General features: G+C 43.3%; 3 protein-coding genes across 3 annotated transcripts; 1 reads left to right on the forward strand and 2 right to left on the reverse strand.

Annotated features, from left to right (window-relative positions):
• Nucleotides 1-11,987: 11,987 nt before the first annotated feature.
• On the reverse strand, nucleotides 11,988-46,477 carry LOC138734989 (tyrosine 3-monooxygenase-like). The gene is made up of 12 exons (XM_069883196.1): nucleotides 46,280-46,477; nucleotides 45,187-45,361; nucleotides 42,051-42,139; nucleotides 38,863-38,930; nucleotides 35,167-35,217; nucleotides 31,586-31,731; nucleotides 25,798-25,933; nucleotides 25,079-25,148; nucleotides 23,351-23,407; nucleotides 20,241-20,336; nucleotides 14,268-14,401; nucleotides 11,988-12,749 (listed from the first exon to the last, which is right to left on the reverse strand). The coding sequence occupies exons 1-12, from the start codon at nucleotides 46,475-46,477 to the stop codon at nucleotides 12,590-12,592; spliced, it is 1,380 nt and encodes a 459-aa protein (XP_069739297.1). The 3' UTR covers nucleotides 11,988-12,589.
• Nucleotides 46,478-51,985: 5,508 nt separating this feature from the next.
• On the reverse strand, nucleotides 51,986-90,922 carry PAH (phenylalanine hydroxylase). Its single transcript, XM_069859473.1, has 13 exons — nucleotides 90,783-90,922; nucleotides 86,579-86,686; nucleotides 75,443-75,626; nucleotides 66,298-66,386; nucleotides 64,053-64,120; nucleotides 61,051-61,247; nucleotides 60,553-60,688; nucleotides 59,211-59,280; nucleotides 57,433-57,489; nucleotides 56,368-56,463; nucleotides 55,902-56,035; nucleotides 53,300-53,415; nucleotides 51,986-52,678 (listed from the first exon to the last, which is right to left on the reverse strand). The coding sequence occupies exons 1-13, from the start codon at nucleotides 90,822-90,824 to the stop codon at nucleotides 52,635-52,637; spliced, it is 1,341 nt and encodes a 446-aa protein (XP_069715574.1). The 5' UTR covers nucleotides 90,825-90,922; the 3' UTR covers nucleotides 51,986-52,634.
• Nucleotides 90,923-101,681: 10,759 nt separating this feature from the next.
• ASCL1 (achaete-scute family bHLH transcription factor 1) lies at nucleotides 101,682-102,368 on the forward strand. The gene has a single exon (XM_069849834.1). It carries the CDS (start codon nucleotides 101,721-101,723, stop codon nucleotides 102,366-102,368), a length of 648 nt encoding a protein of 215 aa, XP_069705935.1. The 5' UTR covers nucleotides 101,682-101,720.
• The last annotated feature ends 41,811 nt before the right edge of the window (nucleotides 102,369-144,179 follow it).

A 144,179-nucleotide genomic window follows, 5' to 3' on the forward strand; every position in this document is an offset into this window, starting at 1 on the left:
CCAAATTCCTGCCAGGCTCTGTCTGTCAGGAGTGGGAGATATCCACCAATGGCATGAGCATACTGGCAAAACTGTTTCTATCAATACAAGTATTTTCACTCAACTCGATAATTTCACTAGACTGGAACAGAAGTTCAATTTCTTGGAGACAGCTGCGTCCATTCCTTGGAATACTTCATAATACTTTATCAGCACACTATAAGGGTGCTCTGACATAAATAAAGGCCTCCTACTACAGTTACAGTAACAGATGAATTATAGCCAGACCCGTGGTATGTAGTAATGCCCTTGGGAACAAAGAGCCTGTGTAATTTGTGCAACACTTTGTCTTGGTTGTAAGGATTGTGGGCAGTCATTGTGGCACTAAGGAGGACTTCCCAGCACTTTGATGGGAGACCACCTAGAATTACTGGTAAATAGACTCAAACAAGGGAATTTTGTTCCAGTACTAGGTTCTGGTACCAACTAGGTCAAAAAAACCTTCTTTTGATCTCTTTGACATTAACACACTCTGTCCTTTCAACCCTGTGTAAGAAAACTAGCAGATTGAGTTTGAGGTTTGTTTGGTAACCTGCTAAAGGAGATATTAAATTAAGCAGTCTAGAGAGTGTCCTAGTTATTCAGCACTAACTATGATGTGATACGAAGACAGAGGCAACATAAATTAGGAGATAAAGCCCTCTTCCTACCCCTTCCTCTCCAACAAAAATCACTACTTGATTAGCTTACACATCTCAGGATTGAGCACAAATCACTGGGGGCAGGATGTCAGCTCAAGGGGTTTATATGAATGCTCTGATTTTCTGTTGAACAGAAGACTGACTACTAAAAGTCACTCTCAAGCTGAATTCTATTTTGTGACCTAATAGTATGAAAAGATTTTGACCACATATGAATGCTCATGAGATATGAATTAACTTTACTATATCATAATGATGGTATAAAAAATTAACAAGTTTTTTTTATTAAGTAACTTTGTAAGTAGTGATCTCCATGACAATGATATGAAATACGTGTTTTGAAGGATATCTTACCTCATTTGGTGCAACAGACTGAAAAATAAGACACAAATCCTGGCAAGAGAGCTCATTGACCATGGGTCCTTGATAAAAAGTAATCACAGGCTTAACTCCAGTTTAATGTGTTCCTTCCCCCTCCTGACCCTTTGCTTCAAACTCAATGCCTTCTCTTTAGTGGCAGAACAACCACTGCTGAGTCTGTGTTGTGAACTAGACCTCTGAAATTTGGTTGAAAAAAAGCAGTGTGTTTAAGGGAGAGAATAATAATAATAATAACATTGAAGTAGTTTCCTGTCAGAGTCATGCTGCCATGCGTGGCAGGCAGCAATGAGCAGTGAAAATGGGAGGAGATTGTAGATGGGATTGTCTGAAGCCAGTAGTAGAGTTGCTGAAGGCAAAACTATATCCTAAACTAGCCTTAGAAAAGAATCTAACTATTTCACTGAAGAGATGACTAACATACGGTTCTACAAGCAGCTAGATAGGGGTGCTGGTGGGTCTTGAAAGGACAAGTTCTACCACTCTTCCCTTTGCAGTCAGAGAGTCACTCAAGTGCAATATTAGAGGCTACTGCAGCCCAACCTGTTTCATCTCCTTCAGCATCTCAAAGCTGGGCTGCATGATTTTATCCCTCACTCCTTACAAATAACCTTTTTGGCATGGTTTAGATTTCAGTCTCTATTCTTTGTTTTCACTCATATTTACTATCCTAGTGTACACATCGTTGGCCTAATATGCCACGCAGTTTTTTAATTAGAAATTTAACAAAAGGAAGAAGACTGCCAACATTTGTCCAGTAGTAGGAGTTTGTCAGGTAACTGGGCAAAAGTGAAGCAAGCCACCATGTTTACATTAATGCTAATGCTGCGCTACCACCTTGTGGACAAAATGTAAATAGCACTGAGCTGTTCGACACTCAGGTACATTGTCCGTGTGCAATTAATTCAGCACTGATTGGGAAGGTGACTGTGGGCAGTGTAGGTGAAAAGAACAATAAGTCTGGATGCTGCAGACTGAGCCATTCCAGGATCAAGGCAGCCAACAGAAGCCAAAGAGACTGTACCCCTCAAAGGGATATGACAATCTGATTCGCCTCTAGAATATAGGAAGAAGCAAGTAGGAATGAAATCACAATACTAGAGCACCAATGTCTTTATAAAGGCAGCTTCTCTGCTCTTCCTGCTCTCAACCACAATCCTCAGAGCTACTTGTAGCTTCCTGGACTGTCTTCTACCTGCTAGCTCAACTGACAAGTCCTTTGGCAGTGCATTGCCTTGGAGGACCAAATCATCCACGGTCTTCTTTCCACATGCTGGGATTACAGCAGCTTTCCTGCACTTCAATGTTGTGCTTTAGGGATTAACAGAAATGCGAACACCACACGGAAGTCCACCAGGCTGAAGTGCCTTATGTCAGTCAACAGATTCCAAGAGAAGAAAGGGTATTTCAAACCTTACTCTCCTTTTTCCCTAAAGCAGATCTGAAACTATTTAGGAGTGGATATACTGCTTGAGGGATTTGAAAACCAAGTGTTACTCAGGTGTCTCAATTATATGCCAAAGATTATTGACATGGTCTGATTTGGGTCTTACATGGCTGCAAGTAAAAGCTTCCGGGGAACAGCCTCCCATTAATCAATAGGCTAGAGATTCAGATAGATACTGATGTCAAATTCTCTCTGTGGTCTGACATGACACAAGATTGAATTGAGGCTTTCCACATTTAGAGAACCAAAAATACTGGTTTATTTGATATTGCAGCACTAGCCTTCTTCAATTGCTCTTCTGTTATAGCAGTTGTCTACATGTGGTAAATTAGATATCCACTGGAGCAAGGACATGATCCTGGGTCTCTAATTGACTATAGATTACCTTAATGATAAGCAGTAGAATCTTTTCTGCTTTCCTGTCATCTCATCTCCCTCATTGTCGACATTTTCATAAGACAGTTTGGGAAGTTTTTCCAGGACCACCTCTTCCAAGCTCAAGAATGTTCCATTCTAAGAAGCAGGATGTCTAGGAAAGACAGCAGGAAGCCTGCAAGTTTCTCCAGACAAACCACAAACATAAAAAAAGAAACATGCAAGAAGTGGAATTAGTTTCAGATCTCCCATAAGGAAGATCCACACATTATATAATGCAGGGATGAGGTTAGGAAAACCAAAGCCCAGCTGGAGTTTAGTCTGGTGATGGATGTAAAGGGCAATGGGAAGGGCTTCTACAAGTACAGCTGCAGAAAGAAAATGGGGTAAGTGCAGTTATGCTACTGAACAGGGTGATGGAAAAGTCTGAGGAACTCGCTGACTTCTTGGTTGTAGAAAGGGGACAATAAAAATTGTAGGAAACTCAGGCAAGCACAAAATCCTGCACCTGAGAATGACTAGACCCATGCACCAGTGCAGGCTGGGAGGAACCACCGGCAGAAAAGCAGTGTGGGAGAAAAGACCTGCTGTCTGGAGGTACTGCTGGACAACAAGCTGATGGTACACCAGGTATCTGCCTTTGCTGCAAAGATATTCAAAGCCTGACCGGACACAACGCTCAGCAGCCTCCTCCAGTTGACCCTGCTCTGAGCAGGGTGTTGAACTAGACAGTCTCCAGAGTTCCCTTCCAGTCTTTGTGATTATGTTCAGTAATGGTCATTGTTCCAGACATAGTTCTGATAGGAGTAGTACTCCTGTGTACAACTTCTTGTTCCCTTTTTGGCAGAGGGAGGAAAATCATCTCTATCTTTTGATTCTGCTTTCAGAATAACATTCAGCCTACAGGTATTGTGGATTGTGAGTGAGTCTTTGTGCACTCTCCAAACCTTTTCCCTACTCTACTTCTCCTGTTGCCCAAAAACTCTTACTGAAGCATCACAACTACCTTCTGGCTACAGCCTGTCTTACAAGAATGTGGGAAAAACCGAAGTGTGTATACCATTCTTTGGTGTGGCAGGAGTGCAGGGTAAACCTAGGGCATGACAGACAGTGAATGCACTGCAGATGCTCTTCCACTCCAGCTTTATGGAAGAGTTGTCCTTTAATTCGGGACTAGATCCCTCACTCCTTGCTCTGCCTCAAGCACAGCAAAATTGCTATACAGGAGAACTTTGAAGCTAGGACTCTGCCATTTATGCCCACCTGCTGTATTTTTACTCCTCTCTCCCATTGCTATTTCCAATACTGCAGAACAGCAGAGGTGCCATGAAGAAATGGTTGTGTATCAAAGACCTTAATCTTAAAGATGTGTTAATTTCATCTACCAAGATCTTGCTACAGAAAGATTTTCATGTCATGCTGAAAATAACTTCTTTACTGAGGGTAGAAATCTGGTAATGTGACAAATGCTGAATCTGTTTCTCTGGAGAGAAATTGCTAGCAGAAGACTTTGTGATGGCATTGTAGGAGGAATTCATAGAATCATAGAATCACAAGGTTGGACAAGACCTCTTGGATCATTGAGTCCAACCATTCCTATCAAATGGTTCAGAGCAAAACAGTTCTTTCTGGGTTTTGTTGATGTCGTCAGATATGGAAGTATAGTGTTCCTCATTTCCATATGTTGATTTCCTTATGCAAAAAATTTTGTCTGTACTCCATGTTTCCTAAATGACATAATTTGTCTTATTCTCCTGCACTCAAATATAAACAGGATTCCATAATCTCAAAACTGATATATTAGAATGCACAAAACCTGGTACCCCTTTCCTGAATTTTCAGGAAACATAGTGGCCCATGTAGCATAGCCTAAGACAGGTCTTCTGAAGCTGTTGGTGTAATATTTTCTGTCAGCTTAGGATGCAGCACTAAACCAACAGTGGAAATCATATTGGGCTCAACAGTCTTCTGTAATGACTTCAGTTTCTTCAGTTGTCAGTCAACACATAAGGGCTTTAGTAAAGTGCCGGAATGTGAAGAACCATTTACAGAAATTAATAAGGAAATTCTTTGTACAGCACATCTTGGCCATTAAAGTAGGAAAAAATGAGGTGTTTTCTAGTTCTCTACATAATGACATCATTGCTGCTTTGCTTCATGTTTTCAGTCTAGTTCCTGGATAAACAGAGATGTCAATGCAATAGGAAAGTTAATTTTCTCCATCCAAATTTGGGGTTTTGTCTATCTTTAACTCCATTTAACCAAGTAAGATAGCAATTGAGAAAGTAACAATGTATCACAAAGTACTGAGAAAATGTGCTTGAAGACTTTGCCCACAACCCAAACAGTAAGTATCATCATAAACAGGCAACATCATCATAAAGCTATTACTACATTGGTGACGGGATGAAATTATTATTATACCAAACTGTCCATGCACTTCATAGCATTTTTGGATTATGTTTGTAATAGAAAGACCATTCTGGCAACCTCTGACTTGTTTGCTGACCAGGGATGAAGACTGGTAGTTGGAAGAGAGTTACAACAAGCAACAATGACTAGCAAGTTTCACTTATGAAACTATTTCCTCAAGCTCCCTGCAGCTAACACGATGTTTCACAAAGGAGGCTAAAATTCAAATCTGGTTACAAAGCCTGCCTTTGTAAGTCACTAGAGGCACAAGAATCGAGTGAAATAATTTTGTTTACTCAGGTTTAAACCAAGAAATGTGAACTGATGCAAGAGTCAGAACCAAATTGAAATGTCTAAAGCACGAGACTTAAACACTGTACAATATTCATATCATCATCCAACTCAAATTCCATTTCTAACCCATCAGTTTTGGGAATAGTTCAGGAAATACTTAAAAACAGGCAAACAGGCCCTTTTTTTTTTATGGGTTCTATTGAGAATGTTTCTACCACTTTTGTACAAAACATGATGATGGTCATCTCTGTCATTTGTCAGATGTTCTTGAAAGATAGTATTTGTTAATTAACAAATTAATAAATATTTTCCTTGTACAAGTTCTTTTTAATTATCTATTTATGTCAGAGTGTGCCAGTCTAACACTTCAAGGAATATCACTACAATACTGATATTTGGGGTTCTTTTCTTTATCACTGAATATAAGAGGAAGGTACTAAATGCTGCACAGTGGTGTGACTGTAAATGGATCCCTTACTTTTCGTTCACATTTTAGCTATTAGCCTGTTCAACAGATTTTTTTTTTCTGTTGATTCAGAGTCTGTAAGTGGGATCAGTCAAACTGGCTTCACTAAAGTCAGCAGTGTATCCTGCTTTATTGCATGCCTTACTCAAACCCCACGACTTCAGCAGCAGCTGAAATAGGCCACATAATTGTAAATGGCATTCCAAATTGTTACAAAGCAGCCAGTCCAGATACTGAACTTCTAAACTGGAGGATTTTTCTTATTACTGCACTTTACAGGTGTTATGTGGTATGTTTTATATTTAGTAGTTTATGTTTGAATCTATGATGGATGATTTTGTGAAAGATGTACCTTGAAGGCTAACACTACTGGTTGTGGATGGAAATAGAGAAATGGTTTGTTTACACCAAATGGCAGCTGTCACCTCTTTTACCCAAATGTAACTATTTTGTCAGGCCTTCATTGCTTTCAGCAAGGTCCAGGTTTAAGTTTCAGAGAGTCCATTTGTTGCTTAAGTTCCATGGAAAACCCTGGGAAAACAATAATAAACTTATGTTCAGTGAGCTAACTTTCCTCATTTGCAAGCTCAAGTCAGAGAAATCAATAAATAACATTTTACATAATGAGAAAAAAGAAAACTCTTGACAAAATAATTAAGCAGGGTAAAATACATCACCTCTCATAGAGCTATAGAAAAAATAATTTTACAGTTTCCTGCGGGGGTGGGGAGAGGGCAGTGCTTTCCCTTCCTAAGGTAGGTTTCACTCAAAATTTAGGACTTTTGTGTCTTGCACAACAGCAAGACCTCATCAGCTTCAGCTTTCCAACACATCATGTAAAAAAACTCTTTCTCAAAGACCCCTTTTCTACTTTCTAACCTTTGTACCCCATGCTGAAAGTAAACGTCTTAGGTAAGGCTAAGATTCGTCAGGCACAACTTTGACTCCTCTACACTCTTACAAGTACAAACTCTCCTCCTTTATGCTATAAGCTCCCTTTCAAACAGACTTTTTTCCCAAATATAATGAAACTAAATATGCAAATCAAACATGTTTTAGGTCTATCTACTGATCCATTCCATTCCTTCTCCCTTTAGTCTGCCAGTTGTCAGCCAGACTTCTTTTCTAGTCTGACTTTCTTTCCCCTGAGGAATAATTGTGGTGGGAGAGAGTGCCAGAGATTTGCTTTCACTTTGGGCCTCAGCCACCAGTGTTACCCAAAGTTAATATATATTTAATATGATACTGCCAGCAAGCCCTTCTGCCAACCTCTGATCGTGTGCCAGCTGAGCAATGCTGCAAAGTAGTGTCCTCTAACTAAATTTCAAAGCCCACGTATGAACTCTTGATTAGCGGTGGATGAGATTACTAGGGAGGTATGTATATACCCCTCTGGTTTTTTGCCAGCTGGAATTTCTCCATGCTGTGGGATATCTACGGAAGCAGGCTTCAGAGAACCTTCTGTTTTTGCAGTACATGTGTAAGGCCAAGCTATCAGAGAGTTTTTCCTGGTAGCTTAATTTCCTCCCTCAAGCAGTCATGCAACACTTCTGTGCATGGTTAACTGACAGTCATGATTTATCCAGTAAGTTACAGCATTTCAGTGATGGGTGTAAGGCGATTTTCATGTATATAGTTGTACACGGAACAATTTCATGGTTAAGTTTCTTCAGGAATACACTATCTGTTCCACAGAAGTTTGTTTGTTTCTTTGTTTGTTTTTGTTGTTCGCTTCTTCCTTCATGGATCAGCAGAGACAAGGATGACTGAGTGTAAAAAAGTTTCCTTTCTTGGAACATTTTTTTTTTCCCACTTCTCCCCCCTCCCTGGTATTTCTTTAATTGATTAAGTAAGGTTCATATTCACCAGGTAGTATAAAGGTCAAAATGTTACGGGAACCAGAGGAAAGTGATAGAGAAGGTCTTTCTGAGGATGACAGCTCTGCCTTGTAATACACTGCTCTTTCTCATGGGAGTGGGTGGGAAGCCTGCCTAAATTTCCTCTTCCTGTCCTGCCAAATTCCCCAAATTGCATAACTGTGTATTCTCCTTACACAGTGGTACCCTTGGCATCCCTAGTAAATCTGCAGGGAAGCAGTGAAGCAGCTGGAAGCTTGAAGATGGACCAAAATTGGTAGAGGACAGACTTGGTTAGCCAAATTAAAAAAAACAAATCCAAACCCACAAACTGAATTTACTAACTCTCCCATGTAAAACAGACCAACACAACACAGATTTAATAACATACACTATTTTGTTCTAAATACACTCCATCTAGGAAAAATAAGTTTATCGATATAAGCAAAGGACCCGTGGGGAGTTCATCAGTTCAATTTCAAGTCACAAGATGTGTTTTACTTGGCTTTGGAGCCTTCTTCTACAAGATTAATGTGGAACTGCTGAAATACAAACTGACAAAAAGACATATTTTTACTGGTTGGTGCTTATTCCTCTCTGCCATTATTTTCACTGGGAGACCTCATCGCTGCCTTCCCCATCACCCCTGCCCTAGACTGATAGGAGTAAGAAGTACTTCTTGGCTTCTGGGAGGAAATAAAAAAATGACTACTGGAAGAGCAGCATGACCAATGTATCTCATAAAGATACAACCCTAAAGACTTTTGCTTTGTCATTACACTGAATCAGAAGAGAAGAATTTGGGCTTCCTTGGAGGGGAGTATTAAACTTGGCTATCCTGGGATAGGTTTTGCCTGAATGTGGAGGGGAAAGTTTACCTCCTTTGGAAAAATATTTATGCTTCTCAAAAGTTTTAGTAGCCAAATTCATTACTTCTGAAGCTTTGCTAGGCTTCACTGGAGACTACCATAGCTGTATATGCTGGCTGACTGTCATTAAAACAATAAAAAAACAAGTATACCTGAGGAGGTATCGGTAATCCTGCCTTAATTGTCTGTGTGCAGCACCTTAAAAAGGCTCAGTCCTGCCACTGGGATTGTTCGAGAGATTGGGCACTACTCAGCATGTGTAAGGGTGAGAGAATCTGGCTCCAAATGGTTTCTTTTTCTCTCCTTGCTACAGGAACTGGAAAAGACAAGGGTGTGTGGGCGGGCCTGGAGTCCCTCCAAGGAAAGTGTGAGGCCTTGGGCAAAACAAATCCATCAGGTCTCTCATTTCTTCCAAATATAGGTCTGTTCTGAGAAATAGCCAGACTCAAGCCTAAACTCCACATTCAACTGTTTCAGAGGGAATACATGAAAAAGACCCTATGGCCTACAGAGTCCATCTATAGAAAATATTTTGATAGCTCTTCCGCTCTGGTATTATCTTCCACTTAAAAAGAAAGAAAAAGAAAACAGACAATACTGGAGCACATGGTTTAATTCTCACTGTAAAACAACTGATTGATGAAAATAATACTTCTGAAACAATCTGTTGTGAGCTATCAAGCATTTTTGCCTATGCACCAATTGGCAGGAAGTAGACAGATAAATTATTACAATATGTAACAAACTAAATTGCTCTGAAAAAAAAATTGAATTTGTGTGTGAGTGTGTGTGTGTGTAGGATAAGTAGAATTAAATCCATGAAATTATGCTGAGAGATCATCCTCCATCACAGCAGAAATATACTGGAAGCAAAGGAACTTACTTCAGCTTTGCCCCTGTTTGTATCTCTAGCAAAACTGAGTTTATGATAGGAAAGCAGAACAGAAGAATCCTGGACATAAATATAAAAAATAAAAAAAAAAAAGAAGAGCTTAGGAAGGACGTTCTTGCTGTTGAAAGGAAGGGGTCTTATACCCATTTTTGCCAAGATAGTTTTGATTTTTTTCAGGCATCACAACATTTTAATAAAAATGGAGCAATTGCAGCAGCTCCCCATATCTTGGATACTTTATTACTGGGAAAGTTATTACTGTATTACATGGGAAAATTTTTTGAACTGCCTATAGACAATAATATTTAAGACACAAAATCCCATTAACTTTCAATAAGAAAGTTTCTTTAGAGCCAGGCATATGGACAAATTGCAGTGAGATAAGCTCCATATGAAGTAACAGCATGTGAATTGTTCTGTTGTGACTTTCTGTGTACATGCTCCTATCCCACAGTGACCAGTTAGGGCAGAGATGATGACTCTTTTTCCACCAAGAGCCAAACCACCTCACATTTACCTCAGAGTCCAGATCACATACATTGGCTGGATGGCCAGGCCCAGAGAGTGGTGGTAAATGGTGTTAAATCCAGCTGGAGGCCAGTTATAAGTGGGGTTCCCCAGGGCTCAGTGCTGGGTCCAGCCCTGTTCAACGTCTTTATCAATGACCTGGATGAAGGCATCGAGTGCACCCTTAGCAAGTTTGCAGACAACACTAAGCTGGGTGGAAGTGTCGATCTGCTGGAGGGTAGGGAGGCTCTGCAAAGGGATCTGAACAGGCTGGACCACTGGGCTGAGACCAATGGCATGAGGTTTAACAAGGCCAAATGCTGGGTCCTGCACTTGGGGCACAACAACCCTGTGCAGTGCTACAGACTAGAAGTCTGGCTAGAAAGATGCCTGGAGGAGTGGGACTTGGGGGTGTTGGTTGACAGCGACTGAACATGAGCCATTAGTGTGCCCAGGTGGCCAAGAAGGCCAATGGCATCTTGGCTTGTATCAGAAATGGTGTGACCAGCAGGTCCAGGGAGGTTATTCTCCCTCTGTACTCGGCACTGGTGAGACTGCTCCTTCAATACTGCGTTCAGTTCTGGGCCCCTCACCACAAGAAGGATGTTGAGACTCTGGAGCGAGTCTAGAGAAGAGCAATGAAGCTAATGAGGGGGCTGGAGAACAAGTCTTACAAGGAGCAGCTGAGGGACCAGTGTTTGTTTAGCCTGGAGAAGAGGCTGAGGGGAGACCTCATTGCTCTCTACAACTACCTGAAAGGAGGTTGTGGAGAGGAGGGAGCTGGCCTCTTCTCCCAAGTGACAGGGGACAGGACAAAAGGGAATAGCCTCAAGCTCCACCAGGGGAGGTTCAGGCTTGACATCAGGAAAAAAACTTTCACGGATAGGGTCACTGGGCACTGGAACCAGCTGCCCAGGGCAGTGGTTGAGTCACCTTCCCTGGAGGTGTTTAAGGGATGGGTGGGTGACGTGCTGAGGGGCATAATTTAGTGATTGATAGGAATGATTTGACTCGATGATCTGGTGGGTCTCTTCCAATCTGGTGACTCTGTGATTCTGTATGATTGGCTGTCAGTGGATAGTAGTGGACAAGCTTTGACACATGCTAAATATGCTTTTGAAAAAATAAGTAAAGCTGCTAAGCTGCACAGGAGTACTACCACCCAGCTTGAGCCACAAGATCCACATTGCCCCTGCTCATGCCATGCCTGTAACTTGCATTGACCCCAAACGCTTGTGCTGCTGCTGTGAGGAGAGGCAATCCTTCTTTGCACATGCCTCATCTTGTATTCCTGAACTAGTCTCTAGTTGTGGATAGTAGAGGAAGGAAGATGACACAAAACCCATGAAAGTCTGGAAAAGGCAGTTATGGGATTAATTCTGGGACATATTATCTGCAGACTGTAGTTAAATTTCAGACACATCTCAGACAGGAACTGGAAAGGAATGCAGGATGGGTTGGTACATGTATCTGGTACTGCTTCCATAGTAAGGCTACATGACTGCTAGTGGTTGGTCTTAGGTTTTACACTAGGTGTTCCATAGATTTTGCCTTTTGGTTATTACTACAATCACTATGACATCAATAAGAAACAAAGATTTTTAAAGGTTTCCAGGAGTACCTGAAATCCATGAAAAACAAATGGTATTCTATTTCTTAGAGGCTTCTTTGAAAATCCTCCTTTACACGCCCAGTTTCCTTCTTAGTATCCAAATTTCCCATTCAAATCAAGCATCCTTGTATGTGACAGAGACTCATACAAGAGTCTCTCCTTGTATGTGTCTGGAGTCTCAAATATGACAGGAAATTATTTTGCCATATTTGAAGGCTACTGAATGAAATGAGGATCTAAAAAATAAATAGTGAGCAGAAATAAAGGATTCCTCTTACAAACTCTTGTCTTCACACATTGTAGAAGAACCATTCATAGTTTGTGAGCACAATAACTAATACTAATTACTAGCAGAAATGAGCTGGCTGTAAGGACTGCTAACTGTAGACAGCTAGCCAATCTAAAAGATTGTGATCATGTTATTTAAGCTGCAAGTAAAGGACTGTGTAGCTATAGTGTCACTGTGTAATTTCGGAAAGATAACTTGAAAAGGTGGCAGGTGAATAAAAAAATACTTGTATGAGTCCAATGATAACAAATGAATACACTCCAAAACGTTGTAGCTAGTATCACCTACTAAAGGTTGAAGTAATTTGGTCTTGTTTGTCATTGAAACATACTCAACGAGGACTCATTAGTGTGGCTAAGTAAGCAGCCTAAATTGCATTGAAAAGATAAGCTTCACAGAACTGTTTTGTGCGTTAATAATTTTCACATGCAACTACAACTTCACCATTAAATCTTCAAGCACTGGAACCAGTTACAAGTATCTCTGTGGAGGTGAGATGTACTGCTTTAGTTTTAAGAAAGGTTTTCTAGGGCCAAGCAGGAGTTTTTCAATTCCTCTTTAATTTGACGCAGTGCCCTTTTGACTTTCTGAGGTGTGTTCATGACCTCTATGCTGCTGGTGAAGGGGTCGTAGTGCAGAGAAAAAGGCTTCTTTATCTTCATCATATAGTTTCTGGGGGGGGTGGGAAAGACAGAGCTATTAGTTCAGAAGCCATTTTCCTAAGTGTAGTACCTGCAGGAACTAATTTCTCAGTATGTAGGCATGGATTTATTGATGACCAGAGACTGCTGTGACACCTCCTTTCTTCCTATTATTCCTTCATGTTGTCTGGTGTGGTATATCCTCCCCACAGCTGAACCATCTGCAATCCAAAAGATCTGTAGTGTCCACTTTTCAGCATGGCTGGCTCATACCCGTCTGTGCTCTTACAGATCTACTTTAACACAATTCAGAGTTATTACAACCACAAGCTGAGGAATGCAAGAACACAGCATGTCTGCCACCTTCACTTCCAAGAAATAACCTGGAGTAGCTCTTTCTGCCTAAAATTTTAAAAACCTGTTGATACTAGGCATCCCAGGCTATTTTGCTGTCTCTATTAAAAGAAAAAACACAATCGCTTGCCATTTTTGACAATTTTTCCATTAAGTACATGCTGCTAGGAACCCCCTGTACTGATGCCGCCTTACATTTTCCATTCTGACAGATTCTTGTGCCTTCGGCTATTTTGAGCAGCTTTGGCTGCACAACTATCTTGAAAAAATGTATGAAAAAGATTCAAGTCTAAGAAGTGGCATATTCCTTGTCCTTGTACGTTCTTTTCAGGTTTGCCTGAGTCAAATGCTCTTAAAAGTCCTCTCTCTTTTGCTAGTGCGTTCTCAGCCACATTTTACCCACAAATATAATTTAATGCAAGCCTTCGGATTTGACATGAGGGACCTAATTTACCATTGCTATAACCCCAGCATATAATGCTTCTTGAGAAGAGATGGGGTAAGTAAGGAAGTCTGGCACAGGTTCTCTTCCTCTATAAATTCCTCATTTCAGCTCCTACATGCTCCCCGCTAGCTCCACAACCAGACTCCTTACTGCATAATCTTTACTGCATAACCTAACACAGTCAAAGAAATGCATTTAGAAACACCTCAAGCTAATGTGAAACAAGTTATTTAGGTTGCAGCCAGCTACTTTGTAGGAATTAGATTGCCTGCAAATGCTGATTCTGCATTCTTGTGCAGATATAATCAGAGGAGAAAGGCAATCTCGTTTTTAAGCCTCCTGAAGATCCATGATAAATCCTGAGACTGCTATAAGATTTCTGTGTGACCTTGGGTAAATCAGTTCTTCGTGACCTCCTGTGTGTACAGACTAGCACACAGGCACCCCAACTGTGGGATTGTGCTCCACTCTCACTATTTCAGAATTTATTACAGAAGTGGTCAAAATGAAGCATTGCTAAGATGAAGCATAGGGCAGGGCATAATGATATACAGTTATGATATTCTATGAAGCTTTTCTAAGATAAACAATTTCATGTTTAACTCCGTTGTAAAAAAGCCACAGTGCAGATCAAGCGTGCAGTGAGACAGCCTGGGATGGTTATCAGAGCAGTGGTATTTATGATTAGGATTCAAACCAGAGTGTCTCTCTCATTGAAAATAGACACACACACACACACACTTTACTTACTGAATCTTGGCCTTGGCATCTTCCAGATTTTCCGCTATGAAATAGACAGGCTGGAAGGCTTGATCCTGGTAGGGGTGAACTGCAGTCACTTCTGGATCAAAAGGCTTGTACTCTGGCTTGTTTGATAGAGCATACTTTGTAACAGGAACAACGCATGTTAGAGCAAGTGACACAGGTTAGAGAATGTGAATGAATATAGCAAAAATTAGCACCTACTGGGCTGTGAAATGCTCTTTGTAGACTAGTTCAAGGTAATATCAAGTCCTGTTCTTTCATAGGTGAAAGCTGCTTTTCATAATTAGCAATTAATAAACCAAATAATATATATTTTTTTTAAAAGAAGAGGAAGGAGGGAAGGAAGGAAGGAAGGAAGGAAGGAAGGAAGGAAGGAAGGAAGGAAGGAAGGAAGGAAGGAAGGAAGGAAGGAAGGAAGGAAGGAAGGAAGGAAGGAAGGAAGGAAGGAAGGAAGGAAGGAAGGAAGGAAAATATATTTCCTGTACTACAGTGATGTGCAGATAGGTACCATAGCTGCATTCTGAGACAGGGAAGGGAAAGCCTATGCCACCTCACAAAATCTGAGTATCTACAAGAAAAAATAATGTCACGCTGCTTTTTTTTCTACTAGTATCATAGAATATTCATAGTCCTATGTATTACTATTTCAAAGTCCCCAGCCCATGTCACTGCATTGAAGAACAGACAGAATGCTTCTAATATTTTCTGCTTAACTCCTATGTCAGCTTAGCAACCTAACAATTTCCTTGAAACCCAAGATAGAAACATGCACCACACTCTGTGTGTGTGTTTGTGTTTTGGTCCTGCAGGGGTTGTTCCGTATGTTTTTCTCAGGTGTTTCTAAAATGTCCCCTCAGGTAGGCAAAAGGAATGTGAAAGTCATTTATATCCACACTGCAGTCCGTAGGCACATCTATCATTTGTTTACACATATATAGACACTGGGCAGACCTTTAAACCAGCCAGCAAAAGAGCTGGTGACAATGTGGTTGCATAGGTATTGGCTTTGATTGTTTGTTTTGTGGACAAGGTCCTGGGAAAGCAGCTCAGGCTTAAAGTGAGTTCCTGCACAGTTTGTTTCAGAAACTCAAGTGAGGGTTTAAAGCTAGCTCAGCTTCAGTGACATTTGAACAGTACAGCAGGTGCACCTAAAAGCTGGTTTGGTTCTAATTGGCCACATTGGTGAGGGTCATAGCCACTTTGCTGCAGTGTCTTGGGGACCAACTAAAAGGAAAAAGGCAGCTCATCCCAGTCAACATTGGGACCTTTCTTTCCATATTTAGCCTCAGCAGTGGGTCCTATACACTTAGTGGTAGCCTTTTATTACGCACCCTTTCTTTGGGATCTGCCTATTTGTCTTTCCCTCTTCTTCCCCAGACTTCAGAAGGCTCTCTTCAATATTTTAGGATCCAAATGCTAACTCCCATACTGCTTGTAAATAACTGATAAGAGTGGGTGACACTGCACAAGACTTTAAGCTCAATCTGCTAACTGAAAAAACTCAGACATCAGCCTCGAGAAGAATTTTAGACATTTCACTGAACTGAGCCTGAACTCTCCATCACTGGAGTCCTGCTTTAACCAGTAGGCCAAGTTGCTACAGAACTGGTGCAGAAATTAATACAGAGTACTTTTTTTTTCAGAAAACAAAAAAATACGAGAACATAAAATGCTAAAAGGTGGTGTTCTTCCTGTTCTTCATTTGCAGTTTGTAACGATGAATAAACCTTTGAGAGTACTCATAGAGTCTAAGATGGATGGTATACACAAACATGAGGCTGCTCTTACAATCTTAGAAGCTCTGGGGACTAATGGGAAAAGATTTCAGAAACTCAAAACCTGACAGGAGTCCCGCTATACTGTCAGCATTGAGGTAGAACTGAAATCCTATTGATTTCAGTGGAAGTTCGAGTTGAAACCGGATGGCCTTAAAGGCCTCTACAAGTTAAGTACTTGTTGTGCTGCAAGAAAAGCATATGTAGCACTGAGCGTTGCCAGAAGTCTGGTATGAGCCATAAGCTTTTTATGTAGGACAGAGGCCAGCTGAGTGTTAACAGGAGAAGCATTTTGGCTCACGTAGAACAACTGACAGAATATAGTGAAATAAACAGTGCAATACCAAGAGCTGTTTGGGGAGGAATTCTTACAGTTCAGAGGAGGCAAGGTTGGCCAGCAGTCAGACCCATTGCAACTGTTCAGTTTAGACTTGGGTATGGTTATCCTGTTCCTTAAAAATAACTAGCTGCTATCACAGAATGATTTGTTAGACAACATGAATTCAAGTGCAAGTCTCATGCAGAGGGCATTTAGCTCTACATCTTATCTTCTTCCTTTCTCCCAGGTTACGCCCTGAGTTTGGGGAGAATCAGGTAGCCACGGAAAATAACTACCTGAAGCTTAGTTCAAACTGGTCAGAGTGGGTGCCGTGGAGAAGAAGGAAACATTATGAGGATTTCATAGTCAGGTTATATTTCCCTTGGTTAGTCACCCACCCATAGACAGTTGAGGCTGCAGCTCAGGGATTTTGCCATGTTCCTTGCTGATACTAACCTCTCACATAACATTAGTTGGATGTTCACCCTCTCCAGTTGGTTAGATGTTTGCAGCCAACTGCCTAGCCTTAGTAACTCCCACCTTTATTGCCTCCTCAGTAACTAAGTCATCCTGCTATTCTTGGTTCAGATGCCTTCAGTGATGAGGAAGCCCCTCCTTTGTGCAGGTTGTCACAGGGTGTCTCCTCTGTCGCATGAGCTGCAGTGAGACTGCCTGCACCAATAATGACAGTCAGCTAAAAGATATGGAAACAAGTTTGGCGCCTCCATGCACGATCCCATGCAGGGGCTGAAACTGAGAAAAATGGCAGAATGGACAATGGCTTTCTCCCAAGCAATGGCAAAACTTATCTAGAGCTTTCTCAAGAGGCAGTCTAAGACTGCAAAATGAGCTTTGCAAGAAACTGAAGGCTATCACGAGTTTCACTATCTTCCATTCTTCATCTTCTCTAACAAAACTGCTAGCCATTGCTGTATCTCAAAAAAAACTTTTCTACAAAATAGACACTGTACTACACGTATTTCACCTCTTCGGCCACAGAAGAAACAGTTGGTATATAATTTCAAGTTTTCAGCTTAGGCATAGGACATCAGTGCTTTACACTTCCACCATCTATACTGAAGTTAGAATCAGATGTTTATGCTGACTAGAATGATTAAATAGAAGCATTTCTATATTTCAGTTTTGTTCCAATTAAAAATGTGAGGTGGATCAGTCAGCCATAAAAGGAAACTTCAGCGTACAAGAGTTTTCAGATGCGCAAGGTAAGATGCACAGAACCTACTAAGCTGCTGTCCTAAAACTTACATAGTGATGAACTTGCTGAGCTCACACAAGGATTATGCAGGGCACATAGCAGTGTTACTGGTGAACTATTTGCTCATCTTCAAATTATCTTAAGTGTTATATGAAGGTAGATACACTTTTGGAAGGGAGGTAATTCTTCTTCATTTCCTAGTCAATATAAATGCAATCGCATGTAATTTCAGAAACATGATGGAAGAAGACCTAGGTGGAATCAGCTGTATGAAAAGTTTACCCAACAGCACTACCCAACAACACTGATGGTAAAAGTAATTACAAGAATCTGGCATTTGCCAACTTAAGGACAGTTACTACTTCCCTTGTAAATCTTAGAGACAGGGAATTTAAGATTTCTTGCCTACAACTCTAATCAAAAGCAGAAGAGCTTCTTGGTGTCTGCTGAAGAAAAGAGTAGAAAGAGATGAAAGAGAGCAGAAGTCTGGTACACTCAACTCCAACCACTAAAAATGAGCATTTCTGATGAAATTTTTACCTTCATCTGTAACAAAACTAAACAGAAAAAAGAGGTTCATCATGCAGATAGATCCTGTGGTACACATAACTACGAAAGCTACATAAGTATCAAAGATATGATTGCTTCTGCCCTGTAGTACCCTATTTATCAAGTAAATGCATTTGATTTAAAACTATAAAGTACTCAGGCAGGCAAGGTAAAATAAATCTTGCCTTGAACTGTGCTTTGATATTGGACCTCTTTAGTTTGACCAGGTAAATAAAAGAAAGCTTAGGTTTCCTTTTTCTTGTCTGTGAATCTGGCAAGTACTGAAGAATTCTCAGAAAAAGAGTTTCTTCAGCCTTTACTGAGGTGACATAGGTGTGTAAACTAAATGCATTGCACTGGAGCCTAATTTGTAGGGTAGTTCATTGATCTGCTATTCCAAAACAATACATTTCACTGTTCTACAGATGAGTGATGTGAAAGATCTGGGAAGGGACAACTCTCTGCATCCAACTCTCTGCAGGGACAACTCTCCATGGTGGGGGGGGCAACTATTCATGGTAAGCTTTCCATGGGGTCATCTCTCTGTGGGGATAATTGTCCACAATGAGCCATTATAGTTAGGCTTAGGTCTAGGGTTTGAGGTGTTCCACATAGAGTTGTCTCCATGGAAATTTATCCCCACATAGAGTTGTCCCTGCAGAGAGTTGGATGCAGAGAGTTGTCCTAGACCCTGATAATGCTAGCACACTTCTACTTGTGTTCATAAGCGATGAGGCACAAGATCAGGTTGCTATGTAGAAAGGAAGACATGCTTATTTATCTAGAGAGCTAATGGGCATGCAAACCTCTCAGCTTATCAAGAGAGAAAGCTTTGGAAGTCATGTACCACAAAGTTTGCTTTCAAAAGTCTCCAGACTGCAAGTGTTGGGAGAAAAACAGTGCTAAACTTGGCAGGTGGTAAAACGAAGGTTGATGTCTGGGAAAGTTTCCCTTTCTATATGTTAGCTCTCCACTGCCCCTCAGTTGGGACTCCCCTTATAAATGTCTTGAGATATGTTAACATGTTGTTTCTTCCTTCTGCTGATTGGCTGGGAAGCACTGACGTATATACCACTAGAAGAGTTTTGTAATACGTTTATTGTCATAATAATCCAACCATCTCCAGTTATGGGAGTCCAAGTCGTGCTAATCCAGCCATGGTTCCATGTGACTACATCATGTAGCTGGCCATTAGGATGTTGTGTATATGTGTTAAGCTTAAAATGGATCTCTCATGAAAAAAAAATGATTTCTGGCTAATAAAAATGCTTGCAAGGAGCACTTTTTATTCTCCCAACTAAGGGCTCTTACTAATGCTAAAAAATCATCCAGCTTCTGCATAACCTGAAGCAACTGATACCTTCTGATACCAGTGCACGGCTTTTACATTTAGAAACTGATCACTTACTCCAGTGTTCTGCAAAACTGAGGAGAAATTACTATCTCCCCTGTCAGTTGTTTTTCCGAAAGAGAGGAAACTCATAATTATTTTGTAAAGGTGCAGAGTCACTCTTTCTGCAGTCAATTGTCTAGGCAGAGCAGTATCAAACTTGTTCACGCAGACGTTTATCTACATAAAATTACTTTTTAAACATATTTAGGAATGTAAAATAACTAAAGCATTTTCTTTTTGTCAGTGTCCATCTATTTACAGTTTTCTTCGGACTTTATTTGGTCCAGTCAATTAGTGCCTTTCTGATGCAAACGTCAATGAATGTCAATGGCAGGGAGGGAGTAGCAGAGCTCATAATAGGCATAATACTGCCCTCTAGTGAGTAATTCAGAAAGGTACGTGATTTTTATGTCAGTCAACCGTATTGTTAAGGGCCAGGAGCAGTAAGGAGCAAATATAATACTTTATAGGACAGCTGTTTTCATTGCGTTTCATCTCTCTAGGTGGAAGGCAGGTACAGTATTTCAGTAGTTTTCGCCCTACTCAGTAGCTTCTGGGAAGTGAGAATTAACTTCTTTTCAAAAGAAAATTCAGTATTTTAAAATAACATTTTTTTTTTATGCAATGTAACAATATTTTTCTTTCACCAGTGGGTTTACAAAGCTGGAATGTAGAAATCTTTCAATGCCATACATTTGACACGTACCATAAGCTCCCCGTAAGATGAAAGAAGTCCTGCACCATAAGCTTTGATCGATCCATTTTGCTTGCAGAGACCAAACTCCACAGTGAACCAATAAAGCTGGCAATAAGAACAACTTGTGAAAAATATCCTCAACAGGCAGTGCATTTTTAAGCTTCTCATTTTTTTTCTTTAGTTGTCTTTTGTCCTTATTTGTTAATGTTTTTGTATCTTCAAATGTTATAGTTTTACATTTTAAGAAAACTGGTTTTATTCTCAACAGGTAAAACTCAAACTATAACACATTTTTTTACGGCTTGCCATGCTTCCCATTCTCACTACCCCAAAAAAATAAAAAAAATCCCTGCCAATGATAATTACATGGGTAAAGAAAATCATAAAGTCCTCTCCTTTCTTTTTTTTTGGAAGTTGTTACGAATCGCCTTGCAACCTCTTAGCCCTGAGCTTAATTACAGTCTATGGAAGATGACAGATTTCAACCTGTAGTCCCCAAAAAGACAGGTAGACCTTCACAGAAGGTTCAAGATGCTAGAAAAGGTGCTTCAAATTCTATTTTCCCTCCTCCTTTGTCTGCATGATAGCATCCAGAGGAACTGAAGAAGCAACAGTGCACCCTTGAAGATTATGTCATTTACACCTTTACCATGCGCCAGTTGAAAATAAAGATAGATCTTTCTAGGCTTTGCTGGCAGTAAAGCAGGCTTAGGTTCATACTTCCTTTAACTGCTGGACAGTAATGGGATAAAAGCAACTCATGAGTCTGACAACCTGTTAACCCTTCCCTTATTATAATATTTAAGGAAATTGACAGTGGAGGACAAATTCTGGATGCAGCCTAACCCCTTAGCTGTTGGATAGGTGTTGTGCAAAACAAAAAACTTGGAAAACATGAAGCATTTCAAGAATATGCATTTGTGTCACAGCTCTTCAAGGTTCCTTTAGGGACACATAGGTTTTTGCTGCCTCACACACAGGGCTGGACCTCGGCTTTGGTTTAGACAGAAGTACTACATTTTCAGCATCCTTCTCAAAGAACTGCTGGCAATTTATAAAATAATATGAAATTCTATGTTATGTTGTCTATTCTGCCTCTTCCTTCCTTCCTTCCTTCCTTCCTTCCCTCCACTCTCTTTCACATTTCTTACAATTTTGATTACTGGGGTTTAGCCTGCAAATTTACTACTAAAGAAAGATCATGCCAGTATCTTTCTGCAGAATCCTGAGCTGCTTTCTCTAAAGTTCAGCTAATAATTCTACATTTCATTGTGTAAATAATCTTAAATCTTATTATCTCACAGAGAAAAGTCTTTCCAGTATCTACTCATATTACAGAAGATCTTTTTGACTGAGAATGAGACATGGGAAAAGAAGGAAGTCTTCTTAGTTTTTCCTTAGATATCCCATATCTGGCTTTTAGTTACTGAGATTCTTTCATCTCTTACTGTTTTAACAACATTCAAGACACAGTTCTAGCAGCAGTCTGTGGATGACGAACACTGGCAGTTTCCCATCTCTTGTACCAGCTTAGAGAAGTCCAGGGACTATGTGGAATAATGGCATTTCAAAGTCTGGTGTACAAATGCTGTAGACCACAGCAACAAGCAAAGCTGAGATTTTTCAAATAAACTTTAATTAGCTTAAATATTGTCATATCATCTAAGCTAGTTACCTACAGTCTGTTTATAATGAACAGAGAATGACAGGGACTTCCAGTGAGAAAAATGTATGTTAGACGTCTATGTCAGGACAGAGAATATGTTACAGATTTTTCTCTGTCTTCACTTTCTAGAGAAGGAAACTAAACAATAAGGCTAGTTTAGTTGTCTAAGTTTTAAACAATTGATGATTGAAATGTCAATTCAGTATATGCTTACTCTTCAGAATACTTGAATGGCACTTATAAAACTGTATTCTCACAGATCTTGAACTGCCAGTAGCCTTTTCAAAAAGATGCCTTTATTCCACCTTCTCAAGCCCTAGCTGATACTATGACAATTTCAGATATAAGACCTGTCATTCTTCTAACCGTAATCCTATCTCTAACCTAGTGCTAAACACTCCAGGGTCAGGGAGGGCTACTTGCAGAGGAGTGCTATGTAAGCCACTGGCCTTCATCCAGTCTCACCAAGATATGGCTAGTGACACAAAATGGCTCTCTGGGACCCATGATTCTTTTAACCCTAGCAAAAGCACAGATCTTAATCTTACTCTAGCCTCTCTAGACCAAAAGAATGGATGCATCACTACCTCTTCCCACATAGTCCCCTCACATCACCAGCAAAGGACGTGGACAATGTGACAAAAAATTCAGAATTGGTACCTTCTGCTCTCTGAACCTTAAAAATACTGCTAGTCCTGACCCAAGGATGGATTCGTGCAAATAGATTTTAGGCGAGCCATAATCTCCTTCACACAGAGCCTCATTCCACTTCACCATGAGTGGTGCTATGGGCTGAATGAGGAATTCCAGAAGTGATAGCCTCCTTCCACTCACCCCATTTCCTGAATAAGCCTTATGCAGCTGGGTGAGGGTAAGGCTCTTCTCCTTCCCAGAAAAAAACATAAGGACTGGGAAATGGCTGTAATTATCAGGGAAAAAAAATCACCTGGCCTTCAGCCCACTTGCAGAACAAGATGGCAGCAAAGGTCTGCTTGAACTGCTTTCACAGATGTATATAGCCTAGTGACTCAGAACCAAATAACAGTACCTGCTCTCAAATTGCTTTTAAGTGCTCACCCATTTTGTGAGGGTGAATCGAATTCTGATGGTTCCCTGCACCTGTAGGAGAAAATGAATGAATCATACTGGATATCCAGTCTATTGGGTGATTCTGGAAAGTGAGTTTGAACCCTCCTGTGTTTGAAGTTGTAGAAACTCAGCTCCAGCAATATGTTCTTATAGTAGCAAAAACGTATAAGCATTTCCTCAGGTGGAGTCCAGCACATGCTCCAGTACCTCCCTAACTTGTGTATGAGCAGAAGAGACAAGCCTGCTGATGCTCCATTTTTGTGCTAATTGGAGACACTGGAGAAGAGCCTTCCCTGCACAGCAAGGCATATGTGGTGAATTGTTTGGGTTTTGCCTCCAATATTAAACTGCCATCTGTACTTACTGTGGCCAGTTTCTCAATCTCCGCTTCAGATGATCCAAGAGAAGCCAGTCCAATATCCTAAAGCAAGTAAGCAAACAGGCAGTGTTACACTAGTGTGATTATTCAGCCCAAGGGAGAGAAAGAGGGGAAGGAGGAGGACCACATCATTTCTAGCATGAATAGCATGAACTGTTCATTGTTTTTGTCACCCAAAATGACCTTCCATGGCTTCCAGGATGCCTACCTCTCCCTGGCCCCCAGCTACATACCACTGGGAGCCACATTAGATGAGTGTTTAATCCTCAGCATTCTCTGTGTAAAGTTAACCATCTATTGGCTTAACGCTGAACTATCCCTGGCAGAGATTTATAGGGAGGCATGAGAAGGAAAGTGAGAAAGGTGTTTTTTAATATTTGCCATTACCTTTCTGTCTCTCAATTTTTCTGACAGCCCTTGTGAGTGGGTCAGATCTGTGCAGGGATGATTCTGTTTACTCTCTTCTGTGCTTTCTGTTAGTTGCTATTCTCAAAACAGGAATCTCTAGATGTCTCTTCTAAACTATCCTTGGAGCCTTATCATGCAGCAAACAAACAAAATTAGGGCATTTACAACATACATCGTCTCATATTGAATGGAACAAAAAAGAATTTACATGGGGTGAATTTCAGCTGTGAATATATTTTGTGAAAGAAAAAGTGAAATGTGAAAATTCATTTAATGTGATCTCATGTTGGATAATCTGTGTTATAGATGGGAAAAAAAAGGAAAGCTGAAAGTTTTGAAATTGCTATAAGCTCTTATTTCTAATGCGTCTTCGGTTCTGGTATTGAACTGAACTGAAGAGGTTTCTTCCAGAATAAATTATAGACCACTAGGATATTTTAAGTGCTACTCAGCTGAATCTGGTAATGACCAATATTTACGACCAAAATGAAAATGGGCACGTATCCAAGCAGATACAACTGGAAACTACATTATATGAGGAGAACTGGCGTTCTTTTTAAGACATTCTGACAGAGACCTACATCATGTAACCCCTCTCATATTACCCCTTCCCACACTGGTCACTGATTGATAAGCCTAGAATATGAGTTATCTTCTTCCTTCTGCTATGTTTTTGAGGCACATTTATAGTTCTGAAATCTTTAATTATATGAGGTCATTGAGTTCACTTGGGTCTGACCCTGACTGTTCACCCTAAATAGCTCCTTATTGTACAAAGAAGCCCTGTTTGTTTTTGGAGCCTACTCACCAGCGTGAGCGATGCTGTGAGAATCTGGTAAGTTGCAAAAAGAAAAACAACCCTAATGAATGACATGGTGATGGACACAACTGAAGTATCATGTGAGATAAGAATGTACATGCAGAGACAGAACCAGCCTGGGGGCTCAATGGTTGTTGCTAGTTAGGTTCATGCGGTCTAGGACAGGAAGCCAGGGGAACAGCATAGTCAGTACAACTCAAACACACAGCACCATAGAGGCTCCACTGGCATCCTTCTGCAGATTGAAATGGCCCTCCCATAGAGAAGTCCCACATGTACTGCCTGTCCTTCCTTTTGCACAATGTCCATAGGGAATAGTACTACCACTCACTTACAGTAAATGTCTCCTGGGACATTGCTAGCACAACACCCCTGGAGACTGTAACCCAGGCACAATCAAGTCTTAAAACAGCATTTCAAGCACAGTGAGCTGCATGCCTTTGAGGCATATCTGGCATAAACAGCCAGCAGAACAAGCTTCTTACCTGTGAGAACTGGGCAAACTCCTTGTCAGCTAGCATGGGAACGTGACCCAACAACTCATGGCAGCAGTCTCTGGAAAACAAGTGACCTTTATGTTTATAAGGGTTTCTTTTCCTGTCTGATATGAGCTTCCTAAAAAGGACTTTAGCCGATAGACACCCAGAGATAGCTGATGTGAGGGCTGCTCCACAGCAGCTGCCTCCATACCTGGCCTGGCTGTGCATGGAGTGTTGCAGAGCATTCCCTCCTGCCATGGGCAGCCAGCTACCCGCTGCTATCTTGGCTATTGAATCACTTGGGATGGCATGGGCATTAGTCTTCTATGTCACAACATCTTGAAAGGCCCCTGTTTTGTCCCAGCATATAACAAAAGCGTCTGTGTCAATTTGTAATTTCTCATGAAATGTAATTGCTGTTGTCTAGCCAGCACTTACTGGGAGAGTTTCGCAGCAGGAAATCAAACACCAGCAGATGGTAACTGAAGGCAGGATGAAAAGATTAAACCAGATATTCTCCAGTCTTTTCCTTCCCCAGACAGCTTTGCAAGAGAGACAGAGACCCACACCCTCTCATGCATGACTTCCCTTTCTAACTCTCCAGCTACCAGTCTCTCAAATTGCTTAATTCTGGGGACTACTGGATAAAGCTCCAGAGCTGTTCCCAAGAGAATCACCCCCAACACATTCAGAAGGATGACATTGCACCAGGGCATCAAACTTACGGTTCCAGGGAATGCATAGGAGAAGAGAAATGCCTTATATACTGTGTGCTCTGGAAGACACGAAATGCCAGGCTGGCGAGGAAGTCACGAGGTGGCAGCAGCCCTGCAGCTGGTCTCAGCTGGAAACCTGTTCTCTCTGCAAAGGCAAGCGAGACCAAATTTAGCCATTTCTAGGGTTAGCTCCATAGCACAGTTACTTCAGGTAAGCAGTTTCAGAGAACATTTGGGCTCGGTTGCAGTAACCCCCTTCACTTAAGCATATTAGGAACACCCTGACTTACCATTATCAAAATTCCCCTGTACTGCTATGGGTCCACTTGCTGCAATGTCAAATCACCAAGCCACCCATCCTACATGTATTCACACAGCAACGATATGAGGTATGGGAGTACTGCCTACTCCAGCTTACATTTTTACCACATTTATACATGTTTATCTACTGTGTCCCGTATGTCAGTGATGTCTCTAAGGTTACATATGATTCTTATGATCAAGCAGGGGACTATACCTGCATTTTCAGTCCTGGCTAGTCTATTAAGTCTTGGATTGCTTCTCTCATTTCCCGTACACATATTAAAAAAAAAAAATAGGTAAGGGACACACCCCACCCTTAACCTTATCTGAAAGCACCTGGCTCTTTCCTGATGCTAAGTTACCATTTAGCCCCCTCCTGCAAACTTACTTATTCCCTCTGCTGAAAACACTGGTACCTTGCTCTGTTGAAGACAGAAGAAGGTGGACCATGGGTCTGCTCCAGTCTGGGCAATTCTTCTGTTCCTCTGTGGGCCTAGTTCTACATACCCCAGAGGCAGAATTGAGGCATACTCTTCAACTTCAATTTCCTTTGTCAGTGTATGCTCCACATGTACAAATTAGTTCAGTGTTGGCAAAACTTGCTATCAATTTTAATTTTCTGCCTGGACTTCATTAGAATGGGAACATACAGGGGAAAGAGCAAAAAGGTCCTCATCAGAAATAAGGGTGCTGTAATATGGCCCTTAGCCATTTGACATCAGAGTTTCCATCAGTGTTCTCACCTATTTTTTCCCTATATTTTTTTTTCACCATTAGGTTTGTCTTGAACTAAGTACAGTCTTCCAGTGATGTGATGGTATGTGATTTCCTTTGCACATGCCCATGGAACAGGTCAGGAGAATACAGTACTTCACAGTCATTTCAGCTTGTGCTATCAGTGTTACCCCAGGGCACCCTGCATTACTACAAAAGGTCTGTGAGAGACAGCTAACAAAAACCATCAGTCCTATGGTTAGCAGAATACAAAATCTACATTTGCATGGGAAATGTTGGTGGTCCGCAAAGCTATGAAAATTGAAAATCATTGCTTTAAAAGAGAGCCAATGATAATCTTTTTGAAGTTCTACATTCAAAATCTGTATTGCATTCTCAGCTCCCATAAATGACATTTCATCTTCTTTAAAGCATAGAACTACATTTAAAAAAAATCAGAAATGGCTTTATTCTCCTCTTTCTATCCATATCCTATTGTGTCATGAAGCCTGGAACCTAATTTGTTTAATGTAAACAAACAAAAAATTCCCACCCAGAAACCAAGCCATTTACAAGATTTGTTTTGTTTTGAGTTTTAATGTTTCTTCCAGCATTTCTTGTCTTTCTCTGTCTGCCTATGAGCACTTTTTCATTTACAAAAAAAAAAAAAAAGAGAAAAGGAAAGGAGAAAAAAGGCTTCAATGGAAGAATCAAAAGTGAGAAGTAGTCTGAAGCTATACAGGACAAAAAAAGAATGGACAGCAAGGAATGCTTCTAGCTGACAATGTGAAGTGACTAGGTAATTAAGACTTGACTTGGTTATCTTTTATCACTCCACTGAATTCAAAGGTAATGGATACAAAACTGCCTCAAAGCTAAAGAACAGCAAAAAACACCCTAAAAAAATTATGGAAATTATGTCTTTATGTTTGTCTGTATGCTGAATAAAGGCATTAGCGTTAACTGAAGAACCAGAAATGGTTGTAAAGCAGCTTACTATTTTCCTCCCTCCCCGATTAAGAAAGCAGAGTGTTTGGGGGAATAGACAGACCATCAGCTCTATTTCCTTAGCACTGGCCAGGACCTGGCATAAGAAGGGTACTCCCTTGCCGCTGATGCCATACTAAGCCAATCCAGAGGAATGTGAAAATCTCAGAATATGGTCATCATTGGGCTAAATTCTGAGTTTGAGTGAAGCAAAAACTGCACCAGCTGAAAAATGTATCAGACAACAACCAAGCCCTAAGTAACGCAGTTTTGGAAGGACTGTAAAGAGACTAGGGAAATTTATATTGCTTTAGCATCCATGTTGGAGGAGCGGGAGGGAAAATGAAAAATGCAGCTTATGTTCCCTGACATGCCCTTTTAAATATAGGACAGTGAATCAGACAGTCTGCTGATGGAACAGACTTGGCCAATGGCCTTGAAAAGCCATAGGAAAAGCTATTTACTGAAGGTAATGTCTGCAAAATCTGAACTTCTATTTTGTTACTGCACAATAAAAATCAGCAAACAGTAGAGAATTTGGGGTGCGGTTTATTGGACCTGCTACCCAAACTTCTCTGAAATCCAAATGAGGTGAAGAGAAGGTCCTGAGCAGTTAACCTGAAGTGATCTGTAAGGCTTAATTCTTGGCCTAAAATCCTCATGTATACAGGCCTGTGCATTGTACTGTGAGCTTGTTTGACTTCACTGTCTGTAATTTCTTCCAGCTGTGGAGGACAATGAATGCCTAAATCCAAACATCTTTCCTAGAAAGAATGATGTGCCTAGGTTCATCTAGTTAATCCTTCAGAAAAACACTTGCCATGTTAAATGGTCACATGATTAACCATTTAAATTCTCTTTAAATAATTATGAAATACTTACATAGAGTTTATTTCTGTTCAAACCAACCTCACTAGCAGGTGAGGTAAAACTAGAGCGGTCTTGTCATTCAACTTGTACTGAAGTCAAAAGGAATTCCCTGTGTGAGTTCACAGATATTTCCAAGCAAAAGGGAAGATGGAAGTTTATCTGGCTGTGCTGGCTGGTTGTAACGTGCCCTCTTACTCTGCAGAGTGTCCCTCTGTCTCTCTGCATCCCTGTAGTTTATTATATTCAGAGCTACTCCAGGAGAGTTTTTTCAAAGCTGCACCAGTGGGCAGTTAAACTGGGCATGAGAAAGAGTTTCTTTAGCAAGCATGTGGTCAAACACTGGAACAGGCTTTCTAGAGAGGTGCTCGATGTTCCAAGCTTGTCAGTGTTCAAGAGGCCCTTAAAAACATGCTTCAGCTTTTGGTCAGCCCTGAATTAGTCAAGTAGTTCAACTAGATGATCCTCATAGGTCCCTTCCAGCTGAAATAGTCTGGTCTAGTCTAGTCTAATTTATTATTCCATTCCATTCTATTTTGTTCTATATAAAGTCTTATTATTACACAAGCTAAAGAATGGTCCAGTCCTTAGAGGAAGTATTTAGCAAAGATATGTGCTGAGATTTATATCTCAAATGGGAGAGTGGGATGGGTTGGTGTGCACCCAGAACAAACCAGTGACAGGATGAACTACACTCTCCACCTCCACATAGGCTATAGTTGAAATACATCCACTGTATGACAATTAATTTGAGCCTATAGTTTGCTCAAGGTTTTTTAGTTGAGCACTGCACATCTGTAACACAAGAAAGAGCCTAGGCACACAGTTGATTGATGAGTTGTAAGGAGTAAAAATTCCTTGCTGACACTGGTGGTAAAAGCCACCCAAGTTAGTAATTAATCAGAAGAATTCCATATAAATCATACCCCTTACCCAGTGGCTGTTTGTCATGAGACTGCCTTTAACATAGATTTTACAGACCATGCAGATGCTTCTGCATCACACTGAGTTTGTTATAAAGAGACCTTGCAATAGTGTCAATCTTCATGCTGTTCTAGAAAGTATTGTGCATAGTGAACTGATCTTATTAGAGGGAATCACTGAAGATAAGTAAGATATCTGTTCAAAGACCCATATAGAGGGACTCCAATAGCTTACTTGCTCTTACTTGTGCCTAGTTGTAAACACTGTTCTTTTGAACAAATTTTGTTCCATTAATGAATAATCTTTTATAACGCCTGTAGGCTAAAGTAATCCCTCAGGAGTAGGGGCAGTGTTTCTGAGAGCCATTCTTTCCACATTCCTTAGACATCCATTCCAGGATGCAATAAAAAACTCTCATTCCCAGACAGATTATTTCGGACAATTAGCTTACACTAGACAACCTGTGTTTATAGTAGGTGAGCTGAAATTCATTGTGAACATCTTCTCAACAATTATTAGCTGAATTTTCAGAATCACTATTTTTTTCCTCTTTGGTTTGGTGTTTGGGGTTTTTTTCCTTAGAACAATTTGCATGGCATAAATAAAATTCAGAACCAGAGCCTACAAAAGAAGTGAGCTGGCCTAGACTCCAGCCAATCAAATCCTGAAAACCAATATGACAAATATAAATAGTACTATAATGGGATATTCTTACATTATCCTAAATTCTCCCACTTTGAAATCACCTGATTCACTTAAAGAATATGAATATTTATGGGGATGAAATCAACATCACATGATTTCTGGAGCTCCCTTGTGTAAATGAGATAAGATGGGATCAACTACTTAATGAGAAAATATATTTATCAGCCTAGTTACTTTAGGAGGGAAGTAAGATGAGTAGTTGAATAGAGGGGAAAAGACATGAGAAAGTACACAATGCAGACACAGAAAAATTCCTACAGCTGGATATGATAGTGTTTATGAGAGATTGTTTTCATATGCCCCCATTCCCTTTCACTAAAGGTGCAATAAAAACCTTGTTATCAAACAACTTAATCTTCTCTAAAAATGGCAATGTCTTAGAATACTCTTCAGCAACTGAAAGCTTATTCAAGCTTACTAGTATTACTTACTGATACATGGAACAGGTCACTTGATTTACTGAATATAGTATTTAAAATTTATTTATTTAAAGTTAGACTACTCTTTTTATTATTTATTTTATGCTAGTGATCAGCTGTCTTCCTCTCCGGTACATCTGCTTATCACTGAGAAGGAGCAAGGAGGCTTTAAAGACTGCCCTTCTTCAGTCATTCTTGATAATGGTAGGAAATCTGCTATCTGACACAAAGTACCTGGCCCTGGAAATCCATGCAGCTTGTGGCCTCATAAAAATAATGCAGGCTCCCTTCTTCTCCTGCCCTTTGCTACTTAGCCCTCAGCTAACAGCAAGTAGGTCAGCCTTCCAATCTTATGTGTCCTTTCATCTAAAGCCATATCTTCCGCATTTACAGACTTGCAACACAGCCTTCCTGCTCTCTCATGGTAGGTACAAAATAGATCAGTGTGGCAATGGGGCCATAGAGACAGAAAGCAGCAGCGCTAGGCAGCTAGGCAGCTGCAGACTGACTAGCAGGACCTTCTGGAAATAATTTTCTCCAGCACATGTTGCCATCCTGTCTCACGCATCAGGAAAAAGTGAGCTTGAGAGGTATGTACCCATACTTGTATTTGGGTCTTAGTAGCAGTGCCACTATAGGTGCATAAAATACAGCCACAAAAAAAAAACGTGTGTGGAAGTCATGCTAAGCAGTGTGCTGCTGTTAGTATCAGAATTATCTGGTTAGTGCTACACCAACTGCAGCCACTCAAAGAGCAAAACTTGCAGTTTGGACTCTATACGTCTGGTATTAATGTCCTGTGCTACAGCTTATCTTGCACAAGGGAACTCTGTGGCTCCATGAAACCCTAGAATAGGCCATGGTTCATAATGACTGGCCTCTTAAAAATCTGGAGACGTCCTGAAGTTGAGGTATGTTATCTTCTTGGTAGCCACAGCATTTCTCCAGCTGCTGGAAAGCATCCAGGTACTGTGTACAGGCATGAGTAGGGTAAAGGCTACTCAGCTTCCTGTAGACTTCTCTCCTGTAAAGCAAAAGCCATAGACCGTGACCCACCTCAATAAACAGTACTTCTCTGCCCTGTATACAAATCCACAGAAACCCCCCAGCATAGGCAACTTCCAAAAAATCTGAAGTGAGGACACTTGGTGCCTGGAAGCTCATGCTTCCATGGATGTAGCAAATATAAGGGGGTTTTGTTTCACTTCTGCTGCAGAAGTTGGATGCTGTTCAGCAAATCCAGTTTATCCCTTCCTCACCTACCTTTCATATATCAAGGCTCTAATCCTGATTCAGAAGTGTTTCTTCCTAAGGGTGTTGGAAGTGCCAGGGAAAACCCAAGGAGAAAGCTGAGGTTGTGGCCCTGTGTTCTGCAGTTTAGTGATGGAATCAGTAAGGTATCCCCTCCCTCTCTGTGCAAGGATACAACTTGAAATGACAGTCCGTCTTTCTCCATCGCCACACTGAAGCCTATCCTATACTTGACTCTTACAAACCTCCTCCTAAAAAAGCACTTTTTCTGATACTGAAGAGTAACATCTGGACAGACAAAGAGGTTCATGCTTTTGCAGTTCAAAATGCCTGGCATGGGCTATGTATTTGAAAGACATACCAATTTCTTGAAGCATTTAGCTCGTTATACAAAAAGAGATCAGTTGAAGAAAAATGTACATAAACAGATTTGGGCACAGGTCTCAAGCTTCTCCCAAATTTGATGGTGTTTGGATTTAGAACTGTGGTTTGGAATATATTTAGCTGTTGCAAAATAAACAAGTAGTAATAAGATGGCAAAGAAGCTTATAGAAATGGTTATTTTAGTTCAGACATGGCCCTAGGGTGTTAACAATTTTATAAACATTGTTTTATGAAAATTGAGATCATTCTTGGAAATGCTGCCTACGGAAAATGACCTTTTGTTGGTTTTGTATTGTATTTTTTTTGTGATGCTATTGTTGCTATGGAGGTGATAGCCAGTCCCTGGTAATGGTTCTCTTCATTTGTACAAATGTCTTCCACAGTGTGGGAATCATGAACCAGAATGAAGTGGGGGAGGAAAGCGTTAGAGGTAAAAAAAACCCTAAAAGAATAGAGGGAAACAGTGGCTGCTGTCATTATTGCAAAAGCCACAGGATACTGGGCCATTTCCATGGAAGAATTAGAAAAAAATGAGGAAGACTAGAGTTCAAATGTTGTCCTGGCTTATTTCGCCACAGAATACTACTGACTTCAGTGGGACTGCAGAGGATCTGAACCAGTACAGAGTTCATCCCCAGACTGGAGTCTTGAAAGGGCAGGCTTGTTTACGTTTCTGCACATATACTCTCTTTTACCAAAGCATCATTCTACTGTGTGTCCAAACATTGATTACCACAGCAGTGTAGGCAATCTCAAAGACTAGTGATGAATTATCCAACATATCCTTCCTCTCTATCTACCTCTAGGGCATCATCCAAGTTCATTCCAAAGTCACTAGAGTAGCAGATATTTCTGGACACCAATTTAGTTTGCCCTAATGCAGTGTCTCAAACAGGTACAATGCCTCACCAAATGGAGGTGCTATCACTCAGAGGGTCATTAAGGTGCTGCTTGATGCTAGTTCAGTCCAGAGATGGAAAGACAAATTGCTGAAAATGCAGTCCATAAAATACTCTAGAAAGGAGCCTTGTAATGGAGGACAGAGCCAGTCACTTGAAAGAACTTAAAGGCAATGACCTTATTTTTCTAAATTTCCTTATTCTTTTAGAAAAAAAGTGGTACTATTCAGCTTTATAATAAAAATGTGACAGGTGAATATTCGTAATTTTGGCCTACCTTCTCCCTTTTTCTTATATAGCCTTTATACATAAGATGTCTTATATGACTACTTCGTTTCAGGGCCTTCCAAGAAGCCTGTTTGAAAACAGAAACTCAAATCATCTGTCCCCTCTGTTTTCTGAAAGTTGTATTTCTTCACTTGATTAGTTTTCAGTTTTATAACCATGTTGCTACAAACTGAAGGCATCCAACAACTCTGCAGGGTGAATACCAAGGGAATTGAGTCTATGCTTCAAATTTCCCGTTCAACTGCACAGCGCTCAATTAGGTTGTGCTGTAATGCAGTTGACCTCAGGGCAGAGCCCCCAGGGATGTGATAACCATTGGGAGGTCTAATTTTGGAAACAACTTTACATAACAAGTCAACTTGGGCTGCTGGGGCCGGCTGTTTGGGGAAATGGGCAGATACTTCTTTAAAGGTCTGTTCCGTTACCACAGGGGGACTAACTCTAGATGGAGAAGGGCTGGAATGACAGAAGTTGGCAACTAAAAGGAAAAACAGGAAAGAACACAAAATTAAATTTTCTTAAATATGACATTCCCACACACCATCCTATGCCAAGGTTTTTGGCTGATGGTAGCAATCATGAGTGTGACACTGACCATCAGTCTTTGACAACCGAAAGATGCTATAAAAACCTATTTGATCTTAATAAAAATGGATGAATTGGACACAAGGTTTCTGTGTGATTGTAGGCAACACCCCTCAAGTGGCACAGTAGATTTTATTTAAAATAAAATAATCACTGAAAAAGATGGGATGGCCCTGTGGCTGAGTTTCTGGCATGACTATTCTAGTGTATGGATTTAATTCCTGGCATTGACATTAACTTTGTGTATAATTTTGGGCAAATCACTTAAGCTCTAGCTTCTTCAGTTCCACAGTTAAAAATCTAGCCACATATTTCACATAAAATCTACAAGTACATTTTGAATTGAATTAATATTGTTTTGTTGGTTGATTCACTTTTTGGGTTTGAGGGGTTTTGTTTTGAGTGGCAAATCTTCAGGAGAAACAAAACCCCAATGAAGAAATGCTGCATCCACATAAAAGTAACTTGCCATCATTTCACATGACATCAGGGGATATTTTTATAGTGTAAGTAATGTATCTCAGAAGAGCAGTCCAAAACTTCCTTTACCTTCAGTTTGAGAGAATTATACCTATTTAGGTTAACAGAAATGAATATGTGTGGAGGAACAAGCAAGGCTGCTCTGTCCTATGAACATTGGATTAACCACATCCTACTATTGAACTTCCCTCCTGCAAGTGTGCATTTTCTCCAGTTAACAGGTTTGGAAAGGTGATCTTTCTGTCACCACGGTACTGTAGTTAATCAGAGGTCAGTTAGAAGAAGTTATACTATAGGCTCCAGGTGTTTTCTGTCTTCCGATATCTTGGTGGGATTGACAGGCAGGGACATGGCCAGGAAAATGCATTTTGTTCTAGAAAGTGAATAGTTAAGACCAGCACTGAGAATGGCTTTCTGCAAAAGAAACGGCCAAAAGGAAACACTTAACTAAGGAGTAAAATTTGAGATGGATAAATATAGTTTTAGAATGTTGTAACTCTCTCACATTGCCAGTCCTTTCCTCAGACTGCAGTGGAATGGCCCAGGAGTTGGAGTTTACGTAACACACTCACCAAGTTGCGGTTTCCTGCTCCGTGTACTCAATGCGAGGCAAAGGGTCTCCTCTGTAATGAAGAAAGTAAATAATGTATGTGTCTAAAGAGGTTTCAAGTTCAGTTTCCAAGTATTTTATTTCCCTACATCATGAATATTTGCTGTAATGAAGACAGAAACAGTAAAATAGTACATAATTTACAAATTCTTTGTCTTCAAAGGCTCTCATGCATTTTCTCTGCTGTTTCATTGTGGGGAGGAAACAGATGGATGTGGTAAGAAAGGAGGCCATGTTCTACTTTACAGAAGAAAAATGTGGCCTTCAAGCTTACCCTTACCTCTGCTGAAGGCAATCTAGGAACCAAAACACAATGAGTGCATGGAGGGTCTGTCCCTGGAGGCTGTGATTAGTACAGCATCATCGCAAAGAAGCATTCATAAACTCATCAGCAGAGAGCTGCCCAGGCGCACACTGCATGGTTATCACTAACTTCTGTGATGGGTGAACTTCTCTCCTCTTCCTCAGTCTATTTCTTCAGTAGCTCTGAGTGAGTTCAGTGTGTGTTTTTGTGCTGTTGTGCTGTGCTAGCTGCGATATATCATAGAATCATAGAATGGTTTGGGTTGCAAGGGACCTTTAAAGGTATCTAGTCCAGTCATCCAGCAGTAAACAGGGGCATCTTCAACTAGACCAAGTTGCTCAGAGCTTTGTCCAGCCTGACCTCAAATGTTTCCAGGGATGGAGTTTTACTAGGTCTCTGGGCAACTTGTTCCAGTGTTTCTCCACCCTCACTGTAAAAAATATCTTCTTTGTACCTAGCCTGAATCTAACCTCTCTTAGTTTAAAACCATCACCCCTTGCCTCATTGCAACAGGCCCTGCTGAAAATATTGTCCCCATCTTTATCATAGGCCCTCTTCAAGTATCAAAAGGCAGCAGTAACATCTCCTTGAAGCCTTCTCTTATTCAGTCAGAACAACCCTAAATCTCTCAGCCTGTCTTCACAGGAGAGGTGTTCTATCCCTCTAATAATGTTTGTGACCCTCCTCTGGACCAGCTCCAACAGGTCGATGCTTTTCTTGTGCTGGGGGCTACAGAGCTGGAGACATTACTCCAGGTGGGGTCTCACCAGAGTGCAGTACAGGGGCAGAATCACTGCTCCTGACCTGCTATCCTTGCTTCTTTTGATGAAGCCTGGGATATGGTTGGCATTCTGGGCTGCAAGCTCACATAGCCAGCTCATGTCCAGCTGTGCATCCACCACTACCCATATGTCCTTCTCTGCACGGCTGCTCTCAGTCCCTTCAACCCCCAGCATGTATTGATACCAGGAGCTGTACCAGACCAGATGCAGGAACTTACATTTGGCCTTGTTGAATCTCATGAAGTTCACAGGGGTGCACTTCTTAAGCCTGTCCTAGTCCCTCTAGATGGCATCCTGTCCCTCAGACATGTCAACCATAGCACTCATCTTGGTGTGCTCTGCAAACTTGCTGAAGGTGCACTCAATCCCACTGTCAACATCATTAATGAAGGTATTAAACAGTGCTTGTCCCAGTACAGACTCCTGAGGGACATCATTTGCCATCCTTCTCCATCCAGACATTGAGCTGTTGACCACTGCTTCCTGGATGGGATCATCAACCAATTCCTTATCTACTGAACAGTCCACCCATCAGATCCATATCTCTCCAATTTAGAGAAAAGGATGTTTTTGGGGACCATAGAATCATAGAATCACCAGGTTGGAAGAGACCGACCAGATCATCGAGTCCAACCATTCCCACCAATCTCTAAACCATGCCCCTCAGTATCTCATCCACTTGCACCTTAAACACCTCCAGGGAAGGTGAGCCAACCACTGCCCCGGGCAGACCGTTCCATTGCCTAATGACCCTTTCAGTGAAGAATTTTCTCCTTATGTCAAGTGTGAACCTCCCCTGGTGGAGCTTGAGGCCATTCCCTCTTGTCCTGCCCTCTGCCACTTGGGAGAAGAGGCCAGCTCTCTCCTCTCCACAACCTCCCTTCAAGTAGTTGTGGAGAGCAATAAGGTCTCCCCTCAGCCTCCTCTTCTCCAGGCTAAACAACCCCAGCTCTCTCAGTCACTCCTCGTAAGACTTGTTCTCCAACCCCTTCACCAGCTTTGTTGCTCTTCTCTGGACTCGCTCCAGAGCCTCAACATCCTTCTTGTGGTGAGGGGCCCAGACCTGAACACAGTATTCAAGGTGTGGTCTCCCCAGTGCCAAGTACAGAGGGAAAATAACCTCCCTGGACCTGCTGGACCATGTTAAAGGCCTTACAGTAGTCCAGACAGACATCAGTAGCTCTTGTGCATTGGTATAGTTACTCCATCATAGAAGGCCAAGCCATGCTGACTGGCTTGAATCACCTCCCTGTCCTCCACAGTCCTTGACATAGATTCTGGGAAGATCTGTTCCATGATCTTCCCAGGTACAAAGGTGAGGCTGACAGGACAGTATTTCCCAGTGCCCTTCTTTCTAACCTTTTTAAAAAACAGTGCAATGCTTCCTTTTTCCAGTCACCTGGGACTTTACCTGACTGCCATGAATTTTCAAATATCATGAAGAGTGACTTGGCAACTACATCAGTCAATTGCCTCAGGACTGTGAGGCACATCTCATCCAGGCCCATACACTTACATATATTCAGATTCCTCCGGTGGTCAGGAACGTGAGCTTCTCTTACAGTGGGAGGGACTTTGCTCTCCCAGTCCCTATCTAGTGATCCATCCACTTGAGAGGTGTAGGGAGAGAGGTTGCCAGAGGAGACTGAGGCAAAAATATTGTTGAGTACTTCAGCCTTCTCCTTGTCCGTTGTTACCAGTTTGCCAGGCTGCTCATCATGGGAGATACACTTTCTTTGACTTTCCTTTTCTGGCTGACATACCAGTAAAAGCCCTTCTTATTACATTTTGCGTCCCTTGCCAAATGCAGCTCCAGCTGTGCCTTTGCCTTCCTGACCGCATGCCTTCACAACCAAGCAGTGTCCCTATACTCTTCCCAGGGTAGCTGTTCCTGCTTGCACTGCCTGTGCATTTCCATATGGTGGCAGTGAGAAAACTCTGCTCAAACAGAAGTGTCTCAAGACTTGGGAGATTCACCAGTTCTTGGACACCATGATCTGATAATCCACAACCAGTTCTACCTGTACATCTGATTGACTGTGTCAGACAGCAGTGTGATTCTGGTGAAGTTTTACACATAAATGCAGAAACATTTTTAATCACCCACACAAGACCTGAGAGGTTTTCAGGTAGCTAATGTGCATGGCTAGAGACATTTTGTCAAACAGATAAAAAAATTATTTTTAATTGTTTTTCTATGTCAAAAATGTTCCTAAACATGGTTTCCTACAGTTCCCTGAAAAAGACTAGCCTCAGCTCAGGAGCTAGTCCTAAAAGGAACTGCAAAATTGAAATGAAAAATTCGTACTGAGAAATCACCTCTACTGAGATAAAATACGTCACTGAAGGAGATGTGAACACGATCTTAAGATTTTTTATCCTAAGATAAATTTGCTATGTTGTGGGAAAAGTCTGTTTCATATGAAGTGAAAGCTACTGTGGCTGAATTTCGAAAAGATAACCTAATTGATACATTGACAAAAGATTAAGTCTATGGTATTTTTTGCACATGAAGATGTTTCGAAGCACATGTGGACTGCTGAAGTCTCTTTTTCAGCAGCCTTGTACTTACGCTCTGTAATTTAAGGCAAGGTCAGCAAAGAATGCCCTCCGTTTCTTATACTCCAGGTCAGCATATCCCTGAATAACAAAATAATTTGAAAAATATTTATGTTACGAGAGATTTGCTGGCATAAATATATTTGTTAACAGAACCATTCAGAAAGCCCAGGCCTAAAATAGATTGTGTTCTCTGAGGCAATGAGTTATAAGCCTTATGAACCTGGTAAGCCAAAGTCTACACTCAGTTGAATCAGTGACATTTTCATGAAACTTTGAGGGCTATGGCCAGAAATGAAAGTAACATGGCTTGGAGGAAAGGTTTTGGAGTTGTTCCAAAAAGAAACACTACAAAACACTACATCATGAATCGTTACACTTACAGTTAAATTTAAACACAAATCACATTAAACATGGAATGGAAATAGGGGTGCCACTTCTGCTGGGGAAGAGCTGATTCTCTGAATAATTTCTTTCTTATGCTAAGCACAAGATTTTGCAATACAGGGCTGCAAGGGCCATAATGGTACCAAGCCTAGTACCGCTTTGGCAGACAAAGTTCACTGTGCTTGCACAATACCCAGTGCTTTGGGTGAGGAAGGGTTCTTCACTGGCTAGAAATCATTAAAGTTGCCAATCTGTAGAAGTTACAGGTTTTCAGCTCATTTCCCCCTTGCCCATTTATTAGCATGTTATAATAAAGATAGGTTCAATAGTATCTGTTTAAAGGTGCAGTTTACTTACTTAATACCGGAAAGGATTTTTTGCCCTCATCATGTTTACTAGAAGCTGGGCTTCAAGTAGGTTTCTCCAGCTATTAAATATGAGTAGAAGTATGGAATCAAAGTCCTTTGAATTTTACATGATTCATAATAGGAATAAAATCAGAAATTTGGCCCTACGTTACTAATATAACTCATAAAGCGGCGTTGATCAGCATCACTATACAAATATTTATTAGTCTAAAATATTCAGAATTTACTGGAGCCACTTTGCATACTACAAGCCAAATTTCTCCCTTAGGTTTATTCACATAATCTTCAGTGTAGCAATAATACGAGTAATACTGCAATTAATGAGTACGTAAATCTGAGGAAAGAACTGGATCTTGACAACATGTTTATTTTTGTCATATGTTCTGGATAACATGTGCGTTCAGACGCCACCCTTGCTTTTCCATAACTGTTGCAAGTTCACACAAAATGCATGGAAAAAACATCAGGCCAGACCAGTGTTGATGCTGTGAGCTCTCATCTTTGCCCTTGCTGTTTCCAAGGCTCTGTGCCCACCCTCTGAACATCAAGAGCCTTCCTGGGAGAACACTGCAGCCAGTGTTAGTGTGCCCCAGAGAGTAGTGTCACAGTGTTATTGGTTTGCTTTTCTAGCCATTAAAGAGACAGTAAAAACCAAAGTGAAGCAGAGTACAGCCCAAATTTCGTGTTTGGCAATAAATGTGTATGCAAAATCTCTGCCGAGCCACCTGTACTTCAGTAGATTTGGTACTTTCCTCCAGTCTGATCGTTTCTGAGCCATGCTTACTAGCACTGTAAATGAGCCCACATTGTTCTTCCTCCTTCCTCAGAGAAATTATTTCCAGTGCCTGAGCTAACTTGTTTCAAGCTGGTTTAGGTAGTCCTACATTGCACTGCATTCTGGAGTGTAGGTTTATCCCCTCTCAGCACTTCTGTAACCCTGCACCATTGGTGCCTTCTCTCATCCTCTTCAGCACTCACATCTCCTCTTTGGCACATTAGGAGGGGAACTTAGTACAGTTCTAAGAATTCCCCTGGTGTATGCATTCATCTCGTGAGAAACAGCCTCAGAGCCAGCTCAGGAAAATGAGAAACACTTGGATTGTTTCTATTGGAAAGATGTGAGGAAGAATGGAAGATGGCCTGCTAAGGAGGATATGAAGCTCTCCTAGAGCATTATAGTTTACTAAGTGATTCTCAAAAATGGAAGATAGACTTGGAACGTTTTTTTGTCCCACACAGAACTGTACTTAGCTAACAACATTAACCTTGTGGGGGTTAATAAAAGGATCTAAATAGAGTTCAGACAGTTAGAGTAGTGAATGACAAAATCTTGTTCATTCTGTTGGCATCCATCAAATATTCTTTACCTTTCCCAGCACAAAGCTTGTGGTTTTTTCCCTTCCTGCTTCACTCCTATGTGATGTTTGTCAGAACACTTCGCAGTTCTGTGGCCTACCTTGTCAATCAGTAAATGGCCTTTGGAGTCCCTTATTTGTCTGTATCTAACTCATACCTCATCTGTACTAAAGCTGGAAAAAATTGATGAGAAATTACTGTTTGGCTGTTTTTTCTCAACATCACTAGAGCAGGACTCCACGGTGCTTTTTTCCTTTTCTTTCTCTGGAGTTTCTGCTTATGTCAAGGCTAAGAGTAGAGACACAAAACTACAATGAAAAACTATTATGAGTAACTCCTGTGAGTAAAGCCCTTTTTCTGGCATACTCATAAACAACACCTACTGCCTGAATCCAAGGGAAAGCCCATCACAAACATTCTAATGATATTTTGCAAAATACTATCAATAAATGCTGCCAAAATTCTGGCTCCAAAGACCATGTGAAAAATCAGATGTGAATTTGGATTATAATCTTTCCAACTTGCTTCCTATTTAAATTTTAGATGCTTACTTCAACTGAAATCAGTAGATCTTTTGAGCATTTAAGTCTCAGTGTGGGTATTATATCCCTTTGCCAGTTCTGCCATGTATTTATCGTATTTTCTGTCTAGACAATTTTTGTGAGTTTATGTATAATATTCCCTTCTGTGGGATCTGAGCACCTGGTACTTATTAGTGACCAGCTCTTTACCACTTGTCCTCATTACCATCCTTTGTACATCAGCACCTGAATGAGATCCCTGGTATAAGCAAAATGAAAAATACATATATGGAATATCTGAAAGTTCAAAGCAGAAAACACGAAAAGCAGAAGGCCAGGGAACCTGATGCTTGTGTGGACCAGCTAGTACAAAGTGGGCATATTTCAAGTATATTGTGGACAAAACAACTAACGATTTTTTAAAAAACTAAACAATTAAATAGAGACTCATACTAAAGAATATTGAAATCACTTCAGCATATGTCTGATGTTAGTCGTAAGTACCATAGTGAATCTGGATGTATAAGCTTCTCTCGTTATTAAGTTAAGAGAAATAACATTAAACTTACAGGGTGACCATGGTCCAAATTGGGATCATACTTGGTGATCAGATGGTGACATTTGTCCAGATCTTGGATTTTTCTGGGGAACCAAGGCACTGGAGAGAAAGCAATGAGAGTTAAATGAGATGGAATCAACTAATTTTTAAAATTCATAGAAAAGAAAAGTTGTGCTAATGATTACAAGCTTTCTTTTCATCAATATCTATGAATATTCATGCTTAGGTGTCAGTATACGTCAGTAGTTTATTTTATTTGTTGATCAAACTGGCAGACTGAATGAAACGTTATCTGAAACTAATTTGCAATGATAATCTCTTAGTTTTAATTAGTAGAAACATTTTTAAAGGTAAAAACATTTCCTCTTAGGCCTAATTAGATATTCAGTTTTGCACAGCACAACAAATATATTTCCACACATTTTATTTTAAAAAGTATTTTTTATCTTATCTAAAAAATAGTCATAGATTTTCACACCTTTAAAAATCAAAACAGCTTTTTAAAGGAAAACATGATATTTCTAGAGAAAAAATAGAACAAATATCTTGACTTAAAGTTTTTTCCTTCTGTCTCTTTATCAGTTTTTCAGCCAAAAATATATTTTAGCATTAGCTGGATTTCCAAACAGTTGCCTTCCCTTGAAGTGACTAAAATGAATATGAAGTGTGCCCTTCTTAACTCAATTGGCAGCATTTATAACTAATGAATTAAAAAAACAACTGCAAAAATACAAAGTTAATACTGTTTTCTGTGGTCAGACTGATACTGTGATTAGTCTTAGTGTGTTACACCTCAGAAAAGGTCTGTTTGGGGTCACCTTAATCTCATAATTTACAGGAGAAGACCAGGCATCTCTATAGTGAATGGCAAATTTAGCTTCATCCTTCTATCTTATATCCAGGCACCGACATTTTACAAAGGTACAAGACTACAAATCCACATCAATGGGAAATTCTAGTTCTTTCATGCCGTTATGTCCAATTCTGCACTAAGAAGGAAGAAGTACTAGTCTGAGAGATGTCTTATGTCTACCCAGAATTTTTGACTGAGCCTGTCTTTGGCTGTACTAATGGTTCTGCATGCAAGATGCCTGTCCTGCCACCTCTGGCTGTATCTCCTCAAAACCTGTACCTGATCACAAGTCCTTCAGCATGTGTCCCAATACACATCTTGCCTTACTGAGTCCTGTGAGAGGGCAGACAAGCTAAAGGAGAGAGGAGGAAGGACTATGGCAGAACCCTAGCCTTGTCAAAGAAATGAATGCAGTCAATAAAACAGGGATAGTGCTGGCAGATGTCAGTTTTTCTTCATGGAAGCAGAGGAAATCACTGCGTTTCTCAGGAAAGTAAAAATTAATTTTCAACTGTGGGTGGGACATTGTCGCATCACTGTCCTGAAGCAAACTGCTTGGGAAGGCCTGTCTGGCTCACTTAAAAAATCAGAAAAAAAAGAATAGAAAGTCCATATAGAAAAAAAAAATAGATTCATCCAGGAGCTGGAGTGACAGGGGTTGAGGTAGCCAGAATGTACATACTTGCATCTTCCCAGTAAAATAATTGCTGACCAGTAAGCATGTTTGTACTACTTAGATTATCTCTTAGTTACCAATATTGTCTCACAGGCATCTACAAACTCCACTAAAAAGTGGAGTTGCAGCTAGGCTTTTCCAATAAGATATACCAGTAAAATGGACCACTAACCCATCTTAGACCTAAGGGCTATTTGAGCTGAAAGTCCTCTGACACTTTATCACCCTTGGGTTCATCTAAATAGGATCAAAACCATGACCAGCTTGAAGGCCAAAACCTTCATATCCACACTTCTTGCTGGTGCCCACACCTAAGGTGTCTCTATGGTCCACAAATATCAACTCTCTGACCCTTTCATCTTGAAATCAAATTAACTGCTTAGGGCACTACTGAATTCTGGGGCCTGAAATACCCAGAAAAGACTCTTTTTGCATGTCAAGAATATTAATTCTAGCAATATTATATATAAAACAAGCCTGATGACTATTATGATTGATTTTCAAAACCATAAGAAAAAGGAAAAGGTGAACAAAATTATGTCCCTAGTAGTCATCTACTTTAATCATAAACACACCCTACTTTAACAGTCCCTTGTTTTTATCATAGATCCCAGTGCCAACACACTTGAAACCAGATGCTACTTCTGAGCACTAAGGTCTCAGCTCCCAAGGAAATGCTGCATCAGCTCCAAAATGCAATTTAGCTCTCCACTTTCCCTGAGGACAGTGATACCCTCTTGATATCCTGATAACAGCTTGGAACAAAATGTCTCTCATCATTAGCCTGTAAACAGGTAAAATACCAACTCACTTTCCATCATGGTGTCTGGTAGGGACGATGACTCGAATACAGCACAGACAGTGGCGTAGACATTTATAGCATGTTGCCAGGTGAAATACTGTTCCTAAAACGCAACCTTTGAAGCTGGCACAACCTCCAAGCAAGCTTTTCAGGCGCTTGGGAATATGCCTGATGCTCTGTTACTCCAATGAGTCTGTTCTCTACAAAAACCTTCCCCCTTGGCTCTCCCAACCTGCCCTGCAGGCTTTCTGCTGGCTCTGTCTCCTCCTTGAACTCTGGAAACTTCTTTAAGACAGTTGCATTTAGCTCTTTTTGGTGATGGAGCAATCTATCTGCAGACTATACTGCTGTACCTAGACCATCGTAGACACCATAAACAGACAGCTTCTGCTTCATTAAACAAAATGGACACAAAACACTACAAGTAAATGAAACATTCACACCCTCTGCCATATCATTGCATTCCCATCAAGTGCCTGTGCTCATGTCAGAGTGGTCAGTTCTCTGCATAGCTCTCAGCTTTCACCCCAGTTTCGAGTTTCCCCTCAGCTTCTTGTTTTGCTGCTTTATCCTTCTTATTTCCCTTTGTGCTGGAATGCTTTTCCCATCTCAGTTCCATTGGCTATGATGGAGTGACTACATTTCAACACCTACGGGAATGGTCTCAATTCAGGGAAAACAATCATGCAGTGGAGAAAAACCTATGCATGCTCACCTGCTTTTCAGACTAATTGCATTACAATTATGAAGCTAATGCTAAAAAAGTTACTCCAAAAAGAAACAAAACAGCACTAACTGATGCATGCCTTTCTTACCTTTTTCTTCTCTGCTAGCATTCACATCTTCTGCTACTCTCTTTAAGGAGGTGAGAAGGAGGCTAACATCAGCACTGTGAATTTCACATTCAACAAAAATGTCAAGGTCATCAGCAGAGTTCTTGGGCTTTTTGGCTCGTCTGGTTTCAAAGTGACAGACCTGAGTTTGAAACATCTGCAAGAGCCAGATGTTCATATGAAGAAGCTTCTCCAAAGACTGAAAATCCAGGCAAGTCTAGATACACTTCTATAATGTTTTTAAAAGGTGACTAAAAGAGATCTTAACAAGAAGGGCATATTAAACAATGAAACCCAGTAATGCTCCATTTGGAAGGAACTAAAATACAAGCAGAGCTAACAAATAAACACTGCAGAATTAGATAGAGCTAGATGGAGATGAAATATGAGGTACAGTCAACTGTAAAATTTCATCTGTGTAGAAACAACAAAGGAGTGGCTGGGTAACTATTAAGACCCTGGCAGAATGAAAGCATATCTGTTGATGTATAATAACACCATAATCATTAAATAATTGTAAATTATTAAAATTAAGAAACAAATAGAATACTTTCTTTTGAGTTATTCATTTTCACAGATGAGAGTGAGCACCTGGTAGAGAAACTTCAAGTGCTCAGAATATATAATGCCTGCGTGGTTTACAGCTCTTGTAGTCTCTGTATCTCCGGCCAAATATGCAAAGAAAATTCTTTGGCTCCTAACATCCTCACAATCTGAGTGTGTGAAATGCTGTCCCATTCTTTAGTCATGGCCGGCCATCATAACTGCTAGAAAGAAATAATAGATTGATATCTGCTCTAAACATCCCTTACATAAAATAGTGTTTTTTCTAAATGACTGTGTCCAGCTACTCCTTCCCTGCAGAGCACAACCCTGCACCTACAGAAGCCAGTCAACCTCTCTCAGCTGCTATAGCAAAACAGGGAAAATGAGAAAGAGGGAAGAGAATTGGAGGCATAAGACAGGCAGGGAGCAGAAGAAGGATGACAGAAGGGGAAATGCAAAGAGGGAGAGGTAAAGGCAATAGAGACAAAAGAGAGAGCTCAGAGGAGGAAGGGAATGGTGAGGTCTGTACCTCAAAGACTTTGGCTGCCTTAGAGAGTTCAGTCTTCCTCACGTTGCAGAGGGTGAGGGTCAGGATGAGAGTGGCTCGGCCATCTTCCCTGTTGGTCTCCAGACTGCCTCGCTTGTTCAATGCCTCTATGCCACACATCTCCTTCTCCTTGCCAGCCTCTTCCTTTTGGCCTGGGATTCCCACCAAATCAGTCTTCATTGGGAGACAGGACAGTGGATTGCAATTGCCAGGTGCTGAGTGGAAACTGCCTGAGGATGTGAGTTCTTCTCCCAGAACAAAGGCTAGGGGAAATTGGTGGGACTGGAGATGCAGTATGTATACGTGGGTGATGTGATCAGAACTCCCAGACAGCAGTGAAGCAAGCTGGTTGCTACTGTCTTAGGTGCAGGGACATTTATGTTGGCCATGCCAGACACATCAAGGGAAATCGCCTGCGTAGGATATACGCTAGAGCCCAAGATAACCCCCCTCCTCGAGGTAACTTCAAAGTGTGGCCCTCCTGCTCTGTTTGAATGTGTCTGCAAGCTGTTCAACCCTGGAGATGGGCTCCTTTGTGGAGAGGCAATTAGCCTCAGTCCCATTTACATCTCCAAGTCTGGACTGCCCTGTGCAATGTTTGATTGCCCCACCTTCCCACCCTCTCTTGCCTACAGGGGCCCTCTCTGCATTGGTCATGCCCCCACAGAACCAGAGGGGCTCTTCTCCCAAACCCTAGACCAGTCCAAGTGGTGTCCTCTCTACACAGACTCAATTGTGGGAGCGTGAGAGACCTGACCCAGAACCAAAGTTCATTGCCTGCTTCTGAGGTTTCCTGCCTACAGGATCTGATGTGTTCCAACCTATCCCTACAAGAGTTGAGCGCTGCCTGCAGGTGAAGTTCCTCTATTGGAACTTGATTCTGTCATGATTTTATCTCCAGTGAAGCAGACTTTCAAAAATTCCAGGGTCACATCTTTCTCACAACTGTCTGCGTAAACTCAGTGGGGATTCAGCTCTACTTCTGCCATGACCTAGCAGCCCCTGACATCCAAAAACATATTTCTAGGTATGAGCACCGTATCTTCAAATATCAGATTACAGTGTGCTGGAACACGTGTGAAACCCATCTTGCAGGCCCACAGAGAAAACCACCACTCCCTTCGCAGGTGGAGCCATTTCCGATGTGCCCCTTAGCAGCTCCTGGCTGGGTCACACATCCCAGTGCTGTATCGCTCTTCACAGAATCACAGAATCACCAGGTTGGAAAAGACCCACTGGATCATTGAGTCCAACCATTCCTACCAATCGCTAAACCATGCCCTTCAGCCCCTCATCCACCTGTCCTTTAAACACCTCCAGGGACGGTGACTCAACCATACCCCTGGGCAGCCTGTGCCAGTGACCAATGACCCTTTCCGTGAAAATTTTTTTCCTGATGTCAAGCCTGAACCTCCCCTGGTGGAGCTTGAGGCCATTCCCTCTTGTCCTGCCCCCGTCACTTGGGAGAAAAGGCCAGCTCCCTCCTCTCTACAACCTCCTTTCAGGTAGTTGTAGAGAGCAACGAGGTCTCCCCTCAGCCTCCTCTTCTCCAGGCTAAACAACCCCAGCTCTCTCAGCTGCTCCTCGTAGGAATTGTTCTCCAGCCTCTTCACGAGCTTTGTCACTCTTCTCTGGACTCACTCCAGAGCCTCAACATCCTTCTTGAGGTGAGGGTCCCAGAACTGAGCCCAGTATTCGAGGCCTCCACACTGGCCAAGGGAGATAAAGACAATGTAACCGAACTGTGCTCTCCAGAGACCACACCCGCACCACGTTTCTGCTTGGCAGACTGCTGGGAAGGTCTTGGCTTCCCCATAAATTCGCCTGGCTGAGAAAGAAGATCCAAGGTAGAGGATCTCAGCAGGTCTCAGCACACTGAGGACCGTGATCCCATCCAGACGAAGCAGCGCGATCCCACTCCGCGGAGAAGCGCCCCCGGCCGCGCTCAGTGGGACCCGCCGCCCGCGGGCAGGGCGGGGCGGGGCGCTGTCCGCGGTGCTGAACCCGCCGAGTCTCCGTCCCGCCAGCACCGGCGCTCGGCGAGCAGCTGCCCCAGCCCCGCCGGCCCCGAGCGCCCCGGGGGCTCCCGCAGGGGTGGCCGGATGGCAGCTGCAGCCCGAAGGGGATGGGGAAGAAGCAGTGGGCTTTAAGGAGGGGGATAGACTCTTCCCAGTCCTGCATTCATCCAACAGTGATAGCAAGGCTGGGCACAGGAGAACGAGCTGCGCTGACTCTGACTGTCTGAGCCTAAACTGGACCTTTTCCATAAAAAGAAGATGAGTGCATCCCCACATCCAGGCCACAGGCATAGCACAAGCAATAAATGGCATAAAGGCTCCTATTCCACCTACGTGTGGGCATGTAGGTGAAAGCCCCAGGACTCAGGATGCGTATTTAAGGTACCGGTCACAATTGCTGGCAGAGCAGGGGCATGAGGGTCTTATGGCTGTCTTTATCCTCTAGTGTCAAAATCTCATTCCTATATATTTGTACAGAACTACTCGGTGTTCTGCATATGAATGGAGGTTTCTCTACAGAACCAGAGAGGATTCATCAGCCAGTGTGATAGTTGAAGTGGTGTAGGCAGAGCTTCCAGCACAGCTTTGAAGCACACTGCAAAACCAGCACAGAGAACCCTGGCTCTTTGGGTGATTAAATGTCCTTGCTCATCCAGCAGACATTCTGATACCACCTTGAATCCATGTTTGGGGCAGGCCCAGCGAGGCCTCACCCATGGTGTCATGTTGTAATCCAGCTCTGCTGAGACATCCTAAATCCTGATTTCAGCACTTTAGGGGACCTGTAGGAGCGCAGGAGGAGAGCTCTTAGTGTTAGTGCTGAAGTTTAAAGGGCTATGCAAGGGCTGGAGCACAGTGTGTCATCCTTTCCCATGAGGACAGCCACCTTCTCTCTGAAGAAGATGGGGATCTCCTACCCCAAGTGTAAGCCCACCAACTCTCATGCAGCCCCTGGGACGGGTGCTTTAAAAGGCCTTGGCTGATCATCTGCCCATTTTTTTTCTGCTCCCACTGCAAATATCTTCACTCTAAATAAGCACAGCGGTATTAATTTGAGAAGAATGTTGCATTAATATTTCTGTTTATTTAGGTTAGTTTAAATGGTTACTTTTGAATATGAAAAAAAAAGAGTTGTCTTTGCCAGCTGCCAGAATGGTTTGAAGCATCGAAGAGACAAGCTTTAAAAGAATTGTACTTCTGTGGGGTCCTCTTGTGTTAGTCCCTCTTTCAACAATTTCTGCATCCATTGGGTAATACAGTATCCATACTCCAAGACTGCTGTCATATCTAGGCATCTTAAGACACCCAGAGGACACCATATCCCTGTATAACCTGTGCTAAAGCCTCCAGCCTCGATCACCATCGCTGACCTTGGCCAAGGTCTCTGTAAAGGACAAGGGCCCCATGAGAGGGCTTCTTTGGTCACCCGAAACAGAACTGGAGGTCAGAACATTGCAAGTATGATCACAGTGAGACAGAAGAGAGAAAAGTTACTTAGAAGAGTGACTTGGGATAGACAAGTCGGAGTAGTATACAACGATGTTCAGAACATGCAAAGGCAGAGCAATCAAGGCTTTGCTGTACATGTCTAGGTAATTTCACACATCAAAATTTATATATATATGTAGGGATGAGTGGTACTCAATCAGTGCCAGACAGTCTTTTTTGAGTTGGAGCCCACCTCAAATGGGCTTTCCTCCTACCTGGGTAATACTACTCAACCTGTAGGGTTATCTTGCAGAGGAGTTACGCTACATAGGTAAACTGGCCAGTTTGCTACACAGTTTTAGTTTTCTTTAGCATGCAAATAAAAAGTCACCCACTAAGAAATACTTTTAAAAATACAACTTATTTGTACTATTTAAAGCACATATGAAGAAGTTAATTTGTTCTGCCAGAAAATCTACTTTGAGTAGATTTCCTCTGTTTTTAAAATACTGAGTATTTCACTTTTTCTCATCTCTCTGTCTTGCTGAACCGCTGTGTTATGCTGCTTTGGCTGAGGTTATTTCTCATTTAAATCTGCATTAATGGACACAGGATCAGACGTGTGGCGTCAATATTCTTTAACCATTCCACCTGCACATAAATACAACCATGAATCCCAGGTTCTCAACATCACTATAGATTTACTGCTACTGTCATTCATAACAACAGCCATAAGATGAGGAGCTTGGAAAGCTGTCTGAGGACTAGTTTGAAAGACTTCACTCTTGAGATGAAATTGTCTCTTTGTGGTACACAGTTACCTTACGGGTCTTACAATATTAAAAGAGAAGAATATGGGCTACTTTCACACTGAAAATATACGTCAGGCAGAACTGAAAGATTTGCACAGACATTGTCATGAGAAAAAAAAAGGAAGAAAAAAGATAGAGATTAAAAAGCTTGCTTCAAAGCACCAAAATGATACCATTTTGCATAAGTATATGTCTATTGAAAAGGGCTCCAGCTGGTATGCTTATATTAATGTTATTACCCGCTATAAATATAATGGAAACAGCTGTACTTCCTGTCTTCCTAAAGGAAGATGCCTACATTAAAGCTCTGTTGATTTTCAAGCTACAAATACAAGAGAAATACAATAGTAGGTATGAGACTTGTGGACTTTCAAATCCTTCTCCATCTTTGGGTCTTCTATCAGAAATATGGCTCACGTCTCATTATAGTATCATGCTGCAGAATTGTTTCAAGCTGGAAATACTGTTTTGCTTTACTTTGTTCCATTCTGCTCCAACATACAAGTGCTGATCTCCTTCCTTCTTCAACTAAGGAGTTACAGGGACATATTATACAATGCGGGCAACTCTAGAAAGGCATTTAGCTGCTTTGTAAGAAAATTAATGGATAAAATACAGAAATAGCTTTGCTGAACAGCCAAGCTTTTATCTCGCCATGGCTCAGCCTTTGAGTTAAGCTGGGTGCACCCTTGCTTCCATTTGCTGCTTCAGTTGAGCTGTACTCCAGAAAGAATAAAACTGTTTTAACCAAAAAAGGGAGATTAAAGCACAAGTTGGAGAAGGAAGAAGACTCCGAAATGTATCATCACTTAGGAGCTGCCTTGAAAGATATCTGGTTTAGGTTTGAATGCACTCAGTCTGAGACACAGCTAACTCAGGTCTTCCATAGCTTTGGTGGCGACACTAGCCACAGATACAGTGAGTTAGGAGTTGGAAGGCTTGGATGCCTTTCACTGTATTGTAAGAATGACTACTGCATTTTGAAGGTGTTAGTATCCACTTCCTGGATTGTGAGTACAGAAAGTTAGGAGACACCTTGTAACAGTGCTGAATAAAGCACTCTCAGAGAAGGACATACACAATACAGGATAGTCTTCACACAAAAGTGATGTTACATAACTTTACAGCCAGTGTAGCTCTCAGACGGGACTAATAAGTCCTTGATAACTTGTTAAAACACCTGCATGGTTTCCTGCTTGCACAAAGTATTGGCAAACTGGCCTCACATCCAACAGCAGAAAGCCACATAGATTTGCCTTTAGGTAACTCTTCTCTGAAGGGGCTTTTTTGTGGGTACTGTATTGAGGCACAGACTCCATACTCTGGATAGGCAGTATCAGTGCCTTGCTCGGGGACTTTGCTTTGCAGACCAATGGCGCACAACCACATGCAGCATTCTTGACTTACACAAATCCTTTGTGGACTGCTGTTTGTGCATATATGGTATATTATATATGGTGATAATTCTTTGTTAATGAGGCTGCAGTGTACTTGCTATCTTTTCCACTAACATCTGTGCTTTGGATCAATGGCAACATCACATTTTTAGGAAAAAAAAATCAGAATAGAGGTGCTTGTTTGTAAAAGTAGGTATACAAAGGGCCAAACAGTGTATGTATACCCCCTGAAAGGTGTAGAATTTGGCACTCCATGGGAACCTTGTGTAAATGTGAGGGGCTAAGGGGAGAATGGCTGTGAGAGAAAGCATGGTAGATTAGTCTGTTAGTGATTACCATCCTGTCCCTGGTAATACAACCTCAGAGCTGCAGCAGACTATAGCTCTGCATGGTAGAGATCTCTTCCTCCTGCTAACCTTTGGCATAAGTGATATGGAAGTTTTCTTCAGATTCCCAGAACCAAGGTGATTTTTTGCATTAGTGAGAAAAAATGTATAAGTATCTGAAGGCCAAAAGAGTCAAGGGTCACCTGCAGGTGTCTCTTTCTCTGCTAATCTATAGTAATTAAGATATATAACATAAGCATTCATTCAATACACTGCGAGATAAAAAACTGAGACTAGGTGAAGACTGGCATTTGGTTCTTGTCAGCAGCCAGCGATTAGCAAGTTGCAGCAAATCTTCATTTTATCTTCTGGAGGGCATTGCAAAGGATCCCCATCTCACCTGCAGAGGAAATAATCAGAGCAGTCAATCTTACAGCTAGCCTGTTTCTAACACACCTGTATATATTTTCCATTTATATCCATTCCTTGAAAGAATAAGGTGAACTAAGGAGTGCTGGATTGGACACATTTATTAGGGTCTTACTGGAATAAGGTTTGCAGAGTCAGCCCTTCCCCTTCATCAACCATATGAGGATGGCACACAGGACTGGGCATGCTGGTCCTCAGCAGGCTAGCCAATATTGGGGGTGGGGGGCAAATGTAACAGGAAAAATGCTAGAATGGCAGAAGAGAAGGTGATTAAAGCCAAGCTTTTTCTTTTCTTCCTTACTGAGAACAGCCAGAGTCATACATCAGAATCCATTACTAAGCCCTGTGGCCTTTCCTAGCATGTACAGTAAAACTGGATATTTCAAATGTAACAAACTGCAGTCAAATGGAAATGCTACTTTGAAGCTTGGCTAGAATTAGGAAGCCATTTCTTTACCAGAAAGGAGATATGTGCTGCTTGATCTTGATTAGGCTCATGATACTAAATGTAACCAGGTGAAATCTGCTTTGTGGTGGCTATTTCTCATCTGAGTTTAGAGAAATTTGTGGTAACAAATCTGTAGTTCCTTACTATTGATAGTGTCGGCTAAGTTCTTCAGCTGCTTTGCATTGTCCAAGACTTCAATCCTCTGGGTGTAGGGATTGTATCGAACAGAGAAAGGACGAGGGATCGTTTGAGCAAATTTCCTAAGGCAAAAATACAAGTAAACATACAAACCTGGAAAGGTCCTTTTCTCAGTAACTCACTCTCTTCTTGGTATGTGCTTTTGTTAATGAGGGGAATAAGAAAATCTGCAAGAGGAAATAACTGAAATTCCTGCCAAATTATCTAAGACCTACAGCTATAATCTGCATTTGTTCTTACCACTTTTGTTTTTTTCCAAATAGGACAAATTATACCACTGGCACAGCAATACTGCTCCTGGTATAGGCCAACTATGTAGCTATTGGGATTTGTCAGACTTGAAAACCTCATTTTCCTTTCCTTTCCTGATCCAAGTCTGCAATTTCTGGGAAACTTAAGTCAGGTACCTGTGCCATCCTGGCATACCAAGGAGTAAGCAGAGTGCTGACTACTAATATGGTTGTTATTGGCTTCCAGGTCATTACAAAGATAGGAGACAGTCAGTGGAATGAAGCAGTATTCTTGATACCACTTATTCACAGCCTCTTTTGCAAAACAGTTAATTCCATAACAGAAACATTAAGATTTTGGTATCTTTGGGAAACATTAATTTGCATAACCACAGAACTGTGGAAAGGAGGACTCTGAATGGGATGAAATGGTCAGAGCTATTGTTTCAGGCTCCTTGTAAATCCCAGCAGGATACTGGCTTATATATCTGCTTTGGATTACTGAAGTTATTGCTGAAAGAGGAAGGAAAGCATGCTAGAGTTGACTATGGAGCCCCACTATGCAGACTGTGACTTAGCATAGTAAATCCTATACACCGGGAACAGCGGAATGCGTTGGACACCAGCTCCATGTTGCTCCATCAGTTTAGTCCTAATTATTGTCCGGTAAGGCCATTGTCTCAAACATAGTTCAGTCTGAGCAGGCCACTAGGTGTGACAGTGGAAAAAAATATGTTGGCTATGATGAAAGTGTTTAGTGGCATCAGTCTAATATTTCTAAGGGGAGAGATCCACATTAGAAGATAGTCTCCTTAAATCTCAGCTGAAGGTAAGGTCATAATTAGAAGATGAAAACTTTAAGCTGGAAAAAAATTAGATCAGCGTTAGAATAATTTTTCAGAAAGGTTTTCAGTCATACACAATCAAAAACGTCCAGGTGAAAGCCACAAACACATGCACTGGACCAACCCCCAGACCTCTATCTAAATTTAACCAGTTTTCCAATTTGGTCATTGAACAAAAGGGAAAAAAAAATATGTCCATGATGTTTTTTACAGAGTTAGACAGCATCTTCCACTTTCTCAAGAGATTTGCTACTCAATTAAAGGAGTATATAGAGGAGTCAGAAACAGCATGCAGGGTATTAATAGCACAAACCAGAAGTGAAGGCCATCTTTCTCAGGTATTACCCCAGAAAAAAGCGCAGAAGGAGAGACTGTAGGCTTATGATGGCTGAGGAAGCAGAGTGGAGGTAGTTAGGAAGACCTAGGAGCTGGGGAGTCTGGGACAGCAGAATACCTTGTGTCTCAGTATGTGTTTATCTGTGAATGAGGGAGAGAAAGAAAGAAAAGACTGCAGGACTGGGACAAGTCCATGTGCATATCCAAGTATTTTTAGAGCGTGAACCCAGGCTAAGTCCCAGTGGCTTGGCTAATATCCAGAAACATGCCGGTTTTTCTTTTAAGCAGAAATAGAAATATTGTTGTGAGGTGGAATGCAAGCAGAATCCCAAATGCAGTCTGAGATTTTCCTGTTTCAAGAACCAGAACTGAACCTGGACCATTATTTTGAAGACTTGTTGATCTGGAATTGAATCTGTATTTGAATCACAGATGACGGAAAGATTTACTGTGTAGCCCTGCAGTCTTGTAAACACACTGCTGGTAGTAACAAGCCTGAGGCTCTGTATTAACCTAACTACACAGGACTCAGGATTAGGGTTATTAGGATTGCTTGGAGTTTTGTTTGGTTGTAATAGCAATTGTCTAGTGACCGCATAGCTATTATCTAATTTGTTTCAGTTTTGCTAAATTCTGAATAATTGTGTGCTATAATGTGTATCATTAATAAAATTGTTTGTAGACAGGAATAGCAAGTAGTTACTCTGTACATAGTAAACCAAGTCTGACCCTAAAGTAATGATGCAGCATAAAGGAGTACCAGTACTAGGAGATTTTTGGTATAGGAACTTTTAACTATAGGATTGTTGAAGAGACTTCTTTTGTAATAGTTAGCTACCTTTGCCCCGGCGTGTTAGTATCATTGCAACTGGACTAATAATTTTTGTTGCATTTTGGTTATGCATGTGAAACTCAACTAGATTAATCACAAATTTATGGCTTCGTGTATAAGGCATGTTCCCTTTATTGCCCATAACAAGATTTTGAGTGGAATGACTACTTAGTCTCTTTAAGCATGCACAATTTTTCTTACGCCTCTTAAAACATTACTGCCAACACAAGATGTGTTATAGCAGTGGGATCCACTATTTTGGCAATGGACAAGAAATTAGGTCTTTCATGGAATGACTGGATTACCTTAGTTTTTCTTGTGCATCTTTAAAACTTTCTGCAACATAGTAGATAGGCTGGAACTCAGTTACAGGGTACTTCTGCACAGCAGTCTTCTCCAGAATGAGAGGCTGAATCTCAGGCTTACTTGATAAACAATACTATGAGCAAAAGAGTAAGACATTTATTTCAGTTGAAAAGTGCTTGAATTTGCTGTGAAAGAAAGATAGAGCTATTGAATGCCCCCCAGTTTCAGACAGGAAAGTGTTGCTTCTGTGGAATACAATGACAATGTCACTTACTAGGAAAGAAACAGGTATGATTCCCCTGTGTATATACATGCTAACAAATTTATTAGAGCTCTCCAATGAAGCACGACATTTCATGCTACTTCCATGCACAAAGTACGAAGCAAATTAAGGATGTGAAGATATTCAGAAGAGCAATTTGAGCAATAATGAAGATCTTTGAAATGCTGTTTTGTAGAACACACCTGCAGCTCCCCAAACGAAGACAGCAGCCCTGCACCATATGCCTTGAGTGAATCGCCTTCCTTACATAGTCCAAACTCCACTGTAAACCAATAAACCTAACGAGGAAATTTGAAAGAAACATGAGATTCCTAGATCAAAAAGAGCGGTTGCATGTTATTGATTTGAATATATTTGAAGTTTACACTTCAGTTTAAAATGTTGTCATGTGTCAAATATCAACTGTATAAATACAATAAATGTCCCACAGACGGAAATTCTCTGAAAGGGGCACAGTGCTAGACTCATTGTGCCCTGACAAACACAGTTGTGTTTTACTATGCTTATATTTGTCACTAAAGCAGAGATAATAAAACCGTAGCAATAAAATTTCATTTTGGCTGGCCAACCTAGTTGAAGTTTGAACTTTAGTTGATAGAAGTTTCTGTTTCATACAGATGGTGTCTAGCTGCAGCAGCAAGAAAGGGAATGGACTGTTAGTGCAATATTGAAGGAAGATGGTGTGTGGTCTAGCTTGACTTCTTCATCTGTCATTTTGAAGGGATACCTGCTCTGGCTCAGAACTATCTCAACTATCAGAAACAACATATTGCCCAGGTGGGTTGGCACTGGGGACACTAGTCTCCATAGACGTTTTATTTAAAGTTTGCAACTTTGGGTCTCAATAATCTCAAAACAGGATTCAGGTGAACCACACTGACTGCTGGGGATATTAACTGCATGGCAGGGTGGAATAGAAGTGACATTCACATGTAGAGCGGCTACTGAAGCTGCCTCTTGAAATTTCCTGTGGGGATGTAGTAACATGTAATCTCTTCTTGCCCAATATGTTTGTGCTAGAGGAAATCTTGTCTGGGCCTCTGTATTTAATCACAACTGTCACTTTGAATAAGGGGTGCCAAAGTTATTTTCCTTTAATGCAACAGTTTCAGGGTGGGGTTTTACAATCATGGACTTCACTCTGTTTCCATTCAACTCTATGGGAGTTCTATCAGTGACTTCAGTGGCAACAGAATTAAGACAACACAGGGTGCTTTGGAAAACTAAGCCCTCATTTATTAAATTACCGTAGCGAGTTTCTCGATGAAATCATCCGGAGCTCCCAAAGATGCCAGTCCAATTTCCTGTAACAATAAACCATTATTCTTCAAGATGTTTATTGCAAACATTCTTCCTGTCTCATCTTATGTAATTTCTCACATTTTAAATGTTACCATCACTTGCTACCACACACAAATGTTTACAGGACATGTTCTTATCATGCAACAGCAATTTTAAACTAGAAATCTCTCCAGAAATGAACAAAGGGTCCTGTCCAAATGTCATTCACAAGACATAATCCTTTGTGCCTTGTACAAAGCCCATTGAGGTCAAATTAATTTTTCCTCTTGTTTTGACAGGCTTTTGATGAAGTCTGTAATGCACACCCAAGAGAATTATACTGTCAAAAGGAGATAAATCAGTCACGCCCACACACCTTACATATTTCTTTTTGTTTTGATGGGTCCTGATTGCAGGAGTTTTCCTAGAGCCTTGAATTAGTTATTTTTTCTGAATGACAGGGCATGATGTGAAAGAGCTTATTCATACCTTGGAAGCTAATGGAAACTTTTCTGGGAAGCATGCGATAACTGGATTCAGAAGACAGCCACACAAGGCTGTATATAAACAAGTACCTTTCTTAGTTTGCTCCAGCGAGGACTGCACAGTGAAAAAATCACGGTGACCCCTCACACACACCATGAGCATGGGAGCAGCCATCAACACGTCAAATCCTATTAAGCCAAGGTGCAGCAAGGCTTATCTTGTAGGAAACCCATGTTCTGGGAAAGGGCAAAGCCTGAGAGCAATACTCAGTGCTTAATAACTGTATCAAGTGACATTTGTCTTGTGAGCAAGATGCTACACCAAGTCCATTTTACTTCCTTCCTTCCTTCCTTCCTTCCTTCCTTCCTTCCTTCCTTCCTTCCTTCCTTCCTTCCTTCCTTCCTTCCTTCCTTCCTTCCTTCCTTCCTTCCTTCCTTTCTTCCTTCCTTCCTTCCTTCCTTCCTTCCTCCCTCCCTCCCTCCCTCCCTCCCTTCCTCCCTTCCTCACTTCCTCCCTTCCTCCCTTCCTTCCTTCCTTCCTTCCTTCCTCCCTCCCTCCCTCCCTCCCTCCCTCCCTTCCTCCCTTCCTCCCTTCCTCCCTTCCTCCCTTCCTCCTTCCTTCCCTTCCTCCTTCCTTCCCTTCCTCTTCCCTCTCTCTCTTTCTGTGTATCTCTCTGTCCTTCTATTTTTCTGACTTTCTCTCTTCCTGTCTTTTCACGTTTTCTGGTAAGATGAAGCCAAATGTTTACTCTTTCTCCAAGGTTTGGCTTCTTTTCCGGAGACATTAATACCACCAAAGAGAGAGCTCCTGTCCAGCCTTATCCCATGCTTGCAGCTGGGACAATTCCTCACTTTACACAGCCTCATCTGTGGCTTCAATTAAAAAAAAAAAAAAACAAAAAAAAAAACACAAACCCCAAAAACTTAATTTTCCCTAAAACTTGGACTGCAGGACAGGGCAATGATTCATCTGATTCATGAGCCATTTAACTTTGCTCAGAAGGATCAACATCTACAAAAAGGATTTTAGATGATGGCTTCACAAAGAGATTGCCTGTAAAAAAATTTAGGGTGTATGAGTTCACCTAAGTGATTTGTGTCAAGATTTCAAGCAATAAATAGATCAGCTTCAGTCACTCTAAAATGATGTGCTTAAAGGTGGATCCACCCTAGCCTTCATAGCTCTTGGTTCATCCTCTGAATTACCTAGTCTCTGGGTTGTTCAATCATGAAAACAGTATAAACACTAAGTAACTTACCTGGGAAAACTGAGCAAAACTGGGATCAGCAAAAAGCGGCACATGTCCTAGCAGCTCATGGCAAATATCACTGCAGGAAAACATGACATCTGAATAACTTCAATTTAGGAAAAGTTCAGTAGTGCTGAATCCTACAGTCAGCATATAGGGGCAGGAGCATAGCACATTTGCTCCTACCAGCAAATAATGTTCAGGACTCACAGGAAAACATTTTGGTCTAAAAGAAATCTTGTGACAGGAAGACTTGCACACTCCAGGGTTTTCAGTGCTTTTATCATCATACATCCCTCAGAGAACAGATGAGACGTTATTTGGTTTTCCGTATGGAAGAAAACCATTCATTCAACTGCCCACTCAGCTCACGAAAGCCCATAAAGAAATCACCAGACCAAAGAACAAGAAACCTCTTTGGATGAAGCTCAGGCTATTAAGACAATTCCCCATAGTGTCAATATGTACCTCAAGAGCTCAACTCTGGTCCCTATTCAGGCCCACTGAAAGGTATAAGCCAACCCTTCCTCAGCTGGAATACTTTCATCACAAATTGAAGCTTGCAGCTGGACAGTCATGTTTGGGGAAGAACTTATCTGGGGACTACTGGATTTTTCTAAGACAGAGAAGTGATTTGGTGAGATGGAAAGGGAAGAGGGATAAGATGCTTTCAAGAGGGCAAGTTTGTGGAAAACGTTTCAACCTGGCTTTGTGCATGATGACAATGGGATTACAAGAAACAGAGAGGAAAAATCAGAAGAATGGGGGATAGAAAAATGGAGGGGGAAAAGAGGTTACAGGAAGGAGCAGGAAGCAAAGAAACAGTGAGGGAGGGCAGGAAGGACTGCAACAACATGAAACAGAGGGATAAAACTGTTTTGAAAATGGCAAGTGGAAAAGGACAATGGACGGGGACAGAGGGAATCACTACGATATAAAACTGAAAAAGAGAAGGGAACAATGATCTGGGCTTCCTCTATCTTGCTGCCAGAAACTTGCTTGCAACAAGTTGGGTCATTCCCACACTAGATTTCACACCACTGTTTGGGTGCTAATAGCTCAGCTAAATGCCTTTTTACAGTGCTCTCTTGCCTCCCAGCCACCACGAAAACATGCCTTCAGTAGCAAAGCTGTCTGAACAGTCCCATAAGAACTTGCAGAATAGCATGCCGCTTATTAAAAAGACTAGAAATCTTCTGAAAATGTTTACGGAAGAGAGCAGTCACTTGGCTGCTCTCCATTAGCTCTCCTCCCAGGAGTGCTCCAGAGTCCCATATGGTTATTTTCAGTTGGCCTGGCCCTACTACTAGTCTGCTGCAATTCTACACACTTTCTGTGCCAAAATACTTACGGCTCTGGTGTGTACATGGGTTTGGACGCATGGCGAATATACTGTGTAGAGTGAAATACTCGGAACGCCAGCCCAGCCAAGAAATCCCGAGAGGAGAGCAGCCCTGCAACAGGACGTAGGCGAAATCCAGTGCAGGCTGAAAGGAAAAAAAATGGCAACTTAGAAACAGCTAGTAGGCTCGATTTAACCTTATCTGGCCTCCCCACAGTGGAAGAAGTTTGTTCATTGTGGGATTTGCTCTTCCTATGTTAAACGGAGTTGAGTTGTGAAAAAGCAGGGAATTTTCTACCTATGCATACAACCATCATAGTGCCTGAGCATCTACACCACTGTACCCCTGGAAGTTTTAGAGAGGGACCTGAGACACAGGCTAGGTGATGTGCCGAAGTGCCACAGGGAACCTCTGATAAAACTGCTTTTCCATCTCTGGAAGCATCACCCCCACTGACATCTGAGGTCTTTGATTTGAATCTGTTTTTCTATGTGCTTCAAACTTACTCTGCAAGAATTTTGAAATATCTTCAAGCTGGGGAATGTTGTCCTCTCGATAGCCACAGTACTTCTCCAGCAATGGGAACACGTGGTTGTGTTCGTAACAAGCATGAGTTGGATAGAGACTCTTCAGCTCCCTGAAAACAGTGCCCCATGTTTTCTTTTCTTCTTCTGTGTAGGTAACTCGAGGAATAGGTTGGCCACTGGAAAGAAAATAGATATCGTCTATAGGAATGACAGAGAAAATGTTCTGTGCATCATACTCAGGAGATTTACGTGGGCTGGTCAGGGGCTGTTGGTGCAGGAAGGCAGAAGTCTTTGGTCTGACTCACAGGTGCAAAAAGAGCCTCAGTTGCCCAATGCATGGACTCAGAAGGACCCCACTGACCTCAGCTGAGACACTGGCGTTTAGAAAACTCCTTGCATTATTGAGGTAAAAAAAAACCCCAGTGATTATTTCTCTTATAAATATGTTAATCTGAAAATATTTGCTGGAGGTTGTTTTCAATTTATTTGCACTTCTAGATATGGAACAGCTGTTGTATTTCTTTCTCTAATACACATTACATTAATTGTTTTGTTTACAACAGGGAAATCATCAGTTCTAGAAAACTCTGTTTCTCGGAAGGGCAGAGAAATTCTGATCTGTGCTTTATGCTGTAATGGATGCAGACTCCAGTCAATTTGACCTTTAATAATTGAAATAAGTGATTTTGAATCAAATCCCACCCTAAGGCCTGCCTGTGCTTAGCTTATCTTGAGACTAGCAGGAATTAGACAATCATAACCAATGTAGTTTGGCCTCCTGTGAATAGTCAATTCCTTAGCAATAATGGATAGGGCCATAGGTGAATCCAGCAGCTTTGAAAAATCAAAGGGCTTTAAGTAACTTAATAGGGTTAACATCACTGCTGGAATAATGCTGAAGCTTTCCAAGCCCCAGAGACCCATTGTTAAACTCCTGATGACACCCCACCATCACCTACCCCCTCATTTTTAACTTGAGCCTTAGGGCAGCCCCACTGGAGCACCATCATTTTCTTTCTCTCTGTGTTAGACCTCCTTGATCTGTGGAGCTTTAAAAATCACGTTGAATTATGAGGATTGCTGGGGGATTCCTGTTCCTATAGCATTCCTAAGTAATCCTCAGCCACCTTCTAGAGCTACAAGGGGAAGCTATGGCTTAAAAATCTTCCCATTTCAATTAAACAAAAAGCAAGGATCAACAGGGCCAGAAGCAAAGGAAGGCAGAGGGAAGAGGCAAGCAAAATGCAAATAAAGGAGGACTTGGGGAAATTAAACATTCAACAAAAATAACTGGTATAGGCATGGGGAAAGAGGGCAAAAGAGCAAAGGCAGAGGAGAGAGAAAAACAATAGGAGGAAAAAGGACAAAGTAGGCGCAAAACAGGGGATGTGGAAGAGCTTGAAATTGATGGCAGTAAGAAAAGTACGAGACAAGCAACCACAGATCACTTTACCTTTGTAGCTGACTTTATGAGCTAAGCATATTTTTGTTTTTACATACTTTCCATGAAGCCTGATAACTTTGGTTGTCCCTTTCCTCCAGCCTAGTTCTCCGCATCTCTGCCCCCCTAGCTGGAGACACCCCTTTGACCTCTTCTCCTCACTGTAGACTCTGAAAGACATGTCTGCCAGATGCAGCATCCAAGGTAAGGACGCCGCAGGTCCATCTGGGCCTTCTCAAATCAATGCTGAAAGTCACAAAAGCAGCATGCCTTCTTTCCACAAGCCCCAGAAGACCACAACTGGTCTTTCACACTCATACTGAGCTTATTTCTCTGTTACAGAAAGACCATATTGGGAAGTCCAAGAACTTCACATAAAGGTGCTTTGGGGACATAGGTCCAGGTCTTTATACCTGTATTTCCAATGTGTCTGAGAATCTGGATAAAAGATTAGATATGAATTAGTTACATCTTGGAATACAATGATTTAAACTTCCTAAAATGGTTTCAGTTTGAATCTTAGAGGGTGGGAGTGCTTATCATGGTTTTTGTTTTATTTCTACATAGGAATTGATGAAAAATTGCAAACTAGGGAACAGAATTTGCTACCCATTATGCAGGAAAAGTAAATCTTCTGTGGGCTACCTAGAAATGGGCATTAGATCCATCCACATCTGGCCACTAAATCTTACCTAACTTTCCAGCTATAAACTGGGGTCCTGACTTTTTTTGTTTTCTATCAATCAATCAGTCAAATTTTGTTTCTAATTTTGTGATTAGATTCTTAGCTCCTTGGCTCAGGGACTACCTTTTCATTGCATTCTTGTGTGAAGTGGAGCCCTAAATGTACAACACATGTTACTTCATCCTTTGAAATCACAATTTTTGCCAGTGTCAGCAATCAGGCCCACTAGTACTGATGCAAATGCGTGAGTGGCTCTGGGAGCAGAATTTTATCTCCTCCAGATTTGATCACTGAAAGCAATCAATCAAGCCTGTTCTAACTGAATTTATCATCTCCATTTATTTTTCTCTAGGAAATGAGAGCCCAAATTGCTGATTGCAGCTGGGGCAGACATGATAAAAGTAGAGTATCAGGCACTGGATTAGCATCAGAACCATAAGTTATTCATTATTTTAACAGAGTATGCAGCTCCTGCTTTAATGTAAATTATAGGCACTTCTCCCCCAGCCCTGGTTTAATGGCGAGACTATGAGAAGTGGCTTTATGCAATGCTCAGGTCTTTGTAGTAGCAACGAAGTCTGTTGCTCAATTAGACAACAAAGCCAGGGAAGAGGGGTGGAAAGTGGGGAAAGAAGGGAGGCTAAGTTCTCTTCTGAACGCGTGCCTGGAACAATTTACTTTTGTTTTATTGTGATTTGGGGATGAACGCATGAACAGGAGGATTTAGACACATGGCAGAGAAAAGCCAAATGCAGGAGGACACTTGTGGAAAAACAGGGATTGCCAGCACGATGAAAGCCCAAGGAGAGACCAGGATATGTGAATTTGCTTTCAGCTCATGCACTGAGCACTCACTGTCTGTAGTTGTAGGCAATATCTGCAAACTCCTTCCTTCGAGCACGGTACACAGGATCTTTGAAACCCTAAAAAGAAACAGTAACAGTCAGTCCCTGTATAAGTGCAGATGGTGAACAGCCTTCCTCTCACTGAGCACCCTCAGCCATGGCTGGTACAGTCCAAAAAGTGCAGGAGTGTTGCAGGGGGAAACCACCTCCATCCTACCTGGCTCCCCTGTGCCCTGCTTGCACATGGCACTGCTTCTTCCCCATCTGTGGGGCCACCAGGACAAACATTCAGCCACAACTTTCCAGTCCCTCTCACACCCCAAGTCCTTTCATTTCCTCATTACCACTTGCTACAAAAAAAAAAAAAAGAAGTAAATGGGCTCCTATACAGCACCCACAAAGTGCTCCTGCAAAAGCAATAGACTGAACTAACAGCACTCAGATAACCATGTCGTTTTGGTTTCTCATGAAGCATCCTGCTGTTCCTGGCATAGTTGGGCTGATCTAGAGATCAGAGTTAATCACACTAGAAATGCACTCATCAACTCAGTCAGACTTTTTAGGCAGATTTTCAGCACAAATCCTGCTTAAAAGTTTCCATTTTAAAGCTGTTAGAAGAACAGTAGGCACATAGCAGGCCAAGAAGCCCTATCTGAACTACAAATTCAACCATCTGAAGGGATTTAATTACTACAGAGAATGTCTGTTAGGCTTTGTGGTTGCGAGCTTGACCTTTGCAGCTAATTACCAATAAAACCATGGATAAGGAATACAATCTCTAAATCTTCATCTAGGATAACCATTCTCCTTTCCCAGTGTGCCTGCTATTTAGACTATAAGTTCCTCAGGGCTAGGAGTGTCTTCACCACCTAAAGTGGAGAAATGTCCTTCTAAGTTAGGACACACTTCTGCAGGGCAAATAGTAACAACTCATCAGGCACTATGGCAGTTCATGAGTGCACCTCTTAGTGATGCATGACACAGCTCCACTGAGGAACCACAAAACACAACCAGGTACTGGAGGCAGCTGAAGTACAGCAGAGATCTGAGAATATGAGTCAAAAAGAGACAGTCAATGGCTGAAATTGTGCTGTCCAAGATTCACCTGGCGTAGAGATATTTGTGATTAAATCCCATATCACTTAACTACGAAAAATACAGGCTCAATTAATTTCTCTTTTTCTGCACTCTATATACTGTTACACTTATCTGCCCTGGCAGCTTGGTTTCCATTTTAAGACATGAATTGTTCACTAACTGATTCTAGGAACTGGCGCAGAGATGCTTTATATCTTTTAATACCTATTTTTTCCCCTAGTTTCTTTTTCAGAAATAATCTTGGTCTATTCCTGCATGACACACAAGGGGGCCATTGACTCATTGTATCTCCTTTCATTCTGTCTTCCATATAACCACACTGAACAACATGAATCACTGTACATGATACATAACACATCTTGAATTAAGCACTAGGTAGTGAATGACTAATCACCCCATCTCAATTAAACTGATAGCAGCAATTTTTGTTACACTGCATGTAATTTATTTGTAATCACCCTATCTCAATTAAACTAATAGCAGCAATTTCTGGGCCACTGCATGGAACTCAGTGTGTTCTGACAAATGAAAATAAGTTGTTGTTTGCTTCAAGGGGGAATAGAGGCAGAAAGTATTCTTGTATCTGGAAGAACTGAAAAACCACTGATTATTTTTTTTTATCACCTAAGCCAATGAACAACACGTTCTGACACTACCACTTAAAAAAACCCCAACTATTTTGAATAAGGGCTTATTCTTTTATTGTGTCTCACCATATTTACCAACCACATAACAAGGCACTAAGCTCAATTGTGTGTATGTAATCAAGAATGAAAAAACAGTCTTCCTATCTCAGTGCTATGATACACTGCTTCTGAAGTTTTTGTTGCTAGTGGTTCACAAAATGAGTCTGAAGTCACCACATCAGAGTAGCCTGGGAAAACTAGAGCTGTTCTTGTGGTGGCCCTATGCTCTGACGACAGCTATGACTTCTAAGGTCTTCTGGTATTTGCTCAAATTAACTTGACCTTTGGCTAATTTACTTCATAATCAGTGATTGGTCTAACTTTAACCCTAAAAATGTGGCACTCTTCTCATCCTAAAACATATGAGACATAGTCTACTAGAACTGTCTTAAAGCAGAGAAAATGTAAATGAGAGAAAGATCTGCCCAAGTAACTAGAAACATGTTAAAAAAATAAAGCTCTGTTTCTTACAGGGTGATCAGCATCCAATTCTGCTCCATAGCTTAGGATCTGATTGGCAAACCTGTCCAGCTCCTGGATACTTCTTGGGAACCAAGGCACTGCAAAACAGAAAAGAAACAGAGACTGGTATGCTTCTTTGTTACTTGGTTTGGGGCCTTCTTATATTCCTCTCAACTTTTCATCATAAATATAATGAAACATATGCAAGGGGATACATTCTTTGGGCAGTAATGCCCTTTCCCTATAGTAAGAGGCAAGACTAAAACCTGCAAGTTGTCTTGAATTTGTGGCTGGCCAGACCTGCTGGAAGAATATAGAGGATCAGAAATATGTAGCTCTTGGTGCAGAGCTGGCTTGTAAAATTTATGATTTTCTGTTTATTATTCTGATTTCTTGGCTTATCAAAATGTAGGAATATTTTCAGAGTAGCCTTCCTCTCACAGTAGCTAGAATCAGCCACTTCAAAGGAAGAGCAAGAAATCCCACAAGACAGGTACAGGATTATTTGACCCTCTGAAAATCTCATTCTAAGACCTACTTGGTGGCCTCACTTAAGCTAGGATTAATGGCACCCTAATACCTCAGACTGGGATTGCATTACTGCAGTCATCTTACAATAGTGCATTAATTCATTTAACATTCTGGACCTGGTTCTCTGTTGCCTGGTAACTCACATACTATACACACTGCCTATGATGCAGCCAGGATATGAAATGGGACCACACTGACTGCTCAGCATGTAATGTCCATGTGGCCCTCCCTTTGCAGAAGGATATAAGGTAGAGGGCAAGGAAGAATCACAAGGCTTACCGATTGTGATGTGTTCAGATAAGGAAAAGCAGAACAGAAGTGTCTTCATGACAATTGCACTGCCAGCAGAGGCTCTTTGCAACTCGTGAAGTACATGTATTAGTCATACCAAGTCAGACCTGGGTGTATTGACCCAGTGACCCAGACAGTCCCCTAACATATGTTCCCTTAACTGTAAGAGGCCTGACACACAAGCGCAGTGATTGTACCAGGCTGCACTCCCCTCTTCCATCTCTTCCAGAAGGATCCAGTTGCATACCAAGCAAAGAAATCCCTTTGTCAGTCACCTTTAGACCTGGCCACCCCAGTCCTCTACAATGCTGAGACAGGGAAGTTGAATGGAGTTGACAGAGACTGTGGGCCCATTCTCCTCTCTTGCCCAGTCATCACTTTGGGAAGTGGAACAGTATCTACCATCACGAGGTATCACCTGCAACTGGGCACATCCTGTGACCTGCCAATTTTGCTGACTTCAGCCTTATTTGGTTTCCCTTCTACTGTCCCATTTTTACATTTTTGGCCCTTTGACCACAGCTGCCTCCCTTCCCTTCCCTTCCCTTCCCTTCCCTTCCCTTCCCTTCCCTTCCCTTCCCTTCCCTTCCCTTCCCTTCCCTTCCCTTCCCTTCCCTTCCCTTCCCTTCCCTTCCCTTCCCTTCCCTTCCCTTCCCTTCCCTTCCCTTCCCTTCCCTTCCCTTCCCTTCCCTTCCCTTCCCTTCCCTTCCCTTCCCTTCCCTTCCCTTCCCTTCCCTTCCCTTCCCTTCCCTTCCCTTCCCTTCCCTTCCCTTCCCTTCCCTTCCCTTCCCTTCCCTTCCCTTCCCTTCCCTTCCCTTCCCTTCCCTTCCCTTCCCTTCCCTTCCCTTCCCTTCCCTTCCCTTCCCTTCCCTTCCCTTCCCTTCCCTTCCCTTCCCTTCCCTTCCCTTCCCTTCCCTTCCCTTTTCCCTCTTCCCAAGACAAAGGCTACATCCATGCCTGAATTTAGCAGCCTGTGATAATCTTCTCACAAATGCAACTAATTGATCTTTTGTACACATCTGTCTCCAGGAAACTCTGCAGCCCTGGGCTCTGTAATTTCTTTGCATGTGATAAGAAAAATTACTCCCTTTTGTTTTAAACTAGATGATTTAATTATTTAATTAGTTCCTGCATACAAACACCATTTATTGCTATCCACCTTCTCCAGGCCACCCAGGATTTTATAGCTCCCTGTCAGGTCCTGCATCTACCATACATCTTCCTGGCTGAGACTCTAACTGTATATTTCAGGCTCAGAAATTGTGGGCTATCTTGGACCACTGTCCTCACTTCTCTGCAAGTCTTCCAGCTCTACCATACTTTTTTCTAAGGAAAGGGCACAAGACCTCCATCTAAGAGGATGCACCCCATGCTCAGGCCATGCAATCATGCCCCGTATGCTCCCAACACTGGGTACAAGTCAGCAACATGGACTTCAAGGCTGATATCATCCAAAGGTCTCCTGGTCCAAGCCAATGAAATGTTTGCAGTTCATTTAGTGACTTTCTTGCAGGAATGGAGATCAATTGCTTGGAAAACATCTTCCCCTGTGTGACTGATTAACTAGAAGCGCTGCTGCTCAGTCATACCTCCCCACTTGATTTTTGGGTTTTGTTCCAAGTGAACCTGATCCCCAGCCAGCAGCTGCTGCATGAGCTCCCTGCAAAGCCTTACTGGTGGGGCTCATCCCAGACCTATTGGACCACCTACAGGATAAGAGGATCACTCCGTCTCCAAGACTATTCAGCCTTGCTTTCTGCCGAGCCTGACAGCACAGAGGGCACTTGTGGTGCTGTTTTTCTGAGAGGCACCTGCACAGAGGGGCGGAACAACAGCAGAGCACGCTTCTGGCAGCTGCAGCTCGGCCCCAAGCAGAACGCTCACTCTCCGTGACCTACTGTTCCACCGCTGACCTGACTCCATCCAACACTCCCACTGGGAGCCCTCAGATTTGTTTGAGGCCGACCAGGGAGAGCAGGTGGCTGCCAGCCAGGAGATGTCCCGGACAGTGCTACGGGCTGTGCCTCTCCTTTCTCCTGCCCGGCAGAAGTTGGTTTTGCTCTGGACCTTTCCAACCTTAGGGGAGGTTCAGGCTCGACATAAGGAAAAAATTCTTCACTGAAAGGGTCATTGGGCACTGGAACAGGCTGCCCAGGGAGGGGGTTGACTCACCTTCCCTGGAGGTGTTTAAGGTGCGGGTGGATGAGGTACTGAGGGGCATGGTTTAGAGATTGATGGGAATGGTTGGACTCGATGATCTGTTGGGTCTCTTCCAACCTGGTGATTCTATGATTCTATGACCTGCACACGCTTTTGCTTTGCCCTAAAACGCAGACCCGAATAAGTCACTAGATGCTTTGCCCTAAAAACCAGATCCGAACAAGTCACTAGATGGCGGCATCAGTCCCCCGAAGACCTTCCCAAAATGATTACTTGCTGGGTGTATCACTAGCTCTCTAGTTTCTCCAAAACACTCTCTCACCTTACCGTTCCTAACAACAGTAAGCAACCTTCCTACACCTCCAGCCCCTTAAAAGATGAGTAGAAAAAGGTGCATTTGAGTCCTGGAGAGGAGTCACCACTCTCACCCTGTGAAGGGTGAGCACACCCATCCATCCTGCCTCTGTTTTCCAAATGGGCAGTTACTGGGTTTATCTCCTAGCTCTGACATTGAACTTTGTGTGATGGTGGGGGAATTACTTCACCGTTTTGTGCTTCAGACTCCTCACTATCAGACTGGGCTGAGGTGCACTTGTAAATGTTTTTTGATTAGGCACCGGGGAAAACAAAAAAAAAGGTGTCTGGCAGCCCCGCAGCAAAGGATTTGTCCGTGTTACAGTGAATAATCACTATCCTCAGGGACATACTGTGACCTGAAGGGTCTGGGCTGCACAGACAAATTCATGAGTGCTGAAGTCCGCCGTGTATTTAATCAGTGATGTCTAATGTTTTGCTGCCCTGAATCAGAAAGGTCTAGCTGGGTAGGGTTTGAATCATAGCAACTTCAAAGAGAGATAAAATGGATATATGGTAGTGGCTTACTGTCATTAAATATGCTTTATTTTCAAGATTTCCAAAGTACTTGGTGCAGAGCTCAGTATAAGCTCTGGGACAAACTGAATCCCAGCCTGTCAGTCCTGGGCATGGAGATGCTTTTTTAGCCCTGCACAAGAGCAGCACCTTATCTTCTAGGCTGATACCTGACCTACCTTCAGCAGATCTCTGCCCTCCTCTTAGGTCCCCTCAGACACCACTGGTAGCTAAGAGAGAACATCTCTGACCTCACAGAGCTGGATGAAAGGGGTAGGCTGTGAAAGGAAAATCCTGAAGATGTTTAATGTTATTTGCACCAGGAGAGCTGATGTTAAGTTGGGTTCTGGAGAGTCCTGAGCCTTCTCAGCTCTCTTGGAAACAAGAATTGAAGGTCCTGAGCACAGGCCCAGATTAGGCACTGCATCAAGTCCATATAGCCTCGCATCAGGGACCAGGCTGCAGAAGACTGTTGTGTCTTCTGCCTATCTGTGGTGAGACAGGAGGCTTTCCCTAACCACCCCGCAACTACTGAAAAGATCAAATCAAATTACCCCCTGGCTGGATCTATCCCATATTTTGTTTGCAACATCCTACTCCAGCCCATTCACCAGACTTGCTGTCTGCACAGCCATTAATGAATTGCCAGGGCAAGCTGTTGCAACACTGGGCCTCTGTGAAGGTCTGAGGAGCAAACGTGGGCTGATCAGTAATAAATATTGATTTGTCTGTAAGTGAAATAGCAGCATTTATGGCATCATGCTGGACACCCAAGTGGTGACCAAATTACCATGGGGTCAAATGCTTAGCAGAATGCTAATAAGCCATTTATATGAGAGGCAGCAAAGCAAGGGCAGTGAGGACTTCTGCAGAACTCCTCCATTTGGATCATTGTGAGGAGGGTCAAAGACAGGTCTATGCAATTTATAGCAGTTCAAGGCCCAGGTTTAGCCCTTTTTTAAACAGTCCCAAATGCTTTAGCTAGCCTCGGGGTTTAGTGAACAAGGACCTTACAGAAATTCACTTCCCAGCCTGTCTCAGAAATGCAATAAATTGTCTGCATTTCCCTAATGCTGCAACAGAATAATATTTAGAGGGTTTTTTTTATTCATGGGATCCAAATGAACTGCAGATACCCAGCTTGTTTCCAAAAAGAGTCATGAAGAGATGCATTATGGTTTCACAACAAATCTTTCCATTTCTACAATGGGCTTTTGGCCCACTTACTGCTAGCCCATCTCATCTGAAGCTCTAAAACTACCTTTGGATTTAGAGCATTTTGCTCATATGTTCTCAGCTAAAATTACACTGTTAATCCAAATCTGGTATTTGTAACCATTTGGGTGTGTCAAAGTGAAAAAAAAAATACGTTTTGTTATTAACTGAGAAAAGACCCTAAAAGCAGTTGAAGTGACCAGACAAAAAAAATAAAAAAGCCATTGATTTATCCCTTGCCCAATAAAGCACATACACAAGTGCTTAACACTGAACTATACAGAAGAGGCAGAATACAAAAATTTCCTCTGACTGTCCACAAAGCAGGGCCCCAAGAACGACACCGTGTGCTTCCAACAGGAAACTGAGAAAAATAGGAGGGGGATTTCACAAATCTTAAGAATGAGCCAAATGAATCCTTAGCAAGTTAGGGTTGAGAGCATCTTTAGGCAGCAGCAAAAGAATAAGATCAAAACTGCGGAAGCCTTTGCTACCTCCAGGAAAAAAGATCCTTCCCAGCTCCTACTTGTCCACTTAGAAGAGGGTGACAATGTCCCCCTAAACTATATTTCTGAGATTTTGCTCCCTGGATGCATATTAATCTCATCCTGTGTTTTAGGAGCAAAATTTTACACAAGTACATCTATGGATTATGACCAGATTTGCCAGGACAATACAGTTGAAAGGCAAGCTGACATAAAAGGCACCATGAGGCCTGTTATTTGTTAATGTCCTCGCTGATAAAGGACAAAGTCTTACCACACTTCCTACAGCTCGGGCTGCTCCCATCTCACTCTGCCCTTGTAGCTGCCACAGCCCAGAATTTGCCACACACAGTTCATCCTCTGAACAGGGCTTGTGTTCAACCTTTCAAAATATGGCTCTTTTGGGATTTCAGTTTGACTGGACCCTTACTATTCATGAGAATAGCTGAAACCGAAAAGAAAAGAAAAAAGGAAAGAGCAAAAAGAAATATCAATCTTCCTCTCTTTCCTTGGCAATAAATTGTTCCCATTTTATATTATTTCTGAGTTGCTGAAACTAACAAACACAAGTTATCCTCTCAGGCAGAAGGGGATCAAGTCCCTTTCTCCAGCACTGACAGGGTAATCTATCTCAAAAAAACCTTTGATCATCGCAGTAACATGCAGTGAAATCCTAATCCTACAGCTGACCACAGGAGTTTGACTTCTGCAAGGTCAGATTTTCACTCACAAGCCTTTCTTGCCTGTTATATAGAGTGTATCTCTCTCAGACTCTGGTCTATCTCTATACACAACTTTATTATTTAATAAAGTTTACTATTAAATTCTTGATAATAATTAGAAGAACAGACGTAATGGCAAGCTCTGCTAGGACCTGTAGCTTTCTTTGAGAAATAAAAAAGCCCCCAAAAGAGACCCTCTTTGATTTGATGTGATCATAAATCACCTAATCAACCTTTTGTCCTTTCATCACATGAATGGAGATAACTGACTCCAAAGAGTAACTGCCTTCTTCTTTTTCATCTCCAAATGTAATGTCATGGGTAGGACACAAAAGAAATGGTAAAAGGATTACCAGCATTGATCTCAAGAAGGTATTAATGTCCTTTCATGTTGTTCCTAGGAAGGAAGAGGAAGATCCAGACCTAAAGTCTGGAATCCTATTAAAATCACATCTGTTATCTGAAGAGGCATTTAAGTACGTCTCAGACTGGATGCTGGGCAGCCACCACTGTACTAAGTAGCCTCAACTCCACCAATTCTCTCAGAAGGAGAAGCATAGACAAAAAATAGCTCAAAAAATCTTTCCTTATTTCCCTCCAAAGGCAGAATTACAACTGACCTCCCTGGGTTTTATTACAGGCATGAACGAGTACTCCTGCTCTCACCAAAGTGGGTGGCAGAGACTCCCTGGTTTCAATCGTGAATGGTGAGAGGCATCCACAAGCTCAAAAAGCGAGAAGGCAATTAGATGGTGTTGGACCCTCGTGTATCTGTGTGAGGGAAAGCCGGGAAGGGTGGGACAGTCACTCCTCTCATTTTAGTCCAGAAAAGCAAGAGTCCCACACGGATGGGGCTGCAGCAGACAGCATCCATGCAACCAAAATCAGAAAGTAAACCCACGTGCTTGAAGGGACATCTACAGGGTGCACAGGAGGGCAATCCTTCCCTCTGCCCCATGAAGATGCCAGCACTCCATATCAGGCCTTGCACAGAACTAGGCTTTTTTCACTTTGGTTCCACCTTATGTTTTGTGCCAGAGTGATTTGTGAAGCTCCAGAGATGTATGGTAAGGGAGAGGGCACTGCAAAAGGACTTCATGGTCAGTTATTGTTTTATTATGCTGCTCTTTACCATTAGATCCTACCTGAATAAGGAGAATCTGGAAGGACTTTGTGGGAAGGATCCACCAAATAAACAGTCAAGAAAAAGATGACCAGCCATGAGCCCAGAAAACAGGCATTCTGAAAAGGGAAGGCTGGGATTGAGCAGGATACTGTCATCAGAGACTGAAAAGGCTCGTCTAAAGAGGAAGAGTATCTTCTGTTGCCATTGTTCAAGGCAGGCAGGGAGGGAAGCCATCAGCTCAGTGCAGCAGGTGAGGCTGGTGAGAGCAGGGTAGCACCACAGTGCGGAGCCATGGGGCCCAGATCTCCACTGCTTGGGGCAGATTTTGGTTTAGCTGGTCCTGCCTTTTGCCAGGGGAGAGACTACATAATGCCTTGCAGGAATTTCCTCCTCATCTTCTGATTTAAAATTTTACATCTATTTTTAAGATGCCATATCATAACCATAGTGTACTTCTCTATCAGGACTGGCTTTATGTGGACTAATTTGAACAGACTCATTGTAAGAGATGGCAAGATCTGACTGGGTTCACCAGGTCTGTGTATCACTTAAAAGTTAAAATACAGCTTCTTCTCACTTGAGCTGTCTCCAGGAAAAGTGTTCAAGACAGGGCAGTCCCCCAGCTGGGACTCACAATGCACAGGCATTGTAAATGTCTCCAGGACACCCTTTTGGTGACTCCCTGGGGACTCCTAGGCACCATCCTTCCTTAGGAAGGTGAAACACAGTCTTCAATAGGTGACATTTTTCCACAAAATGGCACTGTAGAGTCTTGACTCTGCTGGGTACTGCACAGACACCGATTTATTATGGGAATAGAGTGGGAGGAAAAGGGAGACGGATCAGGGCCTGGGTTTCTCAGGGAAATTGATCTACCATCTACAAGCAAAGTTCATTCATGCAGCTGCAGATTCTGCTGGAGCTGTTTGCCATTTTAAATTGTGATAGTTTATGTGGACTTTCTGAATCAGGGCAGACAGTAACTAGACAGGTATAATGTTTCCCAAGAGATCCTTATAGTCTTGGGTATTTTTAAGTTCTCATGTGGGCAGAAAACATAGGAAAAGGCTAAAAGTGTACAAGCCCTGCAGTGGTTTTCAGTGCTCAGTGGTCCAAAGGGTTTGACATGGTAGTCAGAGATTCAGGGCACATGTCATTGGGCTTGATAAGCTAACCTATCTACATTAAACATGGTGGTATAAGTCACACCAACACACCTGTTACTTCCCCATATTACACGTGTATCAAGACTAAAAGTTGTCACCCTGCATGTCTTGCCAAAATCTGTGCATATAAATGCTGCCTATTTTAAAATAGGGCAAAGAGAATGCATAGAAAGTATATGGATCTAAAACTTCCTGCACTATTGCTGAGGGATCTACATGTTGAGCCCTTAGACCGTAACTCCAATTATCATTTGATTACTGTTAATTTCTGCAGGTAGGGTAACGAGATACTGAAATGAGGCTGTCTTTAAAAGACTGTGAGTGCTGTCAACCAACCAGACAGATGACAAGATAACACCAGTTTCCAGGAGACCTAGTCAGAAACATGGCAAAAGATGGATCATGGCAGTTTACACTGAGAGAAAATCTCCAAATGAAAAAGCTTACAGCATAGGCAAAATAGGCAGATGGAGGGAAATGCAGCCATACAGATCCAAGAGGAGCTCCTTTGCTACAGCAGAAAGAAGTCATATAAGTGTGCGACATAAGCATTCCTTGTCAATGTTATCCTTGTCAGTGTATCCTTACCAGTGTCCTTCTTCTTTGTTCGTGAAAGCTCATGAACTGTTGCTCCAATATCATTTCTCAAGGACTTGATGATCTTGTCCAATGCTGGAACGTTCTTGCCTTCCAAGTTAATGAAGAATTCATACTCATCTTTGTTGAGACGTGAAGGTCGGGACTCAATGTGGGTCAGGTTTATACCTTTTTCCTATAAGAAAGAGAAATTTTAGGTTTTGGGGGAAGAAATATGACATAAAACTAGCTAAAATTCATGTGTTAGTCAGCAGCCCCTACTATATGATTCAAATAACTGAAAAGTAGAGACTTGCCTTTGGTGGCTATTGGACTGAGGACTTTCACAACAGGGAGAGAAACAAAAAGGAATACTGAGAAGGATGTGGGTTTCACACTTGTGCAGAGCAACAGTGTAAAGGCTACACACTACATAAAACTTCGAAACAGGTGGAAGCAGGATACAAGTTGTAAATGGGCTCTTTGTCATAAACAGTGACTCCAGTACCACAAGTACATAATGGCAGCTTCCTTGTTTGGCAAGAATATTCCCCTCGGATCAACAAGGACAGTAGGCGTTCCACCTGTAGAGAACCCTCCCATGAGAAATTCAATGCTGTATTTATGAGCATCTTGAACAGAGGTTGGAAAAGCAAGCAGCTGGGTACCTGGTGATATAAGCTTCTGCCAAGCCACTGCAGTCACCTATAAAACCACCTGCATAGTTTCCAGGGCTGTGAGTTGGTGCTGGGCAGAGATCCAGTGGCAAATGTGGATCTGCACCAAAAAGACAGTGCAGGTTTGTGCAAATAAAAACATGGGTGTTATAAATCACAAAATCACAGAATAGCAGAGTTGCTGAGGTTAGGTGGGGCCTCTGGGGGTCATCTAGTCCAAGTCTGCTCAGGCAGGATCTGATAGAGCAGATTGCTCAGGACAGCGCCCAGTCAGGTTTTGAGTATCTCCACAGATGGGAACTTCACAACTTCTCTGAGAGTCTGCTTAAGAGTCTGATCACTCTCACAGCAAAACTTTTTTCCTTTAGTGTGGAAGTTCAAATTCCATCTCACCAAATATCCTCGGTGACCAGCAGCAGTGCCTCCTAGCTCTGAAGGACGGGACCACCGGCAACTATTGTCTTGATGACTATGGCCAGTGAGTACCTGACCTCAAACATGCTACCATGTCAATGTGTAAAGCAACAAGTAGCTAAAAATCCTTTTTTTCCTGATTACTAAAAAAACACAAGTCCAGGAACATCTACCTTAGTTTAGCTGAACTCAAACTTTTTCCTCAGCACTGTAATTTGAATATGAAAATATTACTTTCTAGTTTTTGAGAAAAACCTTTTAGACAGGTTTCAGTTGGTGCAGACTTTACCACCTGACCTTTCTGTCTGGCTCTGGAGCAACAGCCATGACACACCAAAGCCAGGTCTGGGTTTCTATCCCGTGGGAGGAATAGACAAACCCCTGGAGGAAATCTGGGGCTGAAGATCAACAGCAGAAGAGTCAGAGGATCTGACACACAGTGCTCAGCAGCCCTGGAGAAGTTGCTGGTTTGCTGCTTTCAGGCTAAAGAAGACCCCAGACTACATGGAGTGAAATGATATCAGTGTCAGATGCTGTCAATGTCAACCCCCCTGCTGAGTGGAATCAGGATTTCATCCATGATGAAACACTGTTAGGATCCTCTTGTGACCTACAGGGAAGAAAGAGGGAAGCTTTTTTTCTGTACCTCTCTCTAGTTTGAGCTTCTCAAGCCCTTTAAGGTTTTCTTTGCTCCTCTCAGTGCTTGCACCATGCAGGGAGGCATCTGGTCATCAGTGGCAAAGACCTCATTCACTCCACCACAAAAGGCAGTTTATTACTTCGTAGGAAACAGCATGCATGCCATTCCTCTGTTTCCTGAGTGTCGCATGCTACAGATGAGCTTAAATTGTTTGGCTAGATACCAATACAATAAGTTGAAAAGGTCAAAAGCACATTCACCAAATGTTACTCTTGAGAGAAGCTGTCCTTGTGGGGCCATCTGAGGAAAAGAATGGTTGCCACTGTCCTGGGACCTGAGGACAATTTGTTTTAGGCCTCCAAAGCCCTGTTTCACAGACAGACAGCACATTGTACCCTTCCCCTGGTGAAGCACTGGGAGGTGGGACTGCCCGGAGATGGAAGTTCAGATGACTTAGGGCTGGAAAGGTTTTGGTAGAGACCAAGCGCAGGGGGCTGCCAATGCCGTTGACATGGTCATGTCATGGAGAGCAGCGTGACAGCGTGGGGCTGGCATGCAGGGTTTGGAGACATTCGGCTGCTCTGTGTAGCCACTCACAAAGGTGGAGAGTGGGTGTAAAACCTCCCTCTGTCAAAGGTTTGGCTCTTGCAGATTGAGGTGCTGCTTTACTTTCACCTTTCACCGATGGGGTGGAATGATGGGGGTGTTGGGGTCCCAGGCTGTGACTGGCTTTTTTATATCTGGCAGAGGCTGTGATAACATGGACCACCCTTTGGTGTTGATTATCCTCTGCTTCCTTTCCCTACCCACAAGTGCCAATCTTAGCCTCAGCGTCCGTCCCCTGGAGATAGCAAAGCTGTTTGAGAGAACACCCAAGTACCTTAACTATATCTTTTTTTTCTTTTTTTTGCCAGGTGACTTTTCTGCTGTACCAACCCTCCAACCCGGCTCAGTGAGCAGCTGCACAAATGGCAGTGACTACGAAATGGAGGGAATGATGCAGGAGTCGGGAATGAAGAGACAAGCTGGAGGGTGGGCACCAGGCATGCTTAAGGAAGCAGGAGCATCAGTTCTTCATGAAGTAACACCACAACATAACAGAGTGCAAAAAAAGAAGAAAAAAAATACACAGGGAGGAAAGATCTCACGGAAAGAGTCAAGTCCTTTCTTACACCTGAGATAAGCAGAACAGAATATGAACAGAAAAGTCAGAATATGAGCCTTGTTTGTGGCTGATTTGATGGGTGCTCACAACAGAGCAATGTGCAGACACAAACCAATACCTCTTCATCCCAAGGCTTCAGGACCTTCACAGCAGAGCAGCTGAAGGGAGAACCCTTCTGGTGACTGTTTTCAAAGCAAAAATTCAGCAGCATACGTTTAACTCCCTAAAACTGGTGCTCCTGGAGAAACATGCTCTCGTATGCTATGCCTTGCTACTAAACCCTTGATTTCAAAATATTTACTGTGGCTCTGTTACTAGAGTTGCTTTACAAATCTGAATTTCATTCTAGTCCAACTACTCCATCTAGCGTTTAGTTTTCATAGTTTCACATTGTCCAAAACATCTCTGTATCCTCAATATTGGCAAATCTTGCAATTGCATCAGGTTTCTCAAAGGAGTTGATGCTTTATTTAAAGCTCCAACCTCTGGAGACAAATGGCTACCTGAAAGAGGAGAATGGGGTCATTTTTTGGTTCAGTTGTTTATTTTGAACAGTTCTCAATCTCTGTGTTTTTTTTAGCGGAGCTTGAAATCTTGATGATGTATGCCCTCAAAAGACAGCTAATAAAAATTCTGTGTTAATTTTATGGGACTTCATGATTTCTGAGCTATTTTTTATTGATAGAACCTAACTCCTAACTTGACTGTTTTTTGAAGAACTGGGTTTGAGACTGGGTTCTCACCTAAACTATTTACATTGATCTCTTCTTCCTTTCCTATTTTAAAGCTGGTAGGAATCAGATGAGCTTGATATTAAACATGCCTTTGCTGAATTCACTCCATCATCCATTGCAACTACAAATAACTTGCAACAGCTTGATGCTTCCCTACTTCTCCTCAGATTTATGACCAGCATAGAGGCTGACACACCCTACTTGGACACATCCTGTCATACAACCACATACCTGCTGAAATACTTCTGTGTTGGTAGAGAGGGATAGCAGTTCACCTTGTATTTGTTTCAAAGCAATGTGTTGGTCCGTTTCAAACATACTTTTTAGCCAGCACTAACTATTCAGAACATATCTTGCCTTGAGGATCGAGGGCAGCATTAGGTGTAACACCTAATGAAGGTCACAGAGGCAGAGTATTGCCAGATCCCTTGAAGTTAGCAGAAGTCATTCCAAATTTCTTGCTTTTTTTCACAAAATCTCCACTCTTGAGTGTGAAAGATTTTAGCTTTCATTATTTGAATATCCAAGCTAACTGTATCTCTACTACTACCCATTAGAGAAAAAAGTCTCAAGGTACGTTCTGAGAGCTCAAAAATCAAATTATAACTAAGTCCATTTTGTGTAAGTCATGGTTTTAAAATGACAAAGGTCAACAATACTAAATCAATTTACAACAGAGGCAGTGGTGGACACAGGAGGAGATTGCCCATCTTCCTCCTTGCCTTATTCCACAGTGCTGGATCTCAGTCTTGGCTGCCTTTCAGAGGCTGTGAAGCAGCTCCAGACCCTTCCCCAGGTTATTCCAGTTATGGTGTCCCAATCAAGTGCCTCCAGCACTGCAACTGCTCCACACCACTACAATTAAACCAGCCCGGTGTTACACTTTGTTAGCAGTCTTGCAGAGGCCACTGCCAAAAGAATTTAATTCTACACTCAGAGAGTATAATGGTCTGATCATTGGAAAATAGAAGTTTTCATAGGTACACAGGGAAGCTTTCAGTGGGATGGATACTTTCATTATGGGCTACTGCTTCCCCTGACATTCATACATCCTTCTGATTATACATTACTAAATGCTCCTGTATATGGTTGCTAAAACTAAGTACAGATGTGAAATCCATCTTGTTTTCATGACTGTTGTCATTAAGTAAGTTTGGCTTCATCAGGAGATCCTATATTGTTACCAGATGAAGATCCGTCAACAAGCACTACAGTGCCGCTAATCAACATTCACCAAGAACTTCAATGAAATCTCACAGAAAAAAAAGGATTTGCTTGCACTTTCCAGATACAAAAAGAGGTGATTTCAGGGATTCCTGAAGAAGAACACTTTCAGAAGTAGAAATAGAAACTCAGTGCCTGCTTTTAACAGGAGATATGTGGTGTTAGGAAGTTAACAGTGACACTTTCAGCCAGAAAGGCAAAGGTAGTCATCTGGTTCAGCTTTACTGTCCAAGGGCCTGATTCACAGCTGAAGACTGTGCTTCCCCATCTTCTCCTTCCCATGCATGACATGCATGAATTGCCTTCTTCCTTGCATGACAAGCTCACGGATGCAAAGGGACCTGGAGCTGGGCCCTGCCAGCAAACAGCTCCAGAGGGCAGCCAGCACTGGAGCAGCCCTTGGTAACCATCCCCCGACACTTCTGCTCCAACCCTAGAGTTTGGTATGAGGCATTCAGCACAATCTGACCACAAAACACGCGGTGAAGGACGAACCAAAAAGCATATAGAATCATAGAATAACCGGGTCGGAAGAGACCCACCGGATCATCGAGTCCAACCATTCCTATCAAACAATAAACCATGCCCCTTAGCACCTCGTCCACCCGTGCCTTAAACACCTCCAGGGAAGGTGAATCAACCACCTCCCTGGGCAGCCTGTTCCAGTGCCCAACAACACTTTCTGTGAAAATTTTTTTCCTAATGTCCAGCCTAAATCTCCCCTGGCGGAGCTTGAGGCCATTCCCTCTTGTCCTGTCCCCTGTCACATGGGAGAAGTGACAGTATGTGGTCCTGCACAAGCACTAAGAAAGAGGGCACTCCTCTCTATACTCTTGTTGGTTTACTAGATGAAGGAGTCTTGCTCTCCTGGCTCTGGAAAGAGGAGAAATCAGACTGAGGACATAGATTTGGAGCAGTGACATCAGATGTAATAAATGATTGTAGCTGTTCATGTACATATTATGATGAAAAAGCAAGTCTCCCAGTAGAGGCATGCCTGGCCTGTTCACCTATCACCGCAGACACCTTCAACACACCTCCTGGGCAAAGTAACGGCTCACTTCGGATTTCAAAACAAACCAAAACACTGCAGAGCCAGTACCTTCCTAAGAAACAAAGAAATAACAGACACTTTGGACTTCCTGTTGAATAAAGTAAGCTCCTAAACAGACAAAGAGCACAGTCATCTTTGCTGGCTTTGAAAGTGTAAGGTCTCATTTAGCGTAGCCCATTATTCCCATCCAGTCCTCCTCTGGGAGCAGGAGTACTACTCAGTGCAAACCAACAGGGCTGCTTTTGAGCTAAAGCTTTTCCCACTATAAGTAACGCCACCGATGGCTGGACCTTGTACCAAAGTCCTGCTCTGTATTTGGGAAGGTCATGTCAGTGAGGAGAAGATGGAAGGCTCCTCTTCTCCTTCCTGGAAGGAGTTGATAAAACTTGTAATATATTGCAACCCAATGTTTGCCACATACTACAGCTGACATGTCTTCTACTATGTGTGAATCCATCAGAAAAAGAACTTCAGAGGGGCTTAATGTATTCACAAATTCATATGGAAGAAATTCAATTTAAACCTTTTACATATTGTGATGTTTAGTTCTGGTATTTTTAGAGATGGATTTAACTTTTAATGAACTCTGTTGTTGTTTTAAACCATGATGTCAATATCAACAGTCTTTTATCACTATGGAGAAAAATAAATATTCTAATCAAGTGCAACATTTGGGTTAATCCAAAATGCTCTGCTTTGCTTTTTCAGTTTTGATAAGAAACCAGAAAGATGTCTGTCTTTTCCTGACCTGGATTGGTACTCTAACTTTTTGATGTAACCAGTGAATCAAAAATAGAAATGCAATTCCATAATGACTGTTGTATCTTCCTGATTTTAAGTATGATGTTTTCAGTTATGTCTGATGTTCTGTTTCAGACTAAGATATTTATTTGAGTTTTGACTTCCTAACTATCATCTTCTGTAACAGCTTGAGACAAATAAACACCATATGGTTGCACCAAGCAGTGCCTTAGTGTACAGAAATTTTATATTAAAATTTAAAATTAATTCAAAATGAAGCTGGTGTAGAGACTCTGGTGATGGATTTATGATGTCTCTATGGCCGCCCTCAAGCCTGCAATGAGGGCAGAGGTGTTACCCAAATAGAATCTATAAGGAAGCTGTGTGCACACTAGGATTGAAAAAGGTTATAGACAAACAGGCTTTTAAAGTGCAAAATAATTAGGTTTGACGAGCAGAAAGTGAGAGTCTTTAACACATCCGAATATACACACAGAGACAGCTAGTTTGGAAGCCAAGTGGATTCAGTTTTAAAAATCTGCTTATTCCTGGGTATGATTGAGTTGCTATTGCATTACAGTACATTAGAGTGTGAGTCTAGCCCTGCAGACACTGCCTCTCCACAAGGAAGATGGCAAAGTAGCTACAGAGACAGTGCTGTCAACAGCACAGGGCACCTTGGATACAGAAAAGTCCACAATAAGCAGATTCATGCAGCCAGGCAAGGATTTGCAGAACAGAGTGGATTCAAGAGACGGGGGTCAGAAGAGCTTAGGAGCCTGCTAAGGTCTGGTGTTCAGGGGAATCTTCCTAAGTGCTGCTTATTTCTGTGTGTGACAGTGGGAAAGGACTCTCCTCCCATTCAGTGTAGCTGTTGAACTTTTTCATAGACATGGTCGGAGTTTGCTTTTAGAGATAGAAATTCTTACAACTCAAAAAGATGCGTAGCCTTTCTTTTAAATATGTGCCTGCCTTTCTGAGGCTCCAGCTGCTGTGCCATGAAGACTGCTTGCTGGTTTTGGACATTGGGCATTGACCCAACACTGAAACACATTAGAGAGAATATGAACCAAGAGTAAACATAAGTAAGGTGGATACAATAAAGTACAATTTGGACATAAAGCCAGCAGACTGAGTCTGCTGAGTACATAGAGGAAATTCCTCAGAAAAAAGCTTTCAAGCTACATAGGAAAAACGATATTTGTAATTGTAGCTGCACATGTGTGCACTTGGGATCCAAACAGAAAACAAGAGTTTGGGTCTTTGAGCAAAAAAAACAAATGTGAAAGCACACAGCACTCTGTCAACTGCATAAGCAGCCTTAAGGGATGTTTGAGTAGGACAAACATGAATGTTTCCCTCAAACACATTGGAATTCTCTTAAACGTGGTATCTCCATTACAGGATGTAATTCTGTGCCATGGGTACTCTCTGTAGCCACTGGCCTTGTGCCTTCACCTACCTGGATATGAGGCTTCCCCAGCTTTGGTCCATCCTGGCCCACAATGAGGACTCATCCAGTTCACCTGGGCTGTGTTCAGACACTACTTCCTTCCCTGCGATGTTTACCTCCTGAGTGGGTACGGATTGTGTCTGAACTGGGAAGCAGCCATAGTGCTTGATGAGTCAGAAGTCCTGGACCTGATATCCAGGTGCAGGGCCAGGCTGGAGCGCAGTGCGTCTCCCATTGGATTCTTGCTTCCCATGGAGATCAAGCTGTAGTGGGGGCTCATGAAACTGGCCAAGTTTCACGCCAGCATGGAAGTAGAACGTAAGCAGGGTGTGATCCTTAGAGTAAAATGCTGCTCCTGAATCTGCAGACTGAATAGCCCTCTTATGGTAAGAGAATTTTTTACTCTGGCTCTTAAATCACTGAGAGGATGACTCTGTCCATATACAGACAGATGCATGCTTTACAGAAAGGCAACCTGGCTGCTCATGACATGATGAGGTCTCTCCTTTCTTTAGGTATCTCCTCAATTCCCTGTGTCCCGGTCTGGATCTTGCTTCCATGCTTTCTTCCTGTCTTTAGAGAGGATTTTTTTACAACATTTTCATATTTACAGCTCTCTTAATCCTCCTCCTCCCCGCTTCATGCCCCAGAGTCGATTGGCTAGAGAAAATGCAAAACCCTCAAAGCCAGTGCTGGAGGCACTGTCCCTGAATCACTCCCAAGAGCAAGCTGGGAGGAGTAGAGGGTTGAGCTGTGCTCTCTGCCTGCATTCCCACATGCAAGTGCTTAGAGAGACCCCAGGAGGTTGGGTAGTCCTCAGCCTCAGCAACAAGAAGAAGGGCTCCAAACGTACCATGCATGACCATCAGCACCAGTGGCAGCACAAGATCTGGCCTTCCAAGGGAATCAATAGATGCATTGCTGCATACACTGCAGGAAACAATCTGATTATACTTTGTGGCTTTTGTATTTTCCTTTTTCCTACTTCATGTGGTTGTGTGAGGCAACAATAGCCAGAACAGCCATCCCTCTTGTCTATGCCACCTCTCTGAGACAAACTCATCGGATTTTCCCAGGCTAGCACAAAACTGGTGACAGAAACCCTGGGGACAAGGCAAGGCATCTTCCTGCCTAGAGAAGCCCACCAACAGAGAGTCTGAACCAACTCCTGTAGCTAACCATCTCACAGTTGATTTTATTAAGCAGGGAAGGAGTACAAGAGGGTAAAATCCTCCTGAGGTCTTCCTCCTTGTCCCACCCTTCACCTGTGAATCACCATCTTCCCTGTCTCTGCTGTGGATGTCACTAAGCACAAAGTCTATATCTCTGAGGCACCATGGTTATGGTGCTAGTGGGAAAGGGTGGAGGTTATTTTAGCCACACGTGCATGAGCCTAACCCCACTGTACACAGGACAAAGTCCTTCGCATTGAGCTAGATTCGCCTTAGGGCTGCTCTGGTTTACAGACCCCAGTGCTCATGAATTCATTGATGACAATTCTGAGGAGATGGAGCTGTAAGTCAGGGTTGTACCATTAAATATCTTTCCTCCAGCCACCCACCCAATTTCCCTACTACATTGACAACAGCATGCAAAACTGGTATAAGAGCACCTATGCCAGGTCTCTTGTCAAGCCTTGGTACTGGGGGAGACTGCAAGTTTGCACAGAAAGAACTGGCTACATTGGAATGAGAAACCACCCAGCCAGCAGTGCAGACAACCGTAGCTGAGCCTCATCTCCTCAGTTGCCCTCAGGGTCACTGGTGAAAATCATGACTCAGTCGGTCTAGTTTAGGAACCTGCCTGGGGCAAGAAATGTCACATCCAAGAAATGGCTATTTCTCTCTTTCCTATACTAACTCCCTTGAAAATTGTCCTTTAGAGATGATAGCAATTTGTTCAGTAGGCAGCAACAAATTTAACCCAAGAATATCAACAGCCTCCTTAATTCACAGACATGCATGCCACCAACACACAGACATTTTGCAGGACTGTATTACAATGATTAATTCACAGATCTGAACAAGTTTTGCTGTTGTTAGTATGAATGTCCCTTCATCTTAATGAACCAAATATGTCCTGTAAATCGTAATTATTTTTTCATTTATACTAATACTATACAAACCTTTCATCTCCTAGTCAATTAAGTTTACTAATGGAAAGTATGCAGGCCACAACTTCTTGCAGTATTTTACAGAAAGAGCTGCTTTCGGGCACAACTATTACATGATAATGTTTTAAAAAAAAAAAAAGGAAGCAAAAAATCTAATAAAACAGTGTATTTCCTTGGGAGCACAGAGTACACAGCTCAGTTGCAAGGATTTTGTGGTTTTTTTACACAGCATCCATGACATCTGGGAAATATTTCTACAAGAATAAATAGGCACACAATGTCCTGGAAGGTAAATGGTTCCTTGTTTTCCCAAAAAGCTTTCCAAATCAGTTAGTACAAGTTGCTGTGCCCCTTTGGTATAAACAAAGTGCTGCCATTTTTATGCTGATTTATAGATACCTTATACACCCTCTGTAGAAGTACCACTGGTGGGAAATGGTGGGCTTATTTATATCAGATTTGCTGAGGTGGGCAAGGGCTAAGAGGATGGCACCTGTCTTCAGTAGAAATATTTCATGCAACAAATGTATTATGAGTCACATTGCTCACATGCAGGTTATATTTGCCTCTCTATGCATAGACATACTCAGATATCAATCTCAGGTTAAAGCCTAATTCACTTCTACCTCTTATTCAAACAGTTGCAGTGGAATATTTCCTTCTTAAATAGAGAAAATGTATTTTTCCATCCTCGTTATCAGTTAAAAGTAGAGGTTTTAAGTGAAAAGTTTGAAACAAAATTTTAACTTTAAAAAGGCTACTTCTGCTCCAAGACTTTAACGGGTTTTAATCCCAGAAGAAAAACTGATGTTGCTTTTCCCTATTATGGCAATGAAAGTGAATCACAAACATGACCACAAATACCCTGAGTAAATATTTCTGCAATGCAAAAATGTAAAGATCTGATCAGGTCTCCTGAAGAAAAATATTTACCTCAAATGTACGTAGAACTTTAGCCAATGCCCCAACTTCTTCTTTCAGAGAGAAAATCAAAGAAATCACACCATTTTTATTTGAGGACTCCTCAATGTACATAGATTCCTGAAAGAAAAGAAAAGTAACAAAAAAAATGTTTACATTCAACCTAGGAGTCTGTTTGGCTTTGTTCCATTTCCCTTTTGCATAGCATTAGCAATGTAAATAGGATATAAAACTGCTTTAAGTGGGAATCAAGGCAACTGTTGCTGCTAGAAGTAGAGCAGCTCTCAAACCAGAGCCCGTAGCAGGGAGTGAGGTAGTTACAAAGGACTTGTAAATAGTCTAATATCATCTCTACTGTGCTTCACCTCTCAAGTGTAGCAAGCTCAGGGATGACTGTAAAAATTACTGCACTCATAATGCAAAGATCTTCCCTCAGGCTTTCTTTTCATTACCATTTAGGATTAAGCAGAGCAATGAAGATGAGCTCTATGCAGAGATGCTGGTCACGATCCATGTTTTGCTTGAGCTCTGCTTCTACCTTCCAGGTAGCTGCAGGAAAGGTGGTGTTCACAAGAGGAATGTGCAAGGTTGTTTTAAGACAAAATAACAACAATTAACAGACAGAAAACAAAAAAAGAGGTGGAAATGTTGGAGAAAATATGTAGAACTTCCCCAAGTCCCACAGTGAGTAAAGACTCAGTTAGGACAAGATGTGTTTTCATTTACATTTGTTCCCTTTCTCTTATTGATTTTCTGCTCTGCAAAGTCCAAAAGGCAATTTCCAGTATTCCCAAGCAAGAGGAATGTTTATTTTAATTATTTTCATGGTTCTCATTACCGAAATGTTTAATATGTCTCAGTACATGTGTTTCTTTCCACAAAATTCCTATTAAGTAGGAAAGTGTTATTTCAACACTTGAGAAACAGAAAACTGAGTCCTGGAGTGGGGTCAGATTTTCAAAATAATCTGGGTACATGACATGGCAAGTAAGTGCCTGCTTAGATTTAAAGAATCACTTAATATTTCTGATGTCAGAGTAAATTCAATGCATAACCATCATAAACTTTTTGAAGTCACATTAATGCCTTATTTGTTGGGCATTTTTAAACATCTACTGGCCTTGGGCAAATTGCCCCTGGCTGTTTTTTCAAAGATTGTGCCAGACATCTGCAACACAGATGGGTACTAATGTAACAAGTCCTGGGCTAAAACTTGACCCAGGGTAACAATTCAGTTTTTCTTTATGAAGATCTGTATTTTCAATCAGAACCTGTCCTCATTATAGCTATTGCTTAATTTAACATATAAATCAGAGTATAACTATTCTCAATTCCCAAATATTGTAGTTAGTGAAGAGATTTTGTAGTGGATGAATTAATAATCAAATCCAGCTGCCCAGAAGTCATAAAGTTCTTGGTGGGACTAAATTTTCTGGGGCAGTGTTAAAAGGCCTTCTTTTGTAAAGTAAATAATTGCTAATTCTTCAGAGTGTCTCTGAGACTGCCACTAACCTGAGATTTCATTGCTGGAGATCAGCAAAAGATTATTCCACCTGACTTTATTTTCAGAGATTGAAAATGTTATCCAAATGTTTTCCATCTCTATGGGGAACCTCTAATGGGAACTGTATTAAAAATATTTGGTTTATGCACCAAAAATAATATTGTCACCTGTTCAACTGTGACACTTCTCACAGCATCCCTGTGTCTCTTGGGTCTTCACTCAGTCAGGGTGGGCACCAAGAGGTAAATAAGCTAAGAGTGATGTGGCAGTTGTCTAGTGAAAGCCATTACACCTCAACCAACCAGAAGGGAAAACAACAATGGAAGTCTGTCAAAAGGTAAACCATGGTAAAATGGTCCAGAAATTTTATGATGGTATAATCAAAACTACCACCTGGAATACTGTCAATGCATTGATTCACCCTCTTTCTTTCCCCCACCACAAACAAAATTGATCTTAAGGGTAGAACTGTGCTACACCAGTGTCTGCCTAACGGACCAAGAATTTGATTTTCATGGTCTGCACTGAAACAGTTTTAAAAGCAATACAGTTATATATTTAAAATACTCTGGCCAAGGCATGTGTGAGGCCCAGTTTCTATGCAGGTTGACTTGATTCTGTGTGACAAAGGAAGAATTTGTGGCTATAATGCAAGGTTCAAATCCTTCAAGGTAATTCTGATGTTAATTGTTATCTTTATACCATGAGATCACCCAAAAATGCCTTAAAAACCCTCTTTCCAATACAGATTGATTCTCATTGGTCACTAGCCTTGTCGTGTTGACATCAGTCATTTTCAGTCTACGCTCACTAATTTTCCCACTCCTCTAAATTGATGCATGTTGGTGCTTAAAAGTAACACACATTGCAGTAGGGAGTAGGCACAAATCCTGCAAACAGAATGGTACTTGCTTAATTTCTTGCACATCTGCATATGCACTCAATTCACCGGAAGATCTTCATACAAACATTAGTTTATGCCTGAGTCTGTACACAGAGATGAAAGCTTTTGTTGCAAAGGGTAAGATTAAAATTATTGTTCTCCTGGTACATAGTTCTTACCAGTATGCATGAATACATGCTGAATATACATCAATATATACAGTGGAGGTAATACACACAAGCGTATACATAGGTACTCACATTTACCGTTGTGCTTTTTGTAGTTCCTATGCATAGCTTTAGCTGTTGATGACAGTTCATTCTCAATTCTAATTCTAATTTCTTGGTTTTCAACATATAGAGAGAAATTCCAACTTCAGAGTAGTTCTACTGCTCTGATTATTGTTATGTTTAAGAACATAACAAATTATTTCACTCTCATTGACATATTGCCTATGTGACATGTACGTGTGATTTATAAATGGAGTGTAGAACAAATTAAGCTCTAATTTTCTTCCACCTCCTTTTTTTTTAATTTCAGGAAGTAAAATAAGAATCAGCTGATGAACATGAACATCTATTCCTGGAGTTAGTACAACCTCAAATATAGGTGATATGTAGATGCAAGGATGGATTTACCTGAGTGCAATGCAAAGCAGCATTTTTAGTTTACCACTTCACACACAGATTAATACTGTCTTTCTGACACGTGGCACCATTGGAGGTCAATAACACAGACCTGCCAGTCTTCTAATCCATTTTTTAGCTGGTTAAATAAAGCCTTACAGAGTGAATTCCAATGCTATTAAAGCCAAAGCAATTTTTTTCTTGCAATTTCAATAGGAGAAAAAGTTCACCTCTGTGTCATAAGTTCCAAACTTAGTAAATATACAAAATAGTAGGAAAAAAAGAAAAAAAAGGTGGGGTATATTTCAAAGGAAAGAAGATTCCTAAGCTACTTCTGAAAATGTAACTAGTTTCCAAGTCACTTTTCTTAAGGCATTTAAATGCCCAGCTCACATAGATGTAATTGGGACCAAACAATTATGCATGTGGGAAAAACAGCAAAGTGAGACCCTAGAGAATTGTTGAGGGAGTTCAGCCTCAGCCCACAGAACAGTAGGAAAACAGGCTTCCTTGGCTACTCTGTTCTTAAAAAGGCTTGTCAAGACTGAAGCCCCTTTTTGCACCTCTTCTGCAATTTGTCGCTGGCTTCAGTAGCATTGCATAGGACACACATGCAGAATCTGGTCCTAATAATTAACCATGCTAGACTCAGGTTACATTAGTTGCCCCTGCAGTGATTGTAGAGTGTAACCAAAAGGCATGGGCTTCAGGACTTGCCTGTACTTCCCAAAGAAAAGGGTTCAAAGTAAATCAGTAAATATTTTTAAAAAAGGACATCAGAGTCCCAAAATTTAAAAAATAACTCCACCAGAAAAACACATAAGTTCAGCTGCTTTCCTTCAACAAGACACAACATCCTGCTTTCATCACACACCTTTAAGACCTCTAATTAGCTGCTGGTCTTTTCTGCTTCTTCTCTTTGCCATACATGCAAGGATACAGTTGCAATGTTCTTTTTTCCTTCTCACTGCACTTTTGCGAGCGCAATTTACAACAGGCAAGTATACCAGCTGCCAAAAGGGAGAATGATGGTAACCAGGCACCAAAAAACCATTGAGACAGGTGTGTTGTTTCCTGCCATCTTGGGTCATGCTGCCTCTCAGAGAGCAGTGGAACAAGATTTGCAAGCATGGTGGGGGCAGAAGGGAGGCAGCCACTTTCCCCTGCAAAAAAAAAAGTGGGCACACAGACCCCATCACTTACCTGGAAAGGGTCACCATTCATTTTGCAGTGCTGTGCATCCATGTTGCAGAGGCAGCAATACCCTCGCAGAAAGACCCCTTCAATGCTGCAAGTGAAGCCTTCTGACCTTACTGCAGAGCTCTATGCAAAGGTATTTAAAGTGGAGCAAGCCAAGCAAAGCCATCCCCTTTCCCCCCCTTCCCCAGCTCCCTCCCCCGGACACCATGCCAAGGGGGCGTTCTCCCTACACGCCCCCTCCACCACCCACCCCTGGCACACAGACAAGACACTCCACACCAGCCAGCCCCTGCAAGCCCCTGCACATTGTTGTTGCTATCTGTTCCCAATGTGGGCTAGCAGCATGCTTTGAATTAACAGCCTTCCTCCTCCTGATCAACATCAGCTGCTCTTTTCATTTTTGCACGTCAACACGGCATCTTCAGTTCACCCTCTCCATTCCCAGCGCCGTGTGCATGTTCAGCCTCAGGTGGTTTTCCCACTAGGGCTCACTCCACGTGACCAGAGATCAGATGTTCTCCAGGATCCGCTCTTTGGGTGCCAGACACGAGCCAGGGAGGCCTGTGGCACAGTGTAGCAGCTGAGGGGTTTGTTCTTTAGTAGGGCTTTTTGGGCTGTATCCAAGAGGTCAGAGAGCAGGAGACACTGCCCCATACACCATACATTGGAGAGTGAGAGACAGTGTAAAGGAAGCATGAGACAGGATTAGCTGCATAAACCTCGCACTGGGATATGAGTCTGGACATGAAGAAAGGGAAGAAGGTAAAGGGAAAAATAAAAAAAAAAAAAAGGAGGCAGAGGAGAGTAGGTAAGAGCTAGAGGGAGGAGGATGCAGAAGGACTGCAGAAGATCTATGTGCGCTCATCAGCCAAGGGAGAGCTACAAGGGGAATGGGGTGGGGGCATAAATGATCACAGAAAAGGTTGGTAAAGGACTGGTATAAAAGAGCCCAGATTTACTTTAGAAAGAGTCTCCAAAGGAGTTTAAGGGATACTGGAAAGCAGTAACCCAATACAGAGGGCAGGTGAAAAAAAAAAAAAGAACAACTTGTCAAATATCTATCTTGCTATTTGGAAAGACGAAATCTATGCCAAGGGAAACGGTCAAGTCTCATTGTATTTCTGTGATGAAGATAGATTCTGTGGGATAGAGAAATCATGTCTTTACAGTTATTTCAGCCTTGAGGGAAGCTCTACTGCATGCACTCAGATTGGTGAATAATGACAAACACCATGAACTATTGATATTTACAAAGTCCAGTAGCTACTCAATCTAATCAGTCTTACGGTAGGAAAACTGAGTGGAGCCAGTGTCAGAGGTCTCAGTCTGAAACCATGTTGAACTCCATGACTGTGCAGTCAGAATCCAGTCCACTGAAATTATCAACTGTATAATGTACATCTGCAATAACTCAGTGCTTTGAATATGAGTATGAATACATATGTCTTTCAGAAGAGACGCTTGTTTGTTGTTCTGGTTTGAGCCAAAGCACAATTAGTTTTCTAACTTCAGCTAAGTCTCGTTTAAGTAACTTCATTTTCTGAAAGTTAACTACATGTTTTTCGGACAAGGTTTCTCTCTAGAACTGATAACATGGGCCATTGATATGGCCATTGCTTTTGCTTATTTCTATAGAAACCAAGGCCATCCTCAAGCTGGTGGAATGCTAAAGAGGCAAAAAGGGTCACACCTGCAGGGACGGGTGGACCAGACAGGTGACCCTAAGCTGACCATCAGGGTATTCCATTCCATGTACATCATACTCAGTGTAAAACTGAGGGATCATAAGGGTCACTCTCTCTTCTTTGATGGCCAACATCCAATGAAGACCTCATCTGTCTTTTTGCCCTGATCCTGAATCCACACATTCCTGAATCCAGTTCCTGCTACTGAGTCCAGCCCCAGGCCATTTCCCTGTACCTGCTCTGCAGCATCTGTGGTGATGTAACTGGGGCAGAGGGGAGCAAAATTTTGTATATATGTATACATATTATTATTTTCTTATTAATAGTGTTTTGTTCATTATTATTATTATTTTATTAAAGCTGGTTTAGTTTCAGTTTCCAATACATAAGTATTTTTTTCTGGGGGCGGGAGGAGGGAATTGGGACCACCACAACCACTCTCATTTTAGATGCCAATCAAGCTGGGTTGTGGCTAAACCATGACATTAGTGCATTCTGTGGCTGCCTGTAGAGGTAGAAAGTTACTTTCTGGAGTGATAAGCAAGTCTGTATGGGAATGCAGTAATGGTGTGGTGAGTCAAGGTAGGTGGCCAAATATAATACACACACCACACACTAGGTCCTGCTGACACAGTGGCAGCAGGTAGGGATAGGGAGAAATGGAGCAGTAGGGGAAAGGGAAGTTAAGCTTAGTAGTTGCCAGCAATGTAAAAACTACTGGGTTTTAACTGCTCAGTCAGTAAGTTCACTACAGTAGGCAGTATTCTGAGTCCTGTGTTTGTGCTGCCCCAGGCTCAGTCCTACCCATGGCAGGGACATTGAAGGCCACATTGGGAAAAAAAAAAGAAAAACAGGGAGACGAGGACAGTGACAACCCTGATTAAAGCAGTCCCTGTGCAGGGCAGGACAGCCTCCAGCAACTAGTCTTGTTTGCTTTCCACACACACCATGCCTTGCTACCTTGTGTATTTTCCCACTAGATTTAAAAAGACTTAAATGTATGTTCTAAGGCTGCCCAAAATAGCTGTGGCATCCGAAGTCATAAACTATTTCTTCTGTCATTTGTTTGTGCCTTCATTTTTCTTTCTTTTTTCCTCCTTTTACTAGCCCTTGATCAATCTTTTTCATTTCTCTGTGACTTTCATTCCTTTTCTCCTTTCTTCCATTCCTTTTCTTATGCATTACACTGTACTCTCTCTACCCTGTCAGTAATGGCAAGGCAAACTGAAATCCTGGATACGCAAAACACCAATTGTGCCAAATCCTAATAAATATCAATTTTGAATCCTCCTACCCCCTGCTTTTTCAGTTTATATTGCAAGCTTATATCTTATTCTTACTGCTACGTAATCATCGTAATATCAACAGTGTATTGCCACCAGTTCACTGTTTGATTAGCCTGGATGGCCAGAAGTTGCCTGGTAGCAAAAGGCACTGGTTGGGGAAGCAGTGTTGCTTCTTGCCAGGAGGAATTCTCAGTTTCTCTGGTTCTGAAGCTAAGGGGAATAGGGGAGGGGTAGGTGGGTGACCAGAGCCATTACAGTATGAACACACAATTGCATCAGTACTGGTTACCTTGGACCGTTTCAGAGTCCAAATCACCTAAGCTTCCCTGTCCTCTTTGAAGTACTTATTCAACATGTGGGTTCATCCCCCTGTTAACTGGGATTCCATTCCCAACTTGTGTTTCAAGTTGCTCCACGTGCCTGGTTCCCCGTACTCTGAGTGAGTACCTGAGCTTTGGGTCCACTAATCCTGCTCTGGGCTCTTGCTGCAGCACTGTGCAACCCCACTCCGTTCAACCATGTGCAGATATGCACTGGTGTCCCACATTGCTTCCATGTAAAAGCATCTTTTCAGCCTTGAAAACACACACGTTCTTGGGACACACATACACGTGCATCACACGCGTCCAGTCCTGGCTGTGCTGCTCAGCCACAACTAAGAGGGCTCTTTGCACTGGAAGTTGGCAGGTTCCCCTTGCTGGCATGATGCAAGTTCAAAGGGCCACGAACTTTGGCTGCTTTTCAGACTGCTCTTTCCTGCCTCTGCCTCTAGCCAGTATTTGCAGAGTGGCAGCTTCCCCAGAGCTGCGTGTCTGCTGTTTTGGGCACGGATGTGGCTTCCAGTGCAAGGACACTGGAACGGGAGCTCTATTCATTCCGTGCTGGTTAAGGACATCCCAGTAGATTTGAGGTGGCAGTGAGCAATAGAGGGAGGCTTTTCAAGTAAAACCAGAAGCTCACAAATCATTCCAAAATGAGGATTCAGTGAATAGCTCGGGGGGAGGGGGAATGTCTTGTGTGTGTGTGTGTATGGGGAGGGGGAGTCTCCTTTACCGATACTGTGTATGTGTTTACCAGAGTTGTCCAGGTGCTGCAGCTCTCCTTCACATGCCAGCCAGGCTGCTCTTTGTCACATCCCAGTCTACACTGAGGCTGTAAAACTGCTCAGCCACATCGCCCACCCTTGCAGAGCCAGGACACCCCAAAACTACCTGCAACCTGCTGCTAAATGCTTTTCGACTGCACCCCTTCCCCTTCCCAGAGATTCCCCCATCTTCTTCTTTGGGGAGGGACTGTTTGCAAAGTCTTGTAGCGATAGGAGGAGGGCGAACTGGTATAAACTGGAGAGGGGCAGATTTAGGCTAGACGTGAGGAAGAATTTCTTCACTGTAAGCGGGGAAGCTGTGGCTGCCCCATCCCTGGAGGTGTTCAAGGTTGGATGGGGCCTTGGGCAGCCTGATCCAGTGGGAGGTGTCCCTGCCCATGGCAGGTGAGGGGGCTGGAGAGCAGGTCTTACGAGGAGCGGCTGAGAGAGCTGGGGTTGTTTAGCCTGGAGAAGAGGAGGCTGAGGGGAGACCTCATTGCTCTCTACAACTACCTGAAAGGAGGTTCTGGAGAGGAGGGTGCTGGCCCCTTCTCCCAAGTGACAGGGGACAGGACAAGAGGGAATGGCCTCAAGCTCTACCAGGGGAGGTTTAGGCTGAACATTAGGAAAAACTTTTTCACAGAAAGAGTCATTGGGCACTGGAACAGGCTGCCCAGGGAGGTGGTTGAGACCCCTTCCCTGGAGGTGTTTAAGGCACGGGTGGACGAGGCGCTGAGGGGCATGTTTTATTGTTTGATAGGAATGGTTGGACTCGATGATCCGGTGGGTCTCTTCCAACCTGGTGATTCTATGATTCTATGATCTTTAAGGTCCCTTCCAACCCAAACGACTGTACGGTTCTTCCCTCCGGAGCGCGGCGTGGCCGGGAGGTGGCACTGTGTCCTCACGACAGAGACATGGGGGGACACCCCCCCCCCCCCAACCCCGGCTGCCCCCGCCGCCCAGCCCTGGGAACGGGGGGGTCTCCGCCTCCCAGGCTGCGGCGGGCACTATCCATACCCCCCATCCCGCCTCTCCTGCCGTCTCGGAGGCGCAGAATAAAAATAAGTAAACAAACAAAAAAATATATATACACACACACACACCCCGACTCCAAAATTTCGAAAGCGTTGCCGGGGGAGGCGGAGGGGCAGCCCGGTGTGATTTATCCCCCGGGGCTGTGATGGACGCGGGACGCGTGGCCGCTCGCCGGGGCCGCGGAGGGGCTGGCGAGGGGCGAAACAGCCGGGACCGGGGCTGGGGAGTGAAGGAAGACCCGACGGCCGCGGCTGACCATTCTTTTATTTTCTTCTTCTTTTTTTTTTTTTTTTTTTTTTTTTTTTTGCAGCCCTATATGCAAACTGTCACTTCGGGTTAGCACAAGACCTGATGCAGCTCATTAGCATGAGCTGTATCTAATATGCTTAAAACCTCTAATTATTTATTATGCCCTAATTGGCAGCCCAAGAAATGTCTGCAAAGTGATGAGTGTTCATCCTCCCAAGACGCCCTTCGAAAAGAATTCAGCAGTGTCCCTGGTCAAACGTCATTTTTAATTCTTCATTTGGGGCACAAGCTTTATGCCGCTTGTAGAGGGCACAGCGCTAAGAAAACTCGTAGGACTCGCTACCCGGAGAACTAGCCTCTCTCTGTCCTGGGTGGGATGAGCAACGATTACTCACGAACGTGGTTTAGTGCTCGAAGCCCCTCTTTCTGTCCAGGGAAGCTTAGGAGGAGACCTTAAAGTTCATCAAGTATGCAGAAGTGTAGTCAGATGCTTCTTGAAAAATCGCTTTTCTGCCTTCTGAAAGTAGCAAAGTTTTGAAAATTATATTCACATAGAAAGTGTTTCAAAATAAGTTTCCTCCCTGTAGCCGCCCCCAGCCCCAACCCCCATGCCTTTCCCCCCCCCTTCCAAGTCTGTATTACATTTCTTCGGGTTGCGCCAACTATTTATTTATCTTTATTCTTTCTCTCCTTCTTTTCATTCATTATTCTCTCTCTCTTTTTTTATTTTTTTCTTCCTTGTGTGTGTGGCTTCTCGGTCTGATCTGTAGCTTGTTACCACCCACTGCACGCTCTCTCCTGCAGCCGAGGTGTTCCTATACAAACTTCAGCGTCCAGTTGTCATATTAATTATTACACTGAGTAATGACTGAAATAGTCAAAATAAGGGGAGACTCAAGAGAGCTTTTTCTTGCTGCTCAAAGATTCAGCAAAGAAGCCTTGCAACAAAGCACTAATTGGTCCCCAGAAATACTCTGACAAGGCATGGAAGATAGGTTTCATAAAGCCCAGCAATTGTGAAGGGGGAAAAGATCCTTGAATAGACCCCACGCTTCTTTTCTAAACTCTCTTGCTGAGCAAAAAATGGACTGCTTCTTGAATACTGGACTGATCTTGAATGCTATACCCAGCAGAGAAAAAAATGCACCATTTATTGTAAGTTTTTTTTTCCAGCTATTCATGTGTTCTATGTGGAGAATAAGCTGGTTTTGTTTACCATGAAAGACCTTTTACTTTATTTTCACTCGGGGGGGGGGGCTGGAAAAGGGAGGGGGGGAGGGCGAGAGGAGGGAGAGAAACACATGTGCCCAAATCCAGACGAGCTGCCTACTGTAACAAAATGGAGTGTAACAAATCCTACAGAAGTCCCGAATGTATCGATTCTTTGAAGATCTATATAGATTAACGACTTTCGTTCTGCTTTTCCAAGACGGCATTTAATCATAACGTAAATGGCCTTTAAAAAAAGAAAAGGGGCGGGGGGGTGAGGGGGGGGAAAGAAAAAAAATACTAAACTTTTTTTTAAAAAAAAAGGCAAGAACTTCAAAAGACCTCGTGAGTGTGGCTACAATTTAGGCACACAAAAAAGCCGCTATAAAATAATGAAAGTTCAAGATAAAATAAAGGAGGAGGGGGTAGAGGAAAGGAAAAGAAAAGAAAAAAAAAAGAAAAAAAGCCCAATGAAAAGGGCAAGGGCTATTTATCATTATGTTAGAATTAAGAATTTCAAAGTGCAGGTGCAGGACTGTGCATACAAGTGGGTGGAGGCGGGGGACCTTGAAACAATATTTATTATCTATAAATCTGGCAGTCCCAGATCGCTTACTCTGCTTAGTGAGCAGACAGGGGAACTGGCAAGATTGGCATTACCTCGGACAAGGCGAGGGGTGATTTTGCTCCCAGATGGCAGAGGATGGCGAGGGACTTGCTGGGCGAAGAGAGGAAAAGGCTCTGCCCTCCCCTCACCCACCTCCACCCCCAGAGCAGGGGACGGAGCCACGGAGGCAAAATTACACGCAAGTTAGACTCGCTGACCACTGGGACTCATGTCTTCTGCCTTTTAAAGAGCCCTGTGAGACCCAAGAAGGAGGGACCAAGAAACTCCAGTCTCATTCTCCCATTTTGGGGTAAAATGGTGAGGATTTCTCTCTGTAGTGTTCCCAGAATTCCAGAAGAATTACTTCATTTATATATCCTTCGTGGATATAGTTCACAGGGCTGCAATTATTTAGATATTTCTATTGCCACTTCCGAAAGCACATGGGTGCCAATAGCAACGCTGGTGCTGAGGGGCATGGTTTAGTATTTGATAGGAATGGTTGGACTCGATGATTCAATGGGTCTTTTCCGACCTCGTGATTCTATGATTCTATGATTCTATGATTACTGTTTATTATTCCTGTGATGTCACAATGAAGACCTAATGATGCAACAACCATTTCCAGTGCAGCGAATTCTGATGTCAGATGAGATATTGAACAAACAGAAGACCTGGAACTGAAGAAGTATAGCTCCCTATACTAAAAATAAAACTGAATGTTTAATCCTGCTTGGGTCTGGCTCTCCTGCCCAAGAAAGAATAAAATAATTTAATAGGTTTCACATGTGATGAGACAGTATGCTAAAAATCATAAAAGAACTCAGTGACCAGTGAAGAGAGTCCTGAAGGAAGTATGATAGAAGTTAGACCAGACAGAACAACTTTGCCTTTTTCATCACACGGATATTAAAAGTAGCCACGTTAAAATAATAATAATAAAAAAAGAAAGACTAGTTAGCAGGTGCACATCAAGGTTCTACCATGTGATGCTGCTGTTTAAACTCACACGCCCTGCCGGGGTGAAGGATCCAGTGGCAAATGAGAAGCAACTTCTATAGCTCCAGGATGCTGCAATTAGGCCAGCAGCAAAGCAGGGCTTATTTTTGCACTCATTTCCACTGAAACCTGAACAGGGACTGCACACCACTGATGAAAGCCACCTGCCAGGGACTTCCTAGAGCCGTAATCTCACTCATGGCAGGACTGTCAGACCACTACTCTGCTTTTTTAAGGGGCTAAAGAGCACACATCTCCGAGTTTTCAGAGTGGAGAGGTGCAGGGAGAGGTGGAGATAAGACAGGGCTGAAGGCAGGAAATCTGTTAAAGCTCGCACTTTTATATGTAAAAGGCAAGAAGGCAACAAGGCAGGAAGAGAAGACACTCACAGCTGCTTGTGCCAAACGCAGGGCCACCAGCACGCTCCAGTGCCGAGCCTGGCCATGTCTCCCAGGCTCCCCGCATCCCAGGCAGACCCAAGTCATGCCAGCCACAAACTCCCAGCGCCTCAGCACTGCTTTTCCACGCTTGGCCCTGAACCCCAAGTGAAAGTTCACCTGGAAGCAGAAGTAATTTCTCTTGCAATTGGTCAGGTCCATCCTGACTCCCCAGTTACAAGCAAATGCCATCGCCCACTTGGAAGAGTGGTGACCTGCTCCCACTTTATAGGGTGCTCAATAAGTTCCCTGGGACTGTCCCAGGTGGAGGAGGGGACATGGGAAATGGGCTCTGGCACCAAAGAGAGAGCTGAACTCCACATCTGTTTGTTCTGCTTAGAACACCCAGATTTTATGCCGCCCTACGAGACAAACCCCCTCCCCCGAGTACTGCGGCACTCAGGCTGTCCCGGTACCGTCCGCTTCGGACACACCCGAGGGGGGCGGTTGGTTCATTCTTTCTTTCCAGACAAGCTCTCGCCTCGACATTCAGCACGTCCAGGGGGTAACGGCGGGTGACTTCTCGCGGGGCAGCTCCGCGCGGCGCCGCTCCCAACGCCCGCGCGGTTCCCCCGGCGCTGTCCCGAGCCGGCGGGGCCGTGCGGGGCCGAGCACACGCGGCTGCGGCCGCTGCCCGGGAGCAGCCCCCGACGGGCTCGGCGGTACCGCCCGGAGAGCTGAAGAAGCGGTACCGGGCATCCCGGTCACCTTCCCGGGAGGTGTGTAAAGTACGGGTGGATGAGGCTCCAAAGAGAGAGCCCAGAGACCGAGTCCAGAGAAGAGCGACAAAGCTGGTGAAGGGGCTGCAGAACAGGCCTTATGAGGAGCGGCTGAGAGAGCTGGGGGTGTTTAGCCTGGAGAAGAGGAGGCTGAGGGGAGACCTCATTGCTCTCTACAACTACATGAAAGGAGGTTGTGGAGAGGAGGGTGCTGGCCTCTTCTCCCAAGTGACAGGGGACAGGACAAGAGGGAACGGCCTCAAGCTCTACCAGGGGAGGTTTAGGCTGGACATTAGGAAAAACTTTTTCACAGAAAGAGTCATTGGGCACTGGAACAGGCTGCCCAGGGAGGTGGTTGAGTCCCCTTCCCTGGAGGTGTTTAAGGCACGGGTGGACGGGGCGCTGAGGGCCATGGTTTAGTGTTTGGTAGGAATGGTTGGACTCGACGACCCGGAGGGTCTTTTCCAACCTAGTGATTCTGTGATCCCGGCGCTTCCCAGGGACGAGAGCGGAACCGTCCCACAACGCGGGGTAGTCCGCACACGGCGCTGCCGAGGGCGCTTCCCCCGTGGGCGCGCGCCGTGCCGGCGCTTTCTGCCCGCCATCCGAAGCCGGGCAGGTACCGGAGCCGCGCCCCGAGGATTCACCCTCAATCCCCGGCGGGGAGCAGGAGGACACGGCATCGAGCGGCGCTGGGGTCCCCGGACAGGGCTCCGTCTCTCTCTTCCCCACCACCCCCCACCCCCCCATCCCCGCCCCCCCCTCCCCGTCCCCCCGGGGCTGCCCACGCGCGCCGCCTCCCGCCCCGTCCGTGCGCGCGGCGCCCCGGCGCGGGTGTTTGCTCAGGGCCGGGAGCGCGGCACGCGCCGGGCGCACGCACTTGCAACAACAAACCCGCGAGGGGTTGGGGCGGGGGGGGGGGGGGGGCGGGCACCGGGGAAAGGGGGGGAGAGAGAGACACAGAGAGAGAGAGAGAGAAAGCGGGGAGGGGGGCGGGGGGAGGCGGGGCCGTGCGGCGGGCAGCGCGTGTGCTCGGGGGGGGGGGGGCGGGGGGCGGCCGTGGGGGTGCGTGTGTGTGTGGCCCCCCCCCCCCCCAATCCGCGCTGAAAAGGCAAAGCCGGGGAGTGTGGAAGGCGCAAGGTGCAGAGTGTGTGTGTGTGTGTGTGTGTGAGCGCGGGGGGGCGGCTGGGGGGGGGGGAGTGTGTGTGTGTGTGTGTCTGTGTGTGTGTGTCTGGGGGTTGGGGGTTGGGGGTGGGGGGGCGAGTCCGTCCGCCCCTTATAAGAGACACAATCCCCAGCCACTTTTTTGCGAAAGGGGCTTTGCGAGGCGGGCCGCGCACACGCGAGCGCCACGAGCCTCCCCGCGGCCGCCGCTCGCAGGGCGAGAGGGAGGGGGGCGGGCAGAGCCAGAGCCGCCCGCCGCTCCCGGCTCCGCTCCCTCTGCCCCGCTCCCCTGCCTTCCGTCGCCTATCTCTTTATTTATTATTTTTAAGCGAACGCCGCCTTTTTGCCTTTTTTTTTTTTTTTCTCTTTTAAATTTCCTGTTTTCACATCGCTTTCTGTCAGCCAGGGGGGCGGGTGACGGGGACCGTCCGCCGCTCGGGCGCCCCCCGCCTCGCAGGACGCCCATGGCCAGCGGTAGCCCCGCCAGGATGGCCGGCGGCGCCGGGCAGCCGCCCTTCCTGCAGCCGGCGTGCTTCTTCGCCGCCGCGGTGGCCGCCGCCGCCGCCGCCGCCCCGCCGGGGCCGCCGCCGCCGCCGCCGCTGAGCCCCGCGGGCGCGCAGCCCTCCCCCGGCGGCAAGAGCTCGGCGGCGCGGGCCGCCAAGCGGCAGCGCTCGGCGTCGCCGGAGCTGATGCGCTGCAAGCGGCGGCTGAACTTCAGCGGGTTCGGGTACAGCCTCCCGCAGCAGCAACCCGCCGCCGTGGCGCGGCGCAACGAGCGGGAGCGCAACCGGGTGAAGCTGGTGAACCTGGGCTTCGCCACCCTGCGGGAGCACGTCCCCAACGGCGCCGCCAACAAGAAGATGAGCAAAGTGGAGACGCTCCGCTCCGCCGTCGAGTACATCCGCGCCCTGCAGCAGCTCCTCGACGAGCACGACGCCGTCAGCGCCGCCTTCCAGGCCGGCGTCCTCTCGCCCACCATCTCGCCCGGCTACTCCCACGACATGAACTCCATGGCGGGCTCCCCCGTCTCCTCCTACTCCTCCGACGAGGGCTCCTACGACCCGCTCAGCCCCGAGGAGCAGGAGCTGCTCGACTTCACCAGCTGGTTCTGAGCGCCGGCCGCCCCCGCGGCAGGTGGGTGCGAGGGAAGGGGGCGCCGGGGGTGGCGGGAGGTGGAGCGGCCGGGATGCTCCCGCCCGCGCGTCCCGCGGTACTTACGAGCATCGCCGGTCCCGGCGCGGCTCTGATCTCCTCTCTCTTTTATTGTTACAGGACAGTTGCAAAAGGGAAAACCAGAAAACAAACAAACAAACAAAAAAAGCGTATCACATAGAGGAAGACAAAAATCCACCCAGGAAAAGAGAAAAAAAAAAAATAAAAAAGGACCTGTTGCCTTTCCCTCCGCCTCGCCGTCGGAGGGCGGTGCGGGCGCGTCTCTCGGCGGGCGGGCACAGCGCTGCGAGCCGCGGGGCGGCCGCCCCCAGCCCCGGAGCCCTCGCCGACTGCGCCCCGGAGGAGCGTGTGTCCCGCGGGGGAGCGGCGGCCGGGCGGAGGAGCTCGTCCTCCTCCTTCCTCGGCCGGGAGGCTCCTCACCCCCTCCGCGCTCCGGCCCTTCAGAGACCTGCGGTCATCCGTCTGTGGACAAAGTTAGTTCCCCGATGTCTGTGGAGATTCTGAAATTAAGCTATGCTGTACTCAAAGAAGCCCCTGGATCCTCGTCCCCACCTCCATCTCCCCTCTTCCTGGCATCCCTTCGTCCCATCCCTCCGAGCTTTTCCTCTCGTTTCTATCATAGAATGCTTCCAATCCTTTTTTTTTTTTTGTGAATTTTTTTATTATAAGAAAATCTATTTGTATCTATCCTGACGGGGTTGGGGATAAATTAAGCTATTTTTGTACATAAGAGAGAGAGATTTATAGAGGTTTTGTACAAATGGTTTAAAATGTGTATATCTTGATACTTTTTTTAATATGTAATGCTTATTACCTCTTCCTGTTTAGACTTGTAGTCGACATTACCTTACAACTGCCATTTTTGTATGTGGTTTTGTAAAGGACTTGGATTTCCTCCAGATGTACTTTAGCACCAACGTGTCTTACTTTATAGAAACTTTGTTAATGTATTAATAATGTTATTAAACAATGTTCAAAGTGAACAAAGTTTATGCAGCTATTGTCCAAACGCAAAATGGTAGCCATTTGTTTTTATATGCTGCCTTTAAAACAAAAAGAAAACAACAAAAAAACCCACAAGCAAGCAAACAATCCCCCCCCCCGCCTTTTCTGACTGTTTTATTACAAACTTACAAAGGTCCTGTATAACCCTGTTTTATACCAACTAGTTTCGTAATAAAACTTTTTTAATTAAAATGATTGGCTGCCTACTGCATGTAATTATTCTTTCTGCTGTGGACAACGATGAATGTAAGGACAAACTGTTAAATGATGTTATGCCAGAGCTAAGTCGCATATGAAGTGTTTGTATCTGATGGATGTAACATACATATCTTTATCTCTATATAAATATGCAAAGGTCTAGCGGCATCACCATTGTTTTCTTGCCCTTCTGTGTTGCAAATGTGTATCCAAATCAAAAGGCGAGGGGATGATTAATGATTGCATTGTCCCTCCTGAAATCACTGCACGTTAAAGAATTCCCCCCAAAAGCCCAAGTCCTAAAAAAGAGGGCGCTCCATTCCACGTTTCGGCGGTGGGACCATCATCCGCGGCTCTGACCCAACGGGGCAAAAAAAAAACCAAACCCACACACGAGGGGAAGGTGCAACCGCCGCCACCGAAACCACGGGCTGCTGTGTTGCTTCTGCAAACGTAGCGGCTGGATAAATAAAACCGTCGGGGGAAGCGAATGGGAGATAAAAATAAATAAATAAATAAATAAATAAATAGAGTAGTAGAAATGGGTGGCAGCTTAGAGACACTGGGCTTTCTAAGCTTGTTATTCTACCCAAATAGCGTGATCTGCCTGTAAAAGTACCCAATTACCAAGACTCAAAAAGAAATTGGACTCTTCCCCCCCTCGCTTTTTTTTTTTTTTTTTTTTTTTGGCTAGCCTGCTTGTTGTCAGTTAGCAAGGACGTGACCAGAATTCGCCTTCTCCTTTTCGCCTGGCTCCTGCATCACTTGCAAATTCAGTTTGCGTGCACCAAGCCAAGCGGAAAGAAAAGCGCAAAATGCATCTTACAAAAAAAAAAAAAAAAAAAAAAAAGCAGCAAACCCAACAAAGACCGAGGAGAGCCAGTACGGAGTTAAAAAAAAAAAAAAGACCAAACAAACCTAGCCCGCTCTGCTACAAATGTGCTGTCGAGTTGTGAGGGATGCGCTGTTTTTAAAAAAGAGGAGGGAAAAACTTGGTGGAGCACCTCGGAATTTTCTCTGTGTATGTATGTACGTCCAGTTATGTATATATATATGCGCACACACATATGCACACATGGACGTATATACGCGTGCATATCAATGTCCTTCCTGCATTGCTTTAAAAGTGTACACATATTTGCCCCTTCGCCTCCTCCCCCCTCGCCCTGAAATGATCAATACGTGATTTAATCGGGGAGGGGACAGGGATGGGACACGCTGGGGTCACGAAATCCGTCATTGCTTCGGCACAAACACTCATTGTTTTAACCGCTCGTGGAACTAATGTTTAGTTATGAAAATAATAACCGTTATATGCCTCCATCCGCTCTCCCTTTACAGCATCTCCTCTTTTATTTACCCACTTTTGCAAGTGTATAGATAAGGTATGCAAAGAAAGTGTAGCGAGTAATTTATAGCTATGAATATAACATTAGGATAATGTTTCATTCTGTTACAAAGGCGAAATTTCTCTTCCTTGTGTAGACAGGTGTTCTTTTTTGCTCACTTCTGAATAGTAAATATCCAGACTCATTAAACTAAAGGCAAAGTTACACTGTTGTTCGCTACAATGTATAAGGCAGGCTCAGAAATTCACCACCTCCTCCCTCCCTCTTCCCCTCAGCCCCCTCCCGAAAGAAAGAAAGAAAGAAAGAAAGAAAGAAAGAAAGAAAGAAAGAAAGAAAGAAAGAAAGAAAGAAAGAAAGAAAGAAAGAAAGAAAGAAAGAAAGAAAGAAAGAAAACACACGCACACACAATTTTACTGAAGATAGGGAAAGGGCAAAGCAGGATTGGGGTAAATCTCATTACATCTGCTCTAATCGCTTAGCAACACAAAGCCTTTTCTTGTATTAGCGCGGAGAGCCTTTCAGCGCTGCCTGACAGACAGTATTCAGTTAGCATTAGTAAACTCCATAAATCAGGGACTTCTTTGGGCGCAGTATAAGTTTTAGAGCTACTCAGGGCTCGGGGGCGACGGGGCTCAGAAGCGCGCGGGGGGGGGGGGGGTTGGTTGTGTGCAGATGGAGATTGCGGGACAGCGGGTTTATTAATTTATTGACGTATTTATTTATCGTAACGGCAGAAAAAGCGACCCATCAACAAACGCCTCTCCACTACTTTCCTCCTCCCCCACGCCTACCAAACCTCGTGCAGCGGCGGCGAAGCACGGCGAGACCCCCCCCCCCTCCCCGACACCCCCTTCCCCGCAGCCGCGCTGGGTCGCGCAGGTGGGCGGAGAGGGGAGCGCCCCCATCCCTGCTCCTGGAAAGGGAGGGGCGCTCCCGTAAGCACCGGACTTTTGGGAGCTCGGAGCATCTTGTCTCTTTTAAAAACTTTTTTTTTTTTTTACCCCTTATTTTTTTTAGATTCCAGTTTGTTTCTTCGTCCCTTCGTTCCTTCTCCTTTTCCTATCCCCTCCTTCCTATTTTTCCCCGCGGAGCCTTTTGTGCGCGGGCTGCTAGGGGCAAAAGGAAGGAGGGGGGGGGTTGGGGTGCGGCGGGGGGCCGGGCAGGCAGCGGCCAGCGCTGCCCCCGCGCGTGTCACGCCTCAGCCTTTATCCCGGCGGCGGCGGCGCGGCGGGGGCTCCGCCGGGCTCGGCGTGCGCCCTCCCTCCCTTCCTCCATCCCTCCATCCCTCCCTCCATCCCTCCCTCCCTCCGCAGCTGCCGCCCCGCTCAGCCCCGCTCAGCCCCGGCCGCGCCGCACGCGAGGCGAGCGGGCACCTGCCCAAGGGAGGCGAGGCGGCTCCGGCTCCGATAACGCAGCGCGTTGTTACTCGGTGCATTCAGGGATTAGCTCGCCTTGCAAGTTCTGGGACTCTTCCCCACCCTCCTCGCCTCTCGGGAAGGGGAGCGGGGAGAAGCGCTCCCTCCCTCCTGCCCCCCCCCCCCAGCCCCTCCCTCCCTCCCTCCTGCCCCCCAACTCCTCGCTTTTAGCGTGTCAGCCCGCACAATGCAGGGCTAATTCCTGCTGCAAAAGGCAAGTGGTGAGGAATCAATCGCAGGCTTTATGCAGTCAAAAGGGATGATGGGTTTGGGGTTGGGATTTTTTTTTTTTTTCAAGTTCCTTGCCCCAGACTGAATTTCTCCTGCTCCTTACCCCCATCCTATTAATAATCCCACGCAGGCGATTGCAGACCGAGGTAAAGCTATCATTTGTATGCGCCTGAAGATTAATTTCCCCCATGTACCAACTCAACGGCATAGTTATCTCTTTAACAGGGAAAACAGTTTGGCTCCATTGTCGGGTTGCCAAGACCGCCTTTTGAAAAAGGGAGCCCGGCTAGCCTCTGATCAAACTCAAAGGTTAGTTAAAAGACAAAAACAGCTGAAAATCTTCATGAATAATGCTATTTCCCCGAGCCTAGTGTAGTGCAAGTGCACATTTCAATGCCAGAGCATTTTGTTATGCTGCTCGCCTAAGTCAGAATTTCACAGAAAAGGCAGAGAAGAAAAGCTCCAACAATTAGAGGGGGCCTGTCAGAAAACATTAACGCCTTCCTCGCCCAGCCTGTCAAGCGTGCTGGAAATAAAAAACTGGCATAGCGAATTGCACCTCCACCCTCCAGAGCGGCGGGAGGGGAGAGGGAGGGGGGTTAGGGGCAGAGAAGTAGAGAGAGAGAGACAAATGGACAGGCCTAGGCTGTCAACAGTTCCCCCTCGTCTTCGCAGTCCATCCAAAAGCTGGAAAAAAGAAGGGGGAAGGACCTGCAATGGGGTATTTGCTCTTGGTATTTCTCCCTCTGCTTGGTGCTCCAGAACTACATTTTCTCTCAAGACAGTCGTATACACTGCCTCTCTGCATCTTCAACCCTGTCCTGCATGAATCCTGCAAAGCGCATGTGAAGTGCCTGACAAAACAGCAGAGCTGTTATCACCTTTTGCTTTCTGCTCTCTCCGAAGTCCTGCTTCGAAGTTTCCACGTCTGTGGATGCAGATGTCCAGCGTGGCTGATCCACAGCTGGACTGAAACACCTCATGTCAGAGGAGCTGTGCTCCTGCATAGCATCAGAGCTATCTTGCTCTTTAGGTTTTTTTAGGAAAACGTATTTCAGATGTACAGATTCAACTCTCTAAACCCACTACTCATACGCTCAACTTATTTCCCCTGGTGAAATACCTACTAACAGGGACACCAAACTGTTTAAAGCCTCCTTTGCACTCCCTGTAAGTGAACATCTCAACTTCGACTTTCCTGGCCAAAGCACAGATTTTTCCAAAGAATCTCAGTTGAAAGAGTGCTCTGCTTCTTTTTTTTTACTGTAAGCAAAACCTCAGACCATCACTTGAATCACATATTTTTTGGTTTTGCCCTTTTTTGCCTTTGTTGTCCCTTTGCAAATATGTACATATATTAATATCTGATAATGACCAAATCAATACTGTGCAGCTTTATAGCAAGCCTCTTGCTGGGCAGAGCGAGGGAGATGAATTTGGGAAGAGTACTACTGTGTATTGTAGTATTTACATGTGGGTTGAAAAAATAAATTAAAGCAAAATTTGAAGTGAATGAAAAAAATGGAAGATCTCCAAATATCTCTGAGTTGTTCTAATGGGTTATAGCAGGAAGAGGACACAGTAACACAGCTTAGAAAACGTGTAAAAAACAAGTCAGACTTTGCCTGTGGTTAGAGACCTGTGTGATTCCTGTATATCCCACAGGGAAGGGGCTCTCACGTTGGGGGTGGAAGCCCCAGCCGTCCATCCCATGCACACTCTGGAGCAGCACAGTGCATCCAGGTAATGCTGTGCTTCTGTCACTCTTCAGAGAAGGCAGGTATTCCCTGCAGCTCTGGAGGCAGATACGTCTCCAGAAAGTTGTAAGCAAAAAGAAAGACCCATGGAGCGCTGGTACTTTCATTGGCTCCAACACTTTTCTCCTGGGCAAACACAAGCAACTATTAGGAGAGGGGAGAAGTTCCATGAGGACTCCTTTCCCCCCTCTACCCAGCTACCTGGTACCCGCTATTCTAATTGCAAAATGAGGGGTTGGATAAAAATGCAGGGAAAGACAACTAAGGGAAAGCTGTCTAGCTCATTGCTGTCTGTGGTTTGGTCCCGTCTTAATCTGTTTTAGCTTGAGATCCACAAATGCTTAACAGAGACCCCTCAAAAGTGCCTGGGGATATGCAGCACTAGGAGAACGCTAGAAAGTTGGCAAGACAGATGCAGTCACTGCTCCAGGCTCTGTTCCTGTGCAAAGTGCTGTGGGAAAAGCCAGTGCATATTGATCATGTACCTTATTTTTCTGGGGGACAGACAATCCATGTTTCCTTTCATCCCACTGTGAACAGGATTCAGTCCTGTTTGTGCTCTTCACCTACCACCCCAGAAAGAAAGAGACAGTTACATATTTTTCTTGGAAGAGCTTCACTTCCCCTAACACATCAGAGCAAACTTCTGTATGTTGTCCTATATCATACCTGTAAGCTGCTTGGCAGCAAAATACCTTTGAAAATGTCACCCATCAGCCCATGTTTTTCACCTCTCCCTTGGACCCTGTGAAAGAATGCAGCAGCCTAGTTGCTTAGGTTTTCTGCTGGTCACTCCTACTTTGCAGCAACACATCGCTTTTCTTGCTTTTTGCTTTTATAAACTCTTGGTATCATCGGGGAAGGAAAGGGAAAAATCACAAAGACACCTACAAGCAGCCCCAGTGGAGTAGTTTAGGTCTTTGTGATAGGGTGAGAATTGTCTTCTGAAATGGAGCCCGAATTCATTTGGTCCAGTTTCACAGAAGCAAATCACAGAAAGAGCCCCTGTTCTCCTTCTGTGATGAAGCTCTCCTTGCTCCCTCCCTCCTCAGCCACACCTCTGCTAATGGTCGGAGCTGTGAGTTATTTTAATTTGCCATTGCTACGCTGGCAGGTCTATATTACTCTGGAACAGGAAAGGAAAAGCCCCATATTAGTAAAGTGTGAAATGCCGTTTTGTCTGAAAAGGGAAGCCATTTCGACAGGATAGTACCATGACAGTGCAGATTAAATCCCTACCATATGGCCTAAAATAGGCTTGCTTTTACTTTCAGGTAACAATGCATTGCTAATTAAGTGGTGATGACATTTTTAAACAAGAAAAAAAAAAAAGAAAAAGAAAATAGAAAAAAAAAGCCACCTGTATGTGAAATAAAGACAGTCAAGTCAAGGGATGACATTAATCAGTGCTAATAGGACTGAAAATCGAGCCTCTCTTATCATTGCAGTTTGATTTGAATAGGAGAGGGAATTTGTTTGATTTGTTATTGAATAAACAATAAGTCACATGTGCACTCAGAAAAGTGAACGTAGTGCTCCTGAGAGGCACCTGACTGACAGTGCAGGAGAGTAGAGTCCTACATCTCATCTAGGACAAACAGAGCCCAGGTAATAGCTTGGAGAGGTTCCTCACCCTCGTTTGCCAAGGGCTTGCAAGAGGGTTATGGAGATATGAGCAAGGCAGGAGGCTGGCCTACTTTGTTAAGTATAAGTTACATTTAAACACATGTTTAAACACCTCACTGTACTGGACGTCTTTACTGTTGCATCTCTGAGGGTGTACCAGCAAATGATGTTATAACTAGTTGATGCAAATCCTACAGTCTCTCCTGCACCCACTGCTGTGTCATTGCAGGAGAGCAATAGCTTTCAGGCAACAGATGGGATAATGTCAGAATGCTGATCTACAAGTGATGGGTTATTAATAACCTCTTGAGCCTTTGATAAGAAGGGTTTCTTCGAAGATCTGAGGTTTTTACTGGAAGTTTCTAAACAGTGTCTGTGCATATTCCTCCATGCCATACAAACCGCACTAGGAGCTGTTGACCCAAGAGGCTGAAGAACAGGTAGCAGGACACACTTTGCTTCATCCTGTTTTAACTTTCAGAGCAGAACACATTTTTTTAGATTACTATATTGCCCATCAGGTTGGTCTGCCTAGCTATGGGTCCTAAGCCTGCAAGGAGTCCTTGAGTGTTTCAGACTTGAGGTACTGCCAGGAAAAAACAGACAACACAGCTCAGCTCATCTCTCACACCTCTCACTGGCTGTGTTCCTGCTCAGATGAATCCCTGTGTTTCATGTGGTCCTCACACATTTTGCATGCTCAATGAGTTGTAGTTGGAATTGAGCACCCAGGTAAGGTTATAGACAAATGAATGTATATGAACGAGCCCGGCAGCATTTTGCACTTCCTGCCCTCAAATTTTTGTTTTCCTCTCCACAACTTTGGCCTCCTCTTTAGCCTCCATCACTTCTCACACCTGAGGCTGCCACGGTTCAGGAGTTACACTTAGAACCGGCTTCCAGGGTAAGTAGCTATTTGCATACATCTTCACCCAGCACTCTCACAGCCCTCACCAGCATAGTGTGAGGTGGAGGGAGGTCAGAAAATCAAGAAGAAAGCACAGACGTGACTTTCAGAAGCATCTAATTCCAAACACTACACACCTGAGTTCTAAATGCCCCCGGGCTTCACCAAAGATTTGCTTCTTAAGGACCTGCTGGTGGGGATGGTGGCCAACTTCTCCTGTCTCTGAAGCCAGTGAGCCTGTAAAGATGGTTAAAAGTTCTGGCAGTTGCCCCCACCTGTGCAGAAATGGGGTCAGCATGGACCTACAGTATCACAGGATGCAGTACAAGGTGCTATGGCAGAAAGTCACTGACTGTGAGAAGGAGAGAGGCTTCCTACCACACAGAAGTACCATGTACTGCTGGGCAAAATGTCAACACAGAGCAGGGTTGCTGAGGAGTAAAACAGAGCATACAGGAAGAGCAATGCTGGCACACACCCCCAAGGACACCAGGCAGTGCCAGCTCCAGAAAATTATCTCATAGCAGCAAGTAGCATTCTGGGTCTCGGGCAGATTGCTCTCCTCATGTCCACATGTATGTCAGAAGAGATCAGTGTTTGTGTGGGTGGCTAGTAGAGGAGGTTGGTGGGATCGCAAGACAAGCACAGGAGGATGGTGACTTTATCCTCCATTCACCTACCTGGTCTCTTTCTCAACTCAGATATAATTTCACCTTCTACAACACCCCACGGAAATCACCACGAAGGGATTATGATGTACTAACAAACAGAAATAAAATAGCTACTAGCAGAACAGTGAGTAAACCTCCTCTTTTCTACCCCTGATGCAATATTTCATGTCAGAAGATCACCACAGTTACAGGAGCAGGTGAGGAGAACAATGACAAGTCCACAAGGGACTCTGCTCAGTCTGGGATGTCCCATAGCTTCTCTACGTGGCTAAATCCCGTCTTCTTGGCACATCATTTTTAGTTACCACTGCTCCTTCACACTCTCTGTGTGGGGAACTGCTACTGACCAATGGAGCATTTATAAATAGAACAATGTTTAATTAACACAACAGTAGGACAGACTTGTTGAAATACTTCCCAGACAGCAGGCAAGAGCCCTGACAAGGAGACTATTATGGGAATTTTAATGAATCCTTCCAGAGTGGGACAGCTTCCATACACCTACATTGCAATGACTAATTTTGTTTGTGAAAATTGTATTGGTAAATGGTGCAGAGTGACAATAATGTTAGGGACCAGTGAACTTAATAAAGTCACTGAGTGAGTTTGTGAAATACTGCCTACAGGACAGAGCAGAGTGCTTACTAAATGCAGTGCAGTCATGGGTCCGAGTGCCCAAAAGCCCACGTCAGACCCAGCTACAAATGCAGTTTGCATAAGGCAGGCAAAGAAGCAATTAAATAACCCAAACAAGGGTCTAGCTGTGCCAGATGCCACCACAGCATGAAAAGAAGCAAGGGCTGCACAACTACTTCTGTGAGACACAACCAGAAGCATGTGCTTTATTGAACTCCACTGTTAAATGCATGCCTGCTAGCTGCTACTGCTGTAATTGAGACAGCGCATGTGTATCCTTGTCATGTCCCTATCTAAGTAAACAGGAAATTAAAATTGGCAACCTCAGTGATGTGCCTATGTGATGTTCCCACCTACCGTACAGAAGTCTACTTCTTCTAACAGGGATGTGTGAAATGTGAACGAAAGGGCACAGAAAGGACAAGGTTTACAATGTCAGTGCGTTCCCACCTCCTCCTAGCCCTGTGAACTGCTCTCTGTCCCTTAGCAGAGACAGTGTGCACCACTGGTAACCCAGTGGCTATAACCAATAAGTGCTGATGAGCTCAGGAGTTCAGAAACAGCCTCTTATCCTTCAAGAATGCAACAAAGCTTCCAGGAAAACAATCTGCAATGACAAATGGGTTATTCTTAAATTTGCCAGTTCAGCTGCCCACCACTGAATTGTACGGACAGTAGCCAGCAAGGCTACAGATTTTATTCTTCTGACTTCATTATCATTTTATTTCCGAGGTTCTTTTTCACAAAAGGTCTACATATTAATGGACAGATTCAACAGATTAATTATCTAGCCATGGAGCCTGGGCATGGCTAGTTTCCTTCTTTAGTTTTGCCATTTTCTCTCCTTTACATTTTTTTCTTGAGGATGGAGATTCAGGTGAGTGCACATTGATTATTGAAATAATATTGCACTACACTCCAAGCAAAAAGGCGTTGCAAGGTTAGTTTTGCACGGAAATGTGTGCTAGAATGCTAACAAGCATAGTTAAATACAGTTTGGTGCATGACTTCAGACATTGACAGGTAAAGTCATCTCTTGTATCCTGAGCTACATGATGACATACACAGAGCTGACTAATTAGTCAAGAAAATTATTGCTGAAAACTTTCGTAACATGCTAGGGTTTCACTGAACTGGAGTGAAACTTTGCAAGTTGTTTGCCACAAGCTTTCATTTGCTGAGAAAAAGAGATGAGGAAGGAGAGGATATGTCCTTCCAACTGCTGGAGATACTGCTGCAGTCAGAGGTGCAGGTTGTGAAAACATCGATTATTTTTATCCACATGCATCTGTTTCCCGTTGAATTCTTCCTTTTGCATAATGTGGAGTCTTGCCTGTCAGATTAATGCAGGGCTTCACCCCCAAACAAAAGTGTTGGCTTGTGACAAATCCATCTACAGCACACCTAGCTCCATCGGTGGGCATATTATAAAAGGTAATGAGCTTGACACTCCCCTTGGCTCCAGCTGCTGTAGCAGCGTGTAATGAGCCCTGCTCTATGGACTCCGGCTCTCACACTGAAAAGCCATTGAGAAGTAAGACAGCATGCCACTGAATTTAATTTACTGCTTAGCATCAGCTGGCCCCTGATGATGGAAGTTCATCTGTATGGAGGGTCAAGTGGTATAAACAGCTCCAAATCTCCCTTCTGCCCAAGGACTCAGAGGCAGTAAGCCCCACAGCAAGCAAGCACAGAGCCAATGAGGGCACATTGGCTGAGCAGGTTCCATAGGCAGATTCTTTCGGAGCATTTGCTCGCCCAGATGAGGAACCCCTCCCATTGACTGTAACCCACCAGTATTTTCACAGCTGTTTAGAGAAAATCTAATGTAATAGGCCATGTTCCTTGGAGGAGCTAGCCTTCCATTGTAAGTACTTCTCTTCTGAAGTAACTTTCCTACCTCTGTAGCAACACATGACACTCTATTTTGCTCGTAAGGTATCAAGGATTTTTAGATCCCAAAGTACGATTATTCTGTTTCAAGAAAGGGAAGATAGAGGAAGGCTTTGAGTGGTCCAAAAAAAGGCCAATGCCAGAGACTGAAAGAAAAAATTAAGAAAAAGGTAGCATACGGTCATATCACCTTCAATGACATGCAACTCAGTGATGTGCAGAGAACAAAGGCAGGTCTATTGCATTTAATTCCCCACAGAGAGTTTTTTCTGCCATGGACTTGTCTACATGTGTTGTAAGCAGCACTAAACTTTGGGTACATTTAAATCTGAGCCCGATCAATGAGGAATATTAAAAGATTCATTGGTTATGTGAAATTTGAGGGTTGTGCCTGCCTCTGCTGACAGAGACTAACTAGCCATTCCATGCACCAGAGGACCAGCCTTGCAGAAGAGGAGTGCTCTTTCCCATTGGGTAGGTGGGTAATGCTGTTTAAGGATGTCTCAGCTTTAAACACAGAGATGTTACTGTCTAGTAAGAAACATCATGGCCAAATCCAGACCTCTGAAAAATGGAAAGCCTCTAGTGGGGATGGGGACCTGGGGCATGATGTGTTTCAGACAGTTTCTGCAGCTGCTCTTCAGAGACACAATCATTGCATCCAGTGAGACCACCTGAGGAGTAAGAAACCTTCCCATGTGAGTAGATAGATAGAACAAGACTAATAGGAAGTGAAATATGGCTCTTTAAAAATTTACCTCACTATGTGGTGGCAGGTTTCTAGCTGGTTTGTGTGCCTGGGTGCTTGCTCACATGTCACGCAATGCATGTGCCTGGCTCGGTGAAGCCCATACATGTGCATTTTCTTTCCCCACTTAAGGCACACCAGGGGCTTGTACAGGGCACAAGGACACATGGGGCTGCAGGAGCCCAAAGACAGAGCTGCATGACTACCTTCTGTGGATGGGCTGTGCAGCACAAAGCCAGGTACCATTGCTCTTCCTGCGCGCTGGTGCTACATGGTCTGAGCAAGCGTTTGTGCCCCAATTGTTTCTCTTTTTTTAGATATTACCACCTCTTCCAGCACAGACAAAGACCTGTTTGTGCGGCTGCACTCCTTTTCTGCAGGGATGACAGGTGGGAATGGCGGTCTGATATAAATATACCCTGATTCGAAGGGGTTTGTGAGTGGGTTCTAGTCTGATTTTCCATCCTGAACAAACAATTTTACTTTGTGAAAAACTTTCTCTAAGGAGAATGAGCTCAATTAAGAAAACCACAACAACACAACTTTTAAAAAATACCGTCGTTATTGTCCATGTGGGTTTTGGGTGGGCTGTGGAAATTGATTTACGAGTCAACCACTTTTCTCTTTTCTTGCCATCTCTCGCTTGAGTGGTTTGTAGGCCTTGGCCCTTTCTTTCACTCAAGGAGAATAAGGTTGTCTATGGAAGAGGTCAGCATTTCAAATTGGTGGAGTTCAACTGCACAAATGACATAGAACTGACAAGAAAAGACAGGGGGTTTGGAGGTCATAGACTGCATAGGTCCTGGTTAGGGTTTTCGCTTTGTGATGGGACCTGGCACCAAAATGAATTAAATAACAGGCTTAAGGACTATTGAGGGAGGGCTGAATGCAAATCAAAGATAAGTAGAAGTTTTCTTTCCTAAAAGGGGAATGATTTTTTTCCTTACCTCCCCCTTTCCATATCTGCACAGGCAAGGTCTGCATGTTAAACATGATTTAGCAGGCATTATTCTGGAGCCTTTTCATCAGGTTTCTGCAGTGATTGCCTATCTTGGCCTATGATTAATGATCTGCTGTGCAATTTGGAGGCTATAATGACTCAACAATCCACACACAAACTATATAGTTGCATTCCTTTTGCAGATTTGCCAAGCTGTTACCAAGGGGCCCACAACCAAGCAGGATTGTTAGAGAGATAGCTAAGCATTTCTGCAAATGCCATTCTGCCCTTATCTTGCCGAGAAGTGTATTGGGCAGCAAGCTCATTTACAAAATTCAAAGCCTAGATTTCAGCGGTTCCTTTAAAAAAAAATTCTGGACTGAAATAATCATTAAAAAGGCTGGTAAGAAAAGATCCTGGTATATGGCCTCTCAGTGATTACACAGGCAAAATACTTTCTTTGTTTCCAAATTTTGAATCTGATTAATTGAGGCCTAATGCTATTAATGCAGTTTGAAAGAGAAAAGTTAATCTTTTGAAACCCAAGGTATAAATGAAATCTGAAAAACTAAGCAGATTTTGAAGTGCAAGCTTTGTCTTCCTTTCGGTTTCCATATATGAATTGTTATGAGGATTTGTTTATGGGTTTCAGCAGGATCTGTATCCAGTTAAAAACTGTCTGTAAAATAACTGCTTTATAAACTTCTTTTGTTCAAAGCATGGGTCCTGATGATAGTTATCTTGGAAAATTCATAGTTCCTCTTTGTGAAGTGGTTTTCAATAAATATAAATTCAAACAGGAAAAACAAGGACAGAATTACAGATGGAGTCTGTCTTCCACAAGGATGTCAGGTATCTTATGAAAAATAATTACAGAAAAATCTATATATGTGCCTGTTTCCGTTATTAATTGTTAGTTCCAGCCCCAACAACCAAAAGAGTTCTTGTATTAGTTCATTGTAGTTGCATACATACACCTTAATGATTCATTCATTTTTATTTTCCTTTTTGTCTGACTTGAAGGGAGGGGAACTAGAAGGGCATATAGCAGATCCAACCTGTACGTATTATTATTGTTGTTGCAGTTGTTGTTATTATTATTATTACCATCATTGTCATCATAGAAGTGCCAAGAATGGAGTTCCACTGTGCTAACACTGAATACTCATAATAATATTGTACCTCATATGAAAGGTATCTCCTAGTTCCATACATAATGTGCTGAGATCCTGATTTTGGAAAACCCTCACGGTTCCAAATTTAAACACAAGTGTAAGTACTCCACTGCATCCTGACTTAAGCAAATATATCACACTTCAGACTATGCCCAGGGTGAAGGCTAAGAACCTTTTGGGAAGATCTCTCTCTTATCTTAATGTAGGCAACAGCGCTTTGGCTTCAGAGCCCAACATGTTGGGGAGCGCCTGTTTAAAGAAACATTTTCAATATTAAATACAACTAGGAAATACACAATACGTAACTCAAAGGCTCAGATCTATCAGTTTCCTGCTGATGGAGAGGAAGAAATAAGAAACTTCCAGCTATAAATACTGGACTCACTCAAAGAAAGCAGCATTCACCCTCCCCTCCCTGTATAGAGGCTTTCACCCTTATGCCAAGAGCCAACCCACAGTGATGTGCTATTAAAGTCTTACTATTTTGTAGGTTTTTAACTAATCTTTGCTTCAAATACACAGACAAATAAATAAAATCAGCTGTGAGCACACTGCTGTACAACCATGATAGTGCTGCTGTGCATTTAAGTCTATTAACCTATGAATGGCTGTGTAGCTGACACTGCCTTCAGGGCAAAGGGATGGACTAGATCGGGGTCAACAACCTTTCAATGGTGCTCTGCTGGCCTGTGGTTATCAGCCCTGAAGCAGAGGTTATGCAGGACAGCAAGAGCTCATCAGTAGCTAGAAGATATTGCCTCTCAAAGAGGTAAAACTCTGCTGTTGCAGCAGGATCATTGGGCAGCTAGAAACAACTGCTTTGGCTGATTCAAAGGCTGAAGCAAAGGCAGCAGTGGGGAGCCCTTAAACCTATCAGATTTCACTCTCAGGATGCTATGGCCTCTAGCTCCCAGCCTTGCTTGTGCCTCTGAAAATCAGTACCCTTCGTCTCAGGTGGATGCTGTCTCCAAATCTGCTTTAGACTCTTCCTCTTTGACTTTGCAAAAGGATGCAACTTCCACAAAACAGAAGAAGGACCAGAACAGCGCTATTTGGAAGAAGTATCTTGTCTGGTAGCCCACAGCTGATTCTGAAAAGGATGAAAAAGTCAGCAAGCAACGAATGTTAATTTAAAAGCCTCTTTAGTTGCCTTCTGTGTGAGTGGAGCTTGCCCTGCAACTCCACATCCACAAGAATAGTAACTTGGGTGGGAACAAGACAAGGATATCAACTGGAATCAGACCTTTACCAGCTTCTGCAGAAAGCTTATCACTAACAGAGACACACAGTCTCCCAAAAAGTTGTCCTTGATTTTTGCACAGGAACCAGCTGTTTCGAATGTGGGATGTGTTCTCTGTGAGACAGACAACCACCTGGTAGGCAGTTTGATGAGGTCAACTTTACTTCGAACTGGCTTTAACATCTCTCAGTTCCTTGTGTTTACTGACCTCCATTTGAACTGTTGCTCAAAGGTGAACTGGACCAGTTTCAGAAGTTGTCAGTGAGTCTGAAGACCCCAGTTGTTGAATGTATAAAAGGGAACATTTCAGAAGTTTCATTTTCTTGAACTATGTTTTCAATGTTTTCTGCAAATCAAGCTCATTCAGGGTATCTCACCCTAAACATTCAGAACTACTAGCCAGTTTTTCAAAAGCTCTTTTGCAAAATTGGTCATATTGCCAGTTATCAGATCGAGTCAGCTTCACATTTGATGTGGACCATGGACATCTTCAAATCAAAATGAACTCTGGATGAGAAAATAAGTTGTCCATCAGGTTTCTTAGCACACTACCTTGGATCCAGTCAGACTAGAAGCTTGCTAGAGCCAGGTCTTTTGAAGTATTTGAAAGCTCAAATATTACCATTGAGTATCGGACAGAGAGAGGGCATGATTCTTTCCTCTGAATTCTCATCCCAAGGTATTTCATAAACTGTAACCTCCTAGGTGGTGCTTGTGTACATATAGTGAAAAGTAGTAATTGTCATTGAAATTAGGTGACTTGGTAGCATGAAAGAGACAGACACTATGTTTATATGGATGTGTCATACTGAAGTCACCATGAGTTTGCATGTATGTTAAATTTAACTGGTAGACACAGTTTACTTTCGAAGAATGACTTTCGTACAAACATAGGAGGAATAAAAATCACTCCAGCTTCACTCTTGGTAACTTTCTGTAGTCCACGTGTCCCAGGAGGAAAGATTCTGGTCTTGAGTTATGTCTCAGCACTCCTGGATGGCCAGAACTCAGCTGCTGGGATTCGAATTTTAAGGAAGTTAGAAATTTTCACACATGGGTGCAAGGCACATACTAATGTGTTTTGGAATGTGATTGTGACTTAAGCCAGATCTCTCCTTTGATGAGAGAGAAAGTGACTTTAGATAAAAGTTCAAGCATGTAGACAAGTGTGGAATTAATTTAATCAGAAGCTGAAACATCTCCCCCGAAATTGCTTAAAGCACTGGCATATATACCAGTGACTATTTTCCAAACAGTGACTATCTAAGCTAGTATAAAATTTATTTGAAATATGTGCAACTGTTATGCTAGCTGTTTGGAAATGATGACTGACAGTTACAAACACCATTTTCGTGGGTTATTTTGGAAGCCACAAGTTTACAGTTTGAGACAGGAAAACAGGGATGATCACAGGTATTTCTAAGGAAGCCTGTCCACAGAAGAACAGCTTGCCCAGAGCTGTATCTCTCTCTTCACTTGGGAACCATCATTTTTGTCCATCTTACATAATCACCTTTAGTATGGTAGCTAATTGCAAAGAAAGAAGCTAGAAGTTAACCCTTGTAAATAAATGTAAAATATTGAATGATCAGTCCCTGTATAAGGAATCCACTTTTTTTCTATGCCTCTTTTTAAGTTATTTGAGCACCTTTACAGCCAAAGATGAGTAAATTGGCGTCATGGGGCTAAAACAGCTAGGAATCTGGGAGACGCTTTGCAAGGAATATGAATGCCCTTCTTCCACACTGTCTAAGCACAAGGGCGAATGTTTCAAAAATTAAAATCCCGCCCTTCTAATGTATTTATTCTGCTTGCTAACTAAATGCAGGGTAAGACAGATATCTCTATCAGGTCTTATATACTCTCTTGGTTTTGGTTTTAATAGGGTCTATGGGTCCAACTTTGCACACATCAAACTGCTAGCTTTTGCTGTATATGCTTTAAGCCAAGCACTATAATCCGGACATTAATAGAATAAACAGCAAGGGCTAAGAAAAAGTATTTTTCAAAGCTAAGAACAGTTGTGTTAGGAGGGGTGGACCAAAAAATATGAGCTTTGGATTCCTAGTTAAGGGATCAGAATCACATAAAGGGTTAAGATCTGCTCCTCCAGATGTGGACTTCATTAATTTAATCTAAAACATCTTGAGAGATAATAATACACATATTTTCAATTACAACAATTATTTAAACAGCCCTAATCTTGCACTTCATGAAACCATTTACATTCCCTCTAATGTCAAGCTCTGCAGGGGAATATGTTAACACAGGAAATGTAGCATCTTCTAATTACAGTACATCTATAAAATAGAAACAAAGCTGAGTTTTGAAGGCTGAGCTGAGGGCAAGGACTACTCCATGGCAGATGGGAATGGAGAAGCACCAGGGCAGACAGATAGGTGTACTATACTTTACTTCTCTATGGAGACACCAGCATGCATCTCTAGGAAATGATGTATTATCATAAAATGTGCATGTTATTTTGGAGTAAGAACACACTCTCATTGACTGAGTAGCTTCCATAGTCATAGGTATTAAAAGATAATTACTATGTTGTTATTCATACTGATCTTCCTACAAGCCTGATGCAGCTCACCATAGAAGGTCATAATCCAAGATCACATGCAGAAGGACTGGTGTGTATGCAATATTTACATTTTCTCAGTCAGAATAAGAGAGGTCACTCTGACTTCTGTCATGTGCTCTAGAAAGAGAACAGCAAAAGGCAGCATCTCCGTCAGTCAGACCAGAGGCTTTCTGAAAGAACCAGTCCCATTTCACTCCTGTTGCTTTGCTTCAGCTCTGAAGGCCTCCCTGGTGCTCACATTGTGTGTTGCTGTCTCAGGCTGGCCTTCTGCACAGCTCTGTGCAGTCAGCTCTTGTGACCACCGCAGTAGTTTGGAGGTTACAGCTAAGAAACAAGTTGCCAGGTGAGGATGATGTATTGATGTAGTGACACTTTAAAGGACATGTCAGGAAAACCAGTATGAATTTGTAGATGGGAAAACTTCAGTTTATCACTCCAGACAGTGCTGATGCTGCATTAGGTTGTTGTCCTCCATAGTAGTGGAAATGCACCCACTGCTAGCATGGACATACAGGTGGATTGCTCAAAGAGTTTACAGCCCACTGAAATTCACAATGAGTTGGGTACCACACTGCTTCAGCTGTCTTTGCAAATCCTGACCTTACCTTAAATTTTCCCACTGTCTGATAAGATTTTCCCAACAGTGACAATGATTTCACTACTTTGTAACAGTAACAGCCCACAAAATACTATGATGTTAGCAAAGACACCAGTTTACTCTAGAGCTCTTTGTAAAACATGCCATACAAAGAACAAAGATCAACAATATCAAGGGAAACTTGCCATAAAGATCTTTTCTGTCACATCATTACACTCAGTCATCAAAACGAGTATGCATCTTTTTGGAGATTTTAATTCCACCTTCAAACTTATCTGAACTGCTTGCAGTCTATAGCTGACAAATTGACTGCAGAAATGCAAGTGTCGAAATGTGTCTTTCCTGGAATCAATACATACATGTACATGTATGTATTCAAAACCACTACCCACCAGAAGTGGTTACCCCAATAATTTCATGAGGTAACTTATTGGTGCTGTGTCTATGCTGTACAGGCGTATAACTGTCCCCCTCCCAAGTCCTGTAGTCCTCTTGGTAATAGGCCATTTACTGGCAGACAACACAAGAAGTGAGGTGGTTCTTGCAAAGGTTCTGGCACATAAAGAAATCAAAATCTGTCTTAAAATAATGAAACAATCTTTTGCACAAAAATTTTCCAAGTGTAGCAAAGGCTCATCCATCTACTAGACACCCCCCAGTCCACCTGCCAGTAGAAAGGCTGCATAGTGTAGGGGACTGAGGCTGGGAGAGGGCGATGGGGAGGGATTTCATTTTTTGAATTGCAATTGTTTGGTTTGCTGATCCAAGGTAAATGACGAGAAATCTAAAACCGCCCCCAATGCACATATTTCAACTCGAGCAAACGCTTGGGATTATGTTTTTGCCCCCTCCGTGTCCGTTTGAAGGTATTCTCCCAAGATGACAAGCACGTGTTTTGGAGACCATTGAAAAGTTTCTGCCATAAATAGAGGAGGCAGCTTGGCTTAAGTGTTGCTAGGGAATACCTGGCAACAGGCAACAATAGCCCTTTTAGAGAGCCCAGGGCAAACAGTGACCGTGGTAATGGGGTGGGCTTAAGGGAGGCTCCTTGCCCAGACCCCCTCCACTCACTCTGAGCCTCCAGCCCTGGGCTGTGTTCCGGAAATTCCCCGCACAAAGCCCCCCATTCAATGGGAGGCGGGTCGGTGCGTGTGCTTTTCTGGCAGGGAGGGGGGCTGCAGAGGGAAGAGGGGCTTCTTGTGTGTCTTCCTCCCCTCCACCTCCCCCCTAAAATAAAAAAAAAAAAAAAATCCGAAGTTTTTTTGTTTTGTTGCAAAGGCTAAAAGAAGCACAGAAAGTGCTAAGTTTGTAAAAGAAGCTGAAAAGGTTCATAAAGGAGCATAATGGGGCCAGGGAATGCCCCGTGAATTTTGAACAGAGAGCAGAAAAGAGACCCTAAGAAGCAATTAGTGATGCTGCTTGTCGCTGAAGAGAGAGCTTGAAGGAGGTGGGAAGGGGCAAAAGGAAAAGGGCAACTCCAATCACTTAGTAAAGTACGAGGGAAAGTGGGGGGCAGGCACAGCGAGGGGAGGACTGGCACCTTCGGGCGTTTTTATAGTAAAAGCTGATGGAGCCACACGGTGAAGGCAGCGTCCGAGGAGCGCCTGGAGCCCAAGGCACACGCCCAGCTGGGTTTTGGCTTCGTTTTCCCTGCTCATTTCTGCAAAACCGGGAAGGCTACTGCCTGCTAGCCCAAAGGGCCACGGGCTCAGCCTCAAATCCTCACCTGTCCCCCTGGGGAGGGCTCCCCAGCCAAACATCTACCTGACACATGAAGATGAGGGGGGCATTTCTGAAAGACCTCCAGTCTCTCTTCCTCTCCTTCCAGAGCCATGCACAGACGTTTATTTAGCCACACGCTCCCTGTGCAAAATAAAAATAACGCTGTCTGCTCATTAGCTGGGGGTTGTTGGGGAGGGGGGGAAAAGAAAGGGTTGTCTGAACAAGGCTAAATAGCTATAACCTTAATGGGTTGTCAGAAGTCTGCTGGCAGCAGAGTGAGGGCAGCCAATCCCCCTTTAGTCTTTTGTCCTAGACATTGTTTAGGATCAGTGGTAGCTCATTAGGTCGGGACAGTAATATTCCTAGCAGTCCTACAGCACTGAGGCTTCAGACCGTGTCTCTTGGTGGTAAATGGTGTGAAATCCAGCTGGAGGCCAGTGACAAGTGGGGTTCCCCAGGGCTCAGTGCTGGGTCCAGCCCTGTTCAATGTCTTCATCAATGATCTGGATGAAGGCATCGAGTGCACCCTGAGCAAGTTTGCGGACGACACTAAGCTGGGTTGAAGTGTCGATCTGCTGGAGGGTCGGGAGGCTCTGCAAAGGGATCTGAACAGGCTGGACCGCTGGGCAGAGTCCAATGGCATGAGGTTTAACAAGGCCGAATGCCGGGTCCTGCACTTGGGGCACAACAACCCTATGCAGTGCTACAGACTGGGAGAAGTCTGTCTAGAAAGCTGCCTGGAGGAGAGGGACTTGCGGGTGTTGGTTGACAACCGACTGAATATGAGCCAGCAGTGTGCCCAGGTGGCCAAGAAGGCCAATGGCATCTTGGCTTGTATTAGAAACGGTGTGACCAGCAGGTCCATGGAGGTTATCCTCCCTCTGTACTCGGCACTGGTGAGACCGCTCCTTGAATACTGTGTTCAGTTCTGGGCCCCTCACCACAAGAAGGATGTTGAGGCTCTGGAGAGAGTCCAGAGAAGAGCAACAAAGCTGGTGAAGGGGCTGGAGAACAGGCCTTATGAGGAGCGGCTGAGAGAGCTGGGGTTGTTTAGCCTGGAGAAGAGGAGGCTGAGGGGAGACCTCATTGCTCTCTACAACTACCTGAAAGGACGTTGTAGAGAGGAGGGTGCTGGCCTCTTCTCCCAAGTGACAGGGGACAGGACAAGAGGGAATGGCCTCAAGCTCCGCCAGGGGAGGTTTAGGCTGGACGTTAGGAAAAAATTCTTTACAGAAAGGGTCATTGGGCACTGGAACAGGCTGCCCAGGGAGGTGGTTGAGTCCCCTTCCCTGGAGGTGTTTAAGGCACGGGTGGATGAGGTGCTGAGGGATATGGTTTAGTGTTTGATGGGAACGGTTGGACTCGATGATCCGGTGGGTCTCTTCCAACCTGGTTATTCTGTGATTCTGTGATTCAGCTGTGTTCCTGATGTCTACCTGATTCACAGAGAGATATTTATCTTGACAGAGGTAGTTTGGTAGGAAGTGCTATTTACCTCTCATATGCTGATTACTAACCTTCAATAAATATTTCATCTGGAGGGGGAAAAGGGGAAGCCAAGAGTCTTGCCTGCATGAGCTGAGGTGTGTTACAGTGAAAGGCAAGCTTGAAAAAACAAGTAAGTGGGGCTTTGATCTACAATTTGGCCTTATGGTTTGCCTCCTTGTATTTCAGGTTTCATCTGTACAGTAAGGATAATCACCCATTTTGCATTCTGGATGTGGTGGAAAGGAAAATATCAGAGTGTGAGGATTCCAGGCAATGGGCCAGATAAGTAGCTAAAATTAATACCTTTCTTGCATTCAGGGGTCCTAGAAGGGCTGTGCTTTTTTGTTGTTGTTTTGTTTTCTCTGGTTTCTATAAAAATATATTCTCAATTAAATTGTAAATCAGAATGGATTTTTCAGTTGTGTATAATTCCCTTTGTATCTTATACTTACTATTAGCCTAGCAACGTGAATCTCCTGAGGAAGGGAGCGAAGTTAAACCCCCACCTACTCTAAGGCTTTTCCACCTCTGAGATGCTGGGTGAAGGCACGTGGCTGAGCAGATCCTCTTCATTGAGACTGGCCATATCCCAAGCCTTGGTCATCAGTGATATGTGATGGTGTCACGAGTCCAAGATTAATTAAATTAGTAAAGTGATGAAATTAAAGAGTAGATTTCCTTGAAATTAGGCAACACATTATATATCCACTTTCAAGTCTTGCCAGTCACAGAGAGCAAAGTACATTGTCATTCTCTGCCCTCTCTAAGGCTTTACTTTAGTATTGAAGGCTGGAGGTTTTCTAAGGAAGCTCTGAGAGCTCTGTGCAGCTGCCCTACAACCCTATTAAAAACCAGCCAAACTAACAAATAATGATGAAATTATTTCCTTATTTATTTTGTTAGAAAACAGAGAGGACAATGAACTGCTCTCTGAAACAAAGGGGTAAGAACTACTCATCCCTTTCACTCAGTAAGAGGATGGTAAGTACGCAAAGGTCAGCACACAGACACTGAAAGGTTCAAATCAAGAGCATGAGGCAATGGAAACAGCATCCCCAGATCCTCAGGGAGTGCAAAGCCCACCAGCAGCTGCCTCTGTGGTGCTCCAGATCTGGCCAGTGCCGGAGCAGCTGCTGTGGGCATGCAGTGCACCAAAACAGCTCCTTGATGGCTCTGCCACATTCCCTGTGCTAAGATGTAGGAAAAGGTTTTGGTGCCCCACAGGACACCATCAAAACACATGGAGAGACACACTTTTCCACTGTGACTTAACTGCACTTGCATTTGGGTCACTCTGCTACTTGGCACAAGTTGTATATGAATATCATGAATGATGAGTTCTCCATGAGGAATCCTCCCACCACCTCAAGGAGGGGTGGAATTTCAGATGCAAAGATCTGTATTTTTACAGCGAGGGACAGACACCTTCTGCCATCAGTGAAATGCCTGCTAGGCTAAAAGTCATTCCTCACAGGTTGCTCGATTATAAAGGAGCATGGGCATCAGGAGGTACCTGCCACCAGCAGCACAAACCAGACTGAGCAGTCCACACCTCTGTTGAGTAGATCCAGGCATGAATTTCTAACTGCTGGGCAGCAGAAGAAATGCTGCCCACAGATGAAGCACTGGGACACATCTCGCCAGCCGCGAGATGAGTTTCACTGAACAGTTTTGCTCTGCTCCCTTTGCTTGCTCGTTTCTCTGGTACCCAGGAACAGTTTAAATATTCAGTCCCATGCCTGGGCTGCAACTGACAAGCTTGGCAGGATACTCATATATATACATAAGGTGTAGGTTTTTTTCAGCAAGTTATTAAATAACCAGCAGTATTTCTATTATGTGACTGAAACACTACAACAACTAATGTGACAAGTTCTGCTTTCTACCAGCATCAAGCAGAGAAAAAATGTTCATCAGAAACACTCAAAGATTTCTGGTATAATTCAATCCACTATAAAACGGTCTCTGTGTGGCATTTTTACCAGGGGAAATAGACGGATATGAAGGCAATAGTAACTCATTCTGTTTCGTTTGGTTCATACTGACTTTTCCATCTTGTGTGGGGTTTGAAAACTGTAGGTCTGTAAGGAATTTCCAACAGTTGCGCTGCGAGTCTGATTCTGTATCTATAATGACAAGATATAAAAATGATAAAACTTTTTAATATTAATAGTAAAACTGAATGTTTTGGCTTCTACAAGGAGTCACCATTATGATAAACAAAGATGATGACTTTTTGTTGCTGTTTCAAATTTTAACAACTCACTATTTTGTCATAGAACCATAGAATGGGTTGGATTGGAAGGGACATTAAAGATCACCTACTTCCAGCCCCCCTGCCATGGGCAGGGACACATCCCACTAGATCAGGCTGCCCAAGGCCCCATCCAACCTGGCCTTAAACATCTCCAGGGATGGGGCAGCCACAACTTCCCTGGGCAACCCGTGCCAGTGCCTCACCATGCTCATCATGAAGAAATTCCTCTTTCTGTCTAGTCTAAATCTGCCCCTCTCCAGTTTATACCCATTGTCCCTAGTCCTGTCTCCACAAACCTTTGTAAACAGTCCCTCCCAAGCTTTCTGTGCGCCTCCCTTAAGTAGGGGAGAGGAAAAGATGGCAGTATGCATACTGGTATGCTTTTGAGCACAACAAAGATGTTAATTCACTGCTAAGGAATTATGGATTTTAAGTGCTACTAAAATGCCTGCTCACTGGAGAAATCCTCTATTACTTAACCAGCCTTCTCTGTGGGCATGCACATGTTTGCAGGAAGATGTAAGCCCATATACTCACAAGCATGCACACCTGCACGTATCTCTGTCCACACTTGCATAAAGTCAAGCCCACTCAAAGATGTGAACACACATATGTTCAGACACAGACGCATATACACAGGCACACATGCAAACAACCACTCACCCACAAGCACACATGCATGCTTGTATCTACACCTATGTGCACCCATATGAACACCTAGAACACACATGCACCTGTATCATGTGGATGCATCCCTGTGTACACTGGCGACCAGGTAAGCACACACATAAACAAGTACACCTCAGAACATGTGCACACCCATACACACCTCTGTGGGCACTCCTGCTCTTGTACACGCACTTACACACTCGAATGCATGTCCATACATGTGCACCTCTCTATGTGTGTACACCCACATAAGCATCTACTCATACTGCCAGTGTATATTTGATGTGGATCTGCTGGATGGTAGGGAGCCTCTGCAAAGGGATCTGAACAGGCTGGACCGCTGGGCTGAGACCAATGGCATGAGGTTTAAGGCCAAATGCCGGGTTCTGCACTTGGGCCATTACAACCCTGTGCAGTGCTACAGACTAGAAGTCTGTCTAGAAAGTTGCCTGGAGGAGAAGGGCCTGGGTGTGTTGGTAGACAGCCAACTGAACATGAGCCAGCAGTGTGCCCAGGTGGCCAAGAAGGCCAATGGCATCTTGGCTTGTATCAGAAATGGCGTGACCAGCTGTTCCAGGGAGGTTATTCTCCCTCTGTACTCAGCACTGGTGAGATTGCACCTCCGATACTGCATTCAGTTCTGGGCCCCTCACCACAAGAAGGATGTTGAGGCTCTGAAGCGAGTCCAGAGAAGAGCAACGAAGCTAGCGAAGGGGCTGGAAAACAAGTCTTACAAGGAGTGGCTGAGAGAACTGGGGTTGTTTAGCCTGGATAAGAGGCTGAGGGGAGACCTCATTGCTCTCTACAACTACCTGAAAGGAGGTTGTGGAGAGGAGGGAGCTGACCTCTTCTCCCAAGTGACAGGGGACAGGACAAGAAGGAATGGTCTCAAGCTCCACCAGGGGAGGTTCAGGCTTGACATCAGGAAAACATTTTTCACAGAAAGGGTCGCTGGGCACTGGAACAGGCTGCCCAGGGATGTGGTGGAGTCACCTTCCCTGGAGGTGTTTAAGGGATGGGTGGATGAGCTGCTGAGGGGCATTGTTTAGTGGTTGACAGGAATGGTTGGACTCGATGATCCTGTGGGTCCTTTCCAACCTGGTCGTCCTGTGATTCTATGGTTCTATACTTATCTGCAATCCAGCATGCACACATGCACTCACCCGTGCATTCGTGGTTGGACCGGTGCATTAACGGTTGGACTCGATAACCCTGGGTTTCTTTTCCATCCTAGTGGTTCTGTGCGCGCTGACACACACACACGCTCCTGCTTGCGCCCCCCCCCGCGCCCGCAGCCCCCGCCGCCCGGGCAGCACCACGGACAGCGCCCCGCGCCCCGCCCGCCCCGCGCCCTCCGGTGCGAGTGCTCGCGGCCCCGCGGGGGAGGCGCGGGAACACCTGCAAGGACAGTGGAAACACTTCACGTTCCCAGGAACATCCGCAAGCGAAAATCCCTGCCCTGCCCCGTGTGTTTTGAAGATAATATTTTTAGAATTACGTGGCTTAAACGCTTAGGAAATATGCCGACCTGGAAAACATTCTTACAACTAAGCACATCAAGAAGAGCTTTGTTTCCGCGCTGCGCCATGGGACACCAAAGGTATGGACGCTTTCCCTATAACGATACTGCTTCCTCATGTACTTTTTATAATAACTTGTATCCCGCTGTAATAATAATGCATCCTCTCATGCCCCAGCACAAAGCCACAAAGCACTCGGCACTGGTGAGACCGCTCCTCGAATCCTGTGTTCAGTTCTGGGACCCTCACCACACGAAGGATGTTGAGGCTCTGGAGTGAGTCCAGAGAAGAGCAACAAAGCTGGTGTAGGGGCTGGAGAACAGGCCTTATGAGGAATGGTTGAGAGAGCTGGGGTTGTTTAGGCTGGAGAGGAGGATGCTGAGGGGAGACCTCACTGGTCTCCACAACTACCTGAAAGGAGGTTGTGGAGAGCAGGGTGTTGGCCTCTTCTCCCAAGTGACAGGGGACAGGATGAGAGGGAATGGCCTCAAGCTCCGCCAGGGGAGGTTTAGGCTGAACATTAGGAAAAAAATTTTCATGGAAAGGGTCATTGGGCACTGGAACAGGCTGCCCAGGGGTATGGTGGAGTCACCTTCCCTGGAGGTGTTTAAAGGATGGGTGGACGAGGCGCTGAGGGGCATGGTTTAGAGATTGATAGGAATAGTTGGACTCAATGATCCAGTGGGTCTCTTCCAACCTGGTGATTCGATGATTCTATGATTCTAAAGCCGCTACTTCCTTAGCCAGTGAATTCTTCAAAAGTGATGGGCTGATTGAGATGATACCACCAGCTCCAAAGTGAATGTGGTTGTGGTTCTTGCCAAACATGTAATCTTGGATGAATACTCTAGTATTATCTGGACACAATGGCTGAAGTTCATCAAGTCTCAATGCTCACTACTTGGCCAAGAAAGCTGCTGTTTCAGCAGCAAGATTAAGTAAGCTAAGAGGCTTCTGGTGGTGGTTAAAAAAGCAGATATATATGTGTTAGAAGGATGGCACAGAGTCTATGTGTAGAAATTAGCTCCAGGACTGGCAGACAGGTCTGAAAGACCTCAGCAGGTTGAGTGACTGAGTGTACGCTATGCTAATACTGTATTAGTCTAGATATAGTGCAAGGTTAGATATCAGGTGCAAAGTTTGATCTAACATCTTTGACATCAAGGACTCTCTTAGTCAATATGTTCAGTGATCAGCTATACAGACTCTTTTTGATGTCAATGTCACCTTTCCTGGTACCAGATGCAACAGATTTTGGATGCTGCACAGCAGCATTCACCCAGCCAGCCCTTGAGCCTTGTGGGACAATGGCTGTGGGACTAAATATACACTTAAGCTGTGATTCTCAGATATTGCATCTGGTCATTTTCCTGGGATTTTTAAAATACATCTAAGAGAAAGAGTGTTCTGGGTCTCTGTGAATGTACAGTGCAGAGCATGAATTTTGTGCAACAGCCATGAGACACTCACAGTACTTTGTGGTGTTCTGCCATCCATAGACACCTCCAGAAGCTCTTGAATTAGGAATGTTTATGGGAAATAAGAGTTTATATACGCCAAACAAAGTCCCTTCACAGATGCAACAGACCTGAGAGTCTAAACAGGTACAAGGTGGGACAAAGGAAGCTTTGCAGCCACTGTTTTGTAACAAGAAAACTGCCTATTCACTAGGGCAGTTTGAAATAGGGGCAGAGCTCAGGGGATCACAGTGCCCACAGGGGCTGCATGTCTGCATGGAGGAACACACTGCCGTGCAGGCACACTTGCAGAAGGATCAGCAGCTTTATCAGCCTGACACACACACGGGCTTTTCCTCTCAGCCAGGAGTATTCGCTTGGACACAGCACTCTGTCAGCACATGCACAGCCTTGAACTAGCAAGTTAAGAGCCAACAGGGTGTCCTTTCACTGAACTCCCTCACAATAAAGCCACGATCTCTCTCGCCCTGTCTGAGGCTCAGCCAAGCATGCAGAATATAAGACCCTCCACTATCTACCCCTGCCCACCCCCCCTTCTCACTTCCTGTTTGTTGTTTGTGGTAGAGTTTGAAACAGGGAAAGACACTTTATTTGCTCCTATCATTTATCACCAACACTAACTTTTCAGATTTCCTTGCAATAGACCCACATGACAAACACTGTACCAGACAGGCACTGCCTTCATCACTGCGTTTTTATTTTCAGACTTGTGGCTAACACCTAGCATTTGGGTCTAATTCATGGCATCTGCACAGGGGATGAATGCAGACAGTACAGACCTGGGCAGCGAAGGATGCAGTGTGTGCTTGGAAAGCTCACGATAGCCTTTGCCCAGAGAGGAATCAAGTTCGCAGTAGCCCAATCCTTTAAGCAGCTTATCTCCTCCTCTCTGCTGCAGCATATGGGAGTACAGTTCAGTCAGGACTCCAGCCTCTGCCCACTGATGCCAAGCCACCTTGGACCAGTACAGGGTTAGGATGTTTCACAGAAATGTAAGAAACTGGAGAGTCAGACCTCTGTTCTGCATTACTGGAAAGGAGGATTGAACAAACGTCTCCCACAGGCAAAGGAGCAGATGCACAAACAACCTTGGAGGTCAGCATCTCTCTGCTCTGGTGAACAGCTGGTTAGCAATACTGTCTGATGTGTTCAACAAATGAGTATAGATCCTACACAGCTTGGTGAGCAGTGCACTCAGTTACAGCCTGAACCTCCTGTGTCGGACTGAACGTCCTGAATATTACAGCCTGAAGAGTGGCAGAAATCTTAAGAGATTCAAGCCAATCAATTCCTACTTATATAAAACGCTGCCAATTAAAACATCATAATTACTAAAACCAAAATCCTACTCCTGACTGGCCTTCAGTATATGTACCATATACAAAGTAAAACTCAATAACACATCAGGATGGGCTAAAGCCCACAAAAGGAATAATCATGGAAATACATTTCCAAAACATTCATGGATGATAGGGAATCCTTTTGGGATCAATGTTGAGTATGAATAGTAGGAATATTGTCCCCCAAGGTAAGATGGAAATTGACTACATGAAAGAGAGGAAATGCAGTTTCAGGTAGAGCCATCTGAAATGAATCTGAAAAAAAGGACTAGATGAAATTGCTGTATTTACATTATATGGAAAAGTATTTGCCACACTAGCTGTGATGGAGGTGTGTGTTGTCCACTAGCTTCATTCCCACATGCATGTGTGGTGGCAGCATGGAGCCAGGCACAGGCCAGTGTGCCGGTGCCAGTTCTTCAGAGTACACATCTGGCCCAGACCTGCCCTACATCGTTCCATGCATGTAGTCTGTCAGGCCTTGAGAACATCCACATGGAGATGCTCAATGGGCAGCATGGACCTAACCTTATGTTCACCACAACACCTTCAATAGCTTCCCTCCACCTCCTGACAATCACAAGGCCATGTCCTGAAATACTTCAGCAACTAAAACACAGCACCTGCTCATGGGACACTGTATCACAGGACACTATGTAAACACACCAGTGAAGTAAGGGACAATATTGTCCTCTATTTTAAGTAGCCAGAAGGATATAGATAACAAAAACACCAGTCAACTAATGGTCTGTCTCAATAATGAATAAAGTTGTCTTTACCTGGGTAGAAAAGTCAGTGTAGCTTTTTTCTTTCAATTTTTAGATGAATAAAAGCTTTCAGATTAGGATAGTTAGCCTCTGAAACAGCTCATTCTTGCAGACAGAAACAGAGGGACAGATTTAGTCTTTCTCTTTGCTAAGGTAAGTGCTACAAAAGTAGGCTTTTTATTGCTGGATCACCACTTCTTAAGAAATTACATCCTTTCCCTTTGATGATGCATAATGAAGCTGAATTAATTTTTTCTTTCCTTAATTCTTCACTGCCAGTTTAGTAAGCTTTATTTGTCCAAGTAAAGTTTCTTTGGAACTGCAATTCACCTGCAGTGATATCTGTTCAATAGTGACCCATCACTATGCAACAAAAATTCCATTTCTAATTTTTGCAAAAGAATGCTTTCAAAATCCCCAAAGGAGAAACTGGGTTACTCCATATCTTGGGGAGTAGCACACCATTCAAGAATCAAGTTATAAATCATCGTTAGGCTTAGATATGAAGGATATAGCAGAGGTTTTACTGAAAGAAATAACAAGTGCTTATTGAAAATTGATCTTAAAATTTTCATGAGCTGTTTTCAACACTGTTGCCAAGTTTGGGGAACTTTTCCTGGCCAGAAATGCTGTCTCCTTTTGTATATACATATATGCACATTTTGTGTGTGACTTTTTTGCCAAAGAGCATTGGTTAATCTGGAATTCAAATCTATGCATAACAGCCAAGGTGTTGTCCATCTCCTTTAAGAAGAAATTGCATTTTTACTCCTTGCCCTTCAGCACTGAAGCTGATTTTACCATACAGAGCCTACTGTTTGTTAGAGTTTCTCTTGGCTTACATCAGTCCCTAAGAAGGAGAAGACCCTGATTACTCATCCCTTATAGTGCTGGCTATTTCCTCTGTGAGATCACTTTGAGTAATTAATTTCTAAAAAGCCTGTCCCTGTATTTGCACTGTAAATACAGACGCCGTGTCAGAAATCCCCGTTCAGTACATTCTGCTAAGCTTAAACAGAACTCTTGATTTTGGAAACACTAGAGAGGGCATTGTAAATCACCACCTTTGAAGGTATAAGGCAAAGCCTTCCTTTTACTAAGTACACTTGTAAAGCTGCACACAGACATTTTACAGAACTTTGAACAATTCAGTCTCTTAGTAAAACAAAAAAAAAAATGTTTTGCTTAAACACCTGTATGGAAAATTATATCTAATCTTTCATGTTCGCTATTGGAGAGTGCTCAGGTCAATCAACAGTCAATAGAAGGTAGTGGCAACTTCTATTTTCTATTTTATTTTACAGTCAAGGCTGAGTATTTGCTTTTGTAAGATTGGAGGAGTTAGTTGGCAGTGCCAGGGAACCGGACTCTTTTTATCTGTGTTCTTGTTAGGAGGAGGAGGCAGGTGCAAAGCAAGCTTTCTAACATTGTCAGCAGCAATAATCCCCACCTGAGCATTGACTGGCCACCTGCTCTTCAGGGCACAGAGATAATTCAGGCTCTAAGTTAATGTAGTTCTAAGTCTCTGTTAAGTAAAGACTCATAAATGACTGAAACTACAGTAACATCAGTGAGTATGTCAATATATCAATATTGGACTACTGACAGTGATTCCTTCTGGATTCACCCCAAGGCATGCAGTCCAACCTGAAATGGCCTAGCCTGATTTAATGCACCTGTGGTTTATGGAGGACATATTCCAAGTGCTGCTGAAGGGATATAACTTCTCCATAACCTTCTTGCTACCACCTACCCAGCTTATTATTAGAGCCCAGGCATCCTGAAAGCTGATGAATGTTACATTTTTATTTCATCCAGTAGTCACACTCTAAAAGCATTTCACCCAGAGCCTGGGTCTCAATTTACAGTTGGATTTATCATTTTTATGGGAAATTACTTTCCCTTTCTTAGTGACAGATCCATCCTAAAATATGCAGTGTGAGGCAAATGCTGAGAGGCACAACTTACAAGAAAACACAGAGTTGTGCCAGAAGAAGTTTGTTAGGAGGCAGTGCAACTATTTTCATGCAGGGGAAAGAAAAGAAACCAGGGACAGATGAGGCTTGGCCTCATTCTTCCGTTATCTGAATTGATTCATTTATTCCTTGTAAATTACAACTGTCTACATGGCAAACATTCCTGGGAGCCAGGACCACAACATTCCATGCTTCCTAGGCCTGATACGATGCTGTTCCTCCCCACTGACTGAAATATCAGGCTTTACTCTCCTGAGACTCTTTAAAGCTGTATATTATGGAGGTGCCATAAAACACATCAAGGAAACCACCAATGGTAGGGAAGCCCTGCAGAAATAGAGCTCTGTGCTTCACCTACTGTTTTGTTAACTTTCAGAGAAATATGCTGCGTGCCGTTGAAAGACCTACCAGCTAAACCCCTATTTCCATTACTCTCACTTAGCTGCACGGCAACCATCCCTGGGTGAAGGGCAGATGGGGATGGGCAAGCAGTGCTGGGGCCTGAGCTCAGCTGAGAGGGTTGGAGGATGATGTGTGAAGGAAGAAATACTCCCTAAACACTTCATTAACAAACAATTAAGAAGTAGGGAAAGTTATTTGAGGATAATTTTACAGCTATGCCAAGTGGAAATGAAATAAAAGCACTGGCTCCCCTAAGTTTGCAAGGGGCAAACTTGTCCATTACATGATGGACATGCTGAAAATGAGCATGTAACTGAACTGGTCATTGCTAACTCCTTACTCACACCCACTCAACAAACCCTGCCAAAATTTCAGTTAAAAATCTAACCCAAACCATCAGATGGCAAAAATCAGACTTTGCTTCCCCCCCCACCTCCATAAGAAACTTTGCTAAGATTCGCAACCTAGTCTAAGAATTGCAAGTCGAGTAAGGAGCTATCAATACCACCCTTCACCAGTATTGTTGTTTCTTTCTTTGGCTCAGGTAGATAGCGATATGATCTGGCATGGGCTGCAGATGTCACTGTCACTATGGAGCATCTAGGTAGAGAATGAAGAGGCTGGATGAAACGTGGAAAATAATGGAGAAGAGAAAATGAAGCTATTAAGCTGAAAGAGGGTGGGTTTAAATTAGATATTAGGAAGAGGTTTTTTTACTATGAGGGTGGCAAGATACTGGAACAGGTTGCCCAGAGAAGCCATGGATACCCCATCCCTGGAGGTGTTCAAGGACAGGTTGAAAGTAGTTGATTTTTAAGGTCCTTTCCAATTCAAACCATTCTATGATTCTATCTGATGGACATTAATGAGAAGAATGTATTGCTGGTAAATGTGACTCTCATTAAATTGTTAATTTTTTTCATACTCTTTAGATATGCAGGCAATAAAAGTAAAGGAAAGTGAAGCATTGTTCCTTAACCTGGAATGAGGCCAAAAATACTTTAGCATATGAAGAAGAAGAAGAGGAAGAAGAAGAAGAAAGGAGGGTAGGAAAACATCATGTAGAGAATAACTTTATGCACTGAATGAAGCGGGTACAGTTACTTCATGTTGGATTTGTTTCAGCACAACATAACGGCTTTCCACAAAGTGGTTTAGGTGGAATTCCCAGGTGACTTGTTGTATTTAAATACTGCCTGCCTAGGATTTAAATAAACAGCTTTTATATTAATTAGAAACAAATCCTCTCAATTGGAAGGTATTAACTGTTTCCAAATTGCCCATATAACAGTTACACAGATTTTGATGCAGTTGCATGCTTTTAAAATTGACAGCCTTTTGTAGTCTAATATGCTATAACCACGGTTTACAACAGTGTAATAAAATATTGATTCAACTGTTTTGACCTTCCATTGATTGGCATAACTCATAATTAAGTCAGCGTAAACCTTTCCTAGGAGCAAACAAGTCTCTCATTACTACTGCAACAGCCTAGGTACATATTTATAGCCCAAGCCTAGGAAAATTGTTTTACACATGTTTTGCAGCAATACATATGCCAATTATTTCTTTGCTGGTTTCTGAGTATAGTTTAATCAAAGACACTCAGTACTATGCAAGTAGGACCTGAATATCTGAATATAGATTGCCAGTCTCTTCACTGGCCAAGTACATCGATTTCACCTGCTGAGAACCAGACTCAGATACTTTGTGTTATACAGACAGAAAAATCCTTGTGAAAGGGCCAGTGGCTATCACAAGGCACAGGAGGTGTTGTTAGATACACCTGATACTGGCAGTGCCGAACTCCCACTGAGGGCAGAGCAAAGCTTACTTCTTAAATCCACAAGGATATTTAGTATATTTAAAGTTGTTAGAGCCCCAGTATCAGCTTTCTCTGTAAGATAACAGCCTTGTCTGGCTCCTGGGAACAACACTCCACTTCTCTTAGCTTTGACCCCATTAGGTAAATCCGTGTTTCTTTTGTGGCTGAGTAGCCAAAACAAGATGTTGTTTCTCTTGGTTTACCTCACACCATTCAAAAAATCTAAACAGATTCTCAAAATGTTTGTGATCAGATTGAATAGGCCAAATTAATCCTTTGTGCTTCCAGCCTGTTTTTCATTAATTAGTGGAAACCCAACCTGACAATACTCAATATCACAGGCAGCAGACTAAGAGTGCATTGCTGAGATAAATGGAGAAGAAGGAAGATGTCAATTTCTGGCATTATCATCCTCCTGTACAATAGCTTTTTGTTTGTTTGTTTGAATATATTTGATAGTAGCAGATTTTTTTTTTTTTAAGATCCTAGGATGTCATGTAAACAAAATACACAGACCAAAACCAATTACGATAGTCCACCTTTTCTGGAAATCTCCATAGCCTTGTACAAAACTGCCCTCTTTTTTTTATGCCTTCACAGACATGTTTAATTCTTGAGTGTATTTTCAGAAGTATGAGTGCAGAGTACATTCAAAATGTACATTCACATGGAATCAGTGTTGTCGCAGATCTTGGCCTTTCTCAGATGATACAGCACAGGCCACGAAAATGAGAGCTGCCAATTAGCTTTCGTTCCTTGCAACCTTTGTGCCACTACCATAGCAGCTCTTGCAAGAAAACACTACCTTAGGAGACGTTAAGATGTTCTGCTTTCCCTCCAGAAACTAACCCTTACACCAGCTTAGTTTGTCACATTATTGTAAAATTTCCTAGGAGGTTGGCAATGGATCTGAAGGATGAAGGGCAGACAGGTTAGGGAATTCAGGATTCCCAGCTAGTGCCTAGGTCGTACCACCCTGCAGATGGCTCACTCGTGTCCTCGTCTTCTCCCTCCTACACGTAGCTCCCCTAAAACCAGGTACAGTGCTGTGTGAATGGGAGTCAATGTTGCACAGAAATTATTGCTGAGAAACCAGGAGATTATTATTCTTATTGAGCAGTTCCTGTTTGGCTTTGGCTGGTTGAAAATCTGCAATTTCCATTAACCACATCAGGTTTTTGTGAGGCCATCTTGATGCTAGTCACAGCTCATGACCAGTGTGGTGGAGGGTGGCAGGGCCATTTTAATCCCTTTAATCCTAAGTACAGCCAAGGGTGAGATGATCCCTCTGAGGTGCAGCAGCCACAAGAATGTAGTTTATTCTTTGGTAATACAAACTGCCCATGCCAGGATGGGGTGGGATAAAGACTCTGTATCTACCTATAGTGAAAACTCAATATCCTACTCCCACTGAAGGGCTTCATGACTTACACCATCCAGATATCAAGTAATAAAAAAGTCCTTTTTGTCTCCCCAGGCATATAGAGGACTACACATGGTAGGACAGGAAGGCAGCATTTTATCATATTTTGCCAAAATACTAATAATAAATTGTACAGAACATAAAGAAAAATTACAGAAATGTGCTTCTGAGGAGTGATGATGGGAGAGAAAGGAGTGATATGAGCAGGAACTGTCCTTGCACATGTAGGAGAGAAAGGTAATGGGGCAGGTGGCTACAGTGTTTTCAGCAAGATATTTTGACCACCAGTTCGATAGCGGTTCAGATAGGAGGATGACGAAGGCATAGTAGCAAGGTTTTAGGAAGGGTAAGTGAGCCCTTCACCTGCAAACTGCACTCCTTCTGGAAAACAGTGGGGGGTTCCATATCCTTCTGTATCTGTATAACACAGAAGCACCTGCAACTTCTGTTGTCTATAATGTGCATTGCTGAAAAAAGTGACATCTTATCCAGAACTGCATATTCTGGCTGAGTAATAAAAAACCCTCTAGATAAAGCCCACTTTGTTGTTACCCTTCACATAGGGAGAGCTTTGAAGACAGCAGCTGAGGATACAGGAACATTTGAGATTTAGTAGTCTGAAGGCAGCAGGTAAAGGTTAATAGGGAGGATGGTCTTTATTCCATAGCTGGGGATAGATCGAGAGATCTTCCCCACATTGCAGCATGCCCACCTGTGCTCAGGAGGGACTGGAAATCATGACAGTGCCATAGAATCATAGAATAGTTTGGGTTGGAAGAGGCCTTTAGGCCATCTAGTTCAACCCCCCTTCATTGAGCAGAGACATCTTCAGCTAGATCAGGTTGCTCTGCCTCATCCAACCTGATCTTGAATGTTTCCAGGGATGAGGCATCCACCACCTCTCTGGGCAACTCTCAGTGTAAAAACTTTCTTCCTAATGTCTAGCCTAAACTTCTTTAAGTTTAAAACCAATGCCCTTTCTCCTATTTCTACAGTCCCTGCTAAAATGTTTCTGCCCATCTTATTTATAAGCCCCCATTAAGTATTGAAAGGCTGCAATAAGGCCTCCTTAGAGTCTTCTCTGCTCCAGGCTGAACAACCCCTACTCTCTCTTCATAGCAGAGGTGTTTCAGGCCTTTGATCAGTTTTGTGGCCCTCCTCTGAATCTGCTTCAACAGGTCGATGTCCCTCCTGTGCTGAGGGCTCCAGAGCTGGAGTTATAAGCAGAGGGTTAAAGAATTACTCAGGAGACAGAGTTTCAAAGGGACTTCACTCCAGCTGCTAAATTCTCACCTGCCAACATTTGGAGGGTGGTGGGTGCTGTGTGCATGCTCCAGTCTTTGCCTTTGCAAATGAACAAACCATTTGCTTACCTGTATCCCAGGTACTTAATTTATGATTGTGGATTTCTGTCTGACAGTTTCAAAGGAAAGCGCCTTCTTGTTCTGCTGATTCTGTGTTCAGCCTGAAAAATCACAGAGCATTTTGACAACATCTTTTAAATGCTTTTTTTTTGCATCACTTTCAGAAAAGAAGAAAATGCCCTGTATCATAGATCTGTACTCGTTGTCTGTCTTTGCTGCCATGCTGACTGACCCGTACAAAACCAAAGAAGGAATCTGAACATGCTTTGAGAGTTGGCTAAGCAAGGGAAGGTAAGGCATGGGTACACACTGCAGCATCCTTCTGCTTCCTTACCAGCTGCAGCCTTGTGTGCCGGCAGGGGACTGAAACTGATGAGACCATTAAGCTCAAAAAAAGCATGGGATCTCCTAACTAAGTGAGGACAAGCTTAGGCAATACTTGAGCTGACCTCTTCCCCGCGCAGAGTTCAGTCCCTCCAAATTAAGGCTGAGGGTCACTGATGAGGCTGGTTGAAGAAACTGACACTAGAGGTGCAGTGTGCTCTTTGGGATGGATAAGAGAAAATGAAGAAAAAAGAGAGAAAATTGGATTTTGCTTGTCATTGCTGATGTACAGTGTCTCCTGCTGCAAATTTGTAAGACTACATAAACAAGGGATGGGTGGCATGGGTAGGATGCATAATATAACAAATGGGTAGGATGGAGTGTTTTTATCTATTTCAGAAAAGTTTTAATGGAAAGTAAATGTAACCTGCCAGTGAGGGTATGAATACCTGTCTAGGCTAGGAGGTGATGCTGAACTCATGGAGCATGTTCCCTGAGCATTACCATCACCCTTTGATTTATACCTTTGGAGCAAAGTATGGGGGACAACAGACCACTTTAAGAGAAAGATTGCCCCATTGAGCCACTACTGTTACCCCATTGACCCCTAGTCTCTTCTATCCTGCTGCTTTCAGCGACCTCAGCCACCTGACCATTCATTGCACTCTTCACAGTGCAGAGGTCTACATTTTTTATGACACTATTATTCTCAAGGTTGTGCCTACCAATTGCAAACTCCAGGCTATAATGTCCATGGTTGGAAGACACCAGCCACAGCTGTTGAGCACTCTGCTGCACAGCCTGGCACAGCTCAGGAGAACCAGGCACAAACATCACCTGTGTAATCAGCATCAGCCATCACAGTCCCACATAGAGACAACAGGCAAATTACTGCACCTCCAGCCCATGGTCTGACACCATCACAGCCGATCTTATGTGAGTGGAATAAGCTCTCATGTGGCTCATATCCCGTAAGGCTTAAGCAGAGAATTCAGCTCCAGCCAGTTGTGAGAAATAAAAAGGATCATGATGAGACTAATGCTTTTTCTAGATGTTGTCCCTTTTAAGATAAATATACTAGCAAGAAATCTTAGAATTCTTTCAAATGGCCGCAGAAAAAGTTTTTAAGTGAAGAAGAACCCAACAAACAAACAAAAACAAACAAAAAGCTCCATGAACTTCGTAGCCCTCCCCCCTTGCTATGGAAGAGTGAAAACTTTGCTTCACTCAGAGGTTTCTAAACCAGTACAGGCTTGCAGGTTATTCCCCATGCATAGCAAGCAAAGAGCCAGATGTGGCTCCAAGTAAAGCGCAGAAATGATAACTGGAGCCATCAATCTGTGAGGCTCACACATGTGGCAGTACATCAGAGCTGCACAGCTCCTCATTGCAAATGTGCCGCACCTTGCCCAGACAGAGCCGTGTGATGGTACTTCCATTGCATTTCACAGCGGCTGAGACATCCTACTTTTTGTGCCACACAAGCCAACTTGACAGTCAACATTTTTCTCATTCTGTTTACTCACTTGCACCTCAAAAATAAACAGTTTCTCCTTTCTAAGGATCCATTTATTCTTTAGCTGTGTTTTAATGGGCTCTCATGTTACATCTGTATGCATTTGTGCTTACTAATGTGACAAGTATCATGATTTACATACCATGTTTATGTCTGTCATAGGATACTTTTATAAAGCACAATTTATCTGAATTCTTGTACATGCTGCTTAAGGGGTAGGCCTCAGCTCACTTGACCAGGTGATCTTTATTTAGGAGAAATTCTTCATGCTCTAAATGGGTCATTAGGTTGTCAATGTATCTGAGTAGCAAATAAAGTATTTGTTTAACAGCTGGGAGAGGGGTGTGTTGCCTCTGAAAAAAAAAATATCTACAGGGTCTTTACTCTCCTAGCTTATTTGATCAGTCCTATGAACACACTAACAGAAAATCTAGGTAAATTCTGTGTCAGACCTGTCGCTGATGGAAAACTGGGGTCATCCATGCAGAACCAGTGACTTGTCTCCCCTGACAATCCGGCTTACACGAAATGAGATAAATTGGAGGTTTTTTAAAAGATATTGCAGGAAAGACTGGGAATGACCTTCTTAGCTTGAGAACAAACTCCATCTTGCTGTCATCCTTCTCAGTGAAACATTACCATAAGACATGGTACCTCACAAGTTATCAAAAGAAAGAGACACTGTCCTAGCAGACCATCTGGAGACCTGCAACTGCATATCCCTCACCCCCACGTAGATCCTCAGTTGTTAACAGTACAGCTGATATCATGTTTCAGACTTTCTTCTCGTAAGAAACATTCATCTGGCTGCTGCTCTTCTACCTGGCAGCAAAGTTCTAAAATAAGAGAGCCCTGGTATGTAAACACCTACAGCCAGCTTACCAATGCATGGCTTCCTAGGGAATGGGGCTAAAAAAGGAATAATACAAAAGAGCTTCACCATATCCATATCCATATCCATATCCATATCCATATCCATATCCATATCCATATATCAAACTTCAGGCACACCAACAGGGCAGAAATGCTTTACAAGGTGAGCTCAGCTGTCAGCTGTATTTAAAGAAGAATTGCCTTATCTCAGACACTTCTGCTGATCTCAGGTTCTGCAGTATCACATATGAAGTAGAAATCTCACAAAGGTCTTGAACACCAGCACAGCTGAAGCTTCATCTACTGGAAACTGTCCTGGGAACCATGCAACTGGACTTACCCTGCATTTTCAAATGAAAGAATTACTTATTACACAATGCAGACTCTGTCAAACAAACCTGAATTTAATGGTTTTTTTTACAAGTAATAGAAAAAAAGTTTGTTTTGATAATACCAAACCATTTTGTTTTAGTAAATTTCCAAACCATAAGGAAGTGCTATTTATTCACATCTATTCACAGAAATTATAAAGTTACTCACAGGAAATTATTTTCTGCTTTCTAAGTTTCCTAAAACCAAGATCTTATCTCAGATGTCCCCTCTGGGCTGCATTATAACAAATAAGACAAACATGGTCAGTTACTGTAATCAAGTCAATGCACCACTTTTAAATTCAGAGAGAAACCACATTTCATTCGCCATAAAGTCTACTCTGCATTTTCTCAGGGGTCTTCTTTCAGGACAGAAAAATGTCAGTCCTTCACAGCCCTGCTTGGAGGACTTGGAGCATGTCAGCTGAAGTAGGATCAAAATGACAATCAGGAGGGTGACAGGTCTCACTGGGATGACAGGCAGGGCGTGCATGTGGAGTGAGCACATACATGTGTACTCTGTTGCCCATAAACTCCCCGCTGTCCCTTTTCTTGTGAGCCAGCAGGGCACCGAGCCCACTGAGAGGACTGACTTGTGCAATTTCAATGCCCTTTAGTGATGCACAAGAACAGAGCCGACAGCAGAGCAGAGGGTATGGGGCATTGCGAGGCTGCTGTTTATCTGCAAGGCTGCTGTTTATCTGCATGGCTGTGAAGCCCGTGATTCATGGACCTGCAATTTCAGGTTTTGTACTGTCAATCCTCTATAGCAGGTATTGTCTTCAAGTCTTTTTTTCAGGGACCACCACACTAATTAAAAAGCAAAGCTATAAGTGCCTTCAAGGTCTTGCTTAGAATCATAGAAATCCCTCTACAGGCCATTAGTCAGGGAACATATGTGTCATCCCAGAGCTCTCCCTTCCCCATTACTCACTCATACAGAGCTTCATAACTTTTCCTGGCATTGTAGGGAGCAAGGTGGTTGTAACAAGTCTATAGTTACTTGGAGGCTTCACTGAGACACAGGGCAATCAATAAGCGAAACCCAACCCCAATCTCAGTGAGAGCCAACAGACAGTGCTAGCACACTAGCTAGATCCCAAGTGACCCATATCCATGAAGTCTTGCTTTCTCCTGCTACAAAATGTCCCCAAAGCTACCATACAAGAATGAACTGCCCATGAGGAAGACCTGAATCTTCTCTACCTCTTCTCTACCTCTCCAAATTCTCCTAGATGTCCAGGTTTGAATCCTTAACCCTTAACACCCACATTTGTGGTGATTTACAATAAATACTGAAGCATACCTCCTGATACGCAGTTCATATTCAAAAGCATCACCAACTGCCTTCTCCTTATTTAATCTTGCAAAGGAACTATGCAAAAACACACCATTATTTTCTGAGATTAAATGATTAGGAATTGTCCACATGGCTCTAATGTACCCAAATAAGTCAACA

This window comes from Phaenicophaeus curvirostris, chromosome 1, assembly GCF_032191515.1.
Source record: "Phaenicophaeus curvirostris isolate KB17595 chromosome 1, BPBGC_Pcur_1.0, whole genome shotgun sequence".
Taxonomy (NCBI): domain Eukaryota; kingdom Metazoa; phylum Chordata; class Aves; order Cuculiformes; family Cuculidae; genus Phaenicophaeus; species Phaenicophaeus curvirostris.

Bases quoted from the DNA above. Each gene is read 5' to 3' on its own strand.
- PAH (XM_069859473.1), bottom strand. From the start codon at position 90,824: ATGGATGCACAGCACTGCAAAATGAATGGTGACCCTTTCCAG. The intron at 61,248-64,052 runs GTGAGTGCTCAG...TTTTCTTTCCAG, and splicing joins ATTGCCTACAACTACAGACA to TGGCCAACCTATTCCTCGAG. The intron at 52,679-53,299 runs GTAAGGAACTAC...TTTCCTCTGCAG, and splicing joins CTTAGCCGACACTATCAATA to GTGAGATGGGGATCCTTTGC.
- ASCL1 (XM_069849834.1), top strand. From the start codon at position 101,721: ATGGCCAGCGGTAGCCCCGCCAGGATGGCCGGCGGCGCCGGGCAGCCG.
- LOC138734989 (XM_069883196.1), bottom strand. From the start codon at position 46,477: ATGAAGACTGATTTGGTGGGAATCCCAGGCCAAAAGGAAGAGGCTGGC. The intron at 38,931-42,050 runs GTAAGTTTAATG...TTTGTTATTCAG, and splicing joins ATTTGGACCATGGTCACCCT to GGATATGCTGACCTGGAGTA. The intron at 31,732-35,166 runs GTGAGTGTGTTA...TTTGCTTTACAG, and splicing joins GAGCAGGAAACCGCAACTTG to GAGAGAAGTCTACAGGAAGC.